The sequence below is a fragment of the Schistocerca serialis genome, chromosome 1, assembly GCF_023864345.2.
Source record: "Schistocerca serialis cubense isolate TAMUIC-IGC-003099 chromosome 1, iqSchSeri2.2, whole genome shotgun sequence".
NCBI lineage: Eukaryota > Metazoa > Arthropoda > Insecta > Orthoptera > Acrididae > Schistocerca > Schistocerca serialis.
The window spans coordinates 564,456,106-564,600,284 of record NC_064638.1 but is presented as its reverse complement, the minus strand read 5'-3'; the positions used below and the strand labels follow the sequence as shown (position 1 = coordinate 564,600,284).

The following is a 144,179-nucleotide window of genomic DNA, read 5'->3' as shown; positions in this document are numbered from 1 at the left end:
CCATTTATAACCTCCCTACATAAATTCATTCACATTTAACCTCCACACAAAATTCTTTCTGATTTAATCTAAGCTCAAAATTCATTCACATTTAGCGTAACCCCACAACAGAAAAATTCCTAAACCTCTCAACAGTAAAAATTATAATTATGTCGTTCACATTCAGTGTAACGTGCCAATAAAAAAATAAATTCAGTAACATGGTAATAAAACAATGTAACTAACCTCTCAATTAAATTGTCGCTCACTTATGACTTTTCAATAATTCACTGTGAATTTAACATGGTAAATTTTGGACGACAGCAGTGCTGCGTCATGGCCCTGAAAGATCATTCTGAATAAAAAAAGGAAAAATTCTTACCTCAATGAAGTCGCCGGATATATCTGCTCTTAAAATAAATTTTTCCGGCACAGCTCTGTGCAATGCTGGCCGACCTATCTGTCATTTATGAAAGAAAGCAACTGACTTTTCTATTGCAATAATCGGGATGGATGGGAGAAATTAGTAAATCTTTAAATTGAAATGAATGGTTGTTAAAAGTTACTTTTTATGAGGAAGATTATTATTACGAGAGTTTTAAAACATTTACATGCGACTTGAGATAACATTACTACATATGCGTGAGGCTGCTTTTTACCTTGTACAATAATACTCAGGCTCCGGCATCGCTGCACCGCGACCGGGCCAGCCAACACGATACACCAGACCAGACCAGACGAGAGCAGACTCCAGACTAGCAACAACTTACTGCTACAGCTACACAGTTCCTACTGCAGTCAACACTGCTCTCTGGTCAGAGACCTTGCATATCGCAGGCAGCGCATGAGCAATACATCGAAATTACATCTGCTCGGACCTCTTACAGGCTCACACGGTGGCTTACAGATAGTCGTTTCTCCTTCGCTCTGTTTGTGAGTGGAACATTAAAGGAAATGACCAGTAGTGGTGCAGGATATCCTCAGGCCACCCACAATTCTGTGGCTTGCGGAGAGTGTATGATATGTAGATGTAGTTGAATGAGCACCTCACAAACGGCGGAGTTGATCGGCTGTTTGGATGCTAATGTCGTAAACAGATGTAAAGTGGTTGATGACGCTGAAACCAAGAGTAAATTACAAGGTGCAGCCACAAGTGTCTCGCTGTCAACGCTCAGCGTACAATATTGAACATGGGAATCCACAACAGACGACACCTATGTGTTTCTATGTTGACCGAACGACATCTTCTATTACGTTCCGTGGACCAGTGGAAAAATCTCGCCTGCTGATGAGAATAACGTTTCTTGTTACACCAAGTTGACGTCCGTGTTCAGATACGCCGTCAACGATGCGAACGGCTCCTCAAAACTTACAGGGTGGTCAGAAACAGTCTGAAAAGCTAGCAAGGGTGTTGCAGGGTACGCTGTACGGTAAGTAATTGTTAACAAAAAATTCGGTACGTTGATCCGTTTCCGAGTTAATTACCATCGAAGTTAGCCAATCAGGCCGTTGCGCGCTCATATTCAAGCGGCCTGCCAGATACAATTAGTGGACGAGAGTGCTCAGGCTACGAGTCGGGTTCGATCTGTACTGCCGTCCCATGTTCAGTATTTGTATCGCCCTCTTGTTCGGTGCACTTTGTAGCAAGTATCGTATCGAATGTTCCTAGTAATGATGTATTACATTTTTGTTATATACCCAAACCTTGGCCGCGTGATCCGGAACTGAACTTACTGAACGGATGATTAATTTAAAATCGGGAATTTTGTCCTTGAGAAATTTCATTCTTTGAAGATGTGCGGGAGGAGGCTTCTAGTGACAGTTTGTGAATATGAAAGAAGACATGTAACCCCAGGGTCCGTATTTTTATTATCTAAAATACTTCGAAAATGACATGACAACATCGAAAAAATGACGTAAAATGATACGAAATAAATGTAATGAAGAACTTCGTAGGAAGTTGGAACTGAATTTACAGAATGGATAATTAATTTAAAAGCGATACATTTTTCTTTAAGAAATCACATTCTTACAAGGTACACAACAATTATTGTAAAACCATCTTAGAGGTATTGCAATGAATGACAGTCAGCATTTAGGGATTCTCGAAAGTGATGGAATGTCTGTTGTCGGACAATACGTGCTTGTAGTCGGAAAAATCTTTCAAGATTTGCTGAAACAACTGGAGCGTACTCTTTGAATTTTCCATAACTTTCTACATCTACGTTACATAAATATCCGACAGTCCACGGTATGACGCGTGACGGAGGGTACCCGTTACAACTACTAGACATTTCCTTTCCCGTTCCGGTCGCAAACAGAGCGAGGTTGGTTGGTTATTTTGGGGAAGGAGACCAGACAGCGAGGTCATCGGTCTCATCGGATTAGGGAAGGACGGGGAAGGAAGTCGGCCGTGCCCTTTCAAAGGAACCATCCCGGCATTTGCCTGGAGTGATTTAGGGAAATCACGGAAAACCTAAATCAGGATGGCCGGACGCGGGAATGAACCGTCGTCCTCCCGAATGCGAGTCCAGTGTCTAACCACTGCGCCACCTCGCTCGGTTAAAGAGGGCGAGGGAAGAACGACTGTCTATATTCCACGTATGAGCCCTAATTTCTCGTATCGTATCTTGGTGGTCCTTAAGAGCAATGTATGCTGGCGGCAATAGAATCGTTCGGCAGTCACATTCAAGTGCTCGTTCTCCAAATTTTGTCAATAGTGATCCACGAGAACAACGTCACCTTCCCTCCAGGGATTTCTGTTTGAGTTCCCGAAGCATCTCCGTAACGTTCAAATAACTTACAGGTTTGCTGCCGGGTGACATCGTCGACCACCGCCGATATTTCGACAGGAGCACACCCTGCCATGCTCAAAGTAGCGGTCGCGCGGTTCCAGACTGTAGCGCCTAGAACCGCTCGGTCACTCCGGCCGGCTAATCAGATGAAACACCAGTTTATATTCCAGATGCCTAAGTACATTATGGAGCTACTTTTTTTGCTATTTTCATAGAGACGTGCATTGTTCTTTCTTGCCTGCTTCAAGAGAATGAATTTTTTGTCATAAATGGACGTTAAACAAGAACATGTAAAAAACTGGAGTAAAATCTTAAAAATAACATCATTCTTGAAAAATTAAATACAGCACAGCGCCTATAAGACGAAAAATGGAAAATTAAATTTACGTTTCTATAGTCAGAATATTCGAGATTTTAGTACTCCTTAACAATGCATATTTCATAAGGAAAAAACGACTAATGCCAGCAAGCTCTGGGCATTACTGATAAACTATAGTAAAATAAAGCTTCCGATCGAGTGAATGACGAAACTACTAAAAGTGTGCGCCGTGCAACTCAGAAACCCTATTGAAGTACAGGGCGTGCAACGCTTGCCGCAAGGCTACGTTCTGTAGCACTAGCAGCTTATGTACCTTGTCTGAAGCAGTCATAATGACAGAAGCAGTGTAGTCCCGCAAGGAACGCGCATACTCCAAGATGGGCAGTATAACCCAACTGGATTATGAATGATTGTTGCAAGTGAAATCGGTGTTGAAGCTTGTGTTAGTGGTTCAGAAATGCAAAATATAGGAATTGTTATCCATACAGTATTTTTAATGGTATGAAAACAGTTAATTGAGACAAAAGTGCTTACGATGATACCAACAGAAACTAATGTAAATGACGGGAAAATGTGAAACCTGAGAATGTAAAAACAAGTGTTACTATAGACCCCTAATTCTAATGTTAACTTATGTACTTGTTTATAACATTGACCACGTACTGTAAGTGCTCTGTAGAAACTAATAGTAAAAAATGATGAGCACATAGCAGGATCCTCAGAATATGGAATTAAGTTTCTGGAGAAGCGGTTTGCCCCAACCGACATGAACACCTGTGGGCGCCCATGACGACGAGATACAACGTCTCCGAGATAGCACCAAGGTGAGGAACAGAAGGATGTGTGTCTGAACGCGACTGTTAAGTGTGTGTGCGGAAATATGCGAACGCGGAAAGTGGAGATTTGCGGGCAAGTAAGATTACGTAACAATATGCAGCGCTGAGCGGCTGCAAGTAGAATTGTTTAAGCTACACGCAGCACCGACTTGCGAGCTCACTCATGCGTGATAAACATGGATCAGAAGTTCCTGTGCTTGCTTTGCTTCCGAAGTTCCTAGTGCGATCATGAGTATGGAACCACCCTCGCGTTCAAACGATGTGAAGAATGCTCCTTTCAAAATCGTTTTTGATTCGTTTCTAAAAGTGGCGAGCCAGCCGGGATGGCCGAGCGCTACAGTCTGGAAAAGCGGGACCGCAACGGACGCAGGTTCGAATACTGCCTCGGGAATGCGTGTGTGTGATGTCCTTAGGTTAGTTAGGTTTAAGTAGTTATAAGTTCTAGGGGACTGATGACCTCAGATGTTACGTCCCATAGTGCTCAGAGCCATTTGAACCATAAAAGTGGCGATTTCCAAGATGGTTGTTAGGTAGGAACCTAAGAGTAGAGACTGAATTTAATAATTAATGGCATAGAGTTGAAAGTTTACGGTATTAGACTGAAACGCCATAGAAAGTGGTATAGGCATGCATATTCAAATACAGAGATATGTAAACAGGCAGAATTCGGCTTTGCGGTCGGTAACGCCTATATAAAACAACAAGCGTCTGGCGCAGTTGTTAAATAAGTTACTACTACTGCGATGGCTGGTTATCAATATTTGAGTTTGAACGTGTTGTTACAGTCGGCTCACAGCATCTCCGAGGTGGCGATGAAGTGGGAACTTTCCTCTACGACCATTTCAAGAGTGTACCGTGAATATCAGGAATCCGCTAAAACATTAAATCTCCGACATTGCTGCGGCCGGAGAAAAAGCCTGCGAGAACGAGACCAACGACAACTGAAGAGAATAGTTCAGCGTGACAGAAGTGCAACCCTTCCGCAAATCACTCCAGATTTCAATGCTGGGCCCGTCAACACCGACGTTGGATTGTTGATGATTGGAAACATGTTGCCTGATCGGACGAGTCTCGTTTCAAATTGTATCGAGCGGACAGACGGGTGCTGGTATGGAGACAACCTCATGAATCCGTGGACCGTGCATGTCAGCAGGGGACTATTCAAGTTGTAGAGGCTCTGTAATGGTGTGGGGCGTGTGCAGTTGGAGTGATATGGGACCCCTGATACATCTAGATACGACTCTGATAGATGACACGTACGTAAGCATCCTGTCTGATCACCTGCATGCATTCATGTCCATTGCGCATTCCGACGACTTGGGAAATTCCAGGAGGACAATGCGACACCCTTCACGTCCAGAGTTGCTACTGAGTGGCTCCAGGAACACTCTTCTTAGTTTAAACACTTTTGCTAGCCACTAAACATCTCACGCATGAACATTATTGAACATGTCTGAGATGCCTTGCAACGTGCTGTTCAGAAGAGATCTCCACCCACTCGTACTCTTACGGATTTATGGACAGCTCTTAGAATTCTTATTGTCAGTTCCCTCCAGCACTATTTCAGACATAGTAAGAGTCCATACCACGTCGTGTTGCTGAAGGTCTGCGTGCTCGCTGGGGCCCTACACGATATTAGACAGATGTACCAGTTTCTTCGGCTCTTCAGTGTACTAACAACAAAGTGTCAGTAAACGTTTGTAAGGAACCGTCTGTGAGATAATGGCAATTTTCTGGTTACCAGCCACTACTGACTTGACTCTATGTAAGCCGGCCGGAGTGGCCGTGCGGTTCTCGGCGCTACAGTCTGGAGCCGAGCGACCGATACGGTCGCAGGTTCGAATCCTGCCTCGGGTATGGACGTGTCTGATGTCCTTAGGTTAGTTAGGTTTAATTAGTTCTAATTTCTAGGCGACTGATGACCTCAGAAGTTAAGTCGCATAGTGCTCAGAGCCATTTGAACCATTTTTTGACTCTATGTAAACACCGCATGCCAGTCTGTGGTGTGGTTTTTGTTTACATTATAGAAATGTGGAGTTGTAAACAAAACGGACACGATATAGTACAGTACACAGTGAGAGTACTACTCATGTCAGCCGTTTGCAGAACGGCAGTTGTGTTGTACGAGTATTGGTGGTAACATGGAACATTACAGTAAGGAGAACTATGAGGATATGTATTTCTTTTATTGTAGGGCTAACGGCAATGCACGGGAGACTGCACGCCGTGCCAAGAAGCGTACCCTGCCCGAAGCTGCGCCAAGAGTCGAACGTTTGCAAGGTTGCATCAGTGCCTCCGACAAAATGTGAAATTTGCACATGTTGCGGGAGCGGATAGGTCTGCACGATTGACACCTGTGCTTGAAGATGTGGTGCTGGAAACAGTCGAACACTCTCCACGAATCTACACAAGCAGACTTGCCACAGAAATTCCTGGAATGAGCGACAGTAGTGTTTGGAGAATAATGCTTCGCTGTGCAATATACCCGCACCACCTTCAACGAGCCCAGTGTCCTAGTGAGGCGAGCATTGGTCCTAGACTAACGTTCTGTCATTGGATGCAACAACAAGCCGTAGGCAACACTAAGTTTGACAATAACATTTTATTTGCAGATGAAACGGGGTTCACTCGTGGTGGTGTGTTTCATTATCACAATTCTCGCTTTGGAGTCATTTGGGCTCTAACGCATGTGCTATGCATGAGTCTCCACATCAGCGACGTTCTTCATTGAATGTGTGCTTAGAGGTACTAGGTGATCGTCCTACTGGGCCGTACATGTTACCCAAACATGCTCAATGGACGAATTTACCTTCAGTTTCTGTGGCTTCATTTTGCAGGACTCCTTGAGGATGTCCCCTCAGAAGAACGCCGTAGGGTGTAATTAATACGTGATGGTACCCTACAATATTTTGCTACTGTGGTGAGACGACACCTAATGTGGTGATATGGTGATTGATGGATTAGACGAGGAGTTTGACAATAACATTTTATTTGCAGATGAAACGGGGTTCACTCGTGGTACAAGAGGGTTTTTGTAACTTCAGTTGTGAACAGGATTTCGTGAGATACTGTTGAAACAAGTTTGAGCCTGCTGTTTGTAAAACCCCTGCACACCTCTCTCGTCCAATAAGAAGAAGTAAAGGAAGCTATTTCACTGTATATTTGTAGATATTTGCATAAGATGTGACATACGATCGTGTAATTAATAGCAAATATTGTTATAGAGTATATGGATTGTTATGAGCGAGAAGGGGACAAACTGCGAGTACTGATTGATGTCTTACTTGCGGAGGGACCAATTAATTGCGGCCGTGGAGATGAAGAGGGTCTGTTATTGTTAGTGATCGGTACATATAATCAGAGCAAGAAGAAGGTGAAAACGATGAAGATGAAGTCAGTGATAATTATTATCTGGGAAAAGATGGAACGACTAGATGGAGAAAAGAAGTTCTACGACCTAATGTTAGAACAAGATCGACAATATTATTACCCGTCTTCCAGGCGTCGTCAGTGATACCAAACAGTGTGCTACACCATTAGCGTGATTAAATATCTTTATATTTCCTAATATTATTGAACGAAATTGATGTTTACAAATAAATGCACATACAGTCAGAGAGAGCAGTATTCACAAAAAGAAAGACACTGAAACCTGTAGCGAAGCATGAAATGACGTCACTGATCCCCTGTATTTAGCAGGAGCCTACAATGCAAATTTGGAAGACATCTGGGCATCTGATGGAACTGGCATAAATATTTTTTGGGGCTACTGTGTCCCTCCAAGGATTCAGATTATCCTCGCGGTGTCCTCGCTTTAATGACCAAGATACTCGAGCAGCCACGAAGGAGGTTCAATTAGAGACGTTCTAGACCAGTTTGTGACTAACCGTATGAAACTTTTGTCAGTGAATGTGTTACGTTGGATGAGAGAAGCGTATGACTACAAATTTGTATGTCATTAATTATTATTAAATAAAATTCCATTTTATTATTGTCACTGTATATTAATAATATACAGTATTGTTAATCCATAGTAGTAGCTTACAGTTCATTAAACCACTAATTTCGATGTGAAAATATTAAAAAAAAAAGGAACTGCATGGGGTGTACTACAACCCACACAGCACTAGTGTTAGAATTCCAGGCCACACCGCTGAACGGATAATTAGGTACACTCTGTATACGGGCGTTTGTTTTGACGTCACTTCCTTAGGCCGTGCGGTTGGAAACTGCCTCTCCGCAAATCTCCGGCATTCCGGTTAGTTCGCTTGCAATTGACACGGAAGCGACACGAGCGGTGAGTGGGGGCGAGCAGCTGGCGGCTGGGTCGGCGCGGAGCGGCCACTGCCGCTGACGACTGCGGCCTCGGCCCGACGAATGGCGGTCGCGTGTCCCGGCCGAGTAAGAAGCGGCGAGCGCACCGGTTCCCAGATGGATCGGACTAGCCGCCTCGGCGCTAAATAAGGGAAATGGCTGCAGAGGTTGTTGACACAGCGCGGCAGCTTTTTGCCGCGGGCTAACGGCACGGCGCCGCTGCCTGTGCGCGGCACGCACCGGACGCCAGCCGCAGCCTCGCTGCCGGGTAGCGCGCGCTACGGCGGCGCCGGACCGCAGGACCGGCGGCTCCCATTTGGACGTGGCTGCTAGGCTAACGGGGACGCCGAGCTCCGCAAATAACGCGTGACTGACGGAAATAGCAGTGTGCGCGCTCGTCGAAAGGGAATTAACCACTCGTTTGGCAACTTCTCCAGTGCGATAAGTACAGGTGGTCCCAAGACTAGGATCAAAAATACAGGGTGTTACAGAAAGGTACGGTCAAACTTTCAGGAAACATTCCTCACACACAAAGAAAATATGTTACGTGGACATGTGTCCGGAAACGCATACTTTCCATGTTAGAGCTCATTTTATTACTTCTCTTCAAATCACATTAATCATGGAATGGAAACACACAGCAACGGAACGTACCAGCGTGACTTCAAACACTTTGTTACAGGAAATGTTCAAAATGTCCTCCGTTAGCGAGGATACATGCATCCACCCTCCGTCGCATGGGATCCCTGATGCGCTGATGCAGCCCTGGAGAATGGCTTATTGTATCACAGCCGTCCACAATACGAGCACGAAGAGCTTCTACATTTAGTACCGGGGTTGCGTAGACAAGAGCTTTCAAATGCCCCCATAAATGAAAGTCAAGAGGGTTGAGGTCAGGAGAGCGTGGAGGCCATGGAATTGGTCCGCCTCTACCAATCCATCGGCCACCGAATCTGTTGTTGAGAAGCGTGCGAACACTTGGACTGAAATGTGCAGGAGCTCCATCGTGCATGAACCACATGTTGTGTCGTACTTGTAAAGGCACATGTTCTAGCAGCACAGGTAGAGTATCCCGTATGAAATCATGATAACGTGTTCCATTGAGCGTTGGTGGACGACCAAACTAAAGTGAGCTCTAACATGGAAATTAAGCGTTTCCGGACACATGTCCACATAACATCTTTTCTTTATTTGTGTGTGAGGAATGTTTCCTGAAAGTTTGGCCGTACCTTTTTGTAACATCCTGTATACAGACGACGTTCTCGTTGTCGTGGTTGTTGTTGTGGTTGTGGTCGTTTCAAGCAGCTGCTCTCTTCGATGCTACGTATCTACAACCTATGCCGGCCGGAGTGGCCGTGCCGTTCTAGGCGATACAGTCTGGAACCGCGAGACCGCTACGGTCGCAGGTTCGAATCCTGCCTCGGGCATGGATGTGTGTGATGTCTTTAGGTTGGTTAGGTTTAAGTAGTTCTAAGTTCTAGGGGCCTAATGACCTCAGAAGTTGAGTCCTATAGTGCTCAGAGCCATTTTTTTTCTACAACCTACACCCACTTGAACCTGCGAACCTGCCTACTGGAGTCAATCTTTGCTTTTCCTCTACAGTTCTAACCAAGCCCCAACCCACCCACTCACCCACCCAGCCACCCACACACCCACTCTCTCTCTCTCTTTCTCTCTCTCTCTCTCTCTCTCACACACACACACACGCGTTTCTCTTCATTGCCAAACTGATTGGCCTCGACGCGTCAGGATATGTCTTATCGACCGATCCCTTCTTTCAGTCAAGTTATGCCATAAACATCTTTTCTCTCCAATTCGCGTCAGTACAAACTCTACTGGCAAACGCTGCAAGAGGGGCGTTGCGCTTTGAAGAAAGGTTTGCTGTTCATTATTTCGAGAGCTTACTTCCAAGAAAAGCCGGAGAAGGTATTGCTTCCTCCCACGTTGTTGTTGTTGTTGCTGCTAGAGTCTTCAGTCCGAACATTGGCTTGATGCAGCTGTCCATGCTACTCTGTCCTGTCGAAACCTCTTCATCTCTGTGTAACTACCGCAATATACACCCTTTTGAACGTGCTTACTATATTCGCCTCGTGGTCTCCCTCTACAATTTTTATCACCCACTTTTCCCCCTACTTATTTATTTAGCGTATGGCTGGAGATACAACATCTATCATGATTGAAATTTACACTTGTATGTCTAGATTACGAATGTAGTCTATAGTTTGTGGAGTCGCGAGAGCAAAGTCACTAGCACTGCCGTTATACTTTCTTGTCCTACATTCGGTGATGATGTGCTGGATCTCGTGTTGTGTAGCACCACAGTCACACTCAGGCGTTGAAGTTATGTTCCACCTGAAGTGGGAGGTTGCAAAGTTCCCATGGTTGTTTCGGATTCTGTTTAGTGTCGACCACTGTCTGCGAGGGAGGTTGAAACCAGGAGGCGGCGTCTTCATCACAGGAGGCATTATTGGGCAGCATTTGTCGTTAAGGGGATACGGAATCACCTATCCCCGCAATGTTAATATATGCCTACTATAGGGAACATTTTCTCACAAACTACTGGAGACAGAGAGGTAAAAATTTTACTGTATGTGCATTCATATGTTACAACAATACTGAAACAACAGTTTATTGTCAAAGTATTTTCTTACAGAGATATTGTACATTTATTTTTAAGTAAATTTTTTCCATCGCTTTTTACTAGACTATCACCCCTAAGTCTTTTGTAAATCAAGTAATTAAAAAATCGTTGTTTCAGTATGTAATAGGGACCTATGTCACTACGTCATAAAAATTTCAGACTTCTAGGTTGACCAGTACCTGAGATAATGTTCCTAGATGAAGTAAAAAGTAAACTTACGGGAAACGGAGAAAGAAGATTAAAACATTCCTGATCCGTAGCTAATACCCCCTTCACAGTCTTCATAATCATCTTCAAGTCTTCTTTTGGCACCCCTCTGCACCTGTCTTGCTTTTTTCACTAATGTCTTGATTATATTATCAGCATGCCTTAGTTTGTGCTGATCTAAAAAGAACATAGCACGTACCGTACGGGAACCAACACACATACCCAACTTTTGAAGGACCTGGCATTTAGTTATATTTCCAAGATTGAAGGTTGCCACAGCATCATACACACCAAAATGTAGTGTATTAATTCCGACAAACACTGTTTTTGGGAGACGATGCCATATCACACTATTCAAGCACTCGTTGGGGTTCTGCGTTTTTCCGTGAAGACATTTCATCAGAAGACTTCTGTCAGCCAGATCTCTGAAAATGGGCTTTATTTCTGCCATGATGGCTGATGGTAGACTGTGGTGGTGAATGTATTTCTCTCCTGTTGTTAGTCCCCTATTGTATTTACACCAGCTGTTTTCACCTTTGGGGCACAAACCATGTTGTGGATGCTCATCCGTGGATGCGGTGTGGAAATATAAAGCCCCTATAGCTCTCCTCATTTCTTCAAGATTGCCTGTATTTTGCCTGATTGCAAGGCCATAGCAGTTCTGAATGTGGTCTATTGGAATCAGTCAATCTTCCTCTGCCATCCAAGGTTTTCCCATCATCTAGTTTTTTCCCTTTCATAACTGATTTTAACCTTCTCAGCCTGGCACCCATTCTCTTCTGCACATGTCCTATACATTCAAGTTTGCTTATATTTACACTGTTCCCATATGGTTTGCTTTCCAAAACTTCTTTGAATGCTTTAGAGTCACCATCTCCCAGATATCTGACATAGCGAACATTATACCACTGTGAAGAGCGATGAAAAATTTTCTTCACCCCAGCAACCTCCATGCCACCACTACTACCATAATAATTAGCAATACAGTCATCACTGTGTTCATTTTTCAGCCTGCCTGTGCACCTACAGTATTTAGACATTATTGCAACATCAATAACCTTGCCAGTATCAACACTAGTTGCTGTTACAACACCATTGTTGGAGGTGTGGCCCCTTTTCTGCCACGTGCCATCAAACGCCACTGTGAAGTCACGACTGCCGTCATTTTCTTCCACTGCTTCTTCCACAGCAACCTGCATTGACTTCTGTGCTACATCTTCAACTGCAGATCCTAGTACATAATTGTAAGCTTCAAACTTTGAAGGTGCACTTGGAAGATTTAGAACACCACATAGCATATCACCAGCTGCTTTGCCCTTACCAATTGCTCGCAATCCATAAACTAACCTAATATTTACACTATAAAGTTCAGTTTTCTTGTATCCATTATTTACAGTTACTGAAACCGAACTTGGAAACTTACAGCTGTATTTACAAACACTGCATATTAAATTAAACTGGGCAGCCAGGCCAACATGGGATTCTACTTTCAGAGAAACGTTTCCATGACATTTTTTGCAGCACAAACTGTTTTCAAGAGCTTCACACAATATATTCGTATCAATGAGTTCAAAAACTTCATTCCCTCTATCAAGTAAATTATATTTCTCTTCCAAATCTCTTAGTTTTTTTATGAGAAGCACTGTTTTCATTTGGTGTAAGTTCGTTCGGCAAATCAGTAATAAGTGGATTCACATTTTCCAACAGTGATGATGATGAACTGCTTTGCTTTGCTAATGAATCATTATTTCTTTTCCTTTGCCAGTTCACACGCTTTTTAAATACTTTTGCTTTAGCTCTAGGCATTTTCACTGCGAAAAATGAAGCACTAAATACGAAATAACTCAACAACAACTACTTTCTTATATCACACTGTTTACAAAACAGTCCCGCCACAAAGTCAAAGAGTAACTTGAGGAAACCAGAGAGAAACATTTTCGGGCAACTAGTGTATAAATAGTCGCTGGAAACCGGGATATTTGAATTCATGTCACTTTAAAGGTACTGCCAAAAGTTCATGGTCAGCCACGAGAGACGTGTATAACTAAAGCGCAATACCCGATCTCACAAATATATAAAAATAAAATAGTTATAATTGTAGTAGAGCTATGTATGATACGTCATTTTAAAGAGGAAACATGGCAGAATATAATACGCCAATAAAAAAAATTCGATTTTTTAACCCAAAATCCGATTCCGTATCCCCTTAAGTCTCTTCTGCCACTCAGTGGTAGTTTTGTAGTTGATGTTCCCCCTACCACTAAATTGGTGATGCGTTGATGTCTCAGAATGTTTCCTATCAATCGATCCCTCCTTTTAGTCAAGTTGTGCCACAAATTTCTTTTCTCACCAATTCCATGCAGCACCCCCTCATTAGTTTTTTTTTGTTGAGGGCAACCGCAGCTGAAGTAATCCATGTTTCCGGTTTACCTCATTAGTTACATGATCTACCCATATAATCTGTAGTATTCTTCTGAATCACCAATGTCAAAAGATTCTGTGCTCTTCTTGTCGAAAGTGTTCATCATTCACGTTTTACTTCGATACAAGGCTACATTCCACACTAATACCTTTAGAAAAGACTTCCCAACACTTTAGTCCGTATTCTACGTTTGCGGCGGACATTGTGTACTGCAGGGGTGGGACGGATGATGGGTCCTATTGTGATCACACAGGTATAGTTAAAATTAGATCTTCATTATCCACGGGATTCTATGTTTTCTATACACACACGAGTTTTGGCACCCTGGATATTTTATAATTGACAAACACATCGTTTGACATGGATGTCCACAATACGTATACGCCACTGACAAAGGACTATATGGACGAATACCGGCTTGGCAATTACATACCCTGCTTGACAGTTGGTAAGGAACAATGGTACAGATTTCACCACATGGGAAAGAAGAATAACAGACGTAAATAACATTTATGTTTGGCACTGTCCGGACTCCCAACGTAAAGGTCAATATCTGCATCTACATCTACATCTTACTCCGAAGCCAACTAATGGTGTGTGGCGGAGGGTACCATTATCTGATCCCTCCAACCCTATTCCACTCGCGAATAGTGCGTGGGAAGAATGATTGTCGGTAAGCCTCTGTATTGGCTCTAATTTCTAAAATTTTCTCCTCGAGGTCAATACGCGAGATGTATGTGGGGGAAGTAATATGTTGTCTGGCTCCTCCTGAAAAGCGCTGTCCTGAAATTTCAGTAGTAAATCTCTCCGTGATGCAGAACGTCTCTCTTGTAGCGTCTGCCAGTGGAGTTTGTTTGGCATCTCCGTAATGCTCTCTCGCCAGCTAAACGATCCCGTGACGAAACGCGCCGCTCTTCGTTGGATCTTCTCTGTCTCCTCTATCAGCCCTACCTGATAGGTATCCCAGACAGATGATCAGTACTCAAGAATCGGGCGAACAAGCGCCTTATAAGCTACTTCTTTCGTGGATAAGTTACATTTCCTTAAGATTCTTCCGATTAATCTGACTCTCGGTAAGAAATATGCCATCCTCGTACACTACTGCACATTTTGCACCTGTCATTCATGATGACCACCAAACTGTTGAGGTGTCCTTTGGGAATGATGATTACCTGACACTGTCAGCTATATTGGAAGCGACCTCAGAATCTAAACATGGTTGGGCTTCTTATTGCAGATATTTATTCGCCCTTCGGGGAGACTGTCCCACTCCTTTCTCAAGGCGGTTTTCAGTTCTTGTATGGTACGGGAAGGGGGTGTTCTCTGAGAAACACGTCTGCCAAGAGGATTCCATACGGTTTAGGTCCAGGGAGTAAGCAGGCCTTTTCATACGTTCAACTTCTTCACTTTCCTGTGTGTCCGACACATTAGCGGTCGTCCATAAACCAGAGAGTCGGTATCTACTGCACCGCTAAACAGACAGACATGATTCAGAATAACCTCCCTGCAATACCGCTGTGCTGTAACGGTTCCTCGCGCAAATATATGCAGCGGAGTTCGGCCATTGTGCGTACTGCCTACCCACACCATAACAGCTAGGCCGCATCGTTCATAAACATTCTGTGGTGTGAATTTGTACGTCGCTCTCACTCCACACTAACTAGTGGCCAAAATCAGTTCCCACAGTGAAGCGGGATTCGTCGGAGAAAATCACTCTGGACCTCTGTTGCTGCATGCTCCCCACACCAACCAACTCTGTCTCTATGGTGTGATACATTTAAAACAGGTTTTCGAGCGTACAAACCGGTCTAGTTTTATAGTCGCGAAATGGTTCTGGCAGAGACACGTGTACCGGTAGCGGTTGCAAAATCTGCAGCGATGTCTGTCCGTTTTCAAATGGCTCTGAGCACTATGGGACTTAACTGCTGAAGTCATCAGTCCCCTAGAACTTAGAACATCTTAAACCTAACTAAGCTAAGGACATCACACACATCCATGCCCGAGGCAGGATTCGAACCTGCGACCGTAGCGGTTGCGTGGTTCCAGACTTTAGCGCCTAGAACCGCTCGGCCACCACGGCCGGCTGTCTGTTTTCGCCATTGGGACTACATATCGATCGTCTTCCACTGCGATAGTCCGTATATGACCACTGTCATGCTTTCGCATAGCATATCAACTTTCAGCGGCCGTTTTTAATCCGAGATGACTCTTTTGGACACACTGCGTCAACTGTCGAATGTGTACAGAGTTTTTGTGCAGATTTTGCTGCAGTTAACACGTTCCGCCCTCTACATTTCCTTTTATTATCATTGATCCAGGATTCCGTGCAATTATCAATTGTTTCGGAGCAGTTGGCAGATGTTGCTTAGCAAGTGTCAGTTTTTATTTGGCAACTATCAAGCAGAGTATTGTAAATGCGGCTTATGGTCTACAGCAGGATGCCTTTTAACAGACTGAATAACACTGGGGAGGGGAGGGGGGCGGGGGTAGGCTACAAACTTGTCTCACTCCTTTATCAACTACTGCTTCCCTTTAATGTACTTCTACTCTCATAATAACAGTCTGTTTCATGTAAAAGTTTTAAATTACGTTTCGCTTGCTGTATTTTATCATTGCTACCTTCAGAATTCCAGTCAACATCGCGGAAGGCGTTTTGTAATTCTATCTTTCTTCTACCTGTCTTCTAGGATAAATCGTAGGGTCAGTGTTGCCTCGCTTGTTCTCACACTTCTCCGGAACCCAAACTGGTTTCCCTCGAGGTCGATTTCTACCAGTTTATCCTAAGCCTCAGCTGAGGAGAGGAGAGGAACCAGCGATCGGAAATGCATATTTCGGCCGTACGAGGTCTTGAATACCTCCTTCTTATGAGTCACGTACTTGGAAATTGCTTAAGTTTCAGAACATTTAATTGCCAAACGCGTCGACGTTGGTGGCATTTCCTTGGCAAACGATATGCAGTCGTCTAGGATGTGTCCACTGTGGAATTTACCAAAGATTGGATCACTGTAGTCTTCCTGAATAACATAGTTTACAGTGAGCGACTACTGAGAAACGGACAGATGTGTTCGTTGTCACTCTTAATTAGCGTCATTTATGTACCTTCATTGTCTTCTTCTTCTTAATTATCCTGAGGTTCGTCTTCATAATTACCCAGGCCTTAAATACACTTTCTGTAGACCTTGACGCATTCGCCTGGGATGTCCTTATCAGCAAACGCTCTCTGTAGAAAAAACCTCTTACAACAATTATGAAGCTTGTCTTTTGTATGTGGTCCAGCCTTTAGCTTCGTCTTCACAGTGTGTGTAGGTATGGGATTCCCCTCCCACCCCCCTTCCCCCTCCACACCTATATCTCTCTCTTTCTCGTTCCTGGCGTGTAGTCTGTCTTTCAGGATCCACTGTTTACATAGTTAGGAAAAGTTCAAATGTTCAAATGTGGGTGAATTCCTAAGGGACCAATTTGCTGAGGTCATCGGTCGCTACACTTACACACTACTTAAATTAACTTAAACTATCTTATGCTAAGAACAACGCACACACAAACCCCTCGCGGCCACCTCGCGTGGCTATGCAAAGTTATTATATTTTATGTTGGTTGACAGATGGCCTTAGTGCCGCCACAGCTGTCAGTTTCCGTAACAGAGGGAAGTCGTGTGCTCAACCTGTCTCTGAACCAAATAAAGTATGTTTTGCGTGATATCATTTTAACTGTTTATGTATTATGTTTTCTGAGGCCTTGATTGGGAGCAGCCCAGCGTTTGTTTAAACTAACGTCTAAAACCGTCTTAAAAGTGCACTCAGCTTGTCCGATGCTCCATGCCAACGGGCTTTAATCCTCCCCGTGGATTAGATCGGCGAGTGGCTTGTCTCCCTGTCTCGAAACTTAGCTTGCTGCACTTAAAGCTATACGAGCTGGTCTACTCATCGGATTATCTTCTTTTTCTGTTTTAGTATCAAGCTAGTAGTTAAAATATTTCTCGCAATGAAACAAAAACAGGTTGAAATAAAATAAAAATCAAATTAAAAACAATACAGTAATCTGCCGTTAGATTATTAGCTCATTATTTTTTTTCGTCTGCTCTCTTATTACTTCGTTATCCATTTTGAAATGTGGATAGGGGAACTTTTGCGTTGGAGTTTTTGAAATATATACCGTAGTAGTGCCAGTAGTGTCAGTGTCGTCGTAACTACCGTCTGCTTCACGTCTGCTGTGCAGCGAGCTACCATAATTTAAGTATTAACTGTATTTTTCTTACTTGTCACTTCTTCTTCCGTGTGTATTTGCTTTTAGGAAGCTTTAATTGTCGGGTGCTATTAATAGTGTTCCATAGATTTCGTGTTTGTTTTGAATACAATCAGAGAGAGTCCCTTTAGTCAGCCATAGTGCCAGTAGTGCTAGTGTTTGTTTTCAATACAGTCCAGAGACAGGTAGTGCTATTTTCATTGTTTTCTACAAGAAGTGCCTAGCAACCACAGTTTAGTTAATAAACAGCCGCCTTTAGTGAATTAGCAGTCTAGTTAAAGGTTGATTAACTCTCTTCAGTAAATTGATTGCTTAGGATGGATAGGATGTGTGACTACTGTGTACGGACGCAGGAGGAGCTGGCCACTGTTCGCGAACAGCTGAGCGTGTTGATGGCCGCGGTCAGCCGTCTTCAGGCTGCTGCCTCGGAGTGTAGCGGCAGTGGGGAGTCTGGTGCGTCGCAAGGTACACCCCAGGTGTTACATGCTTCACCCACTGTCCCTGCTGTCGAGACATCTTCGCGTGTACCGGGCGCGGTTGGGCCACCCTCTCCCCAAGGGGAGTGGCGGGTTCAGCGGCGTTCGCGGCGCACGAGGCGGAGGGTCAATGTGGAGGCTGGCCGTGTGGCATCGCCCGCTCTGCCTGTGAGTGGACATGTGGCTGCTCCTTCAGCAAGGTCCGAGCAGGCACACGGGGGGAGGGGTTTATTAGTTATTGGGAGCTCCAACGTTAGGCGAGTGATGGAGCCCCTTAGGGAAATAGCGGGAAGGTCGGGGAAGAAGGCCAGTGTTCACTCTGTCTGCTTGCCAGGGGGTCTCATCCGAGATGTGGAGGAGGCTCTGCCGGCGGCGATAGAGAGTACTGGGTGCACCCGACTGCAAATTGTTGCTCATGTCGGCACCAATGACTCCTGCCGTCTGGGTTCAGAGGTCATTCTCAGTTCGTACAGGCGGTTGGCGGAATTGATGAAGGCGGAAAGCCTCGCTCGCGGGGTGAAATCAGAGCTAACTATTTGTAGTATCGTTCCCAGAACCGATCGCGGTCTTCTGGTTTGGAGCCGAGTTGAAGGCTTAAACCAGAGGCTCAGACGATTCTGCGAAGATCTGGGGTGCAAATTTCTCGACCTCCGCTATCGGGTAGAGAAATGTAGGGTCCCCGTGAATAGGTCAGGCGTGCACTACACGCCGGAAGCGGCTACAAGGGTAGCGGAGTACGTGAGGAGTGCACATGGGGGTTTTTTAGGTTAGAGAATCCCCTCCCTAGGCCCGACAAGACGCCTCCTGAGACGCAGCAAGGTAGGAGTAGGCAAAATGCAACAGGGAATAACAATATTAATGTGCTAATAGTAAACTGCAGGAGCGTCTACAGAAAGGTCCCAGAACTGCTCTCATTAATAAACGGTCACAACGCCCATATAGAACTACGGACAGAAAGTTGGCTGAAACCAGATGTAAATAGTAATGAAATCCTAAACTCAGATTGGAATGTATACCGCAGAGACAGGCTGGACAGTGAAGGGGGAGGCGTGTTTATAGCGATAAGAAGTGCAATAGTATCGAAGGAAATTGACGGAGATCCGAAATGTGAAATGATTTGGGTGAAGGTCACGGTTAAAGCAGGCTCAGACATGGTAATTGGATGTCTCTATAGGCCCCCTGGCTCAGCAGCTGTTGTGGCTGAGCACCTGAAGGATAATTTGGAAAATATTTCGAGTAGATTTCCCCACCATGTTATAGTTCTGGGTGGAGATTTTAATTTGCCAGATATAGACTGGGAGATTCAGACGTTCATAACGGGTGGCAGCGACAAAGAATCCAGTGAAATTTTTTTAAGTGCTTTATCTGAAAACTACCTTGAGCAGTTAAACAGAGAACCGATTCGTGGCGATAACATATTAGACCTTCTGGTGACAAACAGACCCGAACTATTTGAAACAGTTAACGCAGAACAGGGAATCAGCGATCATAAAGCGGTTACGGCATCGATGATTTCAGCCGTAAATAGGAATATTAAAAAGAGTAGGAAGATTTTTCTGTTTAGAAAAAGTGACAAAAAGCAGATTTCAGAGTACCTGACGGCTCAACACAAAAGTTTTGTCTCAAGTACAGATAGTGTTGAGGATCAGTGGACAAGGTTCAAAACCGTCGTACATAATGCTTCAGATAAGTATGTGCCAAGAAAGATCGTAAGAGATGGAAAAGAGCCACCGTGGTACAACAACCGAGTTAGAAAACTGCTGCGGAAGCAAAGGGAACTTCACAGCAAACATAAACATAGCCAAAGCCTTGCAGACAAACAAAAATTACGCGAAGCGAAATGTAGTGTGAGGAGGGCTATGCGAGAGGCGTTCAATGAATTCGAAAGTAAAGTTCTATGTACTGACTTGGCAGAAAATCCTAAGAAATTTTGGTCTTATGTCAAAGCGGTAGGTGGATCAAAACAAAATGTCCAGACACTCTGTGACCAAAATGGTACTGAAACAGAGGATGACAGACTAAAGGCCGAAATACTAAATGTCTTTTTCCAAAGTTGTTTCACAGAGGAAGATTGCACTGTAGTTCCTTCTCTAGATTGTCGCACAGATGACAAAATGGTAGATATCGAAATAGACGACAGAGGGATAGAGAAACAATTAAAATCGCTCAAAAGAGGAAAGGCCTCTGGACCTGATGGGATACCAGTTCAATTTTACACAGAGTACGCGAAGGAACTTGCCCCTCTTCTTGCAGCGGTGTACCGTAGGTCTCTAGAAGAGCGTAGCGTTCCAAAGGATTGGAAAAGGGCAGAGGTCATCCCCGTTTTCATGAAGGGACGTCGAGCAGATGTGCAGAACTATAGACCTATATCTCTAACGTCGATCAGTTGTAGAATTTTGGAACACGTGTTGTGTTCGAGTATAATGACTTTTCTGGAGACTAGAAATCTACTCTGTAGGAATCAGCATGGGTTTCGAAAAAGACGGTCATGTGAAACCCAGCTCGCGCTATTCGTCCACGAGACTCAGAGGGCCATAGATACGGGTTCACAGGTAGATGCCGTGTTTCTTGACTTCCGCAAGGCGTTCGATACAGTTCCCCATGGTCGTTTAATGAACAAAGTAAGAGCATATGGACTATCAGACCAATTGTGTGATTGGATTGAGGAGTTCCTAGATAACAGGACGCAGCATGTCATTCTCAATGGAGAGAAGTCTTCCGAAGTAAGAGTGATTTCAGGTGTGCCGCAGGGGAGTGTCATAGGACCGTTGCTATTCACAATATACATAAATGACATTGTGGATGGCATCGGAAGTTCACTGAGGCTTTTTGCGGATGATGCTGTGGTGTATCGAGAGGTTGTAACAATGGAAAATTGTACTGAAATGCAGGAGGATCTGCAGCGAATTGACGCATGGTGCAGGAAATGGCAATTGAATCTCAATGTAGACAAGTGTAATGTGCTGCGAATACACAGAAAGATAGATCCTTTATCATTTAGCTACAAAATAGCAGGTCAGCAACTGGAAGCAGTTAATACCATAAATTACCTGGGAGTACGCATTAGGAGTGATTTAAAATGGAATGATCATATAAAGTTGATCGTCGGTAAAGCAGATGCCAGACTGAGATTCATTGGAAGAATCCTAAGGAAATGCAATCCGAAAACATAGGAAGTAGGTTACAGTACGCTTGTTCGCCCACTGCTTGAATACTGCTCAGCAGTGTGGGATCCGTTCCAGATAGGGTTGATAGAAGATATAGAGAAGATCCAACGGAGAGCAGCGCGCTTCGTTACAGGATAATTTAGTAATCGCGAAAGCGTTACGGAGATGATAGATAAACTCCAGTGGAAGACTCTGCAGGAGAGACGCTCAGTAGCTCGGTACGGGCTTTTGTCAAAGTTTCGAGAACATACCTTCACCGAAGAGTCAAGCAGTATATTGCTCCCTCCTACGTATATCTCGCGAAGAGACCATGAGGATAAAATCAGAGAGATTAGAGCCCACACAGAGGCATACCGACAATCCTTCTTTCCACGAACAATACGAGACTGGAATAGAAGGGAGAACCGATAGAGGTACTCAAGGTACCCTCCGCCACACACCGTCAGGTGGCTTGCGGAGTATGGATGTTGATGTAGATGTAGAACTCTACTGCACTTGCCGATTTCGACTAGTAGGTATGTTTTGAAGTTGTGTCGCGATTCGTATTTTTCTGTGATTGTATACGCTACAAAGTGACCTGACTGATCATGCCTCCAGGCCTGACTGATGTTTCCTCCTGTGATTTTCGAACTTTACCGCCAGAAAGAAAGAGAGAGAGAGAGAGAGAGAGAGAGAGAGAGAGAGAAGTGCACTCAGCTTGGTCGTCAGGTAAGGAAGGCAAGTTCGGATTAAGGAAGGAAATAGGCCGAATCCTTTTCCAAGAAATTATACTGGCATGCGTCTCAAGCGGTGTAGGGGAAACCACGGGTAACCTAAATTAGAATGGCCAATTGGGGAAGTGAATTGGAATGTGTCCACGGGGAGATCAACTTTATTTGTTGATTGTTTTGACCTAAGAGACTCTTCGTTCTCCAGTGGCTCATACGAAATCATTTGTCTGGTAGCTTATCCATATTACCTTTTGACTGTACTGTACCAAGAAAAGCTGCACACCACAGCAGACACCTCCAATATGGAAAGTGCGTCGTAGTTATACAACTGATCCATGGTACTATGAGTTGACGACACGAAAACTTACTAAGCGAGCATCAGTGAAACAACGCTGCTGCCGTAGATTACAGAACATATCATTAGAGAGTTAACTGCGTAGAGAAGTTGCCCAAAATATAACCACCATGGCCGGCCGCTGTGGTCGAGCTGATCTAGACGCTTCAGTCCGGAACCGCGCTGCTACTACGGTCGCAGGTTCGAATCCTGCCTCGAGCATGGAGGTGTGTGATATCCTTAGGTTAGTTAGGTTTAAGTAGTTCTAAGTCTTTGGGAGTGATGACCTCAAATGTTAAGTCCCATCATAGTGCTTAGAGCCATTTGAACCATTTGACCACGATTATCATGACATAATGTATAGCTACGCAACATGCACTGTCTTACATTCTCAACAGTTACAAGTAACCTAATATGTGTTACTAATTACTTACTAGTAACCCTGCCAGAAAGAAAACTCAAGACAGGGCACAATTGACATCTGACAACGAAGAGGGCATTTACCAGTGCATTATAAATGCGACACACATTCCGTGTTAAACCAACCTCCATAGGCGAATGGTCAGCGTCGCTGCCTTTGGTGCGAAAGGTATCACCTCAGGGTTTTCTGAGGTAGGGATGTCTTGAACGTATCCAGTCAACTTCGCGAGGCCAAATGAGAAAGTGGTTGAAATGAAGAAGTATCGTCGTCACTAGTATTCAGCTGGAGAGATTAGCACAGGTCAGCAGTCAGCCGCCTAACGCCTAGTCTGTGAATGGTATTTACCTTTCAACATACCGCATTATGCCTTCTGTCCACAGATGTGCAGATTGCAGAACGGATTGCAGAACAAAGGTAATTGCGGCAACAAACCAAATGAATTACACTGTAAAAGACCACCGCAGAGGTATGGTTATTGGTTTCAGAACACGGAGCAAACAACGCTGCTCAACTGCTGAAAGTTTCTCGCTAGATGTCGAAATGACCCAATTCTGACACTACTACAATTGTAAAACGGTCCAAACAGTCCTAGTAAGGATCTCCAGCCTCGAAACACCAATATGATAGCTCATTAACGCACTTTTGCTGTCAAAGGAGTGACCTAACACCGCAAAATTGACGTTCTGTGGCATCGTTGGATGGCAATTCCAGGCATGGGTTCCCACCTTTAATTCTTTTTCCAAAACACCCTCTAAAACCCTTCGAAGGTGTCGGTATCGCTTTGAAAACACCCAGTATAACTGAAGGGCAAAAGAGTGCTCTGTAACTGTTACAATCAAAACTATATCTGAGAGAACATCGTAGAGATGTTATTTTCTGAAGTCAATTTGTTGATTAAACGAATGTTCTGGTTTATTGTTATTGCGACTGTAAATCTGATTCGTGAAATCATGGTACCAAAAGACCGGATATTTGCTCATTGGAAGTCTAATCATAACAGGATTGTAAATGACATGCAGCAGCTATCTTTCCATGAAACCCATTTCCCACAATTTTTGCAGACTTGTACTTCGACTGATCGTGCCGACATGTCCGTACCACATTTTAGTTTATACCCCATTCTAGTTTATATGGGGTATAAACTGGATTGCCGGCCAGGGTGTCCGAGCGGTTCTAGGCGCTACAGTCTGGAACCGCGCGACCACTACGGTCGCAGGTCCTTAGGACATGTCCTTAGGACATCACACACATCCATGCCCGAGGCGGGATTCGAACCTGCGGCCGTAGCGGTCGCGCAGTTCCAGACTGTAGCGCCTAGAACCTTTCTTCCATAAATAGGACAGCTGTTAACTGAAATGCAGAAATACTCGTCTTCGAGAAAATAATTAGTTTTTTCCGCAAACTAATATATATTGTATGACTTATTAAAGCCCTTCTTGGGAAAACCAAAACTCTTGGTAGTCAAATTTAAAACTCTTCTTCGAGGAAATAAAACTCTTCTTCAAAAGAAATTAAGTTCTTCACTAAAAAAATTAAGTGTTCTTCGTAAAAATCACAGCTCTTCTTCGACAAAAAAAGAACTCTTCTTGAAAAATGAATACTTCTTCGCAACAACTAAAACTCAACTTCCGAGAAAATTAGACTGTTCTTGAGAAAGAAAACTAAAAATTCCTCGGGTAAAAAACTTTCCTTCAAAGAAAACTAGACTGTTCTTCGGAAAAACTACAAATTAAAACTCTTGTTTGGAAAAATTTTAATGTTTTTTTCGAAAAAAATGATACTCTTCTCACAAGGATCAAACCTTTTCTTCAGAAAAACGTGAAAAAAATTCTTCTTTGGAAAGAACTAACAGCGAGAGCACATAGCAATCGTTTTTTCTTATTTATTACACTGTATTTATGGTACGTGAAGTGCAGAAATCAAATATCAACCAACGAAAGCAGTTCGATGCAACTCTCAAAAATTCTCGAGGAAATGGACTTTGAAGACTTTCGAGCGCCTTTAATTTCCCAAATCAAGGTCCAATTTTCAAAGGTATATGTGGTTTACTGGTAGAAAGTTTGCTTGTGATGTGGGCAGTCTGGGTTCGATTTCTGGGTGATGCAAGCTTTTAAACTAAGGTACATGTTCTACAAGCATTTCCTCACAAAGATGCAAAAAGGCGTACCGATAGCGTTCCAGACTGGTAATCGCTGGTTCGAGCTGATTTCGATCTTTTGTTTGTTTGTTTTTCATTTAGGTGAATTACATGCATAAAAGGTCATGTCTCGCACAACTGACTCACTCACTGACTCATCATCTAACAGCCCAACTTGAAATTTGGAGACGCTGCCAATCTCACGGTGAAGGCGTCGTTTAAGGAGTTTTTCGAAATAGAATATGAATTTTTTTTTTTTTTTTGGAAAAATTTCGAAGGTAGACTACGAAAATTGGTATTTGGTTTCTCGGTCAGAAATAAATACATGTTTCAGCATTTTGGGAAATTTAACCTTTATGAGGGTAAAATAGTGGATGAAATTTTGTCTGAAAATAAATCATTATTAAATAACTACTAAATCAGTTTTAAATCTACATCTGTAAAAACTGGTATTTGACTTCTTGGTTAGAAATTTAAAAAAAATACGTCTTTGAGTATTTTCGGAAATTCAACCCCCTAAGGGACCTAAATAGGGTACGAAATGCTTCATGAAATATTTCGTTATGGATGTATTTTCAATGCTAGAACTATGAAAATTTGCATGTGGTTCCTTGGTTAGAAATAAAAAATACGTTTATCACTGTTTTTGGAAATATGGGATGAAAGGCTTTTTGAAAATATACCTCTATTAATGCAGTTATGAAGAGAGAACTACGAAAATTGCTACTTGGTTTTTCAGTCAGCAGTAAAAAGATACTTGTTTCAGCCTTTTTGGAAATTCAGCCATTAAAGGGTAAAATAGTGGGTAAAAGTTTTTTTTGAAATAAACCATTATTAAAGAATTACTAAAGCATTTTAAAGCTGCATCTATGAAAATTTTTATATGACGTCTCAGTCAGAAACAAAAAAAAAAAAAGAAATACGTGGTTCACTGTTTTCGGAAATTCAGCTGCCAAAGGGAATGAAGAATGGGAGGAAAAGTTGTATGAAATTATTTCATTATGAAAGCAATTTCAATGCTAAATCTATGAAAATTTGTGTTTGGTTTCTCTATTAGAAATGTACAAAAAACTTGTGTCATTATTTTTGGAAATTCGACCCCTTAGGGACGTTAGCTAAAAAAGGTAAGTGGACGGAAAACCGGGATTTCACTTCTCGGTTAAGGAAAAGAAGATGTTGCAATTTGTGAAAAACGTAAAAAATGGAAGCAGAGGGCGATAAGCTAGTGTAGATACGAAATTTATCATATGTGTGGTAATTGTTACGTATCTAGTTCTAATTTTGCGTGAAAAATTCCCATCTTCTTATTTCTGATTACGCATCGCGCACAAAAATGTTCTTTTCTCTGGAAATACACTCCTGGAAATTGAAATAAGAACACCGTGAATTCATTGTCCCAGGAAGGGGAAACTTTATTGACACATTCCTGGGGTCAGATACATCACATGATCACACTGACAGAACCACAGGCACATAGACACAGGCAACAGAGCATGCACAATGTCGGCACTAGTACAGTGTATATCCACCTTTCGCAGCAATGCAGGCTGCTATTCTCCCATGGAGACGATCGTAGAGATGCTGGATGTAGTCCTGTGGAACGGCTTGCCATGCCATTTCCACCTGGCACCTCAGTTGGACCAGCGTTCGTGCTGGACGTGCAGACCGCGTGAGACGACGCTTCATCCAGTCCCAAACATGCTCAATGGGGGACAGATCCGGAGATCTTGCTGGCCAGGGTAGTTGACTTACACCTTCGAGAGCACGTTGGGTGGCACGGGATACATGCGGACGTGCATTGTCCTGTTGGAACAGCAAGTTCCCTTGCCGGTCTAGGAATGGTAGAACTATGGGATCGATGACGGTTTGGATGTATCGTGCACTACTCAGTGTCCCCTCGACGATCACCAGTGGTGTACGACCAGTGTAGGAGATCGCTCCCCACACCATGATGCCGGGTGTTGGCCCTGTGTGCCTCGGTCGTATGCAGTCCTGATTGTGGCGCTCACCTGCACGGCGCCAAACACGCATACGACCATCATTGGCACCAAGGCAGAAGCGACTCTCATCGCTGAAGACGACACGTCTCCATTCGTCCCTCCATTCACGCCTGTCGCGACACCACTGGAGGCGGGCTGCACGATGTTGGGGCGTGAGCGGAAGACGGCCTAACGGTGTGCGGGACCATAGCCCAGCTTCATGGAGACGGTTGCGAATGGTCCTCGCCGATACCCCAGGAGCAACAGTGTCCCTAATTTGCTGGGAAGTGGCGGTGCGGTTCCCTACGGCACTGCGTAGGATCCTACGGTCTTGGCGTGCATCCGTGCGTCGCTGCGGTCCGGTCCCAGGTCGACGGGCACGTGCACCTTCCGCTGACCACTGGCGACAACATCGATGTACTGTGGAGACCTCACGCCCCACGTGTTGAGCAATTCGGCGGTACGTCCACCCGGCCTCCCGCATGCCCACTATACGCCCTCGCTCAAAGTCCGTCAACTGCACATACGGTTCACGTCCACGCTGTCGCGGCATGCTACCAGTGTTAAAGACTGCGATGGAGCTCCGTATGCCACGGCAAACTGGCTGACACTGACGGCGGCGGTGCACAAATGCTGCGCAGCTAGCGCCATTCGACGGCCAACACCGCGGTTCCTGGTGTGTCCGCTGTGCCGTGCGTGTGATCATTGCTTGTACAGCCCTCTCGCAGTGTCCGGAGCAAGTATGGTGGGTCTGACACACCGGTGTCAATGTGTTCTTTTTTCCATTTCCAGGAGTGTATAAATACTTAATTACCGATCTTTTATGACAAATTGTTAACAAAGATTGTTTAAATTAAAAACGGATTAAAATTAAATTTATTTATCTTTATATATTTCACACTCCTCCGAAATGCTGTTAGAACATGCACTTTTGTTTAAAAATTTAGAGAAGTCAGGAATCGAACCCACGGCACGCACAGGACAAGCGAGGCTCTTCGATAGCTAGACCTTGACTAGGGGAATTAATGAGGGTCGGAAAACTTGAAAGTAGATCTTCTCAACAATTAGAATTGTATCGGACTGCTTTGGGTGAATTTAACGTATCATGTACACAGCTGCCTAATACCATGCAGGGCCCCCGCAAGCACGCAGAAATGCCGCAACACGACCTGGCATGGACTCCAATAATATCTGAAGTAGTGGTGGTGGTGGTTGTTGGGATGTTTAAGGGGGACTAAACAGCTAAGGTCATCAGTCCCCCAAAGTAGTGCTGGAGGGGAATTACACCATGAATCCTGCTCGGCTGCCCATATATCCGCAGGATTACGGGAGGGTGGATATCTCTTATGAAAAACACGTTTCAAGGTATCCCAGATGCGCTCAGCAATGTCCACATCTGGAGAGTTTGGAAGCCATCGGAAATATTTGAACTCAGAAGAGTGGTCCTGGAGCCACTGTGTAGCAATCCTGAACGTGTGGGGTGTCACATAGTCCTGCTGGAATTGCCCAGGTCGTCAGAATATACAATTGACATGAACGGATGTAGGTGATCAGGCAAAATGTTTACGTACGTGTCACCTGTCCAGTCGTATCTAGACATATCAGGGGCCCCATATCAGTCCAACTGCACACGCCCCACTTTACTACAGAGCCTCCATCAGCTTGAACAGTCCCCTGTTGAGATGCAGAGTCCATGGATTCATGATGTTGTCTCCATACCCGTACACGTAAGTATGCTCGATACAATTTGAAACGAGACTCGTCCGACCAGGCAACATGTTTTGAGTTATCAACAGTCCAATGTCGGTGTTGACGGGCCCAGGCGAGGCGTGAAGCTTTGTGTCGTGCAATCATTAAGCGTACGCGAGTGGGCCTTCGGCTCTGGAAGCCTATATCGATGATGTTTCGTTAAATGGTTCACACGCTAATACGTGTCGGTGGCGCAGCATTGAAATCTGGAGTAATTTGAGGAAGACTTGCACTTCTGTCGAGTTTAAGGATTCTCTTCAGTCGTTGTTGGTCCCGTTCTCGCACGATCTTTTTCCGGCCGCAGCGATGTCGGAGATTTGATGTTTTACCGGATTCCTGTTATTTACGGTATACTCGTGTAATGGTCGTACAGGTAAATAACCACTTCATCTACATCTACATTGATACTCCGCAAGCCACCCAACGGTGTGTGGCGGAGGGCACTTTACGTGCCACTGTCATTACCTCCCTTTCCTGTTCCAGTCGCGTATGGTTCGCGGGAAGAACGACTGTCTGAAAGCCTCCGTGCGCGCTCTAATCTCTCTAATTTTACATTCGTGATCTCCTCGGGAGGTATAAGTAGGGGGAAGCAATATATTCGATACCTCATCCAGAAACGCACCCTCTCGAAACCTGGCGAGCAAGCTACACCGCGATGCAGAGCGCCTCTCTTGCAGAGTCTGCCACTTGAGTTTATTAAACATCTCCGTAACGCTATCACGGTTACCAAATAACCCGGTGACAAAACGCGCCGCTCTTCTTTGGATCTTCTCTATCTCCTCCGTCAACCCGACCTGGTACGGATCCCACACTGATGAGCAATACTCAAGTATAGGTCTAACGAGTGTTTTGTAAGCCACCTCCTTTGTTGATGGACTACATTTTCTAAGCACTCTCCCAATGAATCTCAACCTGGTACCCGCCTTACCAACAATTAATTTTATATGATCATTCCACTTCAAATCGTTCCGTACGCACACTCCCAGATATTTTACAGAAGTAACTGCTACCAGTGTTTGTCCCGCTATCATATAATCATACAATAAAGGATCCTTCTTTCTATGTATTCGCAATACATTACATTTGTCTATGTTAAGGGTCAGTTGCCACTCCCTGCACCAAGTGCCTATCCGCTGCAGATCTTCCTGTATTTCGCTACAATTTTCTAATGCAGCAACTTCTCTGTATACTACAGCATCATCCGCGAAAAGCCGCATGGAACTTCCGACACTATCTACTAGGTCATTTATATATATTGTGAAAAGCAATGGTCCCATAACACTCCCCTGTGGCACGCCAGAGGTTACTTTAACGTCTGTAGACGTCTCTCCATTGATAACAACATGCAGTGTTCTGTTTGCTAAAAACTCTTCAATCGAGCCACACAGCTGGTCTGATATTCCGTAGGCTCTTACTTTGTTTATCAGGCGACAGTGCGGAACTGTATCGAACGCCTTCCGGAAGTCAAGAAAAATAGACACTTCCTCGGTGTCTCGGAGATGCTGTGTCCTATTGCTCGCGACGGCGATTACAACACTACGTTCAAACTCACTTAAAGCTTGATAACTTGCCATTGTAGCAGCGGTACACTTGTTGTCTTATATAGGCGTTGCCGACTGCAGCGCCGTACTCTGCCTGTTTACATGTCTCTGTATTTGAATACGGATGGCTTCACCAGTTTCTTTGTAAATCCAATAACCGAGTGATTTCGTTGTAAAAATTGAAGTGAGATCAAAGTGAAAACTGTTCAAGTGAGCAGAGTAGGATTGGAAAATATTCTGCAGCGGGCTTTCGGAACGAGCATTATGTTTCTGACTTGCCTGAATCAGGAGCGTGTTGTGAGCGCGCGCCCCGCGCTGTGTCTGCAGTACCCGGCGCCGGGGCTGTCGCGCACGCCGGACTGCGAGCTGGCGGCGCCGCTGGCGGAGACCGGCCGCGGCGCCGGCGTCGCGGGCCCCTCGTCGTCGTGCTCAGGCGGCGGCTCGCGCGCCCCGGGCTCCCTGCCGCCGGGCTGCGCGCTCAGCCACGGCGCGCGCGCCCTGCTCATCCGCCTGCTGGAGCCGGAGCCGCGCGCCCGCCTGCGCTCGCTGCTCGCCCTCCAGCAGCAGCCCTTCTTCAAGGACTTCTCCTTCGTCGACGCCAGATCCAAGAAGGTACACCGAGCACCGCCTCACTCTGTTTACTGGCAATCAAATTTTTCTTACATTCATTATTATCTTAACATTGACACAGTCAAATACGCACCAGCTTAACGTAAGTAAGACAAAGGAACGTATTTTCGTGACACATGTAATTTCCTGATTTTTTTTGCTAACTCTCTGCGATCACACCTGTTGGAGCTGCAACGTAAACCCTATCACAAAATTACGAAGGATATTTCATAAATAATGCACACTATTTTTTTATACTTCGACTTTTTTGTCAATAACTCTTTAGAGTCCTTCAGTATAGTCTCACTGCTTCTCTGTGACTCAATCCCAACGTCTCGGAAGTTCTGCACCACTGGCCATTAAGATTCCTACACCACGAAGATGACGTGCTACAGACGCGACATTTAACCGACAGGAAGAAGATGCTGCGATATGCAAATGATTAGCTTTTCAGAGCATTCACACAAGGTTGGCGCCGGTGGCGACACCTGCCACCTGCTGACATGAGGAAAGTTTCCAACCGAGTTCTCACACACAAACAGCAGTTGACCGGCGTTGCCTGGAGAAACGTTGTTGTGATGCCTCGTGTAAGGAGGAAAAATGCGTACCATCACGTTTCCCACATTGATAAATGTCGGATTGTAGCCTATCCCGACTGCGGATTATCGTAGCGAGACATTGCTGCTCGCGTTGGTCGAGTTTCAATGACTGTTAGCAGAATATGGAATCTGTGGGTTCAGGAGGGTAATACGGAACGCCGTGCTAGATCCCAATGGCCTCGTATCACTAGCAGTCGAGATGACAGGCATCTTATCCGCATGGCTGTAACGGGTCGTGCAGCCACGTCTCGATCCCCGAGTCAACATATGGGGACGTTTGCAAGACAACAACCATCTGCACGAACAGTTCGACGACGTTTGCAGCAGCAAGGACTATCAGCTCGGAGACCATGGCTGCGGTTACCCTTAACGCTGCATCACAGACAGGAGCGCCTGCGATGGTGTACTCGACGACAAACCTAGGTACACGAATGGGAAAACGTCATTTTTTCGGATGAATCCAGGTTCTGTTTACAGCATCATGATGGTTGCATCCATGTTTGGCGACATCGCGGTCAACGCACATTGGAATCGTGTATTCGTCATCGCCATACTGGCGTATCTCCCGGCGGGATGGTATGGGGTGCCATTGGTTACACGTCTCGGTCACCTCTTGTTCGTATTGACGGCACTTTGAACAGTGGATGTTACATTTCAGATGTGTTACGACCCGTGGCTCTACCTTTCATTCGATCCCTGCGAAACCCTACATTTCAGCAGGATAATGCACGACCGCATGTTGCAGGTCCTGTACGGGCCTTTCTGGATACAGAAAATGTTCGACTGCTGCCCTGGCCAGCACATTCTCCAGATCTCTCACCAATTCAAAACGTCTGGTCAATGGTGGCCGAGCAACTGGCTCGTCACAATACGCCAGTCACTACTCTTGATGAACTGTGGTATCGTGTTGAAGCTGCATGGGCAGCTGTACCTGTACACGCCATCCAAGCTCTTTTTGACTCAATGCCCACGCGTATCAAGACCGTTATTACGGTCAGAGGTGGTTGTTCTGGGTACTGATTTCTCTGGATTTATGCACCCAAATTGCGTGAAAATGTAATCACATGTCAGTTCTATTATAATGTATTTGTCCAATGAATACCCGTTTATCATCTGCATTTCTTCTTGGTGTAGCAATTTTAATGGCCAGTAGTGTATTATTCCATCCAGGACACAATTTGTCTGCATCTGTCGAATTCTCTCGTGACGGTCGTAGAAAGCTTTTCCACTGAAATATATCGACGCCCACTCGTAGGCTTTTTTCCATTTCGAGAACAAGTCGACGTCTGGTGGACTCATGTCTTGGCTGTAGGGAGGATGTAGCAACACTTCCCATCCGTTTCCGCTCAGTTTTTGGGCTACAACATTCCGATATGCGGGCGAGAATTGTCGTCGAGAATGAGTGGCCCAGCCTCGAGCAACTGAGGTCGGGTTTTGCGCATTTTTTATGTGTAGGTCTTGCACGAAGTTACGGTAATACACTGCTGTGACACTTGTTCCACACGGGACTCTGTCATAATTTTATTTATTTATTTACACGTCAAGTTGCAGAGGACCAAATTGAGGAGCAAATCTCCAAGGTCATGGGAGGTGTTAGTATATCAAATAACAATATAAATGTAATTACAGATAAAAATAAAGTGTTTATAAACCCGAAAAATTCAGTCCATAAGTTTAAGTAAACGCAATCAACAATGCAACAAGAATCAGCTTAATTTATCAAGGAACTCCTCGACAGAAAAGAAGGAGTGTTCCATGGGGAAACTCTTCGGTTTCGATTTGAAAGCGCGTGGGTTACTGCTAAGATTTTTCAATTCTTATGGCAGCTTATTGAAAATGGATGCAGCAGTATCCTGCACACCTTTCTGCACAAGAGTTAAGGAAGTCCGATCCAAATGCAGATTTGATTTATGCAGGGTATTAACTAAGCAAAAGTTGCCTATTCTTGGGAATAAGCCAATGTTGTTAACAAGAAATGACAGTAAGGAATATATGTAATGGAAGACCAATGTCAAAATGCCCATACTCGTGAAAGGGGTCGACAAAATGTTTCTGAACTTATACAACTTATTGCCCGAACCGGGCGTTTCTGAGTCAAAATTATCTTTCAAGAATCGGAAGAGTTACCCCCAAAATATAATACCATACGACATAAGCGAATGAAAATAAGCAAAGTAGACTAATTTGTGTGTCGAACGACAATTTACTTCAGATACCTTTCGAATAGTAAAAATGTCAGCATTAACTCTTTCAACAAGATTCCGAACGTGGGCTTTTCTCGACAGTTTACTATCCATCTGAACACCTAGAAAGTTGACCTGTTTACTTTCACTAATTATATGCCCATTTTGTGAAATTAAAACGTCGTGTTTTATTGAATTACGCGTTAGAAAATGTAAAAAATAAGTCTTACTGTGGTTTAGCGTTGGTTTATTTTCTACAAGCTATGAACTTATGTCATCAATTGCACTGTTTGAAACCGAGTCAGTGTTGCACACAACATCCTTTACTACCATGCTAGTGTCAGCGAACAGGAATATTTTAGAGTTACCATTAATACTAGAGGGCATATCATTTATATAAATAAGGAACAGGAGTGGCCCCAACACTGATCCCTGGGGCACCCCATACTTGACTGTACCCCACTCAGACCCCACATCACAGCTTTCTCAACATTGTAAATAATGACCTTTTGCTGTCTGGTGCTAAAATAAGAAGTGAACCAATTGTGAGCCACTCCCCGTATTCCGCAATGGTCCAACTTCTGGTGCAATATTTTGTGATCAACACTATCAGATGCCTTAGTAAATAAAAAATGTGCCTAGCGTTCGAAACCTTTTGTTTAACCCATCCAGTACCTCACAGTGAAAAGATAATATAGCAGTTTCAGTTGTTAAACGACTTCTCAAGCCGAACTGTACATTTGATAAAAAATCGTGTGATATAAAATGATCTATTATCCTTACATGCACAGCCTTTTCAATAACTTCAGCAAACACTAATGGCATGTAAATAGGTGTAAAATTGTCTACAATATCCCTTCCTCCCTTTTTATAAAGCAGCTTTACTACTGAGTACGTTAATCGTTCTGGAAACTGACCATTCCTAAAGGAAAAATTACAAATATGGCTAAATACTGTGCAGCACAGTACTTTAATATTCTGCTAGGCACTCCATCATAACTATGAAAGTGCTTAGTCTTCAGTGATTTAATTATTGACTCAATCTGCCCCTGGTCTGTATCACAGAGGAGTATTTCAGACATCAATCTCGGAGAGGCGTTTGCCAAGAAAATTATTTGATTCCTTGTAGAAACTAAATTTTTATTTAATTCATTAGGAATGCTCAGAAAATGATTGTTAAATACTGTACATGTATCTGATTTATCAGTAACAGAAATATTTTTACTACGAACTGACTATATCGTCGACCTTGTGCTGCTGACCAGACACTTCCTTCACAACTGACCATATGGTTTTAATTTTATCCTGTGAATTAGGTATTCTATTTGCGCACCACATACTCTTTGCCTTTTAAGCACATTACAATACTGTTTGTAATGGGCAACTGTAGCTTGATTGTGACTACTTCTAACATTTTGATATAAATCCCGCTTGGTTCTACATGATATCCTTATCACACTAGTGAGCCACTCGGTACTACTAGTATCCCGTTTAGAACGTTATAATCGAAAGCAACTCTCAAAGAGAATGAGACGTGTTAAGGAAAATATTATGTTTGTCTTCTATGTTATCGGCACTATAAACATCCTGCCACTCTTGTTCCTTGATGAGTATTAAAAATCTCTCTATTGCCGTTGGATTAACTTTCCTATATAGTTTGTAATTATATGTGACATTTTTTTGAGTACAAAAGCTTTTAGTGGTAAAATTTGTGCATCATGGTCTGAAAGGCCATTCACCCTTTTACTAACAGAACGCCCATCTAGTAGTGAAGAATTAATAAAAATATTGTCTATAGCTCCGCTACAGTTCTGTAGTTGGAAAAAACACTGTCTGCATCAGATCATATGAATTTAGGAGATCTACCAACATCCTTTCTTTTACAATCATATACAAAATTAATATTGAAATCACTACATATAACTAATTTCTGGTACTTCCTATAAAGTGAATCAAGAACCCTCTCTAACTTAAGCAGAAATGCTCTGAAGTCAGTGTTAGGGGACCTTTAAACAACAAAAATTAGAATTTTAGTTTCATTAAATTCAACGGCCCCTGCACAACATTCAAGTATCTGTTCAATGCAGTGCCGTGATACGTCTATGGACTCAAATGGAATATTGTTTTTTACGTACATGGCCACTCCGCCACTCTGCAACGAACTCCTTGAAAAACAAGCAGATAATCTGTACCATGGTAAAGGGAGCCTCTTAATTGTCAAACTATTTAAGTGGTGCTCCGATATACCAATATTTTCAGAGTCAACATCTATAAGCAGTTCATTAACTTTATATCTAATACCTCTTATATTTTCATGAAATATGCTAATTCCTTGGAAACATTACGTCCTCTGAAGGTGAGTCCCTAGTTAGAGGGACTTCCTTTAAGCAGGTATATCTATCAGTTAACTTCAATCAAAAAAGGTGCACCTCTAACACCAACAACTGCAGGAATTTTTCCATGAGTGATCCCACCAGCACCCACTACACTGTCACCTATAAGCTTTGCCAGCCTCCCCTTCCCACAGCCGTTTATGTGCAGGCAATGCCTAGTGAAACACGATCTACTGATAGACTCGACTGACACCACTGAAATGTGACCCATGCCCTCTGCCATCAGCGCCCTCTCCAGCCCCATGTTAATGCGCCTAACAGCCGCATTAAGATGAGGCCGATCATGACGCTGAAACAGTTGCACGAAATGCACATTAGTGCCACCAGTTTGAGTAGCTACCTTTATCAGGTCACCACCAACATCATATTCCCCGTCCCTATCAAGACTGTTCCCTGCTCCAACCAATATCACTACCTGATCTTCCTTCGTAAATTTCGTACATAACTCCCCTTTGCTGTCAGTCAACTGAGCCAACCCTGCACTATGCCTCACAATGCTGGTGACCTGGCACTCACTCCCCAACACTTCTTGCAACTGCTGGCCCACACCTCTACCGTGCGAACTACCTAGCAGCAGAACCTTCTTCTTTCTGTTAGACTTTGCAGCTGCCCTAGGCCTCCTAGCAGCTGAGGACTGCTGCATGTTCCCTACGTCTACAGCTGCAAGAGGCTCCTCTCCACTCATCTCGGACAGTTGGTCAAATCTATTGCATATACGCAAAGTATAACCGTCTGAATACCTCCTCCTCCTTGCTGCCTTCTTGCCAACTGCCAGTTCCCATTCCCCATCACCCTTCACCCTCCTCAACCTATCTAGTTCCTCCTCTGCGCGTTGTAACTGCACCTGAAAGGCACAGATTTTACACTCCTGCTCCTCTATCAACTTATTTCTACTACAGATTCTACATTCCCAGGAGAGGATCTCGCTAGAATGCCCACTGGCTTACCCACTGCATTTTCCCCCAATGAAAATACTTTGAACAAATCCCACACTGTAACCCACTACTCACAAACCTACGACAGAGCGCACACTTCTCACTCGTGGTAAAATTTTACGGTTACTGATAAAAAAAACTGTACGTCTACGTTACCCAAGTTCAGTTATACCAGCAGAACTATTTATTGAACTAACAATAGTGATCTCGAAATTCTCTGTCTACTAAGGAAGCAACTACTTGTATTAATACTACTACACCACAGCTAATACCAATATCAAGAAAACTTCACAAAATTATTAGCTAAAACCAAAAATTCAAGCGGCCACTGGAATACTCAACGAGGTTAAAACACTGAATGAAAATTTTACTGAAATATTTCACTAGAAACAATAAGAAACGTCAGCTGAAAACTAAATCACGAAATTTACTAAACGACTTCAACGCACTGAAAGCTCTACAAAACACAGCAAGCGAACGTTTCCAAAAGTTTATTGAATCGTCATTTCGCCACAAACATCACGAAACACCACCGAAAACTATTAAATGTAATAACAATACAACAGTGCACAAATAAGTTTTTCAGTACTTGGCTTTATAACCGCTACAGCTGCAACTGCACGCCGCAAAATGTAATTCCTTGGTGATCATAAGCAGAAATCATAATTTGCTTGAGCTTTGAAACTTCCTGGCAGATTAAAACTGTGTGCCCGACCGAGACTCGAACTCGGGACCCTTGCCTTTCGCGGGCAAGTGCTCCAGCAACTGAGCCACCGAAGCACGACTCACGTCCGGCACTCACAGCTTTACTTCTGCCAGTACCTCGTCTCCTACCTTCCAATCTTTACAGAAGCTCTCCTGCGAACCAAGCAGAACTAGCACTCCTGAAAGAAAGGATATTGTGGAGACATGGCTTAGCCACAGCCTGGGGGATGTTTCCAGAATGAGATTTTCACTCTGCAGCGGAGTGTGCGCTGATATGAAACTTCCTGGCAGATTAAAACTGTGTGCCCGACCGAGACTCGAACTCGGGACCCTTGCCTTTCGCGGGCAAGTGCTCCACCAACTGAGCCACCGAAGCACGACTCACGTCCGGCACTCACAGCTTTACTTCTGCCAGTACCTCGTCTCCTACCTTCCAATCTTTACAGAAGCTCTCCTGCGAACCAAGCAGAACTAGCACTCCTGAAAGAAAGGATATTGTGGAGACATGGCTTAGCCACAGCCTGGGGGATGTTTCCAGAATGAGATTTTCACTCTGCAGCGGAGAGTGCGCTGATATGAAACTTCCTGGCAGATTAAAACTGTGTGCCCGACCGAGACTCGAACTCGGGACCCTTGCCTTTCGCGGGCAAGTGCTCCACCAACTGAGCCACCGAAGCACGACTCACGTCCGGCACTCACAGCTTTACTTCTGCCAGTACCTCGTCTCCTACCTTCCAATCTTTACAGAAGCTCTCCTGCGAACCAAGCAGAACTAGCACTCCTGAAAGAAAGGATATTGTGGAGACATGGCTTAGCCACAGCCTGGGGGATGTTTCCAGAATGAGATTTTCACTCTGCAGCGAAGTGTGCGCTGATATGAAACTTCCTGGCAGATTAAAACTGTGTGCCCGACCGAGACTCGAACTCGGGACCCTTGCCTTTCGCGGGCAAGTGCTCCACCAACTGAGCCACCGAAGCACGACTCACGTCCGGCACTCACAGCTTTACTTCTGCCAGTACCTCGTCTCCTACCTTCCAATCTTTACAGAAGCTCTCCTGCGAACCAAGCAGAACTAGCACTCCTGAAAGAAAGGATATTGTGGAGACATGGCTTAGCCACAGCCTGGGGGATGTTTCCAGAATGAGATTTTCACTCTGCAGCGGAGTGTGCGCTGATATGAAACTTCCTGGCAGATTAAAACTGTGTGCCCGACCGAGACTCGAACTCGGGACCCTTGCCTTTCGCGGGCAAGTGCTCCACCAACTGAGCCACCGAAGCACGACTCACGTCCGGCACTCACAGCTTTACTTCTGCCAGTACCTCGTCTCCTACCTTCCAATCTTTACAGAAGCTCTCCTGCGAACCAAGCAGAACTAGCACTCCTGAAAGAAAGGATATTGTGGAGACATGGCTTAGCCACAGCCTGGGGGATGTTTCCAGAATGAGATTTTCACTCTGCAGCGGAGAGATTGGAAGGTAGGAGACGAGGTACTGGCAGAAGTAAAGCTGTGAGTGCCGGACGTGAGTCGTGCTTCGGTGGCTCAGTTGGTGGAGCACTTGCCCGCGAAAGGCAAGGGTCCCGAGTTCGAGTCTCGGTCGGGCACACAGTTTTAATCTGCCAGGAAGTTTCATATCAGCGCACACTCCGCTGCAGAGTGAAAATCTCATTCTGGAAACATCCCCCAGGCTGTGGCTAAGCCATGTCTCCACAATATCCTTTCTTTCAGGAGTGCTAGTTCTGCTTGGTTCGCAGGAGAGCTTCTGTAAAGATTGGAAGGTAGGAGACGAGGTACTGGCAGAAGTAAAGCTGTGAGTGCCGGACGTGAGTCGTGCTTCGGTGGCTCAGTTGGTGGAGCACTTGCCCGCGAAAGGCAAGGGTCCCGAGTTCGAGTCTCGGTCGGGCACACAGTTTTAATCTGCCAGGAAGTTTCATATCAGCGCACACTCCGCTGCAGAGTGAAAATCTCATTCTGGAAACATCCCCCAGGCTGTGGCTAAGCCATGTCTCCACAATATCCTTTCTTTCAGGAGTGCTAGTTCTGCTTGGTTCGCAGGAGAGCTTCTGTAAAGATTGGAAGGTAGGAGACGAGGTACTGGCAGAAGTAAAGCTGTGAGTGCCGGACGTGAGTCGTGCTTCGGTGGCTCAGTTGGTGGAGCACTTGCCCGCGAAAGGCAAGGGTCCCGAGTTCGAGTCTCGGTCGGGCACACAGTTTTAATCTGCCAGGAAGTTTCATATCAGCGCACTCTCCGCTGCAGAGTGAAAATCTCATTCTGGAAACATCCCCCAGGCTGTGGCTAAGCCATGTCTCCACAATATCCTTTCTTTCAGGAGTGCTAGTTCTGCTTGGTTCGCAGGAGAGCTTCTGTAAAGATTGGAAGGTAGGAGACGAGGTACTGGCAGAAGTAAAGCTGTGAGTGCCGGACGTGAGTCGTGCTTCGGTGGCTCAGTTGGTGGAGCACTTGCCCGCGAAAGGCAAGGGTCCCGAGTTCGAGTCTCGGTCGGGCACACAGTTTTAATCTGCCAGGAAGTTTCATATCAGCGCACACTCCGCTGCAGAGTGAAAATCTCTTTCTGGAAACATCCCCCAGGCTGTGGCTAAGCCATGTCTCCACAATATCCTTTCTTTCAGGAGTGCTAGTTCTGCTTGGTTCGCAGGAGAGCTTCTGTAAAGATTGGAAGGTAGGAGACGAGGTACTGGCAGAAGTAAAGCTGTGAGTGCCGGACGTGAGTCGTGCTTCGGTGGCTCAGTTGGTGGAGCACTTGCCCGCGAAAGGCAAGGGTCCCGAGTTCGAGTCTCGGTCGGGCACACAGTTTTAATCTGCCAGGAAGTTTCATATCAGCGCACACTCCGCTGCAGAGTGAAAATCTCATTCTGGAAACATCCCCCAGGCTGTGGCTAAGCCATGTCTCCACAATATCCTTTCTTTCAGGAGTGCTAGTTCTGCTTGGTTCGCAGGAGAGCTTCTGTAAAGATTGGAAGGTAGGAGACGAGGTACTGGCAGAAGTAAAGCTGTGAGTGCCGGACGTGAGTCGTGCTTCGGTGGCTCAGTTGGTGGAGCACTTGCCCGCGAAAGGCAAGGGTCCCGAGTTCGAGTCTCGGTCGGGCACACAGTTTTAATCTGCCAGGAAGTTTCATATCAGCGCACACTCCGCTGCAGAGTGAAAATCTCATTCTGCTTGAGCTTTGTTTGACCACAGCGAAATTTTTTTGGACTTGCAGAACCTGAAGCTTTCTACTTTATTGGACTGTGGTTTCAACTCCGGTTCAAAGTTTCTAATCCACGTGTTATCAGTAGCGACAATTTGACACAAGAATCCTCGACCTTCAGGGTCAAATCGCTGTTTGAGCAGGGTTCCTATGCCTCGGCATTTCTGCTTGTCTTCGGCAGTCAAACAGTGAGGGACCCATCTTGCAGAAATGTTTCTGTTCTTCAAACCATTTGTCAGAATACTGATGTTGGGGGGATTCCCGTGGCTTCAGAGAGTTCCTCACAAGCCTCACTGCGATCTCCTTCGCCAGCAGGAGTGGCCGAGCGGTTCTAGGCGCTACAGTCTGGAACCGCGCGACCGCGACGGTCGCAGGTTCGAATCCTACCTCGGGCATGGATGTGTGTGATGTCTTTCAGTTCGTTAGGTTTAAGTAGTTCTAAGTTCTAGGAGACTGATGACCTCAGAAGTTCAGTCCCATAGTGCTCAGAGCCATTTGAACCATATTTTTGCGATCTCCTTCAAGAGCATCTACATCTACATCTACATCCATACTCCGAAAGCCACCTGACGGTGTGTGGCGGAGGGTACCTTGAGTACCTCTATCGGTTCTCCCTTCTGTTCCAGTCTCGTATTGTTCGTGCAAAGAAGGATTGTCGGTATGCCTCTGTGTGGGCTCTAATCTCTCTGATTTTATCCTCATGGTCTCTTCGCGAGATATACGTAGGAGGGAGCAGTGTACTGCTTGACTCCTCGGTGAAGGTATGTTCTCGAAACTTCAACATAAGCCCGTACCGAGATACTGAGCGTCTCTCCTGCAGAGCCTTCCACTGGAGTTTATCTATCATCTCCGTAACGCTTGCGCGATTACTAAATGATCCTGTAACGAAGCGCGCTGCTCTCCGTTGGATCCTCTCTATCTCTTCTATCAACCCTATCTGGTACAGATCCCAGTATTCAAGCAGTGGGCGAACAAGCGTACTGTAACCTAATTCCTTTGTTTTCGGATTGCATTTCCTTAGGATTCTTCCAATGAATCTCAGTCTGGCATCTGCTTTACCGACGATCAACTTTATATGATCATTCCATTTTAAATCACTCTTAATGCATACTCCCAGATAATTTATGGTATTAACTGCTTCCAGTTGCTGACCTGCTATATTGTAGCTAAATGATAAGGGATCTTTCTTTCTGTGTATTCGCAGCTCATTACACTTGTCTACATTGAGATTCAATTGCCATTCCCTGCACCGTGCGCCAATTCGCTGCAGATCCTCCTGCATTTTAGTACAATTTTCCATTATTACAACCTCTCGATACACCACAGCATCATCCGCCAAAAGCGTCAGTGGACTTCCGATGTCATCCACAAGGTCATTTATGTATATTGTGAATAGCAACGGTCCTGTGACACTCCCCTGCGGCACACCTGAAATCACTCTTACTTCGGAAGACTTCTCTCCATTGAGAATGACATGCTGCGTTCTGTTATCTAGGAACTCTTCAATCCAATCACACAATTGGTCTGATAGTCCATATGCTCTTACTTTGCTCATTAAACGACTGTGGGGAACTGTACCGAACGCCTTGCGGAAGTCAAGAAACACGGCAGCTTCCTGGGAACCCGTGTCTATGGCCCTCTGAGTCTCGTGGACGAATAGCGCGAGCTGGGTTTCACACGACCGTCTTTTTCGAAACCCATGCTGATTCCTGCAGAGTAGATTTCTAGTCTCCAGAAAAGTCATTATACTCGAACATAATACGTGTTCCAAAATTCTACAACTGATCGACGTTAGAGATATAGATCCATAGTTCTGCACATCTGTTCGACGTCCGTTCTTGAAAACGGGGATGACCTCTGCCCTTTTCCAATCCTTTGGAACGCTACGCTCTTCTAGAGACCTACGGTACACCGCTGCAAGAAGGGGGGCAAGTTCCTTCGCGTACTCTGTGTAAAATCGAACTGGTATCCCATCAGGTTCAGCGGCCTTTCCTCTTTTGAGCGATTTTAATTGTTTCTCTATCCCTCTGTCGTCTATTTCGATATCTACCATTTTGTCATCTGTGCGACAATCTAGAGAAGGAACTGCAGTGCAGTCTTCCTCTGTGAAACAGCTTTGGAAAAAGACATTTAGTATTTCGGCCTTTAGTCTGTCATGCTCTTGTTTCAGTACCATTTTGGTCACAGAGTGTCTGGGCATTTTGTTTTGATCCACCTACCGCTTTGACATAAGACCAAAATTTTTTAGGATTTTCTGCCAAGCCAGTACATAGAACTTTACTTTCGAATTCATTGAACGGCTCTCGCATAGCCCTCCTCACATTACATTTCGCTTCGCGTAATTTTTGTTTGTCTGCAAGGATTTGGCTATGTTTATGTTTGCTGTGAAGTTCCCTTTGCTTCCGCAGCAGTTTTCTATCTCGGTTGTTGTACCACGGTGGCTCTTTTCCATCTCTTACGATCTTGCTTGGCACATACTCATCTAACGCATATTGTACGATGGTTTTGAACTTTGTCCACTGGTCCTCAACACTATCTGTACTTGAGACAAAACTTTTGTTTTGAGCCATCAGGTACTCTGAAATCTGCTTTTTGTCACTTTTGGTTCAAATGGCTCGGAGCACTATGGGACTCAACTGCTGAGGTCATTAGTCCCCTAGAACTTAGAACTGCTTAAACCTAACTAACCTAAGGACATCACACACATCCATGCCCGAGGCAGGATTCGAACCTGCGACCGTAGCGGTCTCGCGGTTCCAGACTGCAGCGCCAGAACCGCGCGGCCACTTCGGCCGGCTTTGTCACTTTTGCTGAACAGAAAAATCTTCCTAGCTTTTTTAATATTTCTATTTACGGCTGAAATCATCGATGCAGTAACCGCTTTATGATCGCTGATTCCCTGTTCTGCGTTAACTGTTTCAAATAGTTCGGGTCTGTTTGTCACTAGAAGGTCTAATATGTTATCGCCACGAGTCGGTTCTCTGTTTAACTGCTCAAGGTAGTTTTCAGATAAGCGCAAGTTTCACACTTCGTTCAGCTGTTGGCGTTTTTGGCCCTCTTGGTCTTGATTATGGTCTATTCTCGCACGACCACAGCGAAAACGATTAACTCAACGTGAAACTATAATTTATCACAATAAAATGAATCTATAATTCATCACAAACTTCACATAACGGGAGGGGGGAGGAGGAGAGTAATGTTTAACGTCCCGTCGACAACTAGGTCAGCAGATGGTTCAAATGGCTCTGAGCACTATGGGACTCAACTGCTGTGGTCATAAGTCCCCTAGAACTTAGAACTACTTAAACCTAACTAACCTAAGGACATCACACACATCCATACCCGAGGCAGGATTCGAACCTGCGACCGTAGCGGTCGTGCGGTTCCAGACTGTAGCGCCTTTAACCGCTCGGCCACTTCGGCCGGCAGGTCAGCAGAGACGGAGCACTAGCTCGGATTATGGAAGCATGGGGAAGGAAATCGGCCGCACCCTTTCAAAGGAACCATATCAACATTTGCCTGAACCGATTTGGGGAAACCGCGGACGACCTAAATCACGATGGCTGGACGCGGGTTTGAACCGTCGTCCTCGCGAAGTCGAGTACAGTGTGCTCGTCACTGCGCCACCTCGCTCGGTTTCACTTAACGCCCTGTGGATATCTGTCGCGGTTTTGCCACGTAAAATTTCGATCTTCATGTACGTCCTCTGGTCCTCAACAGTCACAGTATTGCAGGATCCATGTCTACCTCTCTCCAATTTTGTATTTGAGCGCACAGTGGAAAAACAAGAAAACGTGCTTCTTCCTCAAGTCCCGAACTACATCTGACGTATTTTTATTGTTGCTGCATCAAACAGTTCGCACTAAAGCCAGCCTGTGCGTTATTTATGAAATGTCCTTCGTTCCTACCAATGTCTGGGCTACTTAATCATCATTTAAATTCCACTCGTACTATTGTTTGTTTATTTATTTGTAATACTACATCTATGTACATTATGTGTTTATGTGTGTGTGTGTGTGTGTGTGTGTGTGTGTGTGTGTGTGTGTGTGTGTGTGTGTGTGTGTGTGTGGAGTGGAGTGTAATGTTTGTGTTGGATAATGATAATGATGATGATGATGAAGATGACGATGACGATGACAAAGACAACGAAGAGAGAAGGGTAGGTTGAAACCCAGTGCCAGCACATAGCCTACTTCTCGCAAATAGCACCAAGGGTGCCACCAACCTTAACATCCCCATCCAATGGGTGGATCATTATCAACAGTGTCACATAGCGTCACTACATAAGCTGTGGTATTTAAACAGGACACTGGCACAAAGTCTGATGATCGGAACTGCACTACCTCTCCTCCCTCTGCAGGCCAAACACAGACTGTGAAAATATTTCCCACCACCAGGGTTCGAACCGTCCACTTGCAACATAGAAATTATTACATCTCTGTTTGTGGTTGATCCTGCTAACATAAAAAGTGAGCCACTGCTGTATTCAACCAACGCAGCACAGCTGTGTCGCAGGTTCTCTAAGTGCCGAAACACTGTGGGGTACAATCTACATGGATACTTCTCACAGATACTCTGCAAATCACATTTAAGTGCCTGGCACAGATTATAGAATTATTTGACTATAGACAATGGTTACCACAAAAGACCACTAGAGTATACCGCTAGTTATGGCAGTAAGTTCAGATGTGAACTAATACTGTGATACAACAAATATTAGAAAACATGCTATTAAAAATGAGACAGCCCTTAACACTTGTAAATTAAACTACATTACAATAAGTGACACTTCAGAAGTCTTATCACACTCATTAAATGACATGATGAGTTGTTGCTAGTGATCCGAATTTGAACCAAACAAAGCTTGCGTGTTTGATCGAGACTTGACTAGGCGTAAAGAGACGTAAAACATAGACGTGTTCAGCAGTATCAATTTACAAGGCCGAATGTTCGAACCTGCTAATAAATAACGATACGTTTAGTACCACAGCGGGAACCTCATGAAGCTTATATTGCACCTGCGAAGTAACGACGAAAGATATGTAATAAAGTGCAACGCACAAGTGTGAAACGCCATGAAGTAAAGTTGTATTGATGCAAGGGAGTAGAACCCAGTATCTATATGAAGCACAATCAAATGTCAGATTTTAAATATGTTCGCCAATAGCGTGATACTGGAACCTGAAACGACGATACAAATTATTTTTGCCAGACAGGGATTCGAACCTGGCACTTTTCACTACTGTCTTATAGCTACAAATAGGCATGAAATACTTATTGTTTCTTCATACTAGCGAGATGTGCACATGTTCGGCTCGAGGTAACGCGACGAATAGTTCTGTGGTGCATGGGGCTCCAACCCTACACATATCATCGTTGCTGACACCACACGAAGAGGTGTCAACTATCAAATTCCCTCTCACTAATAGTTAACAACGTGCCGTTTGTAGATACCTGGAGTCATTTAGGAACCAGGTTATAAATTGTAAGACATTTCCAGGAGCAGATGTGGACTGTGACCACAATCTATTGGTTATGAACTGTAAATTAAAACTGAAGAAACTGCAAAAAGGTGGGAATTTAAGGAGATGGGATCTGGATAAACTGAAAGAACCAGTGGTTGTAAGGAGCTTCAGGGAGAACATAAGGTAACAATTGACAGGAATGAGGGAAAGAAATACAGTAGAAGAAGAATGGGTAGCTTTGAGGGATGAAATAGTGAAGGCAGCAGAGGATCAAATAGGTACAAAGACGAGGGCTAGTAGAAACCCTTGGGTAACAGAAGAAATATTGAATTTAATTGATGAAAGGAGAAAATATAAAAATGCAGTGAATGAAGCAGGCAAAATGGAATACAAACGTCTCAAAAATGAGATCGACAGGAAGTGCAAAATGGCTAAGCACAGATGGCTAGAGGACAAATGTAAGGATGTAGAGGCTTATCTCACTGGGGGTAAGATAGATACTGCCTACAGGAAAATTAAAGAGACCTTTGGAGGAAAGAGAACCACTTGCATGAATATCAAGAGCTTTGATGGAAACCCAGTTCTAAGCAAAGAAGGGAAAGCAGAAAGGTGGAAGGAGTACATAATGCGTCTATACAAGGGCGATGTTCTTGAGGACAATATTATGGAAATGGAAGAGGATGTAGATGAAGATGAAATAGGAGATATGATACTGCGTGAAGAGTTTGACAGAGCACTGAAAGACCTGAGTCGAAACAAGGCCCCCGGAGTAGACAACATTCCAGTAGACCTACTGACAGCCTTGGGAGAGCCAGTCCTGACAAAACTCTACCATCTGGTGAGCAAGATGTATGAGACAGGCGAAATACCCTCAGACTTCAAGAAGAATATAATAATTCCAATCCCAAAGAAAGCAGGTGTTGACAGATGTAAAAATTACCGAACTATCAGTTTAATAAGTCACAGCTGCAAAATACTAACTCGAATTCTTTACAGACGAATGGAAAAACTAGTAGAAGCCGACCTCGGGAAAGATCAGTTTGGATTCCGTAGAAATGTTGGAACACGTGAGGCAATACTGACCCTACGACTTATCTTAGAAGAAAGATTAAGGAAAGGCAAACCTACGTTTCTAGCATTTGTAGACTTAGAGAAAGCTTTCGACAATGTTGATTGGTATACTCTCTTTTAAATTCTGAAGGTGACAGGGGTAAAATACAGGGAGCGAAAGGCTATTTACAATTTGTACAGAAAGAAGATGGCAGTTATAAGGGTCGAGGGGTATGAAAGGGAAGCAGTGGTTGGGAAGGGAGTGAAACAGGGTTGTAGCCTATTCCCGATGTTATTCAATCTGTATATTGAGCAAGCAATAAAGGAAACAAAAGAAAAGTTCGGAGTTGGTATTAAAATCCATGGAGAAGAAATAAAAACTTTGAGGTTCGCCGATGACATTGTAATTCTGTCAGAGACAGCAAAGGACTTGGAAGAGCAGCTGAACGGAATGGACAGTGTCTTGAAAGGAGGATATAAGATGAACATCAACAAGAGCAAAACGAGGATCATGGAATGAAGTTGAATTAAGTCGGGTGATGCTGAGGGAATTAGATTTGGAAATGAGACACATAAAGTAGTAAAGGAGTTTTGCTACTTGGGGAGCAAAATAACTGATGATGGTCGAAGTAGAGAGGATATAAAATGTAGACTGGCAATGGCAAGGAAAGCGTTTCTGAAGAAGAAAAATTTGTTAACATAGAGTATAGATTTAAATGTCAGGAAGTTATTTGTGAAAGTATTTGTATGGAGTGTAGCCATGTATGGAAGTGAAACGTGGCCGATAAATAGTTTAGACAAGAAGAGAACAGAAACTTTCGAAATGTGGTGCTACAGAAGAATGCTGAAGTTTAGATGGGTAGATCACATTACTAATAAGGAGGTATTGAATAGAATTGGGGAGAAGAGGAGCTGGTGGCACAACTTGACTAGAAGGGATCGGTTGGTAGGACATGTTCTAAGACATCGAGGGATCACCAATTTAGTATTGGTGGACAGCGTGGAGGGTAAAAATCGTAGAGGGAGACCAAGAGATGAATACACTAAGCTAATTCAGAAGGTTGTAGGCTGCAGTAGGTACTGGGAGATGAAGAAGCTTGCACAGGATAGATTAGCGTGGAGAGCTGCATCAAACCAGTCTCAGGACTGAAGACCACAACAACAACATCATCTCGAAGGATTCAAATCCAGAGAAATATTTTAATCGCAGCTCGAATCCCAGTCCAGTGCCAATAATTTCAAAATCTCAATGTCACTTTAAATAAGAAAGGCAAGTCCTATGACCTTATATGAGGATTGGTCCGCGAACTAAAATAACATTACTAGTGTAAGAAAGCTTACTAGAGACAGAGTTTCTGCAAACAGCGACTTCCGCCTCTGACAGCCATAACTAATCCAAATCTATTGCAGTCAGTAACGAATGGACGTGTTTAATGTTGATTTGGAACCATAGCACTGTCCTGTGGCAGTTAAAAACTGGTATCCCCATGGGAATTGAACGTACACCTTAGCCGTTACAAGGTCGCCTCAGTCTAACGTTCTGCACTGTGAAGATATATTTTCAGCATCATTTTGTTATTCGCTCTGCTTATCTAAAGAGTTTACTATACACCAGCATTACCTTCCATAACTCTAAGAGAAATGTTCCGGATGTCCGCTAAATAGTTTAAATATATTAGAAATAGCAGAAGGCCCGTTAGTTACTACGAACAGTGACCTTTCACACAGGAAATCACAAATACAGTCGCACAACTGAGACGATAGTCTATAGGAAAGCATATGAGGAATGATATTAAAACCCTTTTTGGAACTCTATAAATACGGAATCAATTTCAGAGCCTCTGTACGCAGTGCAAGGTGCAAATAAAGTGCCAGTTGTGTCTCACAAGAGTGGTGCTTTCAAAATCCTTGCTGGTTTGATGTCAATATTTCGGGGTGTTTCATAACAGTGGAATAAAGCATTTGTTCACACGACTTACTACATGTCGATTTCAATTAAATGGTTCGCTAATTCAGTGGATTAAGTTTATTTTCTTTCATATGTATTGCGGCGGTCTGTGCGACTTTCCGTTCTTTTCCCTCACCATGAATACTAGAATACTCCTCATGAAGTCGTAGGAAAAGTAATGAAGCTGCTGCATCATTGATGCACAAGATGCACTCTTAAGGGGAGGTTTACTATCTTTTGCCCGAAAAAAGGAAAAAAAGCATGTTCTTTGAGAATTTTTTTCTCGGGATGTGTTATAGATATCAATGTAAAATTTGGTCAACATGTTTATTGATATTTCCTCTACAAACTGGAATTTTTTCGACCGGAAATGTCGAAGAGTAAAGGCGGAAGTGCCGTCGGAACGAAACAAAATTTCGATGTGGACCTCCACGCGCGGTTAGTCACAGGTCAGCCGACTTGTCTGAAATCAGAACTGAGTTGACGTTAGCGAAGTATATAAGATTATTTAGGAGTTGTACCTCGCTTAAGTTATTTGGACCATAGGAAACAAAATGGCGGCCATTTGAAAAAATAGGGTTTTTTCCATCGATTTTTCGACTTCATCGGCCAAATAAAAATATCTATAGTTGATGGATTGGATAAAAGTGGTACATCTCCTAAACAATTTAGTTAGCTTCGTCGGAAACAAAGAATCATACCAATAGGTTCAGTAGATTTGAAGTTACCATACCGCGCGATAAAAAAAAATGCCATTTCGAGAAAAACGCGTTTGAAGTTTTGACTACATATAAATGCAATATTCTGCAACGTACGTACAATCTGCTATTCCGGGCTCACAAACTAGTCCTTCCTCTTCCTCATGCAGGGCGTTCTGCTCGATTTAGGCCATCCTGCGCTGCTCCAGAGCCGCTCGTACGGTCGGTGACAATCGGTTTTCGGCCGCTTGAGTCCGCTGGTCGCCCGAATACTTGGCGAACTGCGTCGAACTGTGTCCCAGGGTGACGTCCATCGTTGCCATGGGTTATAGAATTGCTGAATACCCTTCGTTGAACCTGCTCACTGAAAGGAAAGTCGCAATCTCCACGGTCTTCGCACAAGAATGCAAATGCTTGGGGGCTAACTTCCAAACACATGTGTTCAAACTTTCATTCGAATTTTGTGTGTTTCCTCCCAAACACCGGTACAGTAACTCGTCCTCCGAAAGAAAAAAAAACTTGTGCGTGAAAAAGGCCGATTTCAGGCAGGTGCATTTTGTTGTTCGACCGCGAATAACAAACATTTCCGTTCAGTAACTCGTCCTCCGAAAGAAAAAAAAACTGGTGCGTGAAAAAGGCCGATTTCAGGCAGGTGCATTTTGTTGTTCAACCGCGAATAACAAACATTTCCGTTCCTTATTCGGAAAAACCGTTTCAGGGATGGATTATAAACACTTTTATGGATCCAAACATGCAATTTAAAAAAAATGTATTTTTTGAACCAAAAGATAGTGAACCTCCCCTTAAATTGTTAGCCCACTCAAGAAAGACATTGCCTGTAGAACCATAATAGACCCGCTATGATAGAGTCATGAAACATAGCAGAACATGTCTGGTGACTCTGTGATAGTTTTGTTACTTCCTGGAATGACAAATAATTATCTTATAAGATTCGCTTGATGTATTCGAGGTGCACCAATCAAAAATTCTGAGTGACGTCCACTTTGGTGTACCATCGATTCATCAAGTATACGTTTACAGAGATGGGAGATTACTTTCATGTAGCAACTATAACTAGTCGCGTTGTCTGCTATGCTAATTATCTGTATCAGCCATCACAGGGTAATGAGGAGGCAATGAACGCTGCAGTTGGTCTCTTGCTCCATGAAAATGTTGACGCACTGTAAAGAGTAAGAGACAGTAGCTCTCAGTTCAGAAGTGGTGCGTGAGTAACATTTTACCTCCTCTGTGACAGAGCTACAAACAGGTATATCGAATTCAGAACGATGTCTTTAGAAATTTTGTCATCGAGAAGATGTCCCGTTACGTTCAGTTACCAGCGCATCTAGAGGTAAAAACTAAAACGAAACTCCGTCGGAAAAGGCCTTGAAAGGCCTAACGGCGCCGACCGGCCGCCGTGTCATCCCCAGCCCACAGGCGTCTCTGGATGCGGATATGGATGGGCATGTGGTCAGCACACCGTTCTCAAGGCCGTATGTCAGCTTACGAGACCGGAGACGCTACTTCTCAGTCAGGTAGCTGCTCAGTTTGCCTCACAAGGCCTGAATGTACCCCGCTTGCCAACAGCGCTCGACAAACCGGATGGTCACCCATCCAAGTACTAGCCCAGCCCCACAGCGCTTAACTTCGGTAATCTGACGGGAACCGGTGTTACCACTGCGGCAAGGCAGTTGGCACATCTAGAGGTTAGGAACATAAAATATTGCGAAACTGATACTGAAAATACATAAATTTGTTAATGAAATCTTGTCGCTGATTACACTGTTAACTGTGTTTCGTTCAGCAACTACATTCACAGCCACATTGACGTATTATCATTGTAGTCCGGTAAAGCTACTTGAGTATGACAAAAGACTTCACATTTAATTAAGATAGCCAATCTTTGTATGGCACTATGATGACACACACCAGTTGTATTAGTGTGGTGCGCATTAATAATGTTTCCCGCTAGGTGTTGAACAAAATAGACACAAATATCAGAGAAATTGTCAACAATATAGTTCACCTGTTATCGAGAACCGCCTGAAGATGCGCAGGCCATGTTTAGATCCCTTGCAAAACAAAACAAAACAAACAAAAACAAAGAAAAGAAAAAAAAACTTTCTTGGTGGCTGATCGACAAGGGGCGACAAAGGTACACACATGCGGGTGCCAGACTAGAAGATGTGCGGTAGGTATGTTTTCCAACCAAGCTTCTAGGTGCTGTTTTCCAGGTCGCATTTGTTACTCTGCGACTGGAAGGCATCTCGTTTGTTGCCAACAAGTGTCAACGACGAAGGACACTTCCCTGTGAAGCAGTTCGTAACACAAACAGCCTTCTTTGTGCCACTAGATGTCTAGATGTATATCAACAACACTACATTTCATGGACGTACATAGGCCGTCGTTTGAGATAATGTTTGTTATGGCTTACCCGCCATTTTCTCCTTATGCAGTTAACATACGGTACTTCAAATCGCCAACAGGCAGCACTGATTTAGGTTTGCGGAGACCTCCTTAAATATATTGTGGAAAATGGTAGGATCAATCCTCTGAAAGGGCTCAGACGACTTCCTTCCCCACCCTTACTAGTTCAAAATTCTGCTTCGCGTCTAATCTGGTTTTCGACCATACGTTGTACCGTAATCCTCCTTCCTTTCTTTCAGCCTCAGTATGACTACTGAAGGCAAGTGTCACACGGAGGTTAATTGGTCGTCACACTTGCCAATTATCAGATACACTAACCATAGTAGTAAATCGCAGAAACGTTCATCAGTGCCTGTTTGTCTTCCTGAAACTGGTGATTTATGTCAAAACGATTGTGTTTGAAACGATACAACTTGACTTTCTCGGTAGTACTCACTCCATACAGGACACAGGTGTTTCGAATTGTCTCCACTGCTTTCAACCTCTTATTAAACATAAATGGAACACAATGTCTGTTTTAGACTCGATTTTCTAATGCATAAACGACGATCGTCGTAACATCAGAAATGAGAAACGTTCAAATTGTCATGGCACGAGCTATACTACAAACTTGAAAAAAATGAGACCGTAGTTAAAAACGCATATAATAACATGCCGTATAAAAATCGGCACGGAGTATGATGAAACAGTATTGTATTATACATAACGTTACATAATGTTATACTTGCTAATTCGAGTGCAGAAAAGTCTGCTGTAGATCATAGACTGTACGCCCAATGCGTCGCGATCACTTGGGCGCATGTCGGTCTCTATCAAGCGGATTCTGGCTGAAATTGATCTTACCATGACAGTCGCCCTCGAGCCCGTTCACAAACGTGTTTCCATAACATTTTTCTATTACTGGCTAGTTAGAAAATGAACGAAACTGTCTTTGACCTTCTGTAAGACTGATGCTCATAGAAGTTGGACAGAATACGGCTTAAAAAGGAAAGGAAAATGATGGATTTGATATCATGGCTTTGGGTTCAGACTGCATGACACTGACTACTAGACCACGAATAGGTTATTCACAACGGGGATATCAGTTTTTAATAGCCACAAACGTACCCTCTTCACCTCCAGTAACGGCTAAGTAAAGACCGCAGGACTGTGCCTTGGTTCCAAAACAAAAGTAAAGATGTCCATTCGCTACTGACTGCAATAGATTTGGATTGGTTACGGCTGTCAGAGGCGGAAGTCGGTGTCAGCAGATACTTTGCCTCTAGTAAGCTTTCTTACACTAGTTGTGTTATTTTAGTTCACGAACCATCATATAAGGTCATAGGATCTGCCTTTCTTATTTTAAGTGACACTGAGATATTGAAATTATTGGCACTGGGGTGGGATTCGAGCTGCGATTACAATATTTCTCTGGATTTGAACCCTTCGACATTATATTCCCCCACCATTTAATTGTTTCCTAAAAAAAAAAAAGGCTCTGAGCACTATGGGATTTGTTACTCTGCGACTGCAAGGCATCTCGTTTGTTGGCAACAAGTGTCAACTACGAAGGACACTTCTCTGTGAAGCAGTTCATAACACAAAACACCTTCTTTGTACCACTAGATGTCTAGATGTATATCAATAACACTACATTTCATGGACTTATATAGGCCATCGTTTGAGGTCATCAGTCCACTAGAATTTAGAACTACTTAAACTTAGGCCGGCCGGAGTGGCCGAGCGGTTGAGACGCTACAGTCTGGAACCGCACGACCGCTACGGTCGCAGGTTCGAATCCTGCCTCGGGAATGGATGTGTGTGATGTCCTTAGGTTAGTTAGGTTTAAGTAGTTCTAAGTTCTAGGGGACTTATGACCACTGCAGTTGAGTCCCATAGAGCTCAGAGCCATTTGAACCATTTTGAACTTAAACCTAACTAACACACATCCATGGCCGAGGCAGGATACGAATCTGCGACCGTACCGGTCGCGCGGTTCCATATTGAAGCGCCTAAACCGGTAACTCCAGGTGTCTGCAAACGGCACGTTGTTAAGTACTAGTGAGAGGGAATTTGATAGTTGACGCCCCTTCCTGTGGTATCAACAACGACGATGTGTGTGGGGTTGGAGTCCCATGCACCACAGAACTATTCGTCGCGTTACCTCTAGCTGAACATGTGCAAATCTCGCTACTGGGAAGAAACAATATCTATTTCATGTCTATTTGTAGCTATAAGACAGTAGTGAAAAGTGCCGGGTTCGAATCCCTGTCAAGCAAAAATCATTTGTATCATCGTTTCTTGTTCCAATATCACGCTATTGGTGAACATATTTAAAATCTGACATTTGATTGTGCTTCATATAGGTACTGGATTCTACTCCCCGTCCATCAGCACAACTTTACTTCATGGCGTTTCAAACTTGTGCGTTGCACTTTATTACTTACCTTTCGTGGGCACTTCTCAGGTGCAATATAAGCTTCATGGGGTTCCCGCTGCGGTGCTAAGCGTATCGTTATTTATTACCAGGTTCGAACATTCGGCCTTGTAAACTGATACTGCTGAACACGTCGATGTTTTACGTCTCTTTATGCCTAGTCAAGTCTCCATGAAACACGCAATCTTTGTTTGGTTCGAATTCGGATCACTAGTAACAACTCATCATGTCAAGTCTCATGTATTGCAACGAAGTTTAATTTACAGGCGTTAAGGACAGTTTCATCTCAACATGTTTTCTAATATTCTTTAAGTCGATAAATTAATTAATCCCTTACTTTCCTGGGAAATCGCCCCAGCCATCCCCTCCCACCTCCGTTTCCCCTCCCTTCCCCCATCTGGAAACTTGCGGCAAAAAGGACTCAGTCTGTGTTGGAGAGGAGGGATCTCATGACAGGGAATTCAGTTACGTAGCAAAGGATGTACTGTTTATTTGTAAAATTCATTGTAGGGGTTAGATCTCCCTTGCTCATCATTCTCTGCTTTATTGGATGATCCAGGTCTTGTAAATACATCAAAAAGAAGTAATTAAATAGATCGCTTCTGCCCATTGTGCAAGGAATACCGTCACAAAATTTATGGCAACATAACGCGTCCCGATTGCTTCGCTAGGCTGCACCATGCGCCGATGTCCCAAGAGAACGCACGACACCCGCTCAGGTCCCGCGACCACTGTCAGCGACCCGGCTCATGCGGCGCGCAGACCGGAAGCTTCACGTTTTGGCAACCCTTTGATATTGATAAGTCTCTCTCTCTCTCTCTCTCTCTCTCTCTCTCTCTCTCTCTCTCTCTCTCTCTCTCAACTGCCCACACGCTGTTGCGTGCCACTGCTTGGGTAATTCGGACCAACATATCCAAACCAGCAGTCCATAGTGTCTCAGAATACTGAGCTCTTTTTTTTTTTTAACTGTCTAGCAGCCAGGTCAGCCCACAACCAATGTCCCGTTTGTCCAAGATAGTGTCCTTTGTAATCTCAAGTGGTTACTTCTGGTTCCAGCACCTCTACAATCTGCTCCCAAACACATACCTTCCATACCAGGTCAGTGGAAGCAGCTGCTCAATATGATCGCCCTGCTGTGCAGATACTGACTGAATTAGTTTCCAATTCTGTCGGCAAAGGCCATTTTGACAGCAACCCTCCAATCTCTCCTCACTCCAGTTCCGTTCTCTCTCTCTCCCCCCCCCCCCCCCCTTCGGTCGGTTACTGTGACCGAGCGGGTTTAGGCGCTTCAGTCTGGAACCGCGCGACCGCTACGGTCGCAGGTTCGAATCCTGCCTCGGGCATGGATGTGTGTGATGTCCTTAGGTTAGTTAGGTTTAAGTAGTTATAAGTTCTAGGGGACTGATGATCTCAGATGTTAAGTGCCATAGTGCTCAGAGCCATTTGAACTCTTCTCCCCTTCAGTCCTCGTTTACCACCAGACACAGAATCAGGTGGCGCAACTCTTTGATGTCGATACCTGTGAAATTCCTCTCGAAACATATGCTCTCTCTCTCTGACTCTCTTCCCCCCCCCCCCCCCTCTCTCTCTCTCGCTCAGGTTGCTATTTCATGCCCAACGAGAGTTTGTATTGTGCCACACTAATTATTCCTTTGTCCCGAACAAAGTGGTGGGTACCTTAAATCCCCAGCAGTGTATGTCTCGGAAATATTCCCTCACTCTGTCAGATTAATTAATTAATTAAATCTATACACTTTGTGTGAGGGCAGTTTTTCCTTGCATCCTATTGGTGGATACTAGAACCGGTGTGTTTGCTGGGATTCGATCCCACAACTGCCTGGTTTTGAAGCCCTTCTTTTTTTTTTTTTTTTTTTTTTGCTTTGCGTCATGTTGGCGGGTAATGGTACAGTTAGATCATTTGTCAGGAGGTCCATCACGTTGAATATAGCTGAGGATTTCAAATTTCAGCTCAGTTGCGTGATATGTACTTAAACAATATGTGGAGGGGTTGGATTGATGTTTGTACTCTCAGTACCGCTATTAGAAACAATAAATTGGCCAATTGGGGATTTGACATCTTGATTGGAAGCAGTACTATATAAAATGATACCCGGAATTTCAAATTTCTGCTCGAGTTTATAACACCATGGTTGTGGGATTACCCACTGGTACAGGTCTCCTAAGTGTATTTAATAAAGAACTGTAGAATTCCTAATTTGTTCCCTCAGCTTCGATAGGACGAAGAAGGAGGAGGAAAGGGTGTACCGTGTGATAGGATAGTAACAACAACAATAACCGTTCGCGCCGCATGGGGTAGCCGCGCGATCTAGGGCGGCTTGTCTCGCGCGGCTCCCTCCGTCGGAGGATCTAGTCCTCCCTCGGGCATGATTGTGTGTGTTGTCCTTAGCTGAAGTTAGTTTAATTAGTGTGAAAGCCTAGGGACCGATGACCTCAGCAGTTTAGTCCCATAGAACCTTACCACAAATTTCAAAATCTTAATAACCATTACAAGACAGAGTGTATTGTATTGCAGTTTATTGAGAAGCACTAAACCACAATCCTAGTAGTTGTCATGTCTGGATGTCTGAGATCGCGGAAAATACTTGTACATACAACCCACTCACCCCCCCCCCCCGCCCCCCATTTGTCCACACATAGTGACACAGTGTGCCCGTCGCCTGGTACACTGCCATTGCCAATGCTCAGAGATCAGTGAAAATTGCCACAATGAACGCAGCTGCAGTTGTGGACGTGCATGTATGCCCGATTACACCACCCCAGACATGGAGGGCATCCAGAGGTGATTGGAGTGGCAGGAATTCGGATGCTGTCAATACATCCAGGGCCAACACTGGGCGGTGATCGATATTGATTCGCTCAATTTTCTACAGAGAATACATGCAACACACGCGACAGCCCTATACATATTGAGTATTAGTTCACTATTCAGCTGTCCAGAGAGCGTCGCAAGGGCCGCCACTGGAACTTCTTCCCACTGCTGCCGACAAAAACCGACTGGCCAGCTGGTCGGCAGTCTACGACCTCTGGTTCTTTCAGTTTATCTAGGTCCCATCTCTTTAAATTCCTACCTTTTTGCAGTTTATTCAGTTTTAATCTACAGTTCATAACCAATATGTTGTGGTCAGCGTCCACCTCTGCCCATGGAAATGTTTTACAATTTGAATCCTGGTTCCTAAATCTCTGTCTCTATACAGCCTTCTTTCATGATTCTTGAACCAAGTGTTAGCTATGATTAATTTGTGCAAAATTCTACCAGGCGGCTTCCTCTTTCATTTCTTCTCCCCAATCCATATTCACCTACTACGTTTCCTTCTCTTCCTTTTCCTACTATCGAGTTCCAGTCACCCATGACTATTAAATTTTCGTCTCCCTTCACTATCTGAATAATTTATTTTATCTCATCATACATTTCTTCAATTTCTTCATCATCTGCGGAACTAGTTGGCATATAAACTTTTACTACTGTGGTAGGCGTAGGCTTCGCGTCTATTTTGGCTATAATAATGCGTTCACTATCCTGTTCATAGTAGCTTACCCACGGTCCTGTTTTTTTATTCGTTATTAAACCTACTCCTGCATTACCCGTATTTGATTTTTTATTGATAACCCTGTATCACCTGACCACAAGTCTTGTTCCTGCTGACACCTAACTTCACTAATTCCCATTATATCTAGCTTTAACCTATCCATTTCCCTTTTTAAATTTTCTAACCTTCCTGCCCGATTGAGGGATCTGACATTCCACGCTCCGATCCGTAGAATGCCAGTTGTGTTTCTCCTGGTAATGATGTCCTCTTGAGTAGTCCCCGCCCGGAGATCCGAATGGGGGACTATTTTACCTACGGAATATTTTACCCAAGAGGACGCCATCATCATGTAATCATACAGTAAAGCTGCATGACCTCGGGAAAAATTACGGCTGTAGTTTCTCCTAGCTTTCAGCTGTTCGCAGTACCAGCACAGCAAGGCCGTTATGTTTAATGTTACAAGGCCAGACCAGGCAATCATCCAGACGGTTGCCCCTGCAACTACTGAAAAGTCTGCTGCCCCTCTTCAGGAACCACACGTTTGTCTGGCTTCTCAACAGATACCCCTCCATTGTGGTTGCGCCTACGGTACGGCTATCTGTATCGCTGAGGCACACAAGCCTCCCCACCAACGGCAATGTTCATGTTTCTTGTCAACACCGAGTGCAAATGCACTGTTTCTGTCGTCGGACAGTATAGTATAGTGTAGCACTGTACTCGATTGCATTCAGTCCAAAATGGTTCAAATGGCTCTGAGAACTATGGGACCTAACATCTGAGGCCATCAGTCCCTTAGAACTTAGAACTACTTAAACGTAACTAACCTAAGGACATCACACACATCCATGCCCGAGGCAGGATTCGAACCTGCGACCGTAACGGTCGCGCGGTTCCAGACTGTAGCGCCTAGAACCGCTCGGCCACAACGGCCAGCTGCATCCAGTCACTTCCAACCACATATTGTACAGCTGCAGAGCATTTTCTCTGTTTTCTGTATGTCTGTGTCTGTGCATGTGTCGTGGATAGCTCCCATGACTGAGTCCTTTCGCTGGTTGATCCACCTTTGGAGACAGAACACATCTCCATGTAACGCATGGTGGATCAATCTTCGAACCGTATCTTGGAAGTAGCATAATGTGGATGCGCCTCTGAACATCACTCTGGATATGATGCACAGCGAACCACCTTCAAACCCTATCCAAGACGTGCCATATTGAGGCTGTGCATCTGAACATTGCTCTGGACGTACTACATGGTGGGTCCACACTTGAACACTAACTCAAGTCTACTCTGGGTCATGCGAGCCATCCATGACATATGCACAGACACATGGAAGACAGAGCAGATGCACTGCAGCTGCAGAATACAGTCCTGTCGCATTAACTCAGCTCCCCTTGTTTCTCCATGGGACGCAAAAAGTCGTAGATATAGCAGTCTCCGATTCTCTCACAGTTGTGACTTAAATTGGATCGATCACTACTGGGAAGGCATTTCAAAGAGTGAGGAACAATTACAAGATGCAGAGTGCTGTCTAAAACCATGCTAGAGTTATGCTGCATGGGGACCTTAGCAAGTAGGTTCGGAAAGGTGCCTCGTTTCGAGATATGAGAGTGCCATGAATGTGATCACCAGTGGCTGTAATCATTAAATACTCTCCATAGGATCCAATGCAAGTATGTGGTTGAATGGAGAGACTTTATTCCAAATCACAGACAGCATTTCCACCAGAAAGCGTAACACTATAGATCAGAAAAGCCAGCTTATTGGTGCCGGCCGCGGTGGTCTAGCGGTTCTAGGCGCGCAGTCCGGAACCGCGCGACTGCTACGGTCGCAGGTTCGAATCCTGCCTCGGGCATGGATGTGTGTGATGTCCTTAGGTTAGTTAGGTTTAAGTAGTTCTAAGTTCTAGGGGACTGATGACCACAGATGTTAAGTCCCATAGTGCTCAGAGCCATTTGAACCATTTTTGAACCAGCTTATTGGTCAAAGGATTTTGTACATTTATGACTCCAAGCTAGCGTCCTCACATAGCATTCCATCTGCTGTATATCTACTGTATGTGATCATTCACAATCAAGCATCATCCTCCCAGCCTAAAACCCGAGAGTGTATCGTAGAACCTCTGTTACAGTGTCTACAAGCTATTGAGAAAGAATGCGTTACAAATACTGTTTGTCAGCGTGGGAGATATGTAGCAGCGGCATGAGGGGGTTCCAAATGTCGGCTTAATATCATGTTCCTTAGCTGAACATGTTTCTAAATTCGGTGATAAATGCGATGTTATTAGAAACTTACACTGCTGGCCATGTGCACCCGCACTTTCACTCTGATAATACACACCCGACGATCAGTATCTTTATTGAATGTCATGGTATTTGTGTGGCCGACCACTTCATCTTGAAGCAATACCTTACCTCGATTTATAAAGGATTTATAGTTTTTAACTCGGATATCGTTAGCGATACCTGCGTGTGCCTGTGGAACCAAGACCGCCTTTGATGCAGCGTGTCATCAAAATGGTCGTTGCGATTGTGTTTTTAATAGCTGGTCGCTTATAAGACTATTATTTCTCCCGTACTATGATCCACTGGTACCACTCGCAAGGATGACAAATGTAGCATGTCCATCGATCTCGGATTTTCACTCAATATTCTTTGGTGTCACAAGCATTCAATTATTGGCAAAGTGTTTTACTTAGTAGAGGACGTGTGGTAGATTCGCTGTGATCAGCCGGTTTATAAAGTACATTTTGAGATGTAAAGTTACTGTGCTCAGTGTTCTGAAATGTGCAAACAAAATGATTATGTGTGGTTTTAAGGGAGGTACGGATCTGACGTGGAAAACAGCAATTTCAGTGGATCGATAGCCTTACCAGGGAACGAAAATGATAACCAGTCATAAGGAGGATATAGATAATGATATTTCAGCGTGAGATTCGTCCCAGAGGCACAGCCGTCAGGAGGAGTTATTTCTGATACTTCGCTCATTATTGCATGTCACCAGATTGGCGCTACGACCTTAATATTTAATTGTAATTACACTGATAAATATGTGATTGGTTTCCGAAGACAGCTCTGCCTAGAGTCCAGGCGTGTGGCAGAGGTAACCGATAGCCAGAAAGAATGGGAATTTCTGGTTTAAGGCTCTTACGAGCTGTGCGTACAAAGAAAAGTTCCAGTTAGCCGGCTAGTCGGTTCTTGCCCGCAGTTGCGGGCGAGAGTTCCGGCGGCGGCGCCCTCTCGTTAGCTGAATAGCTAACTAATACTCAGTATACATTGGTCTGTGTACACGATCGTGTGTGTTCTACATGGAAGATTGAGCGATTCAATGTCGATCACTGCCAAATGTTGGCACTGTACTTATTGACAACATCTGAATTCCTACCACTCCAATCATTTCCAGATGTCCTCCACGGCCTGGGTAGTGCACTCGGGCATAGGCACATGTTCATGACTGCGGCTGCAGTCAAGGCGGCAGTTTTTTCTGATCTCTGAGCGCTGGCACTCGCTGTGTAGAAAGGGATGGGTGCGCTGCAGATGGACGCTGGGACATGAGTATGTGGCATGTATGAGTGTTTCCACGATCTTCGACATCTAGTCATGACGACTACTGTTACGGATTGGATCGTGATTTAAGTGTGTCGTGTTTATTGCTTCTCAATACATCGCAGTGGACTCTGTCTTTCAGCAGTATTTGATGTTGTGTCTGTCTTATCACACAGTAGGTCCTTCCTCCTCCTCCCGAATATAGTGGACAGAACCAATTCAGGAATTCTGTAGTGCTTTGAAAACACAGTCACACCATCAAATTCTCTATTGACACTGATCTCCGACATCTAGCCATGACAACTGCTACTACCAACTGGATCATGGTTTTTGTGTCGTGTTTAGTGCTTCTCAGTACATTGCAGCGGACTCTGTCTTGCAGTGGTATGTGCTGTTGTCTCTATCCTATCAAGCAAAAGGCCCTTCGTCCTATTCCTTCTGAATGTAGTGGAGAGAATCAATTTAGGAATTCTGAAGTGCTTTAAAAACACAATGACAATGTCAGATTCCCAACTGATCAATTTATTGTTTCCAATAGTGGTACTGAGAGCACACACATATATCCAACTCCTCTGCAGAGTGTTAAAGCACATAGCATGCAACTGAACTAAGATCTGAAATTATCAGCTACCTCCAACATAAAGTACTTTCTACCAAACGACCTAACTGTGCCCATATCCACCAATAGGAGGCAAGAGTGTAAACATTCAAAAGGGTTTGCAAACTGGGCAGTTGTGAGTTAGAATCCTGGCAAATGTACCAGTGCTGTTATCCACCTATAGGATGCAAAGAAAAAATTGGCAGCACACAATCGATTTGGTTAATTAGTCAATCAATCTGATAGAGTGGGGGAATATTTCCAAGACGTCCACAGCTGGAGTTTACCAGTTATCGACTACTTTGTTCAGGACGAAGGTTGTGTTAGTGTGGCACGCGACAGATGCTACCTACCTCTTCTCGAATGTCTTTGTTTCATCTGCTACAGCTTTCCATAGAAGTGGGGATGCACCGACTGCCAATGCCAGGTCTGCATGAGTGTGGAGGGCGGCAGGGGAGGGGTGGAAGGGAGGAGGGGTGGGCGGGACATCTTGGTCTGTGTGTTTTTGCATATATTGGTTCACATAAATAGGAAGCAACCACTTGAGTGAGAGAGAGAGAAAAGTGTATGCTGCACAGTCCAGCTGGTGGAATGGCAGCCAGCAGCTGTTGCTGGGTCTGAGCGGGTATAGTCTAGTCTCTTGGACACTGGTGCATGGGGCAGTCTGACGAAGTGGTAGGGCTGCAGTTGCGTAATGCCCTGAGGTCGACGCGAAAGATTTTTAACATTGTAATTACATGTGGTGAGTTATGTTAATGTCAATTTCAAGGCAGTATTTCTTGTGCGATCAGTAAAAAGTGATATATTTAATTGATTATTTTAATGTATTTTACAAGACTTGCACCTTCCAAAACAGCAGCAAATGATGAGCAATAGAGACCCAACCCCTGCAGACTGAATTTTATAAATAAACAGTATACTCTGGGCTATGTAATTGAATTTTGTATAGTGAGATCCTACCTCTTCAGCACAGGCCCACCAATTTCCATATGTGGGAAGGGAAGTGGGAAGTGGTAGGGAATGGGAAGCCTGGGGGGTTTACCAGAGGGGGAGGGGTTAAGTAATTGACCAATTTAATGAATTAGTCAATTACTTTGATATCACGAGTGTGCTTGTATTGTTGAAGGGGTTTTCCCAAGGGGTTGGGGAGGTGGAGTGGGTGGAGAGGGGAGGGTTTTCTCAGAAGGACAGATTATCCACATGGGGTCGTAAATCAACCGCCAGGGGGTCATAAATCACTTAGCAGAACAACAGGTTAAGGAGATTGGGTCATAAATCAATCAAGTTTGCCCCTGAATGTTTGCAACCCACATGAACAAAGTGGAGTGATAATCCTGTTGCCCCACTAGTAAGGTGCTTCTTGTTTCATTATCTGTCCCCTTTAATGGGTCAATTTTTTTAGCTAGCTTCTGTGGCGTGGCAAGTCTCGAATACTGGGTAACACCAGACATGAAACCAGCAGATAACTGACTGCTGATAGACTACAAGAAATTACTCAGTGGGATGATCTGCATCTGGGTAGCGGAAAGCAGTCTTTGGAACTCTGTTAATAATAAATATTGGGAATTCTGAGACCTATCAAGTACCATCTGTGGGTACCAATCAAGAAATCGTAGTTACATATTTGATCTCAGAGGAGTCCATTCTAAGGTATCACCACCATTCTGTCAGTGGGCTTGTGAGAAAAGGGCAGAGGAGACGACAGAAGTTCAAGGAGTACCTGTTCCCCTTCATGTGAGCAACTGCCCCTAAGAGTGGAAGAATCAGCAATGATTGGTGACATGAACATACATAAATCAGAGGAAACCACTGCATTAGATAGATGAAGTCTGGACAGATGACATGTTGCCTGGAAATGAAAATGTCTCATGATTGCTCCAGTGTAAAAAGAGTCTGGATTAAACCCCAATTTGGATCCCAGGGAGGAAACTTCCAAAGAGTAGGTCATCATGAGAAAGAGATTTAAAAATGAACGAAAGAGTGACATATGAGTCTGTGTGTGGAATATCAGATGTGCGAATATGGTAGAGAGGCTAGAAAATTTGAAACGGTATTTGCAGAGACTGAATCTAAATGTAGGAGGGACCACTGAAGTGGAATGGTTAGAAGATAAAGATTTCTCGTCAGATAAATATAGGCTAACATCAACAGTTGCAGAATATGATAAAATGGGAATATGATTCGTTATGAATAGGAAGGAGGGCAAAAATGAGATGCTGTGAACAAATTGATGGTAGGATTATTCTCATTGGAATCGAGCAGCAGTTGAATTACGTCATGATGAGTCAGAGATTCCAGACTCAGATATTCGATTGTAGGATGTGCCCAGGAGCAGATTACAATTTAGTGATGATGAAGAGCAGGCTGAAGTACATGCAAATCGCAGGAAAGACATCATATAAGGAAGCGGGATACTGAAATTCTAAGGGATGGTATGTGGATTTGAAGTTCTCTGAGGTTATAGATACTGTGATACTGAACACCACAGTATGTAGTTCATTAGAGTGGGAATGGACACTAGTAAAAAGAGCAGTCACAAAAATTAGACTGATAAAGGTAACTGCGAAAAAGTTTTAGGCTGAACAAGAAATATATTAAATGACTAACGAACGAGTGAAGGAAATATAAAAATGTTCAGAGGAGGAAATAAATAGAGCAATTTAAGTCTCTTAATAGTGAAAAAACTGTGAAGTGGAAGAAAATTTCAAATACCTTTTAGGGTTTTTACACACAAAAATACTTACATTAAAAGTGCAAAAGGAATTCCTTTGTTAAATGCGGAGTCGAGAACAGAAAGGTGTACAGAGTGTAGTGAGGGCTCTATAAATAGGAGGAACTTCCTGCTGACGTGATATATATATATATATATATATATATATATATATATATATATATATATATATATATATATATATATATATATATAAGCAGATGTCAGTCTGACAGACACTGGGGATCCAGGGTTACATTCAGAGTTTGACAGAGCATTCGAATTGCCAACAAGACTAGTATCAGAAGAATGGAAAAGAAATTGAAGACCTATGACATGGTGCTCAGTTTGGCTTTAGGAAAAGAAAAGAAAAGACGCCAGAGAGGCAATTCTGATATTATGTTTGGCAACAAAATAAAACTTAAGAAATATGAAGACGCGTTCATAGGATTTTTCAAAAAAAGGTTTGGCAGTATAAAAAGAAGAGAGACGTTTGAAATCTTTCAACAAACAGGTATACACTGCAGAGAAATATGGATAACATACAATACATAAGAACCAAGAGGCGATCAATGAGGATGGAAGACCAAAAGAGAAGTGCTCTGATAAAAAAAGGGTACCTGGAAGGAATGCATCCTCTTTCCTCTGTGCCCAAACTGTACCTCAAAGAAGCACTGAAGCGTGCATTGTATGATGGATAGGTAGCTGTAACAGAAACAAAAAAAAGAAGAAAAAAAGTAACTGAGAACCACAAAGTGTCCATTGAACTGAATGCAGAGAGCATCAAATGTACAACATAAATAGTACACCATTCCAAAACTAAGAATGTGCAAGAAAATTTTGCTTGTTAACAGAATCTTGAGTAAATGTAGCTTCCTGAGGAGCAATGGAGAACTTTCCACATATTATCAGTTTGGGTTTTAGAAACAGTTTGTCCTCTGTGCTATATTGTCTGGAAAAAATGAAGCACATACAAGGGGAGGAGGAAACAAATTGAAATTTCACAGGTTGAGAAGTGCTATTTCAGTGATTACAGAATAGTCAAATTTACAAAGAACTTGGCAGTATAAGCCCATTGACCGTATGACATTGAATCACTTTGACGTGGATGTATGCTTTGGTTGGGAAGGGCATCAAGAGCCATCGTATCCTAAGCTGAGGAAACTGGCCTAAAACAGTTGTAACTGGTTCTATACATCCTGGATACGGGCACTGCAACAGAATAGACGTCCAAAATGGTCCCAAACACTACATGTTTATTGGGGACAGATCTGGAGAACTTGCTGGCCACGAGAGTACCTCAACATCACACAGACTGTTCGTGGAGACTTGTGCTGTGTGTGTACCTTCATTACCTTAATGAAAACTGCACGATGATACTGTCACATGAGAGTAACACGTGAGGATGGAAGATGTCCATGAGTACTGTTGTGCAATCAGAGTTCCCTGAACCACCAGCAGCCATGACAATAAGTCACACCCAACGGCTCTCCACACCATTGTGCCAGGAGTAACACTTCTGTGCTTCTCTAAAACATTCGAAGAATGAGATTTGTCCCCGGGTCCATACCATACTTTCGTGTGATGGCCATCCACAGTAGCACAGAATCACAATTTATCGCTAAATACAATATGATGCCATTCGTCAGTAGTTCCATGTTTCTCAGCCATGACACCACTTTAAATGCAATCGTTTATGCTATGATCTTAATAACAACCTATGTATGGGAAAATGATAGTGTAGCCCGGCTGCTGTTAGTATCTGACAATGGTGTGGCATGACACAGAGTGTTGCTGGGTGTCCATTACTTGTTATCGAATGGTAGGCTCAGATGTGGAGGGGTTATGATGTGCGATTATTATGTTTTCGTGTATAGGACGGTACAATACAGTTAATTACAAGGTAAAAATATACAATACGACACAATATCTACAATATATACATTAGACTTTGTATGTGTCAAAATGATTTTGTGGCCCAAAATTCAGCAGTCTTGATTGCTGGGAAATTTACTGAAACCAGGCCCTCCAGTGTGCAGGCTTCAGGCAGACCAAGAAGGTGTTCACTATCTTGAAGTTCTCGAAATTTTCATGTTGCGTCTCCAGTAATGTAGTCCCACCACTTCAAGTTTTGTTTGCACCACATCACTCCAGTTCACATTATTTCAAAGTTTTCCATGTGTGGTAGGGTAGTTAGAAACTAACAAGGGGTTCTTCCTGTATGGTTTTTTTAATTTCCAGTTGCCCTATTTAACCGCAGTTCCATTCAGCGAGCGGAAGGTGATGATGTAATGGCTTCAGTTGGTTGGAGAAAGCTCTTTCTCGATTTCAGCGTGGGACATAATGGTTCGCTTCCAAACGTGGAATGCCTGGAATACTTTTATTTTTCTTCTTCTCAACCTCTTTTGCTGTTTTTCATCTGACATCTGGGGGTGCCATGACTACAAGACGGTAGATTTTGTCAACTGGAGTTGATTGTAGGCAACCAGTTATAATGCAGCCTGTCTCGTTAAGAATGGTGTGTACAGAGTTCTGCCAGACTTGTGCAGAATATTCTGCTGCAGAAAAGCATAGAGCTAGAGCAGACGTATGTAGAACATTTGGTTGAGCCCCCCTTTCATGTGCTGTTGGTGAGCTTGCGTATAATTTTGTTTCTGCTGCAGACTTCGAGCTTCATTTTCTCGCAGTAATCTTTGAAAGTAAGTGTGTGGTCGAGCTTTACTCCAAGGTACGTAGGGTGTCCAAGTGTTGTAATTGCTTTCCCCTCCAAGTTATTTACAGTTTTCTCCTGGCTTGTCTGTTCCTCAATTGAAACGCACAGACCTTTGGTTTGGATGGATTAGGCTCTTGGTGGTTATTGTCATGGTATTCTGCCAGATCTTTAAGGGCTCTAGTCAGTTTCACTTTCTACCTCCCTGAACTTTGTTCCTTGGCCTGCAGCTGCTGTGTTTTCGGCATATGTGAAAGATCATGTTTCTGTTCCGACAGGTTGGTCATTGGTGTAGGTAATGTACAACATTGATACTAACACACTGCCTTGAGGAAGACCATTCTTCTGGATTCTCCCTCGCTTTTTTTGTGCATGTTGTCATGCGCCACTGTTAGGTCCATGAATGCCACACTTGTAGTCTGCCCTCTCTCCTATCTGTTCACAGTATTCTGTGTTAGGTTGATGATCTGGCCACAGCATGATTTTCCTGGGCGAATCCTGCCTGTTGTTTGATAATGGTGTGGTCCGCATATACAGATATGTAGTTCAGAATCATTCTATAAAACAGTTTGTATAGGTTACAGAGAAACGAGACAATGATTCGCTTAGCACACAATATGGCAATTCTATCTTGAGGTGGTCATCCAGAACCTTGATGACGAGTATGCCTGCCCTTATTTTCCATGCGGTCTGACATCAGTCCATGGCCACATCTGAATGCCCCAGAAATCTGGATACTGCACGATTTCACTAGCTCTTCAAATTGAGACCCGCAATGAGGCCTGTTCAACCTCAGTCAGTTGTTGATAACTCCGAATCATATGAGCATGTCTCTACACGTCATTCACAATGATCACTCAACATCTGTTGCTGTTCATGGTCCTTACATACCATACCATGGATGGTAACAACGCTAGGCACAAATGACACTAATGGATATTGGTTGCTATACAGCAACTCTTATAATTTGCGTATTCATATATCCGCCAGTGGTGTGCATGTATATGAAGTCACACAGACAACTGTTCATGTCTTTTGGATGCTCAGTGCTTTTTGTTCAGCAGTGCATTTCTGAGGAAATATGGTGACTGGAGACTACTAAATAATACTGTCCCTGAGACAGTGGCCACAGTTCTCATTTCTCGTATCTGACTTTTGTGAACAAGTAATTTCATACATTACAGCAGTTAATTTCTTCTTCAGTATTATTACGAGAGCATGCTGAAAAGTATCGCCTCCGAACTTTTTATTTTGTTCTCAATTTCGATTGAGGTGTTAGGTGTCATGCACATTACTCAGTCGAATTTCTTTCTCTGCTGATGCAATGTGCAACCCTCTGCCACCACAGGGCTCCGAAATGTATTGTGTAACATGGCGGTGTGTAACATAACTGTGCCAGTGTGTGAGGAATAACGTGCTGCAGCCGAGTTTTTAGCCGCAGGAAACTTCTGCACATGGGGCAAACTCTCCTTCAGCTTGGTAATGCCAGACACCACACAAGCGCTGCAACATCTAGGACAGTCTCGATGCCTTGGATTCATTGTCAGTGATAATTCTCCATAAAGTCCCGACTTGGCCTCATCAGTTTTTCGTCTGTTTTCAGAAATTAAAGAACACCTTCGACGACTTCATTTTGATAGTGATGAAGCAGTGCAAACAGAGTTGAAGTTGTGACTCTGTCAACAAAGTCAAACGTTCTACAGTGACGGTATCAAGAAACTAATCTTCCGTTGGGAGCAATGTGTTCCTCACCAGGATGACTATGTTGACAAATAAATACATAGACGTGAAGGATAAAGACGTTGAATGTTAATAACGTTTGTTTCATTTAAAAAGATTTGAGAGTTTTCTCATAAAAACTGGGAGCATTGCTTTTCAGCACACCCTCATACACCGAAAGATTGATGATCATTAAAATAGTTACACAATGCACAATGAGGCAATATGTAACAAAGGTCAAATTTGCGTGGAAGTCTACTAAATTTTTGTATATGCAAGATGTTTGAATTAGCATTTCAGTGCAACCACGTGAAGTGGGTAGGAGTAACAGCTTCTAATTTCTGCATATGAAGAAAGAAAACACCGCAGGTTTCTCATTCAGGAATCACATTTGTATGCTTTTTGTTTGTGAGAAGTTCATGTTACAAGTTGGATGAAAGGGAGAAACATCTACCAGCATATGTCACAATTCGATAGTAACATGGTCGTGGCCTGTCAAAGCTGAGTTATTGTTCCATGCTATTTCTGCTCACATTCATTGGGTTCCCCCAACTGTGATGAGAATGTGAGATCAATAGGCTATGTAGGACCATATTCAATGCATTGCAGGATTTCAGTGGCCAGAATTCCCAAGAGGACTGAGGTATTGTTCATTTGGCTGTACAGGGTCTTAGAGCCATTTCACACATTCTGAGTTAAGAAATGGATTTGTTTGCAGCAAGAGAAGGAACCACACGAAAACTGGAGTGACATCTGGAGCATGATGGACAGTCAACTGGTGATCATTGTCGTGGCTTCAGACGATGGGGCAGCGGACAAGGCATGGCCAATAGTGGTGCTCAGTGACGGCTCAGGGCGCAGAAGTGGCTCCATGACATCTTTTCAGATGAGTCCCAGTTCTACCTGCAGTATCATGATAGATGTATCCATGTATGGAAACTTCCGCTATAATGAATGTTGCCAGATTGCATTTGTCAATGTCACGGGAGCTCGGCACATCCCATGATGGTATGGAATGCCATTAGATACATAGCACAATCACTTGTGTTCTATGTAACCAATAATCTGAGTAGCAGGTGTTATACTTCTGACATGAAAAACCAGGGGCTGTGCTGTACCTTGGAGCCCGCCGTGATGTTATCTTTGAAAAAAATGGTATTTTTCTAATGCTATCCTGACCTAAATCACTGTTGTCCTGGCCATCATGTTCTCCAATTTATCATCCATTGAAAACAGCTGTACTTCACATCCTGTATATCTCCAAATCACCTAAAAATTTAGTCATGTGCTATACTTTATTGTACAATAACCAAAAATTTATTATTTGATATCTCTCTCGTTTTGCAGTATTTACTATTTGTTATCCTATCCTGATTTTGCAATGCTAATGGCTGGAAGTGTGAATCTGACATGAGACCTTGATGATAAAGTGAAATATTCAGTAGTTTAACTGTGTGGGTTTGATACATGATTGGTCACAGTTTTCACATTATGTTGTCTCTGTTTCTGGTGAATAAGCAAAGATTTACAGTATTCATTTTTTTTTTATAGTTTCATCCACTCCAAATATTGGAAAAATACTTTCCTGATGGGCCTGTAACATCATCTGACTTTGTGTCAGATGATACTTCATTTAGAGATTTTTCTCCAGACTCAAAATGATGGTAAGTTATTTAATATGTTGACATTTTTAAGTCATATTTAAAGACTATCATTGTCTTGTATGCATTAGAATACTTCAAACTTTTTATGTAATTGGTTGTATGACATCCAAATGATTTACATCAGTACTTTGATGACATCTTGATGATTGGTTTTTTTATTTGGTCCCATTTGATTACATTATGTACAGGGTGTGTACTTGTAACAGAGGACAGGTCAACTTAAACATAATAACTTAAAATATTCAACATACATTTGCAGTATGAAACAACATACTATCAACCTATTTACATGCAGTATATGATACTACAATATTTTCAACTGATTACATTACATACATACTAGTATTACTAGCTTTCCTCACTCTTTACATATATACTCCTCTACACCATAAAATTCTTTTTCCATTCAGTAATCCTTTAGAAGTCTCTTGAATACTCTTTCACACCTACTGTCCTGTTGACTCTTGGGAAGATGCTTTATAAATCGTGCACCAGAGTACTGACGACCTTCTACAGCAGCTCTCATTCTTTGATGCATAGTTTTCAGCTGGACTTTATTTCTTGTGTCATGTACATGAACGTCTGCATTTTTTTTCTAGTAATGTATTGCCTTTGATTAACAAAACTATTGTTTTGCGTATGCAAATCGATGGAAAAGTCAATATTTTTATATTATGGAAGGAAACGTGAATATGTTTTTTTTACATTCAGAATCGCCCTAATGGTTTTTTTTCTGCAATGGAAAAATAATTTTTTGGTTATTGGTGTTGGAGTTTCCCCAGACAGTAATACGATATTGTAAGTTTGGTTCAAATAGTGGAAGGTATACTGTACATAGGAGTTGCTTATTAGCATAATGTGCAATCTGCTTCATAGTAAATATTATGGTGCTTAATTTGCAACAGACATTGTATGTTATCTCCATTGGAGCTTATTATCACCTGTATTTCACAAAAATTTTACAGATGTAAATTTCTTCCAATCTTTTTTAATCTATGAATATGTGTGGAATATATATAGAGATGATAAATTGGAATGCAAGTTCTGATCACAAGCTAGTATCATTTCCCTGAGTAAATTCTAAATCTTTTCCCAGTGATCAGTTGACTGATGGCAGGCTGGATCTCATGGATATGAATAAAAGTGAAACTACTTACGTAATATAAAACTTTTTGCTTGTGGTAGGCATTTGATATTGGTATTTAATGAATTCTATTCTGTTGTGTTATTTATGTACATGAGGTAGATGAAAATGCCTATTTGTGCCAAAATAGTCTTGCTTACGTTGCGTGTGTTACAATTGCTGCAGTATTAGAAAGACCTATTTCGTTTTATCTAACAGACTGTGACAAAATAGTATTAATCAAATCGAGAAACCACACCAGTCGTGGATACTATTTGTATTAACAGCTTTTTCAGTATTAGATTAATATTAGATTAGATTCGTACTAGATTAGTATTTGTTAATTTTTGATGTAGCAAAACATTTGACGAACTTTGATGAGGTAAATTATTTCGCAGAAAGGAAAATACAACATGTAAAGCTGTAGCAATATAGAGAGAAGAAATGCTGGAACCTAAGGATTGACGAAATGTGTTTTGTCTTGCTTGTCTCTTGTCTTCACTGGTTTTACGTTTTCTATATTTAATTTTATGTCACACAAAAGAGAAAGTAATTAGCTAATAGGCAGTAAAGAGTGCAAATTTTCTGAAGAGTTCTTATTCTCCCAGTCACAAATAATCCCACCCAGTATTGTGTGATTTTTTTAAGGGCTAGGATGTCAAATCGCCCGACTGGGAGGAGGAGAGGCACCACAAGACATTTTAATTTCCACTGCCCTGAATATATGTTTGATGGCTTCCATTACAAAATATACACATTTAAATTTTACAAAGCGAAATGCAAAGAAGTGCAATAGAAGAATGCTGTGTGAAGAAGCGTGGCACTGCACTTTCGCACACTTACGACCAAATAACGTGGCTTACATTTACGTATGTTTTATACATAAAATTCTAGAGAAAGATGTACGTTTTTTTTAAAAAAAAATAGACATTTTTTATAGTGTTCACCAACATAGATATGCTCCATTTAAAAATCGGATTTAGACCTCATGTTTTCTTTCTGCTCCTTTTTCTTCTCCAATGACACAGGGGACAGGAAAAAATAGTTTTATTTTATTGCTAAATTCGTTGTTATTTTTAGCCAGATTCATTATTATTTTATGCCTAAGTCGTTGTTAATGTTTGCCAAATTCGTTTTTTTTTTTTTTTTTTTTTTTTACAGTTTTAGTGTTATTTTTGCCACATTAGGTGTCTTTTTCCCTAAGTCAACATTGTTTTTCACCAAATTCATTGCATTTTCTATCAAATTCAGATGTATTTTGGTGCCAGATTCAGTAGTTTGTGTTTTTTTTGCCGAATTCGGTGTGTTTTGGTCAAAAGGCAGAGTTATTTTATGCCAAATTCATTGACATTTTTCTGCCAAATTCGGTTTTTTAGCAATTTCCGTGTTATTTTTTGCCAAATTCGGTGTTACTTTATTGCCAATTTTGGTGCTCTTATTGCCACAACGAAGTTCGTTACACTGCACGTGAACTGTCATTTTGAGATTATACACGATGTCGAAATGCATTTTTAACACTGAATGACTGTCAGTTACGAATAATAGTAAGCAGCTGTCCCCAGATTTACCTATAACACTTTTATGTGGCTAAATTTCAAATTTCACGATATATCATAAAAGTCGCCGATTTCGTGTTGTTTCGCTAAAAACAGTTGATTTGGTTATTTTTCGCGTTTTCGTTTTTGAGGAATTTTCCCAACCCTACCGATAACAATACAAACACAATGTTCCATTTCACTGTCATAGCTACCATTCATGCTATACAGGAGAATGTCAGATGTACAGGCTGGAGACAATGGGTCCGCAAACACCAATAATAATAATAATAGTAGTATAAATGTCCCGGTACTGTACTACAATGTGAATGAACCTACAGTACAAACAGACACATCGTGCGTAGCTTCCTGTTACTAATTGTATTGGACTTACCATTAACATACCTTAGTGTTGCCTTCTTTCAGCAATTATTCAGAAGAAAGGACTTTGTATTATGATTGTTACTTTTGTTCAAGAACCAGGCGTACAGTTATCAAAGTTAGTTTGAACACATCAGTGCTTTAATGGACATGATCGTAATCAAATCTATATACACACTTTGCAATCCTCTAGACACAGAATGATGGAGGATACAGTGTACAAATTGTAGTCATTATCATTCCTGTTCCATTCGAAAATGGGGCAAGAGAAAAAATGATTGCCTCTATGCCTCTGCACTACCTCCGATTCCCTGTGTTTTGAACAAGGGAGTCTGTAGAATTAGTCTGCCATCTGTCAAAATAAGGTAATTGTTCCACAGTAATGCTCTGTGTAAAGAACAACTTTATCTCTCCAAAGATTCTGGTCTGTTTTCGTGAACATGTTCGTTCAAACTGACTAGTAACATGTCTTGCAGTATTCCTCTGAGCCAATTCGGTGCTTCCTTTTTTATTCCTACCTGATGGGAAACATAAACACTGAAGCAGTGCTCTGTAATGGGCACAGTATCCTTTACGGATGTACAACATTTTTCCAGAAATCTCACAGTAAATCATAGTAGGTTATTTGCTTTACCTACAAACGACTTTTATGTATTTGTTCTATTTCACATTGTTTGACAGAATTATACTTAGATAATTAATCACCATATCTGAGTCAAGCAGCATACCATCAATATCATATTTGCACATTACCTGAATGTTTAACTCACCCATACACATAACTTCCATTTATCCACATTTGAAGTGAACTGCATCAAGTATAAATTCTATCCTATTCATTAATGTAGATGATATGCCAGTATGTTCCTCCAACCTGGCTCATCCATCCATATTCAGAGGGAGCTACAACTCGCTATGAAAACCAAACCATGAAGCTGACTTCTCAACATAACCTAGACATAAATTTCAAATGGTTTTCAAAGTAATTTTCTCACATATATATAGACAGAAAAAGACAGAAGCACATTTCAAATTTTCGTCTGGGTTTCAGCAAGAGGTCTTCTTCATGTAGTAGCTTTATGAGAGCCTTATATTCACAGGTATAGTTCCAGTCAACCAGGGTTCACAGAGAATAGTAACCGACTGTTTGTGAAAAAATTTCGCTAAGGACATTGCAGATATGGATAGCTCCATCCTAACATCAAACTGCTGGTCTGTATCTGGAATATTTTTATTGTTCACTGCTTTGTAACTACGTAACATAAATGAGCTCTCTTAAAGTTGATAGGCCGGCCTTTGTGGCCGAGCGGTTCTAGGCGCTTCAGTCTGGAACCGCGCGATCACTATGGTCCCAGGTTCGAATCATGCCTCAGGCATGGATGTGTGTGATGTCCTTAGGTTAGTTAGGTTTAAATAGTTCTAAGTCTAGGGGACTGATGACCTCAGCTGTTAAGTCCCATAGTGCTCAGATCCATTTCAACCATTTTCGTAGAGTTGATACAAACAATTCTTGTAGGTAAATAGCAAGTAAGCCTTGAAAATATTTTTGTAACCATTTGTCATGGTATATCACATGTAGCAATGGAGTTTAAAGCTCTTTCCATGGGAAACAGGATGAAACTGTAACTACCTTACGTGCAGTGAGCACTGCCTCTTTCATTGGTCACTATTAATATGAAATTTCAAGTTCACCAACTCCCACTGGAACCCCACATTGCATATTGTGGCTAGTGACAGCAAAAATTTTCTTCCCATTCTTCTGTATTCTTTAGGCATAGCTCTACACTCAAAGTGGAGCTGTATCAAGTATCAAGTGGCTTTTAGGTTTATTGAAGGTTTATGGCAGCTACTTAGGCATGGAAACCAAATATACTCCTCATGCAATTGAACAGACTTTGAAAAGCAACACAGTTTGAGTCTGTTGGTGATGGTAATGATACGCAGTTGCTGATTTCTTGGGAACACTTTGTTAAAACATTTGTTGCCATAGGGCTTGGATCCTTTCAGAATATTTGCTTTTAAATATGTGAAGTAAAACAGTTTGTTAGGTAGTATGTAGAGCGGCTTAGACATCCATTTCTGATTTGCTATACTGAAGTCATTCTACTACCTGACAATGACAGAGATCTACATCTACATCCATACTCCGCAAGCCACCTGACGGTGTGTGGTGGAGGGTACCCTGAGTACCTCTACCGGTTCTCCCTTCTATTCCAGTCTCGTATTGTTCGTGGAAAGAAGGATTGTCGAAATGCTTCTGTATGGGCTCTAATCTCTCTGATTTTGTCCTCGTGGTCTCTTCGCGAGATATACATAGGAGGGAGCAATATACTGCTTGACTCTTCGGTGAAGGTATGTTCTCCAAACTTTAACAAAAGCCCGTACCGCGCTACTGAGCGTCTCTCCTGCAGAGTCTTCCACTGGAGTTTATCTATCATCTCCGTAACGCTTTTGCGATTACTAAATGATCCTGTAACGAAGCGCGCTGCTCTCCGTTGGATCTTCTCTATCTCTTCTATCAACCCTATCTGGTACGGATCCCACACTGCTGAGCAGTATTCAAGCAGTGGGCGAACAAGCGTACTGTAACCTACTTCCTTTGTTTTCGGATTGCATTTCCTTAGGATTCTTCCATTGAATCTCAGTCTGGCACCTGCTTTACTGACGATCAACTTTATATGATCATTCCATTTTAAATCACTCCTAATGCGTACTCCCAGATAATTTATGGAATTAACTGCTTCCAGTTGGTGACCTGCTATTTTGTAGCTAAATGATAAGGGATCTATCTCTCTATGTATTCGCAGCACATTACACTTGTCTACATTGAGATTGAATTGCCATTCCCTGCACCATGCGTCAATTCACTGCAGATCCTCCTGCATTTCAGTACAATTTTCCATTGTTACAATCTCTCGATACACCACAGCATCATCTGCAAAAAGCCTCAGTGAACTTCTGGTGTCATCCACAAGGTCATTTATGTATATTGTGAATAGCAACGGTCCTATGACACTCCCCTGTGGCACACCTGAAATCACTCTTACTTCGGAAGACTTCTCTCCATTGAGAATGACATGCTGGGTTCCGTTATCTAGGAACTCTTCAATCCAATCACACAATTGGTCTGATAGTCCATATGCTCTTACTTTGCTCATTAAACGACTGTGGGGAACTGTATCGAACGCCTTGCGGAAGTCAAGAAACACGGCATCTACCTGGGAACCCGTGTCTATGGCCCTCTGAGTCTCGTGGACGAATAGCGCGAGCTGGGTTTCACACGACCGTCTTTTTCGAAACCCATGCTGATTCCTGCAGAGTAGATTTCTAGTCAGATCTGTTAACTCATTCGTTTTTTTGAGATTGTTGGCTCTCAATATATCTTAAGAAGTAAGTGATTTTGCATTATCTACAACTCTCTTCTTACGTTGCTTCCAAATTTCTAAACTATGTCATCCAAAAAAAGTCTTGAGTTTAGGACAGACACAACAAGAGATTCTTTGGCATAACAAACCTTAGGACATTTGTTTGGACCTTACCAATATTGGTTTGGTTTATCTTTGTCGAATTATTTGCTTTAATCTAAATGTGCAGATTGTGTATCAGAGGTGTTCTTGGAAAGTATTCAAGTTAGCCAAAGACAATAAATGCAGCAAAATAATCTAAATTCTTAGGTATTTATGTTGATAAGACCCTGAGCAGGAGTCTTACTGTATATGAGATAGCTGAAGTGAATAAATTAACTACACTACTGGCCATTAAAATGGCTACACCACGAAGATGACGTGCTACAGACGCGAAATTAACCAACAAGAAGAAGATGCTGTGATGTACAAATGATTAGCTTTTCAGAGCATTCACACAACGTTGGCGCCGGTGGCAATACCTACAACATGCTGACATGAGGAAAGTTTCCAACCGATTTCTCATGCAGCAGTTGATCGGTGTTGCCTGGTGAAATGTTGTTGTGATGCCTCGTCTAAGGAGAAGAAATGCGTACCATCACTTTACCGACTTTGAGAAGGGTCAGATTGTAGCCTATCACGAGTGTGGTTTATTGTATCCGACCATTGCTGCTCGCGTTGGTCGAGATCCAATGACTGTTAGCAGAATATGGAATCGGTGGGTTCAGGAGGGTAATATAGAACACCGTGCTGGATCCCAACGGCCTCGTATCACTAACAGTCGAGATGACAGGCATCTTATCCGCATGGCTGTAACGGATCGTGCAGCCACGTCTCGATTCCTGAATCAACAGATGGGGACGTTTGCAAGACAACAACCATCTGCATGAACATTTCGATGACGTTTGCAGCAGCATGGACTATCAGCTCGGAGACCATGGCTGCGGTTACCCTTGACGCTGCATCACAGACAGGAGCGCCTGCGATGGTGTACTCAATGACGAACCTGGGTGCACGAATGGCAAAACGTCATTTTTTCGGATGAGTCCAGGTTCTGTTTACGACATCATGATGGTCGCATCCGTGTTTGGCGACGTCATCATGAACGCACATTTGAAGCGTGTATTTGTCATCGCCATACTGGTGTATCACCTGGCATGATGGCATCGGGTGGCATTGGATACATGTCTCAGTCACCTCTTGTTCACATTGACGGCACTTTGAACAGTGGATGTTACATTTCAGATGCGTTACGACCTGTGGCTCTACTCTTCAGTCGATCCCTGCGAAGCCCTACATTTCAGCAGGATAATGCACGACCGCATGTTGCAGGTCCTGTACGGGCGTTTCTGGATACAGAAAATATTCGACTGCTGCCCTGGCCAGCACATTCTCCAGATCTCTCACCAACTGAAAACGTCTGGTCAAAGGTGGCCGAGCAACTGGCTCGTCACAATACGCTAGTCACTACTCTTGATGAACTGTGGTATCATGTTGAAGCTGCATGGGCAGCTGTACCTGTACATGCCATCCAAGTTCTGGTTGACTCAATGCGCAGGCGTATCAAGGTCGTTATTATGGCCACATGTGGTTGTTCTGGGTACTGATTTCTCAGGATCTATGCACCCAAATTGCGTGAAAATGTAATCACATGTCAGTTCTAGTATGATATATTTGGCCAATGAATCCCCTTTTATCATCTGCATTTCTTCTTGGTGTAGCAATTTTAATGGTCAGTAGCGTAAATATTCTAAATTCTTTGAATTTACACTGACAACAACCTGAAGAAAAGTCTTTTCTCACAGATCTTCTTAAACATCTAAGCTCTGAAACTTTTGTGTTATGATCATTGGATGAAATAAAAAAATCAATAAATTAAACAAAATAACCTAAACTCTTAGATATTTACACTGATAGGAACCTGAAATTGGAGTAACACGTTATAAATTTTCTTAAATGTTTAAGCAGTGCAACATTTCCATTATAGAAAATGACAGACTTTTTTTAGGGAAGCTGGGCGAGGGAGGAAGTGTAGCTCTCGACTGAAGGAGGAATTGTGTATCACACACAAGTGTATAATAAGGAAAGTGTACAATAAGGACAAAATGTGTTCACTCTAGAATACCATGAAGGCACAACAGTAAGTTGACAGATCTACAATAGCTTTACAATGCATTTACTTTTTAACACAGGCTGAAATCATATCTGCTGTACAGCTTAATAGAAGAATTTTAATGCATAAAAGTATGGTAATTGTGTAAAGGTGTGTATGTACAAAGAACATTTGAAAATCTCACACAAAATTCATACTATATCATCAGTTGTAATTAACAGTATACATGTTTTTTTAAGAACTCACAAGTGTTGGGTAGGCAGTTACAAAAAGGTTAAGGTCTGTTAATCATCAGAAGTTCGAACGTTATAGTGAATAATGGTACCTCTTAGGGAAGTAGCTAGAAGGGGTGGGTGTGATGATCTTGTCTACACAGTGTATATGCCTGGGTCCTCTTTAAACACATTGTGGAAGCTGTTCAGATAGCTATTGTGAGAACAGGTTACAGCCAGTTGCAGATTGTGACAGATGTTAGGACAAACGATGCCTGTAATCTGCACATCTAGATTGCAATTGGTTGATTCCAGTGACTGGCAGAGAAGATTTGAGAAGACCAGACTTGCTCACAGAATTTCAACAAAGCCCACAGTCCACATCATTGTCCTCAGAAGTGATAGTGGTCCTCTAGTTCTGAGCTAAGTAGATTACTTGAAGCACAGACTTCGAATATTCTGTAACTTCCTACGCCTTCTCCATTGGGGGGAGAACTGTATGATCCACTGAAATGTACCAGGGGTCCATTACAAACCAGAGGGTGCTACCCTAGACCCAGGAAGTTCACTCTGTGTTGCTCCCCCCCCCCCCCCCCCCTCCTCCCCCCCTCCCTCCCATTTTAAAGAAGTCGTGAAAGGCATTGGAGCTCATTCACTGATAAGCCAAAACATTATGACCACTGCCCACAGTGATGTTGGATGCTGTCTGGTGGCATTGTAGGTAACAAAAGTATGTAAGTGGAGCAGAGAGTACCTCAAAAATGGCAAAGCAGGTTGGAAGTTCATGTGCTACTGTCATGAGCATCTATAGAAAGAGGTAGAAGGGCAATGAAACTACCACTGGACACTTAAGTGGTTGGACGTACATGACTCTTCACAGAACATGGGATTCAGAGGCTTGTCTGTTCTGTAAAGTATGGTAGATGGTGATCTGTGGCATCTCTGCTGAAAGAGCACAATGCTGGTGCATGCACAAATGTTTTGGATTACACAGTTCATTGTACGTTGTTGAACATGGAGCTCCACAGCAGACCACCCCTATGTGCTCACATGCTGACTCAACGACATCATCAATTATGATTTCATTGGGCATGGAACCATTGGGATTCAACTGTCAATCAATGGAAACATGTCAGTCTTCATGGGAATTACATTTTTGCTACACTAGGCCGATGGTCGTCACCACAAACGTCGTCATTGAGATGAACAATGGCTCAAACGTGCAGCACACTGTGGTCTCCATGGCTGGTGAGAGAAGTATTATGCTATGGGAGACATTCTCCTGCACTTGCAAAGGACTTATGGTAGTAATCAAAGACCTACTGACAGCTGTGAACCACCTGCATTCCTTCATGCTTGATGTCTTCCCCGACAACAACGTCCTCTTTTATCAGTCTGTGTCTCAGAGCCAGAATCATTCTACAGTGGTTTGAGGAGCATTATAGTGAATTCACATTGATGTCTCGGTGACCAGATTTCTCTGATGTAAATGTTATGGAACCCATCTGGTTCATTATTGGACTCTTCATTGTGTATGCAAATAAGTGCCCCTTTATTTATGCGAATTACTTGACCTGTGCTAATGCCACATACCTCCAGAAACCTACCAACAGACTGTTGGATTCCTGATATGCAGAATCAGTGATGTATTTCATTCCAAAGGTGGACAAACAAGCATTAAGTAGGTGTTCATAATGTTTTGGCTCTCAGTGTGTGGTACTAGGCACAGAAAGCTGGATAAAATCCAGATCTGACAACAGTGTAATTGTTGGCTAGTTAGTGAGCTACTTGTTCCTTAGGTCAAATTCATGATAAACATTATGATGTGGCATTTGTCAACAGACCAAACATAGAATACCTATATACGAGTCAAGAAAAACTATTACTTATGTGGCTACATGCTAGTCATTTGCAATTTTTTAATGGCTAATTATCTCTAGTCAACAATCTCTCCATGGTATAGGAGGAGTTGTCATCTCTTTCTGTGCCAAAGCTAAATTCATTAAAGGGTAATGCATATCACTTTAGTTTCTAGTGTTGTACTTGTGAATATCTCGGTTACCTTCAAATTTCAGTGGTTTGCTAATAATAAATTCCATAAGTGAATAAATGAACTGTGAGAATTTGGTTAATATTCCCAGCTGCTTAAAGTGATACCTGCAAGATGTATGTGTGTGAATTCCACTCATAATTATTTTAATTACTTTCTTTTGTGCAGTGAACACTTTTTGGCTAAGTGAGGAATTTCCCAGAATATTATCCCACAAGACATTAATGAATGTAAATTTACAAAGTATGTTAACTTACTGACTTCCGTATTCCTAGTTTTGGCAGTTATTCTTATGATAAAAGTAGCCAGTGGCACAACTTGACGAGAAGAAGGGACCAGTTGGTAGGACATGTTCTGAGGCATCAGGGGATCACAAATTTACCATTGGAGGGCAGTGTGGAGGGTAAAAATCGTAGAGGGAGACCAAGAGATGAATACACTAAGCAGATTCAGAAGGATGTAGGTTGCAGTAGGTACTGGGAGATGAAGAAACTTGCACAGGATAGGGTAGCATGGAGAGCTGCATCAAACCAGTCTCAGGACTGAAGACCACAACAACAACAACAACAACAACTGAAATTTTAAGAATAGGAAATTTAATAAGATAATCAGCGAGGAACAGTAACAGGATAGGCAAATGAATTTCTCAAATGACTTGGAGTATTCATTTATTTATTTATTATTCCATACCTTTTCGATATCCACCACCTGAAGTCCAATTTTGGTCGTATTTTCACAGAAAGTTGTATTCAACAGTTATTAATATTTACTACAAAATTTGTAATTAAGATATTTTTAGTCATTAGTGAAATTAATTATAAAGAAAAAAGGAAATGTATCAAATATTAAATGAAAAGGAAGAATATCCAAAACCCTTAAACCATAATTTGTTAATAATTTACACAACCATCACAGCAGTTCCTAATCTTAACCGTTGGGAAACATCAAGATTTGTGAATTTGTCTTGAGTAGCGAGACAGAGGTAACTGCCAATGCATGTTTAAAGTTAGGTGTAGTACAGAACTTCATTTTGGGGTTTCAAAATTGTAGTGTGCTTGTGGAAACTAGCAGTAATTGCACAAAACATGGATGTAACAATGATTCATAGCATAATTTATCATCAACATTCAGCAACAGTCCTGAATAAGAAATATCTTAAAATGTAAACCAAGTCTGTTTTATGCCAAATCTTTGGAAGGAATGATGTAGTTGTGCAAAAACAGCATTCATTATATGTTCTTGGTGATATTAGTAGATTTGTTTTGAATATGTATATGACAAGTGCCATCCAAGTAGTTGTTCAAAGGAAAGTGAGGACATGTAATAGATTGAGTGAATGAGCCATTCTAAGGTAACCAGAACTAAAATTTGCTTCTTTATTAACACAAAGTCGTTTGAGAAATTTTAATTGTTAGGCTAATACCCAGACAGCCCCACCACCAGTTGGACTTGAAGTCACTGATGCGTAGTCCTCAGTTTCCTGATGTTCTATATACAAGCCTGGTGTTAGCTAATATGCTGCTTTTACTCTTCCAAGTGACGCTGTCAGTGACTTATCATCATACATTACCTGCAGCATGTGATCATTATATGTTGAAACTCTGAACACCCCTGTTGGCTGCACTGCATCATTCTTAACATTATGTGAGAGCATGTTTTAAGATCTCTCTGTACAAAAGTTTCCTGCTCACCATGGAATGGTGCTGGTGAAGCTTGTAGTTTGAATATTTGGACTTTGGTTTGCTGTATCAGATATGGCAGTTGTGTCTCCACTGGCAGCTGACATGTTGGGAAAAATGTCAGTGGTAGGCATAATGTTTCTCCGAAAATCATCTCTGTGTTGATGCCCCAACTCTGGCTTGTGCTGTGTGAAGGCTTAATAAGAACAGCAGTAGTGCAGGGGACAACTGTTTCCATGGCATGTAAGTGCAGCTTTTAATGTTCTATGCCAGCACTGTGCCATCTCAGTGGTTGTTGGGTAGTAGCTGGTCATATGATGGGGTTGCACACTGTGCAGCGTGGACAGCTCAAGAAACAGTGTTGACTCAGTTGCCATCCCTGATGTGCAGTGATGTGAGCTGGACAGCGAAAACGCGATGCCATGCTATGCCATTCCCCAGGTGCTGTTGCCATGTACTTGGATGCCACTTAGGTTTTGCTACAGTGCTATGGACATCTGAATGCATCCTGAATCACCAACCTCTGACTGCTGCAGATGGGTTACTTCAACATCTCGGTGAACAAAATTTTGAGTATTTATCAAACAACATATGTGATTCATTGTGAGCTATCATTTGCAAAAAGGCCTCATTTTGATGTCAAGAATTGCTTATGTGATATGCTGATTGTTATTATCACATGACTCGTGATTTGTACAGATGTGAATGGGCACATTATGCACACACCCATCCTTCAGATCTAAAATCCTATAACTCGAGAACAAAATGAGATATCATTCTCATCTCAGTTTTAAATGAAATTTCAGTATCTTATCTACATTTCATTCATTGCAATATATAAGCAAAACCCAACCATACATAAAGTTTATGCAATTCGTTATCACTTTTTCAAGCTCTAAAATTTCGCACAATGTTTTACTTAATTTGATGCAGCACAGTAAGTATGACAGATAACAAAAAGAAATTTAGTTCTTTATCAAGTGAATAAATCAGACTGTAAGACGTGAAAAAAATCATTTTTTTTGTTTTTAGTAGTTTTTGAAAAATCGGATAATAAGTATTTCATATCTCCGAGAATGTCATCTCTAAGGTGCCTCAGCACAGAATGGAGAAAGGATGTATGTAGCAGCTAAAGAGTTAATGTTCGGTAATCTCCATGGGGCAGTGATGTATCATCTTTCTTTTTTATCAAATGCAATGGTGATGTCCACAGGCTCCCTGACTGGCATATGATGCTATCTTGCAGCAGCTCTTCAAACTCGGTATTTGGTGCAGCAAAATGGCCAGGTTTTAATCTTCTCAACCATTGAGAGCCTGGCCTGGCCAAGTGGCATTTTGATTGGAGCACCTATTCCTATTGCGCCTGTAATGATTTCACCACCCATTGTAACCTGTGCCATACTGAGATCAATTTGCAGCCTTTGTTGACTAATAAAGTCCACTCCTAATGTTGATTCTACCACATTTGTGAGTACAAACTTCCTCTTGATCTTCCTACTGAAACCCAGTTCCACCTCCTCTTTGCAAGTACCATATCAAAAATATCTGGACACCTGGCTGAAAATGACTTATAAGTTCGTGGTGCCCTCCATCGGTAATGCTGTCATACAATATGATGTTGGCCCACCCTTAGTCTTGATGACAGCTTCCACTCTTGCAGGCATATGTTCGATCATATGCTGGAAGGTTTCTTGGGGAATGGCAGCCCATTCCTCACAGAGTATTGCACTGAGGAGAGGTATCAATGTCATTCAGTGAGGCCTGGCACAATGTCGGTGTTCTAAAACATTCCAAAAGTGTATCAGGTCAGGACTCTGTGCAGGCCATTCCATTAAAGGGATGTATTTGTCACGTAACCACTCCTCCACAGGCCATGCATTATGAATAGGTGCTCAATTGTGTTGAAAGATGCAGTCGCCATCCCTGAATTGCTCTTCAACAGTGGGAAGCAAGGAGGTGCTTAAAACATCAATGTAGGCCTGTGCTGTGATAGTGCCACGCAAATCAACAAGGGCTGCAAGCCCCCTCCATGAAAAACATGACTACACCATAACACCACCAACTCCGAATTTTACTGTTGGCACTACACACGCTGGCAGATGACATTCACCATGCAGTTGCCATACCCACACCCTGCCATCAGATCGCCACATTGTGTACCACTATTCGTCACTCCACACAACGTTTTTCCACTGTTCAATCATCCAATGTTTACACTCCTTACGCCAAGCGAAGCATTGTTTGGCATTTACTGGCATGATGAGTGGCTTATGAGCAGCTGCTCGATCATGAAATCCAAGTTTTCTCACCTCCCACCTAACTATCATAGTACTTGCAGTGGATCCTGATGCAGTTTGAAATTCCTGTGTGACGGTCTGGATAGATGTCTGCCTACTACACATAATGACCCTCTTCAACTGTCAGTGGTGTCTGTCACTCAACAGACGAGGTCAGCCTGTACATTTTTGTGCTGTACATGTCGCTTCACATTTCCACTTCACCATCACATCAGAAACAGTGGACCTAGGGATGTGTAGGAGTGTGGAAATCTCGCATACAGATGTATGACACAAGTGGCACCCAATCACCTGACCACATTCAAAGTCCGTGAGTTCCGCAGAGCCCCCCATTCTGTTCTCTCACAATGTCTAATGAGTATTGAGGTTGCTGATATGGAGCACCGCGCAGTAGGTGGCAGCACGATGCACCTAATATGAAAAAAATATGTTTTTTGGGGTGTACAGATACTTTTGATCACATAGTGTATCGTTACAGGCAAGTTCGCTGCTCTAAAACTACCAATGCATTCTCATCCTGACTGACTGGTAGCATGCCTTAGCAGAACCCCAGTCAACCAGATAGCAACAACTAGCTATTTGTCCCTTACATGTAACTGGCATGATAATGTGAGAAAGTATAAACAATTCTCTGTATGTATGATTGAGCTGCCATTAATTTCTGAGCCAATCTGTAACACTGTGCCTTTACTTGTAATGTGATACTCTTTTGGAATTTCATGATGTGACACACCTGCTCCTTCTGAATAGTGGCTGCCTCCCCTAAACTGATGTAGTTGGTTGCCTGAAGCACTGGCATAGTGCTTGCTTGATCTGTTATCGTGTACATTCCTCAACCATACATGACACAGTGCCTTGTTACATATTACCTCTTCTCCACCGATGCTCCTAATATGTAGTCAAAACTCCAATGGCAGTCTATTGATTGAAGGGAATAAAAAAGAAAATCTTTCTGCATCTGCAAAAGATATTACAAAAGGAGTGTCTGAATGGTTTACCAGAAACAGGCTAATAATTAATCCCCGAAAAACGGTACTCATGAATTTCCACACTGATCAAAATAAAAACCTGGCACAACCTGTAATATGTATAGATAACCAAAACAGTAGTGCTATCAATGAAACTAAATTTCTTGGGATTCATATCCAGGAAAATCTTAAATGGAGCACTCATATCACAGCCCTAAATTCAAAACTAGCAAAAATGAGCTATGTAGTAAGAATTCTCTACAACAGTACTAGTGCAGAAACAGTTAGGGCCGTATACTTCACTCGTGTACATTCAATACTGAAGTATGGTATCATTTTCTGGGGAAAATCATCAGGCCATAATGGTTTTCAGGAAACAAAAGGCAATTATAAGAATAATGAAACAAGTGAGCAGCAGAAAATCATGCAAACCTTTCTTTAAAGATCTAAACATCCTACCGCTTCCCTGCATTTATATACTGGAAATAGTCACAGGTGTCAAAAAAAGCATACTGAGAAAAGAAAACCTTTTTCCTCAAAACAAGTGTCCATGATTACAGTACCAGGTCAGGCAGTGACATACAAGTTAGTCATTTCAACACCACATTGTGCCAAAAAGGTGTATATCATGCAGGAACAAAACTTTGCAACAGATTACCAAGACATATAAAATCTCTTCTTGAGCTATAAAGCTTTAAAAAGTCTGTGACATCCTACCTTCTGGAAAACTGCTACTATTCAATCTCACAGTATCTTATGCAAGAAAAAATATAATTTGTATCTTTAATTGTAGAAATAAGTTATAAATATACAGTATTTAAAAAATTTGTAATTATTAACTGTATAGATCCAATTTGTCATAAAAATTCATAAAATGTATGTTTGCCATTTGAAAAACCAGTAGCTAAAAAGGTTTTCTATATACAGGGCTATTACAAATGATTGAAGCGATTTCATAAATTCACTGTAGCTCCATTCATTGACATTTGGTCACAACACACTACAGATATGTAGAAAAACTCATTAAGTTTTGTTCGGCTGAAGCCGCACTTCAGGTTTCTGCCGCCAGAGCGGTCGAAAGCGCAGTGAGGCAAAATGGCGACTGGAGCCGAGAAAGCGTATGTCGTGCTTGAAATGCACTCACATCAGTCAGTCATAACAGTGCAACGACACTTCAGGACGAAGTTCAACAAAGATCCACCAACTGCTAACTCCATTCGGTGATGGTATGCGCAGTTTAAATCTTCTGAATGCCTCTGTAAGAGGAAATCAACGGGTCGGCCTGCAGTGAGCGAAGAAACAGTTGAACGTGTGCGGGCAAGTTTCACGTGTAGCCCACGGAAGTCGACGAATATAGCAAGCAGGGAGCTAAACGTACCACAGCCGACGGTTTGGAAAATCTTACGGAAAAGGCTAAAGCAGAAACTTACCGTTTACTATTGCTACAAGCCCTGACACCCGATGACAAAGTCAAATGCTTTGAATTTTCGGCGCGGTTGCAACAGCTCATGGAAGAGGATGCGTTCAGTGCAAAACTTGTTTTCGGTGATGAAGCAACATTTTTTCTTAATGGTGAAGTGAACAGACACAATGTGCGAATCTGGGCGGTAGAGAATCCTCACACATTCGTGCAGCAAATTCACAATTCACCAAAAGTTAACGTGTTTTGTGCATCTCACGGTTTAAAGTTTACGGCCCCTTTTTCTTCTGGGAAAAAAACGTTACAGGACACGTGTATCTGGACATGCTGGAAAATTGGCTCATGCCACAACTGGAGACCGACAGCGCCGACTTCATCTTTCAACAGGATGGTGCTCCACCGCACTTCCATCATGATGTTCGGCATTTCTTAAACATGAGATTGGAAAACCGATGGATCGGTCGTGGTGGAGATCATGATCAGCAATTCATGTCATGGCCTCCACGCTCTCCTGACTTAACCCCATGCGATTTCTTTCTGTGGGGTTATGTGAAAGATTCAGTGTTTAAACCTCCTCTACCAAGAAACGTGCCAGAACTGCGAGCTCGCATCAACGATGCTTTCGAACTCATTGATGGGGACATGCTGCGCCGAGTGTGGGAGGAACTTGATTATCGGCTTGATATCTGCCGAATCACTAAAGGGGCACATATCGAACATTTGTGAATGCCTAAAAAAACTTTTTGAGTTTTTGTATGTGTGTGCAAAGCATTGTGAAAATATCTCAAATAATAAAGTTATTGCAGAGCTGTGAAATCGCTTCAATCATTTGTAATAACCCTGTATGTACTGAAAAAGAGATTTATATGGACAAATAAATAAATATCACCAGTACACTCACTCTGTAACATCTGTTGCATACGTTGGTCTAATGATTTGCACTTTCGGCTGCCGACCATCTCCCTCAAATGGAAGTAGTTTTGCTCTGGGGGTGGCTTTAGTATAATGCCCAAGATCATTGCTACTGCTTGGACACCTAAATTATTGATGCCTACAGCAAACTTCATGCAGTCAGTGGTGATATTGTTTTGCATAAGTGCCACATCCAGTAATGCAAACCACGACTTTGTTTTTTTTATGGCAAAGATTGAGGAATCTGCCCTTTCACTCATGTATAAGAAATTGTGTAAGACTCATTGAATAAACTGTTCTCATTTTTCAGCCCATCTTGCCATTTGCAGAGATAACAGTATGATTTTTCACATTCTGCTTTGAGCTTGAAAGTCATTTGTTTGTCTTTGCAGATCTTCTTGCAGCTATAATGATTGCAGTGTAATCTGAACCCACTCAGTGCTTTGACACATCATCACTGTCTTCCTTTGCACATTTTCTGGGGTCTCTGAGCTCTTCAGTATCCCAGGGGTCACCAATTGGTAGTTGCATTTCACTACTCAATAATAATGATACAATAAGCCAGCAATATTGAATTTAACTGTTTTGTTTTACACAGTTAGGTAAATGAGACTTGACAGAAACCCAAGTAAACAATGAATTGTCAAACATAAAAACAAAGAGTAAACATAAAAGAGGTAAGATGTGCCTGCAGTCCCAAGAACAAATAAGATACACTTTGCATCTTAATCTGAAATTGGTTCTTTCCACAATGTTTTTAAAATCATGGTGTTTTTAAAACTACCTAACAACGTTTTTCACACACACACACACACACACATACACACACACACACACACACACACACACACACACACGTATATCACTTCTCTCACAAGCCACAATGGCTGTTTTTACTGGTAATGGTAGCCACCTCAACCACAAGTGACATAAAGTCTTATCATTTATTTGTCTTTACAGATCTTCTTGAAGTTGTAACAACTGCAGTGTCATCTGAATCCATTCGGTGTTTTAGGTAGTTATATGTATTACAGTTTTAAAAACACCAGAAAAATAATTTTCTTTATACCTGCTGGAGCCCCTTGAATATGGAGTAGCTACTCTGTGACATTTTCTGATCTTTGTGATCCTTTAACATGTTTTTGTCACTTTAATTTTAATCTTCATTTCTAAAAGAAGAAAACTGTGGCTCTAGAACAAGATTCAGCATCAACATCAAAGTTAGTCAGTCATTGATACAAAGATCTTATTTCTTCATTTCATTCATTTCATTTTATTATCTTCCTGTATATCATTTACATGATGTAGGAATTGTCACAACAAAGTTATCATACTAGTACAAGTACTACAGACATAATAATGGAATATCACTTTCAAGACATTTTTTAAAAGTACAAGTTTAGACATACAAATTAAAATTTTTGGCAATAAATTTACACACAATCAAAGTACTCATCTATGTCATAGAAAGTTTTGCTTAAAAGGTAATTTTTAAGTTCAGTCTTAAATTTTACTTCATCTATTATTGCCTTCATGTACACTGGCAGAGCATTGTAGAGTTTTATTCCAAAATAACTTACATGCTTTTGGGTTTGTGTTGTCCTTACCCTTTATACATACAAATTCTTACGAGTTTAGTATTATAATTATGGCAGTCCTCATTTGTACATAGATTTTTCATATGTGCTCTTGTACACAGAATGCTTTTAAAAATATACAGTGATGGTATTGTGAGTATTTGCAGTTCTTTGAAAAGGGGCCTACAATGAGTTCTTGGAGAGTTATGTGTTATGATTCGTACAGCTCTTTTCTGAAATTTGAAGATATCTGGTAAGCTTGATTTAGTTTTACCCCAGAGCACTATGCCATAAGACACGATGGACTGAAAGTAAGCAAAATACACTAGTCTAGTACAGTCTGTGCTGCATACTCTAGATAATATCCTCAATGCAAAACATGCCGAATTGAGCCTGTGGGATAAGTACTTTAGATGGTCTTTCCAGCTTAAGTTTTGATCAATGTGCATGCCCAAAAACTTTGTGCATTGTACACTCTCTATCTTCTTATCCATTAGTTTTAACTGGAGGTCCATATCTTGAGTTGCTTTGCCATACTGTATATAATTTGTTTTACTTAGATTAAGTGTTAACTCTTTAGCATTAAACCAATGTTGAATATATTTCAGGACTATATCAGTTGTGGTGGTTAATGATTTTTTATCATCACTTATAATTATGCTAGTGTCATCTGTGAACAACATTATTTTGGTAGAAATATTAGGATTTTTTATGTCATTTATATAAAGCAAGAATAATAAAGGACTGAGAACACTGCCCTGTGGGGACACCTATTTCCAATTTCTTTGCATCTGAGACCCACTTGATTTTCTGATTTTTATGCTCTGCGTTGATTTCTACCACCTGAGTTCTATCTTGAAGGTAAGATTCAAACCACTGCTTCACAACTCCCCTTACACCTATTGCCTCCATCTTGTTTAACAGAATTTTGTGATTTACTGTATCAAAAGCTTTAGATAAATCTAAGTTAATTCCCACTACACATTTTTTAGTGTCGAGACTCCTGACAATCTCTTTGGTATAGGCATGGATAGCTGATTCTGTGCTGTGGCCTGAGCGAAAGCCATGTTGATTGCAGTTTAGAAGTTTGTGAGCATCTAAGTAATTTATGAGTCTGGTTTTCATTAATTTCTCTAGAATTTTTGAAAATGATTGGAGAAGGGATATTGGTCTATAATTTTCTACCTTGTATGGATCTCCTTTTTTAAACAGGGGTCTAACCTTAGAGATTTTCAACCTCTCAGGAAACACACCTTCGCTGAAAGACAAATTGGCAATATGTACCAGGGGCTTTATAATTTGAAACAAATACTAACAAAGAGATAGAGGGGCTGGCCAGTACTTACCTCAGCTCAGTACAGCCGATAGATACACATAAAACAGAACCGAAAATTTACATTCCTAGCTTTCGGAACAAATGTTCCTTCATCGGGGAGGAGAGAGGGGAAAGAAAGGGAAGAAGGGAAAGGAGATTCAGTTACTCACAACCCAGGTTATGAAGCAACAGGGAAAGGAAAATAGGGAGGGTAGCAAGGATGGAGGCATGGTTGTCAGAGGGAAGCCAAAGATATTCTACTGTAAGTACTGTCCCAGCTTCAAACCAAAGAGGATGCATACAGAAGTAAAGAGGTATATAGTGTAAAGATAAACACAACTATGTAGGATGAAAAGATGCGTGAATGGCTAAAGAGGAAAGGGAAAGAGGAGAAGACTGAAGAGTAAATGGGATTGAGGTTGTTTAACGTAGGTTCAGTCTAGGGGGATGGCGGGATGAAAGGATGTGTTGGAGTGCAAGTTCCCATCTCCGCAGTTCAGAGGGACTGGTGTTGGGTGGGAGAAGCCAAATGGCACATACGGTGTAGCAGGTTCCTAGGTCCCTAGAATTATGCTTGAGGGCATGCTCTGCTACTGGGTATTGGGCATCTCCTAGGCGGACAGTTCGTCTGTGTCCGTTCATGCGCTCAGCCAGTTTAGTTGTTGTCATGCCGATGTAAAAGGCTGTGCAGTGCAGGCATGTCAGTTGGGCAACTTTTTTTGTTATTGACACAGGCACTTCACCCACACCTGCAGACATTTTTGATTTTAGACTCTTTATCACCTTTAATATTTCATTATCATTTGTGGGAATTAACAACATACTACTGTCTACTTTTGGGGCTGTTAATTTCTCATGTTTAGTAAAGTTTTTACTTAATGACACTGGTACACTTAAAAAGTAATTATTAATGTAATTTGCCAGAGTTTCATCTTTTAATTCAATATTTTCACTATTTTTGAGTACTATTTCCTGATCCTTGAGGCCCTTACCTGTTTCCCTTTTCACAATTTCCCAAATAGTTTTTGATTTATTGCCTGATTTTCTTATTAATTTATCATTACTTAGTAATTTTGCTTTTGTAATTACTTTTCTACGTATTTTTTTTGTAATTTGTTACATATTCTTTAAACTTGGGGTCAGTCCAACTTTTCAGTCTATAGTTAAGCATTTTCATGGTCCTGGAGGAATTTCTAATACCTGTTGTGATCCAGGAGTTAGCATGTGTATGCCCATATGTGTTTGTTTTGACAAGTTTCTTAGGAAAACACATTTCAAAATTCAACATAAACAGGGAAGAAAAAACATTATATGCAGTGTTTGTGCTAGTTTGTAACAGTACTTCTGCCCATGTTTGGTTAGTCAGTGTATTTATGAAGTGACTGCAACTATTTGTGGAGAAGGTTCTTTTGTACATTTGGTATGAACTATTTTTGGTCACAGGGGCTATGGGAAATTTAAGGATAAGTGCATTGTGATCAGATATTCCTAGGTCAACATTTATTACATCTATATCTATGGCATCTATATTTGTGAAGATATTATCTATGAGACTTTTTGAAGAGTTTGTTATTCTTGTAGGGTTAGTTATATGTGGATACAAATTGAAGCTATGTAAAACATTCAGGAACTGATCTTTGGATGCACCTTCAGTCAATAAGTTGACATTAAAATCTCTGCTTATAATTATTGTTGATTTTTTATGATGTAATATTTTGAGCAATGCCTCTAACTTATTTCTAAAAATTTCAGGATCACCACATGGTGATCTGTACACTGACATTATTATTAATTTACTCTTTTGCATATTCAACTGTATTGCTGCAGCCTCAAAATGTTTTTCTTCATTCAAGGATTCAGTTACAGTCATATTTTTAACCTTTACTCCAGGTTTTACATAAATGCAAACACCGCCATGTCTTGTTTCCTTCCTGCAAATATGGCTTACTAATTTGTATGGGGAAATGCAAATATTTTCTAGTTCATAACTCATGCACCAATGTTCTTGAATGCAAATAGAATCTATACTAGCTTCACTGGCTGCAATCTCAAGTTCTAATATTTTATTCTTCTGAAAGGCAACCTTTTGTTATCTATTTCTCCTCATAATATGAGTCTCTTAGATTTTTGCAGCACAAAAGTGCTTTCTGCAAATTATAGTAATAGAAACTAAATATATTTGTACACTTGCCAGTTGTAGGTTGTCTTTAGTATTTTTCTGTTACTTATAATATTATCATTTATAAATATGATTAATGTTTTGTATTTTTGTAGGTATTTTGATCTGTGTTTCCTTCAGAAGTGGCAGTTTTGCATCAATAAGGAGGTATCATTTATTTTTATGTAATCATACAATACAAACAGTTTCTGCACTATGGACAGAAATTGTCATCTGTGAATACAAGAAGTTACCAAAAGAACTTTTAGGTACTAACAAAGTGTAACTTTTGTCAATTATGCTTTCTTTTATTGTTACCTCTTTTAAATGTTACCAAATGTCTAAAATAATGCAAACCACCAATGCAATAGGTATATATTTTCCAAACAGTTTGAGTAATGACTGTGGATCATAACATTTTTTTTCTTTTCTGTTTTTGAGCTTTTAGTTTCAGTGTTTTTGATGTTAACTGTTATTACCATCATTATTTCATATTTACTTAGAAAAATGAAGAATTTCATAGTACTAACTTTGCGCCTTCTCCTCCGTTTCCTTTTCCTTGTAATTTGTCATACTGAAAATTCTTGTTGAAAAAAATTTGAATTCACTTTTATTAGCATATCTAGTGGTTTAATTGTTTATGCAGGCTCGGTGTTACTTGTAGAGATTATTTGAAACACTATAATTTTAATTTTTTGTACCTTTGCTTGAAAAGTTACACATATTAAATTTTTCAGTGGACTTAGAAGTTACTGATTCATGTGCTTATAACATTTAATCATATAAATCTTATACTGTTTGTTATTTCATGACAAATGATTTATACTATTTTCCATAATTTATCCAGCCAGTCTGTAAAAGAATAAATGCTCATTGGTTTATGGCAATACTGGTGACACAGAATTTACTCTGGCTGCAGTATGGCGATAATGCTCATTTTTCTAGTTTTTTGTATCCAATGCTTTGTATTATGTTTCCTCCGAATATCAGATTTTCTTATCTTTGTACTCATCCCATAGCATTTCTGCCTGCCATTTCGAGTAGATATTAGATTCATAAATAAATGTCTTTGTTTTTATCTCAGTGTGTGTTGTTGACAGATATTGATAAATATTCCCTATTGTAGATTTATAAGTTCCAAAGTGATTAATATATGTGTAGTATATGTTAAGTAGGTCCACACCAGCTATTCAGAGGAACAAAATATTTATAGTCACTGTGTCATTATATCAGTGAATGGTAAAGCTTTTGTTTTTTTGAAATGAAAGTAAACAGGCATACCTGTGATGCAGCAGTTTATATAGTATAACAGTACCTATTGTAAACAACCATACTATTCAGTCACATATCATATGGTGTAAACTAGAAATGAAAGACTTCCTTCAGCTTCAATATTTTTGGTTGCAAAAATTCTGCACATCTAGCAAACATATGAGGCCTTATTCTCAGGGATTATTTTACGACTGTATGTTTAACTATGGTATGGAAAAATGTGTGAGAAATATGCAATATATATTTTAACAATGCATGAAGCACAAATGTATCTTATGCCACAAAAAGAGAGAAGTTGGGACAGTATATTCACTTCTATTAGAGGAATGTAACATTAATTTAAATGATTGTAAAACTTTTGAAATTGTGCAAATTAGGTACAGTAGTCCACAGTATTTCCTCTGAAACCAATATATTGTGGTATGTTGAATTTTTTAAATGTCTTTCATTTGTGGTGTTTGGATTTTTTGCCCTATTTCAGTATTACTAATTTTGTTTCCGTCCATCAAAAATTACATGTCTGAATCATTCCATAAGAAATGTCAATACTTATATACTTGATGTTTTTGAAGATGATTCCTATGCTAGTGCCTCATTATGGTAATACTCAGTCTTGTGAGATTACTAGTATTAAACATATAATTTTTAGCTTATATCTTACTACACTACAGTGTTGCAATGTATTTAAATTATAATGCTTGTGGATGTGATATTTTCAGGTTGTGTTTCACTATAGGGGACATTTTACATTTGTTACACTGTGTGGCAGATCCTTAATCTATGTGTTCTGTACAGTATTAAGGTCTATCGCTTTCTCCACTTGGACAAGTTCTGCACTTTTTTTCATAAATACTATGTATTTTCTATTGTTTCAAGTTCTATATTGTTCATTGTGAGAAAATAAAGGTTTATGTACACTAATAGACTGTTCACTGAAATAACTAACAAGCAGAAATGATTATTTACCTTTAAAATTGGCTTGTTCTGATTTTTTTTTTTTTTATGTAGCTCATGAAGATTATAATCATTGAAAGATACACACCTTTACAGCAAGGATAAGGCCTAGTGACAAGAAGTTTATGAAAGTTGTAGTTGTGACAGAGGGAAATCAGACAGTGCCATCTTATTGAGAGATGAAGAGGAGCATGACAAGAGAAACGGAGGAAGTATACAGCATATTAAAAAAAATTCTGAATGAAGTTTCTTTATGTGTAAAGGATTCCTGTTGGTACAGAAATGGGGAAACAAGGGAGGAAATGCAGGTGAAGAAAAATGTAAAGATCTGGAGGTAGATCATAAGCAAATACAGAGACATACCCAGAAACAGGAGATAAAATTAACAATGTTATGAGAATACAGATGGAAGACAAGCAGTCTGAAGTAAGTGAACAATTTAGAAGTATTGGGAAAATGAGAGGCTAGAGCAGGGCCAGCCAGAAATTCTGCGCGTGTGCGGTGCTCCTGCACATGTGCAACTTTCGGGGCACAGCGTGCACACCGCAGCCATCAGCATACATGTAGTGCATGTTTCTATACACAGATGTCGTTTTATCCACTTGCTGGGATACTCTGTACCGGCGCATTCTAGTGCTCTTTCCACAGCTTGTAAGCCAACCATGGGAAGGTATTTCGCGTCACAGTCTACTCATTGAGATGTCTACTTTTCTGTTAACAGTTTAACCCAGTAAGACAAGTAATACAGTTAACAACCGTGGGTTTTTATTAAGGCAGCTCGTCTGACGGCATGTAAACATGCGTGATGTTTTTGATCTAGTATTTAAGAAAGAGAGCACTTAGCGACTTCCACTGAACCTTATTCATGATTTCAAACAACATTAAACTAATGCAAGGTTTCCTATAACTAATTCTCCGTGCCCTCAGTTACACCCACATAATTTCTGTCTCACTGACCTCTGAACAGAATGATAACCGCAGACCTCTCGATGATCACCTGTTATTTCAAAACCAAATCAAATGGCTCTGAGCACTATGGGACTTAACATCTGAGGTTCAGTCCCCTAGAACTCAGAACTACTTAAACCTAACTAACCTAATGACACCACACACATCCATGCCTGAGGCAGGATTCGAATCTGCGACCGTAGCAGTCATGCGGATTTCAAAACCATTATTGCTATATCTTGCATCAGTTCCATCTGAAATTTGCATAATAACCGACAATTAGATGAATGTTATGTTTTATCAACTTCAGCTGAGCGTAGCCCTCCACACATTTTTTTTTTTTTTTTTTTTTTTTTTTTTTTTTAGAAAAAAAAAAAAGGTACACACACTAAATGTAAGTATACATTGGAACAATCGGTTTAATGACCGATTTTCCTGATAGTAATGTAACATGGAGCAGAATGAGACAATAATGCACAGTTAGTAAACAATATTTTTAATTATGAAAGGAATAAATCCAAACATGTTTATCACTGGTCATCAGAAATGATATAGTTAATATCGGGCACAAAAGCATGGCTCATTGACAAACGCAAGCAGTTGTGAAGATTTTCATCACTTATGCTTGACCGAAACCTTGATTTATTCATTTTCATCACTGAGAAAAATCTTTCACAAACATATGTCGACCTGAACATGGACATGACTCTCGTGGCTTCTCGGTGCAGGTGTGGAAATTCTTGTTGTGAAAAATTTTCGTAGAATGCTTTTGTACTTCGCACTGCAAAGAACTTGTCCTTCAGTCTTGTATTGACTGTAGGTCGATCAGTTCCATCTGTAGATCATTTGGAGCATCTTCAACTGACGACGAGAATGATCGAGCAAAGAGGCGAATGACAGGAGACAAACTAGTAACATCTGCAAATCGTGCTCGAAATTGTTCCTTAATTTTTACAATTATTTCATGGACCAGTCCAAGAGTTGGGAAATGTGCAGTGTTTTCTGTCAATAGCTGGCTCTCCCAAAGCACAAGCTTCCTTTCAAAGGCATTTTCTTTTTCCAACATGTCAGAAATTAAATTATTTTCACCTTGCAAACTGACGTTTAGGCTGTTCATGTGAGACGTAACGTCCACGAGAAATCCAAGGTCTGATATCCAACAAGGGTCTTCCAACATAGGTTCACTTTTTCCCTTCTCATGTAAGAATGTTACTATGACCAAACGTAAATCAAAAAATATTTTCAGCATTTTACTTCGACTGAGCCAGCGTACTTCGGTATAGCAAGGTATGTCGCCGTACTCCGCTCCTAATTCCTCCAAGAACTGCCGAAACTGGCGATGCGTCAGCCCATGTGTCTTCAGATAATTTACAGTACGCACAACAATTTGCATGACGTTTGCTAACGTTACTGATTTTCCACAAAGCGACTCTCAATGCAGAATGCAGTGAATTCCATACAACGTCTCGTCTGTGCGCCCTAGCTTTTTGCGCATACATGCTATGAGTCCTCTCTGATGGCCTTGCATTGATGGTGCTCCATCTGTGGTCACTGAGACTAACCGACTCCGCTCCATACCGACACCATCAATGGCTTGCTCGACAGCTTGGAGGAAGTCCTCACCTATAGTAGTCCCTTTCAAAGGTACTAAGTCCAAAACGTCCTCTGTTACACAAAGTGCGTTATCGACACCTAGTATGTATATCAGAACCTGGGCTGTATCTGTAAGATCTGTTGCTTCATCTAGCGCAACAGAGAAAGCAACACCGTCTTTAGCCTTATTAATTAGCCGCCTGTGCATATCGCCGGCCATAGCACTGATACGTCTTGTCACTGTTTGTTTGGACAGACTGATTTCTTGAAACCTGCTAACGTTCGTGGGACACACAAGTTCTGCAGCATCAATCAGTCACCCTTTCACAAACTCCCCTTCGGAAAAGGGTTTCCCAGATTGTGCAATTCTTAATTCGATTTTAAAACTTGCTCGCAGTGAAGATTTAGTGTGGTTGCCAATCTGGAAAATTGAAAACAGTACATTGTACAGCGTACAGTAAAATAGACATAAATGTAACATAAGAAACTAAGAGTTCAAGAAGTATCAGTTTCTTTGACGTACAGTAAAATCGAGTTGATGTGTCTCATCCATTTTCTTATGGACATTTAATTTTGCTTGCCGTTATTCACTGTTGAATACACTACACTCATCTTTGTGATATGTATTGCAGTGCCTTTCAATTGAAAACTTACATTGGCCGCCTATTATTCAGCAGCACAGCGAACATTGTGAGTTTTTGCCAATGGCTACAAAAAAGAATTGCAGTTCCGAGTCATTTTTAAACGACTGAGAACATAGCTCTCCCGTCCTTTGCTTTTTGACAGTACCTGCCATTTCTCAGTACTTCTCTGTTAAGATTACGGTCACCAGGAGTAAACGAGACTGGGTATGTTGCGCTCTTGCTTGTACCACATATACAGGGAAGTGGAGCCGCCACCATTCAATTAGGACACATGTCTAATAAAAGATGTCGCTGTCGCACACGTGTGCACATGTGCAGCACTGCCGCACGTCTGCACACTGTGCAGCATTTGGCCGGCCCTGGGCTAGAGGGACTAAGACACCTGAAGATTCAGACCATGGACCTATGGAAATGTAAAATTTGTTAAATGGTGATTGTGACCTAACACATCATTGGAGAATATAGAAATTTGAAATAATTTCTGTAAAGCTGTTCTTTGTAGGTATCCACACTTTCAGTAACTAAACAGGAAGAAGTAAGTAACTTGCCAATGAATGTGGCCATGTTCTGGCTTCATGTTTTCAGGAAATGTGCCTCCATTGAATACATCTTAATTGATCGATCATGACAGTAGCTCAAGAGGATTGGTGAGTTGGCTTCTTCCTCTGCTCACTCAAATATTTAATATAAAACTTTACCAGAAGTGTTCCAGATTGATTTTGGGAGCAGCACAATGGAGGATCTGGACCAATGGTATTTTAGAAAATGTAAATTGCATATCATGATTTTATAACCACTCTGTGCTGTATGATTCTTTTTAAAAAAAATCTCTGACTTCTTCTCTTAGTGACTGTAGGCTCTGGTCATATGATAAGCAAAAATGAACATTTTAAATGAGTAATAATATCATGCCAGTGGCAAAATAGTGCTACATCAAAGTGTTGCATCTTTCCTGCGAAAGAAGCTGGAAAATAAAACTTGTTCACAATAAATTTTGAGATAAACATGTGATTTGGTGTATTAATAAAGATACAACACATTGATAAGTCAAAATCAGTTCCTTATATTAGAAATAATTTATAGCTACGGCCCATGATAGTTACATTCTGATGACTGGAAGCTGAAAGACAAATGTGAACAGCCAGGCATCTCCTAGCTACTCTCTAAAAAGTTTGAAGGCCACACCTGCCTTTGTTACACTAACATTTACACATCTCTGGCTGTTAATTGATACACAGGATTCTTACACACATACAAATATATTTTTTAAAAAAGGGGTATTACAGTGCCCATTGAATGTGAGTCGTAATTCAACTTTAATACATGTAGGAAGAAAAGTTAAAATATGCGTACATTTTTTTACTTGTTTGATAAGGAAAATTTAAATAAGTGTACAATCTGTACATTATGAAGTCCTTGCCACAGGCTTCTCTATTTGCACATGTGAACATGGTATATAGACAGCATAATGTTCTGAGGGTGAACATTGATTCCAAACACTTGTCAGTTTCAATAGGCATTGCAGTGCTGGCTGTGAGTCCATCAGACGAGTGACATCAGATGCCAGATGCAGGGTTGTGGCATCAGATGCGTGACATCACCCAGGCGGTATCAGGGTAGCTGGTTTGATCTCATCAGTACACCCGCAGTCCACGCACGTAGTGTTGCCTTATTGGTTCTCACCCCAGTGTCTGCTTGCGTATATGCAGCAGTGCTGAAGCTCCATGATTTGTGAAACATTTGTATCATTAAATCTATTTTTTGAAAGGATGCACTACTATGGTGCATAAAGAGTTAAAATAAATGGATAAATACATATACAATAGATAAAAATTTAGATTCATTTCTTAGCAATAGATAGCAACATAAGGTCAGAATGTACAATTATTCATTTTTTTCCTCAATTTTTTGTCATCTGGAAAGAGTTGGACATTGCTCACAGCATAAGAATAATGTAAATTCAGACAAAGTTTAAAGTTCAGTCTTTCTTTGGATAATTAATTGCTTAAATACAAAGTCCAAAAGTTGTTAAATTCACACAAATATCAATGTGTCTATAATTTTGTTCACTTGTATGTGTATTAGCATATACATTTGAATGTTCAATAATGCACACACACAGATGTCCAGTGACAATTACATTTTGTTTCTGGCATTCCAGTGGCTTAATTCAGCCATGATCACCGAATGTGTCACATCATGTTTATATGTGATGTTAAGTTTTCTTAGCACCCCACCAGGAATAAGGGTTAAGGATAACACACTAATTCTCTACCCCAGTGCACAGTTGGTCACTGTTTATCACATACGTACCACTACTTTGTTTTTCACTATAACAGAAGTCTAGGTACTTTCATATATAATTTCTTATTTACTTTGGGCTTTTATATTTACTGGTTATTTTATCTCCTAAAATTTTTCCGTTAAACAATCATTTGTTTTCACAATCTTCACTTAAACCTAGCTCCAGCATTTTGAAATGGCCTTGGAATCCCAGTGTAGGATTCATATATCATGAAGCCAATATTTCATGTACTTATCTACACAAAAAAGTTAGATCAGTGAAAAGTCACTACGACACATCACTGCCTAAAGTAAGTGAGTGCAAAATAGCAAAGCATCTATTTTTAGAAATGATTCAGTTACAAAACAAACAAATGCTCATCCAAAAGGAGCACAGGAAGTAAACTGTACTACTGATATTTACTTTGAGAGTAGGCTAGTGCATAACATATTCGTGTGTCATCATGTTGCAGTTAGATGGCACATGGCACAGAGTGCAGCATACAACAAAAATGTTTTCACCTGTTGACATGACATCATTCTCTGGCATTTTACTATTCACTCAGTTTTATCGGTTCCTGTCCATCTTTTACTCTCTTCACAAAATAAATGGCAGTATACAAATGTGCTAAGAATAGAAGATATTGAGCCATGTGTAAGTCCAAGGTCCACTTTCGCACACAGAGAAAACGGCCTTATACCTAGACAAGTGAAAATACTTGGCATTACAATAAACATAGAAAAACCATAGATAAAAGTGAGTTGCTCTTACTGCATATTATCTTCAAGTTAATGCATGTATATGGATGCAAATGGATAAATACAACCCCAGATAGTTTAGATCTTGTCCCACTAATACATATGCATGTGTTAAAAATTTAATGCTCATTCCAAAGAAGTTCAGATATATTATGTTTCATATATGCATGTGATAACGTACTTCCTAACTTTTGTTTAGTGATCAGTATGATGAATATTCTCATACTGGTACCTACCTTTTGTAGTGTTTTCTGTATGTTTTGTGTATGCTGAAACTTCTTCAAATCTTTGTGTGAGTACAGACCTGGAATCACATTGGTTGTAGGATTTGTAAGTATATAATGACCTGGACGTGGAATGCATGTGTGTTTGCAAGGTTTTATTTCCCTACTTTGGGAATGTAGCCATAGTGGGCTTAGCAGCATATAGCTTTACAAACTTGGGAAAAAAAGTCATATAATATGATAATGTATTTGATACCTCCATGAGCAGTTGTGCATGGATCAGCAATATCAACAGCTATGATATCAAGTGGTTTGCTCGGCAAAATACAGTGCAGTTCAGTTTTACTAGATTTGTTGATGAAGTTTGCTTTCTGACATACAATACAAGTTCTTCATAAGCAATGTACTTTTCATCATATACTGAGAAAGTAGCTAAATAGATTAAGTTTGCCTTCACACTTTGCAGTACCGTAGTGCCCCAGGCATGATGTGTATACCAGATAAGTTTATCTACAGAATAAAATTTGGGTTTTCAAGCCATGACAAATCGAATAAAACTCTTGAGCTTTCAATTGCTATCTCCATCATTACTGTCAGGAGTAAAACCACTGGCTGCCGAAGCTGGCATGGATTTCTGCTTATATAGCCTTGATTGCAGCCTCTTGCATCAAACAGAGAGACCAAAATTATGAATGCACAGAAGCTGTTTGGGCAGCTCATAGCAGCTCCAACCTGCCATGGGACTGAGTGACGTCATGTGGCATGATGCATTGGCGCCACATTTGAAACTGCTGCTTCCATCTCTCTACAAGCATCAAGCATTTGCTTCTTTTTGACATCCAAAGCCCACCCTACTGCCCAAATAAGTGTGTACTCCAGGTCTCTCTCAACCACCTCTTTTATAACAGAATCCCCATATGTTTGCGCATGAGGCTCTCATGTTTTCAAACAGTATTTTGTGTCTGTTTTCTGGGAAATGCTTAGCTATGGCAGATTTGTCAAGTTCCCATTGTTAAATATGTCCCTTGTGCTCAGTACAGTGCTCTACAATTGTGCAAAATGTCTGACCTATATAGATGCTGTCACATTCTCAAGGGACACTATACACACTGGGCACACAAAGAGCTATTTCATCTTCAACAGGACGCAGTATGTCTCGTATCTTGGGAGCAGGCCAGAATACTGGTCTCATTCATGTCTCTGCAACACACATCCTAACTTGCTGCTTGTTGTCCCACAGTATGATGGGAAAGCAACCCGCTTGGCCTCTTCTGCCCACTCATAAGGCATTCTTCTTTGGTGGCATCTGAAAATGTTGTGTAATGTCTCTCTTAGTATAACTATTCTCTTTTAACATGTGTCTCAAGTGCTGCAATCCATATTGTATGTGATGATTGTCAGAAATAACATTTTATCTGTGTATTAACTTGTTCAGGACTGCTTTCTTGTGTACTGGGTGGTGAAAACTATTAGCATTCAAGTATCGGTCAGTGTGCGTTGGTTTCCTGTACAGTGAGTTGCTAAACTGACCTCCTGCCTTCTGCTCAACTGAACCATCCAAGAACAGTAGCTTTCCCTCCTGTTAATGCTGGGATGGATACCATTCATGTGATTGACGAACTGCTGCAGTGTATTTTCATCATGCTGCTCCTCAAAGTGCTCCATGAAGAAATTCATATCTGCTGGAGACAGTGGTGAGCTCATGGCTATACCATCTGTCATTTCATAATATTCGTCACAGTGCAAGAAGTACTTTGCCTTTAGAAGTCAGAAAATGGACACAAAATACAATTTGAAAACATGGGCAACTTAGCTCATGCATCAATATACTAGTATTCACTTATAAATGAAGCAGCTGAGATTACATGAACAGCGATAGTTTCAACAGAGACAAGAGATTCACACTAAGTAGGGTGTCGGGAAAGGAAGCAATAATGAATGCTTGATACTTGTAGTGAGACAGGAGCAGCAGTTTCAAACATGGTGCCAGCCCCTCACACCACCTGACATCACTCAGTCCTGTAGTGGGCCAGAGCTGCTATGAGCTGCCCAACCAGCTTTCGTGCACAAGTCATTTTGCCCTTCTCTGATTGGTGACAAAGGCTGCAATCATGGCCCAGCTTAAAACCGTGCCAGTGCCAGCAGTCAGTGTTTCTACTCCTGATAACAATGGCGGAGATGGCCATCGAAAGCTTGAGAATTTTGTTCTAACTGAGATGGTTTGAAGACCAAGAAGATTTTATTCAGACTTACCACCTCAAAAGACCCAGAGGACACAATTTTATCTACATTTTCAGACAGAATGCAAAGACAACAAGTGTTTATATTGGGGAGTATCATATACAATAATACATTATTGTGTAAGGTGTAATATTGTCCCAATCCACCTGAATTGTCCTGTTTCAGCTGTGTTCTCACCTTGCGCCAATGTGGATCTACTTCTTGTAGTTCTTTCATGTTTCTCCATTTCTCAATATAATATTATCAGTAGTGGTTACCTTTCACACATAAAATGTGGTATTCTGTTTCTTGTTCCAGTGTTCCTGCATTGTCAGCTACAGTGTTTTGTTTTCCTGCAATGTGAATTTCTTTAAATGAGTATTCTTGTAAAGACAATGCCCTGTGCAGTATGCTTAGGTGTAATAATCTGCATGACATCAAAAATCTCCAAGCTTGGTGATCAGTATATACCTTTATGTTTCTACCATAAATGTAGTAACCAAATGTTTTTGAGTGCTCAAATGATTGCTAGTGTTTCTAATTTATTACTGAATAAGAATGCTTGAATTCAGTGAGTGTTCTGCTTGCAAAGCTTATCCTATTCTAGTTAAATTTGAATCAAAGATGAGACCAAACCTGTATATGAGGCATCTGTAGGAATGTGACATAAGATATCTGAATTAACTAATGCTTCTTTTATTGTGCTAAAATCATGGGTGATCTCTTGTGTCCAACACCATAAAGAGTTCTTCTTAAGTAAAACTAAAAATAATGCTGTGCTGTTTAATAATTGATCAGCAATAAAACACCAGAAGACAGAGCAGACACCAAAAAATGCTTTTAAATGCTTGTTCTCAGCAGATATGGGAAATTCTTGATTGCGATAATTATATCAGGACATGGCTGTACTCCTTGTGAGGGTATTATATGACCTAAAAATTTGATCTTTCTTGCAAACTTAGATTTTTGTTAATTTGTCATTACTCCTGCTAAATAAAACGTCTCTATGAGGGGCATTTGAAAAGCACGTGCAAAGTCTGAAAGATGGCACCACTGGTGCGTATCAAGGTCATGTTTAGTTAGTAGTATCTCTGGAAAGAACACACACCAAGTTTCAGCCATATTGGTCTATTTCTTTGTGTCTGGCATTCGTGTGAATCAAGGAAGTCGAGTGATTGTCAAAAAATGGAGGAAAAAGAATTTTGTCTAGTGATTAAACATTACTTTACGAAAGGCAAAATGCCTCAGGAGACTAAAGAGAAGCTTGATAAATATTACAGTGACCCTGCACCTTTGATTAGAACAGTTTATAAGTGGTCTCAAAATTTTTGGAGTGGCCATATGGGCACAAGTGATGCTGAACATTCTGGACACCCTGCAGAGGTTACGACTCGAGAAATCATTGATAAAATCCATGATATGGTGATGGATGACAGAAGAGTTAAGGTGTGTGAGATTGCTAGTGCTGTGGGCATCCCGAATTAATTGGTACATAATATTTTGCATAAACATTTGGGCATGAGGAAGCTATCGACAAGATGGGTTCCGCAATTGCTCAGAGTTGACGAAAAACAGAATCGTGAAGTGTTGCAAGGATGTCCAGGAAGAATCTGCAGGACTTTAGGCATCATTTTGGCACTGTGGATGAAACATAAATACATTACTATACTCCTGAGACCAAAGAACAATCTAAACAATGGGTTACCAAGGGAGAATCTGCACAAAAAAAGAAGGCCATTCCTTTGGCCAGAAACGTTATGCCAACCGTCTTTTGGGATTTACAAGGGATAATCCTCATCGACTATCTGGAAAAGGGTAAAACTATTACAAGTGCATGTTATTGATTGTTATTGGGCCATTTGGAAATCAAGCTGCAAGAAAAACATCGGCGATTGGACCGCAAAAAGCCCTTTCCCATCACAATGCACCAGCAGACACCTCAGCAGTTGTGGTCACAAAATTAATAGAAATAGGATTTCAACTCATTTCACATGCTCCCTATTCTCCAGACTTGGCTCCCTCGGACTACTATTTGTTTCCAATTTGAAGAAATGGCTGGTGGGACAAAGATTTTATTCAAACGAGGAGGTGATTGCAGCAACTAATAGCTATTTTGCAGACTTGGACAATTCCTATTATTCGGAAGGGATCAACAAATTAGAACAGCATTGGACAAATTGTATAAGTCTAAAAGTCTAAAAGGAGACTATGTCAAAAAATAAAAAAGTTTTAGCACAAACACGTAAGTAGTTTTTATTTTTGCACGGACTTTTCAAACGCCACTCGTATTGTTTTTTCAAGAATGTGTAGGTGTTCTGCACAAGTATTTGTTACTATGAGAATATCACCAGCATACAGCATAAACTTTCTAGCAGTTCTGGACCTAGAACTGTGTGTAAAGCAGTAATGAACACTCCATAACTATCATTAAGTCTGAAAAGTAAGATGCAAAAATGATAACTCCAACTGCTAAAAACAAACGATGTATATTTTCTAGATTCTAGTATTAGTTTTACCTGCCAATATGAACTTTTTAAATCAACAGTTGTAAGGTACTTGATGCCATGGAATCTTTGTAACTGTTCATCAAGATTTTCAGGACTTGTGCGTAGAGGTACATTAATTTTATTTCTGGCTTGTGCATGTAACCAAGTTGAGTACTCCCATAAGGTTTGGTTATGGTTAACAATAGGCTACAGAATGGTGATATATGTAGATGGTTCAGTCAGGCTTCAGTCTAGCATTTGCTGATCCCGTCTCACACTGCTGCTCAATTTGGCCAGGGGATCATATATGTGTTGTGGCAAAATACATCGTGGGAGTGAACCTGGTTTTTGTGTAAATACACGTAAATAGTGTAGTAATAAATCAGATAACTTACCTTGTTGTTCCTTTGCTGTTGCTGTAGATTCAGTTACTTTACCACTTACAAGTTCCTTTAAGTCTGATATTTCATTTTTTATGGGCTGGGTTACATTATAGCTGTCATGATTGCCTAAGAGTTGTCTGAAATAGCTTTGGCAGTATTTGCATAATTTAACTTTTGTCTGTCCAAATTTACTTCAGTCCTTTCACTATTGTGCACCAAGAAACATTTAGCTTAGGAGAAATCAATTATTCCATCTTTCTCTCTCAGAAAATCTATGCTTATCAAGCTGTCAGTAACAAAATAATCCGTTAGTGTAAAAGGTCATTCTATCACTCCATTCCCAGCTTAATTGTCACAAAAACCTATGTCCTAGTGTAGTATGACATAGGTTTTTAGTAAAAGGAGACCTATGTTCCACTGAAGATGATCACACTGGCCAAAGATAGTCATATATTTCATAAACACTTTATGTAGTAAAAAAAAATATCCACCGTGTGCGTGACTAACTTTGATCTCTGCGGTTGGTGCATATGTGACACATATGTAACACAGCGGGGCAAGGCGCAGCATGGAAAGTGCAGTAGCACTTGCTGGATGTGCACATTTATGCCTTGACGATGTCATGAACATCTCAGAGAAGATATACATTGTAAATGTACAATGCACAATGTAAATGCTCCAGGCAAATGAAGACTGTAAACCTTGGATCTAAAGTAGAGTTTGATGTGGTTGGATGTACAGGTCGATGTATTTGAGTTAACGAATTACTAATATTTGGCTCTATCTTCACGATTGATGTAAATAATTGGAATAATACAGGAGGTTATCATTAAAGATGTGTTTGTCATTCAGTAGTGAAACATGTTGTTATAGCATCACCCTGCCTGGACACAAAGGCAAGGAGAATAAGTAGCTCATGTCCATGCTGGACAATCAGAACAAAAGCTAAAACATGACTGTATTGATTGAAGAACAATCAAAGGTAACTTAGGCCATATTGAATTGACAGAGCTGCCACATAGTATTCCACACTCATGGTGTTTCAGCCAAGATACGGTAAACACTTAGGAGGAAACACAGCACTAACTTCACATTACATAATGCCAACCACAGTCATGATTCGGCATTTCTGGGCAGGAAAACATGGAATGGGGCCTAATTCCCTCATTCTCTTATACAAATTGTGTGACACAGCACGTATTACTGCCCACATATCTATAACAACTGTGGTTGGTACACCACCTACAATAACTTGTGCTGTGGCCTGTATTAATTCACTCTCAGGGCCATGATATTTTGTATTTTCTTTGGTTAGCTCGTCATGAAGATCCATGTTTTTGTTGTACCCTAATAAGAACACAAGGTCTGTCTGATTGCTATTTGGTACAGTCTGATTCTTGAAATTAATATACGGCATTCTGTTGCCCCCTTTATGATCCCTGTTGAAGCTTGTGACATGTCATATTGCAACTTCACCCATTATTTAATGTTTGTTTTTTATTATCAGTAGATTGGTAACACTGTCTACTGCAGTGGAATGTAGCTTGGCATATTGTTTGGCTTGTTTTTTTCTTTTTCTTTTCTTTTTTTGCCACCTAATTTTTATTGTTGCCTCTGTTATGCCTTTTGTCATGCATGTTTTAGGCTTTGTTGATATCACATACATTATCATAGCATGAAATTACTAAAAAAGCAAACACTGCTTGCAGATCATGAGGCATGTTGCAAAAAATACATTTCTGTATGAAATATTACTATAGTGGTTCATTTAAAAATAATCTTTCCTGTTTACTAAACCATTACTGAAATTTGGATACTCACATTAAGTGAGGACTTGAACTGAATGTGTCAAAATTCAATTCATGTTGCATTGCATTCATGAGTGATGTGAGGCTGGATGGCCATTTCAGTGGATTTTTTAAATATAAATTCTTTTAAATTTCTTTACTGCAGTGGCATAGTTCACATCACTGAGAAATTTACTTTGTGATAGTCCATCATTTGCATTCTGTCTGACTTAGTCAACATTTCCACTTTCACAGAACAAATCGTCTGCAAATGGCAAGACAGACAAACAGTTTTCAAGTTTTTCTGTATTCTTGCAATCATCTGCCAATTCTCCTGTGGAAAATGATTGTATAGAGAAGTCATTTCTATTATTTTGTAGATTATGTTCATTTAGTTTTTTGTATTTTCCAAAGGCGATTGTGAGAAATCATGCATAGAGTATTGTAACTGTTTGTGTACATTTGAAATATGTGTTGGGATTTTTTCCTTTACTACATGGAACATTGATGTAATTTCAGTCATTTCACCTAAGCTTTTGTCACATTCATCATAATTTGAGTTCACAAAAGGCTTGTGCTGGCAGGAATGCAAGGTCAGTTCTGTTAATTACTTGTGGGTGGTTGAACATCTGGCTGAAATGCCTCACCTTCAGATTGTGTATTGGTTTCTTTCACAGCAGCACTAATATTCCTCATGTTTAAATTCATTTCAACCTTGCTACTTTCTGATGATGAATTACTGAAATTCATTTTCGACTTTTTTGTTTTTTACCAGCTTTGACCATAATAATGAAGGACTGGTGAATCACAGTACACCGAGGTGACAAAAGTTATGGGGTAGCGATATGCATGTATACAGATGGTGGTAGTATCATGTACATAAGGTATAAAAGGGCAGGGTATTGGCAGAGCTGGTGCTGATTCATGTGAACAGATTTATGATTTGATTATGGCCACACAATTGCAATTAACAGACTTTGAACGTGGAATGGAAGTTGAAGCTATATGCATAGGACAGTCTGTTTCTGAAATCATTTGGGAATTCAATTTTCTGAGATCCATTGTGTGAAGTGTGTAGTCAGAGTACCAAATTTCAGGCATTACTTCTCATCAAGTACAGTGCAGCAGCTGATGGCCTTCACTTAACAACCAAAAGCAGCAGTGTTTGGGCAGAGTTGTCATTGCTAACAGACAAGCAACAATGCATAAAATAACTGCAATCAGTGTGGGACATACAACAAATGTGTCCATTAGGACAGGATGGTGAAATTTGGCATTAATGGGCTATAGCAGCAGACAACTAGTGTGAGTACTGAGTACCTTTGCTAACAGCACAGCATTGCCTGCAGGGCCTCTCCTGTGTTCTTGACCTTATCGGTTCGACCCCAGATGACTGAAAAATGGTGGTCTGGTCAGATGAGTCCTTATTTCAGTTTGCAAGAGCTGATGGTAGGGTTCAAATGTGGCACAGACCCCCATGAAGCCATGGACCTAAGTTGTCAACAAGTCACTGTACAAGCTGGTGGTGGCACCATAATGGTGTGAGCTGTGTTTACATGCAATGGACTGGGTCCTCTGCTCCGTCTGAAACAATCATTGACTGGAAATGATTTTGTTTAGCTACTTGGAGACCATTTGCAGCTATTCGTGGACTTCATATTCCCAAACAATGATGCATCATGTCATAGGGCCACAATAGTCCATAATTGGTTTGAAGAACATTGTGGATGATTTGAGTGAATCATTTGGTCAACTAGACTGCTCAACATGAATCCCATCAAGCATTTATAGGACATAATCGAGATGTCAGCTCATGCCCTGAATCATACACTGGCAACACTTTCACAATTAAGGGGCTTTCTGCAGAGGGCTTCCAATTACTTGTTGAGTCCATGCCATGTCGAGTTACTGCACTATGTCTGACAAAAGAAAGTCCAAGATGATATTTGGAGCTATCCTGTGACTTTTTCACCTCAGGATTAAGAGTTTTTATAATAAATGAGACTAACTGATAATGGAAAATTTAACACCGTTGCTGAATGACCACAATACTGATTGCACTCACTTCAGTAATGGAATATGTCATTAAGGGCAAAATGCAACAAGATCATTCAATTTGGACCAGGTAGACTGTGTATTGTTGTGTTTGCATTGTATGAAAACATGTGACAGACTAAGTGAGAAAAGTGATGTACTGCTAATTTATTTAAATAAAAAGGCATAAGACTGCAGCCTAGCACTCACTTCTTGAAACAGTAAAGTGTAACAATGAATTTTCTCTGATCTTAATTCCTGTAATTTTGGTTTCAGATTGTTATTAGTTTCTTTCTACACTGAAGAGCCAAAGAAATGGTACACCTGCCTAATATCATGTAGGGCCCCCACAACCATGCAGAAATGACATGGCATGGACTCAACTAATATCTGAAGTAGTACTGAAGGGAAATGACACCATGAATCCTTCAGTACTGTCTGTAAGTCCAAAAGAGTTTGAAGGGGTGGAGATCTCTTCTCTTCTAAACAGCAGGTTGCAAGGCATCCCAGTTATACTCAATAATGTTCATATCTGGGGAGTTTGGTGGCCACTCTGTAGCAATTCTGGATGTGTGGGGTGTCGCATTGTGCTGCTGGAATTGCACAAGTCCATTGGAATGCACACTGGACATGAATGGATGCAGGTGATCAGACAGGATGCTTACGTACATGTCACCTGTGAGAGTCATATGTAGATGTATCATGGATCCCATATCACTCCAACTGCCCATGCTCGACACCATTACAGAGCCTCCACCAGCTTGTACAGTCCCCTGCTGACATGCAGGATGCAGGATCCATGGATTCATGAAGTTGTTTCCATACCCGTACACGTCCATCTGCTCGATGCAATTTGAAATGAGACTTGTCTGACTAGGCAACATGTTTCCAGTTATCTACAATCTAATGTTGGTGTTGATGGCCCAGGGTGAGTGGAAAGTTTTGTGTCACACAGTCATCAAGTGTACGCTGGTGAGTCTTTGGCTCTGAAAGCCCATATGGATGATGTTTCATTGAATGGTTCACACGTTGACACTTGTTGATGGCCCAGCATTGAAATCTGCAGCAATTTGCAGAAATGTTGCATTTCTGTCACCCTGAACGATTCTCTTCAGGCGTCATCGGTCCCATTCTTGCAGGATCTTTTTCTGGCCACAGCAGTGTCAGAGATTTAATGTTTTACCAGATTCCTGATAATCGTGGTACACTTGTGAAATGGTTGTGCACTACCTTGGAGATGCTGTGTCTCAGCGCTTGTGTGCCAATTATAATACCACATTCAAACAGATTTAAATCTTGATAATGTGTCATTGTAGCAGCAGTAACTGATCAAAAAATGGTGCCAGACACTTGTCTTATATAGACATTGCCAACTGCAGCACTGTATTCTGCTTGTTTACATATCTTTGTATTTGAATACACATGCCCAAACCAGTTTCTTTGGCATTTCAGTGTATATTTCCTTGCTTATTTTATTTTTCATTCAGTTTTATTTTCCAGTTTCAGATTTCCATTCACTGGTTTTCATACAATAATATTGTGAGTGATTGCTTGACCATGAATAGAAAAAAAAGGGAACAGAACAATGAAAACTGTTACAGCTTTATACAATAGACATTATATAATAATTTTACAGGTGCAGTTGCCCATGAGTCAGCTTCCACCGCTGCTCACTCAAATGTTTCAGATAAAACTTTACCAGAATGAAGTTTGTAATTGTCCCAGATTGGTTTTGGAAGCAGCGCAACAGAGAATGTGGACTGATGGAATTTTAGAAAATGTAAACTGCATATCATGATTTGATAACCACTCTATGCTGAATGATTGATTTAAAAAATCTTGGATTTTTTATTTGAATGACTGCTGACTGTGGTTGTATGATGAGCAAAAATTAACATTATAAATTAGTAATAAAATCATGCCAATGGAAAAATGGTGCCACATTACAGTGTTGCTTCTTCCCTGTGAGAAAAGCTGGAAAGTAAAACTTGTAACACAATAAACATTGAGATAAACATGTGATCTGGTGTATTAATAAATAAACAAGTTGGTAAGTCAAAAATCAGTTCCTTATATTATAAATCATTTATAGTTAAAGCCCACGATGCTTACATTCTGATGGCTGGAAGATGGAAGAGAAGTGTCTACAGCTAGGCTTCTCCTAGCTGCTCTCTAAAATATTTGAAGGCCACTCCTTCTTCTATTACATAAGCATTTATGTATGGAATCTCTGACTGTTAATTGATGCATTGGATTTTTACATACATACAGAAAATAATTTGTATGAAGGGGTATTACAGTTTCCATACGTGAGCATAAGATTCAATAATGTATTACACTTAATATTACAGTCAAAAGAATTGTAACTTTTCAATAACGTGGATACAGTCTGAAAAAGTGTGGTGAATGGAATTAGTAGCAATGACGTAATAACTTTAAATGTCATACATGATGTGGCACTTTTTCATGTATCTCATGTTTCTGACATCATAGCTCCCAAACTATGTACTGTACAATGACATAATTATGCAGTTACTTTCAGTGGTATATGTGCATAATGTATGCAAAATGTGCTGTGAACACAAATGGTAGCAAAGAAGTAAAAAGTTAAAACATCATGCTAATGTTGTACTTTTACTGTGTGAACAGCATAAAAGTAGTAAGCAATAATCTTTTTCCTTTCATCATTTTTTAGGGGTCATCAGCAAGAAAAAATTTCATAAAGATTTGAAATTATGTGTAAAGTTTGGTGCAAGTTGCTAAGTGCTCTCATTCTCAAAAACTGGGTGAATAAAGTCTGGGAGTTCACGCCATGGGCTACGCTTCTGTTCACTCCCATCCCTTTAATAGGTAAATGGTTGCCACCCCCACAGTGACTGTTGCCTGAGAGTAAAGTGTAGGTCCAGTGGTTTAGGAGGAGATGTGGAATACACACACACACACACACACACACACACACACACACACACACACACACATATACACACATTTTTGTAATATGTATTGTTTTTTTGCTGAGTCATAAATAGTATTCCATAGGAAGTCTTTCCCTGATAGGGTTCCAGATTAATTATTTTGATATTAATAATATACAGGGAGCATAGAGATAGATAGATAGATAGATATACTTTTCATTCCATAGATCCGTAGGGAGAAGATGTTCAGAGATATAGGATATGCCATACAAACAAAAATGGATAATACCTATTTACAAAAGACTTGATATGTTAAGATTCCTTCCATAGATTGTAAGAGCAATGGTCTCAAGGACACACCCACACACTCACCTACCTGCCCTCCCTCCCCCCCCCCCCCCCTCCCCCCCCCTCTCTCTCTTTATGCTTCTACATGGTGCCAGCTGGACATACAACGTACCCTTGCCTATGACCCTATATGGCACTGGCTGGAAGTACCATTGTGTATTTTCTATGTCTATTTGTACTCAGCTCAAAAAAGAATTACTCCAAAAGGTAGTAAGCTTCCTTTTTTGTATATGTCTGAGGACAACTCAACACTTCTGGTTTTTGGTGAGTGGTTACCTGTACCCGCAAAGTATTTGCACCCTACCAGAATTTCCCTGCTGCATATCTGAACTATATTTTCACATATAAAATAATACCAAGTCTGTAAGATAATTCCTAGGCTATTGTAGCCACACGCCATCAAAAAGAAAACAGTTTCCAAAACTTACTTAAACAGACTACACTGTTGCATTTAAGATGCATATTTCATATTTTTTGTCACTTTATTTGATAGTGATAATACACAGGGTACTGATTTTTATAAATCAGTTGGCTCTGTTAAAAAATTATGAATGAAGTAGAAAGAATTGGCTACCAATAAATCCTTCAGGCTTCACTTAAACTTTACTTTATTAGAAGCTAAATTTCATATGATTGCTGTGAAACTACACTCCTGAAAATGAACACCTTTGTAGACCTGTTTAAATGACTTTATATCTTTAGGAAAAATTATTCTTATTTCAAGTATTGATTCCTTTAACTGAGATGTTGATTTGAAAACAAGATACACTCCTGGAAATTGAAATAAGAACACCGTGAATTCATTGTCCCAGGAAGGGGAAACTTTATTGACACATTCCTGGGGTCAGATACATCACATGATCACACTGACAGAACCACAGGCACATAGACACAGGCAACAGAGCATGCACAATGTCGGCACTAGTACAGTGTATATCCACCTTTCGCAGCAATGCAGGCTGCTATTCTCCCATGGAGACGATCGTAGAGATGCTGGATGTAGTCCTGTGGAACGGCTTGCCATGCCATTTCCACCTGGCGCCTCAGTTGGACCAGCGTTCGTGCTGGACGTGCAGACCGCGTAAGACGACGCTTCATCCAGTCCCAAACATGCTCAATGGTGGACAGATCCGGAGATCTTGCTGGCCAGGGTAGTTGACTTACACCTTCTAGAGCACGTTGGGCGGCACGGGATACATGCGGACGTGCATTGTCCTGTTGGAACAGCAAGTTCCCTTGCCGGTCTAGGAATGGTAGAATGATGGGTTCGATGACGGTTTGGATGTACCGTGCACTATTCAGTGTCCCCTCGACGATCACCAGTGGTGTACGGCCAGTGTAGGAGATCGCTCCCCACACCATGATGCCGGGTGTTGGCCCTGTGTGCCTCGGTCGTATGCAGTCCTGATTGTGGCGCTCACCTGCACGGCACCAAACACGCATACGACCATCATTGGCACCAAGGCAGAAGCGACTCTCATCGCTGAAGACGACACGTCTCCATTCATCCCTCCATTCACGCCTGTCGCGACACCACTGGAGGCGGGCTGCACGATGTTGGGGCGTGAGCGGAAGACGGCCTAACGGTGTGCGGGACCATAGCCCAGCTTCATGGAGACGGTTGCGAATGGTCCTCGCCGATACCCCAGTAGCAACAGTGTCCCTAATTTGCTGGGAAGTGGCGGTGCGGTCCCCTACGGCACTGCGTAGGATCCTACGGTCTTGGCGTGCATCCGTGCGTCGCTGCGGTCCGGTCCCAGGTCGACGGGCATGTGCACCTTCCGCCGACCACTGGCGACAACATCGATGTACTGTGGAGACCTCACGCCCCACGTGTTGAGCAATTCGGCGGTACGTCCACCCGGCCTCCCGCATGCCCACTATACGCCCTCGCTCAAAGTCCGTCAACTGCACATACGGTTCACGTCCACGCTGTCGCGGCATGCTACCAGTGTTAAAGACTGCGATGGAGCTCCGTATGCCACGGCAAACTGGCTGACACTGACGGCGGCGGTGCACAAATGCTGCGCAGCTAGCGCCATTTGATGGCCAACACCGCGGTTCCTGGTGTGTCCGCTGTGCCGTGCGTGTAATCATTGCTTGTACAGCCCTCTCGCAGTGTCCGGAGCAAGTATGGTGGGTCTGACACACCGGTGTCAATGTGTTTTTTTTCCATTTCCAGGAGTGTATATTATTTATGACACTCTCATTAAGGAATGAATTTGCCATACTGGGAAGCAGTTGTTAGTATTTCCAGTTCCTTGAACAGCCCTCTACATGACATCACAAGTAATTTATCTTATTTGCCTTATGATATTATGGAATGAAAGCAGGTGGAGTACGCAAGAGTTTTTAATTTTTATGTCACCAGTGACAGCATCTGCATTGCACATGAATATTTGTTGACATATTTCAGAACTTCTGTGGTATGCTCCTCCATACCAAATTTTTTATAACGTTATAATTCCAAAAAATGTAATACTATCAACCTCTTCTAAAAGGTTGTCATTATGTTTTAGACTTAAGCAGAACATAAACTTCTAAGGAGGTCTGAATGTCATAAAGTGTACTTTTTTGAAGTTTTGTGACCACAGACTGACTAGAAACCATTTATTAATGTCCATGGAAATTTTATGAACAGCTTTTTCTAAACTATACTCGAGGTTAAATTTGTTGCAATACTTGTATCTTCTGCAGACAAAACAAACTTAAGAACTGGGAATGTTAATAACAGGCAGTTATTAATATATTCAATGAAAAGCCTAAAGATGGAACTTTGTGGAGTACCACAAGTAATTAGTTCCCATTTGAGTGATGCCTAATAGCTGCATGTAGGGTTGTTTCTTATTGCCACCATTTGTTTCCTGTTAGAGATGCACTGTCTCATCAAAAGTATCTGGGCACCTATTAGTGGACATTAATGTGGAGTGAGTTCACCCTTTGTGTATGACAGCTTGAACTCTACTGGGTATGTTTCCAGTGCAGTGTCTGAATGCCTGTGGAGGAATGGCAGCCTGATCTTCCTGGGGGGGGGGGGGGGGGGGGGGGGAGGGGGGGGGGGGAGGAACAGAGAAGGTGGTATTGGTGGATGCTGGGGTCTGGAATGAAGCTGGTATTCTAACTCATCACAAAGGTGTTCCATTGGGTACGGATTGGGACTCTTGACATGGTAGTCCCTTTCAGGAATGTTATCATCCACAAACCATTGCCTCACAGACATTGCTTTATGACAGGGTGCATAACCATGTTTATACAATCATCATCCCTCAAACTGTTCCTCTACTATATGCAGTACACAATTCAGTAAAATGTGTTCATATTCTTCCACCTCATTTAGCGTTTTCTTATGACCAATATGTGGGCCACACACTAACCATGGAAAATATCTCCATACTGTAACACCACCTCCTCTGTACTTCACTGTTAACATTACACATTACAGCAGGTAATGTTCTCCAGGTACTTGGAAAATCTAAACCTTTCGATTGGATTGGCAGGACCAGATCAGTCATTTCCAGTCATCTATTGTCCAGTGGCATTGCTCTTTACACAGTCTCAAGTGTCACTTATCATGACTACAGAAATATGTGGCTTATGAGGAACTGCTCAGTCATTGTACCCCATATATTTTAAAACCTTACACACTGTCATTGTGCTAGATGGACTGCTGGTAGAATGTTGGACCTCATGTCATTCTTTCTGCCGACGTTGTGTAATTTTTTACAGCCACCCTCTGCAATGCTTGATGGTCCCTGTTGGTGGGTTCAAGAAGTCTGATTGTCTTGATTTAGCTGTGGTTCCCCCTTTGGATTTCCACCCCACAATCATGTTACCAGCAGTCAACTTTTGCAGCTCAAGAAGGGTTGAAATATCACTGTTGCATTTGTTACCCATATGATACCCAATAGCTTGTCCACATTGTAAGTCGCCGAGCTGTCACGCTTCAGTGCTGACAACATAACACTTCCTGCCACTGTTTATGCTAGGGGGTTCCTCTCTAATGACATACTGGTCAATTCATTATTACATAGAATTGTGTGGGTACTTTTGACCAGATAGTGTATATGATTATGGCATTTTCTGAAACACCATACTATTCTAATTTATTAAAAATTTATTGTGACTTATGCAAACATATTTAAATTTGATGGTAGTTCTTTGTCTTCCTTCTTGTGTAGTGTCTTAACTTCAGCATATTTCAACTAATCAGAGAATGTTACGATGATAAATGACAGTAAATAGTTAATAAGCTCAAAAGAACACAGACTGATTAATTTTGTTGATATTTTATCATAACCACTTGATTTTATTTAAATTCAATGTTTTTGTGGTGGGTAGCAGTGGTCATATTCATATTACTTCAGATTTTTGTATTAGCTAGTTTCAGGTATGCCATGAAAACATTTACTGTGCCTAGCAACTCCATCTTTTCAGTATTGGTAAAAAAGGCTTATTAATGAGTTTTGCAATACTGCATACAATGTCACCAATGTATCATTTGCTGCCCTTCCTCATTTCTGGTTCAACTATTCTCTTTATTTGTTTCCCATATAGAATCTATTCAATTTCTGATGTGTTTCAAATGCCATGTACAATCTTTTACTTAAATTAAAGTGAACATCCCTGTTGATTAAATTATCCATTATAATTCTGATCACCTTCTCCATTATACTGTCATAGCAATTATATGTCTTCAGATTTCAGATCATACTTAGAGCTTAGGCAGTAATCAGTGACAGCTTTGGAAGAGTTTGTTTCCAGGTCTTCCTCTACTTCTGTATCCATAAGAGCTGATTTCAGGATTCTTCCATATTTTATGCACAGATCATGCCCAACAAGTTTCAGTCTTTATCTGCAATGATTCTCAGCAGGCTGCAGAGACCACTTCTTTCCAGCACTTTAAAATTCATTTCAAGCATCAATGGTGCAAAACAATGAATTTTCATGCTGATTTTATGTACATTTTCCAGGTCTCACATGATTATTTGGCCATTGGTAGGATGACAGAAGAGTACAGCCAAAGCTTTGTAGTTTTAGAACAGAAGAGCGAGAAACTTTGCAAATTCTTACAGCATGTCAACATAATCCATACCAGTATAAAACTGATTACAGAAATGCAATAAATGTGTCAGATTTCATTTTTGACTTTTTGATTAAAATAACAAATGGCCCTTTTTATTGCCCATGAAAACCACACATTGCATGTTACACCACCATACAGTGATACCTTCAGAGGTGGTGGTCAAGATTGCTGTACACACCAGTACCTCTAATACCCAATAGCACGTCCTCTTGCATTGATGCATGCCTGTATTTGTCATGCTCATCAAGGCACTGTTGGTCCAGATTGTCCCTTTTCAATCTATGCGAGTCATGTTTGATATGGTTCATGCCTGAAGAACATGCTGGCCACCATGGTCGAGCGATGTCATTATCCTGAAGGAATTCATTCACAAGATGTGCATGATGAGGGCGTGAATTGTCATCCATTAAGACAAATGCCTCACAAATATGCTACCGATATGGTTGCACTATCAGTCGGAGGATGGCATTCACGTATTGTATAGCTGTTACAGTGCCTTCCATGACCACATGTGGCGTATGTCAGCCGCACATAATGCCCCCCCCCCCCCCCCCCCCCCCCAAAACAGCAGGGACCTCCACCTTGCTGCACTTGCTGGACAGTGTTTCTAAGGTGTTCAGCCTGACCAGGTTGCCTCCAAACACATCTCCGACAATTGTCTGGTTGAAGGCATATGCGACACTCATTGGTGAAGAGAACATGATGCTAATCCTGAGCGGTTCATTTGCATGTTGTTGGGCCCATCTGCACCGTGATGCATGGTGTCATGGCTGCAAAGATGGACCTCACCATGGACAACGAGAGTGAAGTTGCGCATCGTGCAGCCTGTTGCACACAGTTTGAATCGTAAGACAATGTTCTGTGGCTCCACAAAAAGCATTATTCAACATGGTGGTGTTGCTGTCAGGGTTCCTCCGAGCCATAATCCATAGGTAGCAGTCATCCACTGCAGTAGTAGGCCTTGGGCGGCCGGAGTGAGGCATGTCATCAACTGTTCCTGTCTCTCTTTGTCTCCTCCATGTCGAAACAACATTGCTTTGGTTCACTCAGAGATGCCTGGACACTTCCCTTGTTGACAGCCCTTCCTGGCACGAAGTAACAATGCGGATGCCCAAACCACAGTGTTGACTGTCTAGGCATGGTTGAACTACAGACAACATGAGCTGTGGTCCTCCTTCATGGTGGAATGACTGGAACTGATCAGCTGTCAGACTTCCTCCGTTTAATAGGCACTGCTCACGCATGGTTGTTTACATCTTTGGGCGGGTTTAGTGATATCTCTGAACAGTCAAAGGGACTGTGTCTGTGATACAATATCCACAGTCAACGTCTATCTTCAGGAGTTCTGGGAACTCGGGTGATGCAAAAGTTTCTTTATTGTGTACATACAGGTAACTGAATCATATGCAAAAAGTCTAAGGTTACTACTAATATTGTCTGCAAGGTTATTAATATACAACATGAACAGGAAGAGTCCAAACACAATTCTCTGGAGCACACCTCAAGTTATTACCTCTCCATCCATAATAACATTCTGTGTCCTCCCTACAAAAAAATCCTCAATCCAGTCACAAATTTCACTTGATACCCCATATGATCATACTGTTGACAGCAAGCCTAGGTGTGGTACTGAGTCCAATGCTTTTTAGAAATCAAGAAATACTACTGCATCTACATGATTGCCTTGATCCAAAGCTTTCAGTATGTCACGTGAGAAAAGTTCAAGCGGGTTTCACATAATTTATATTTTCAGAATCCGTTCTGGTTGGCATTGAGCAGGTCATTCTGTTCAAGATACCTCATTACCTCTGAACTCAGCATAAGCATATGTTCTACGATTCTATGAAGATCGATGTTGTAGGAGGGTAGTTTTGTGGATTGCTTCTACTACCTTTCTTGTAGATAGGTATGGCCTATACTTTTTTCCAAGTACTGGGCGCTATGTATATGGTAGATTTTCTTTAGAAGAGGGGCTAACTCAGCTGCAAATCCAGTATAGAATCTACCAGGGGTTCCATCAGGCCCTGTAGCTTTGCTCAGTTTTAATGATTTCAGCTGTTTCTCAGCACCATTGACACAAATAATTATTTCATTCATCTTTTCAGTGGTACAGTGATTAAATGGGGGCACACTTTTCCTGCATTTTCCTTTGTAAAGGAACAATCGAAAATGGAGTTAAGCGTTTCAGCTTTTAGAAATTGATTTTTGCATTTCAGCTTTTGCTTTGCTACCATCAGTTTCAGTTCCTGTCTCAGTTTCTAGAGACTGGACAAACTTTGGTGCCACTAACAGCCTTTACAAATGACCAGAATTTATTTGGGTTTTGTGAAATATTATATGACGATATTCTGCTGTGGTAGTCATTGAAGGCATCTTGCATTGCTCTTTTGACAGCCAAATGTGTTTCATTCAGTATCTCTCTATGTATAGCCCTATGCTTTGTTTTAAACCTGTTATGCAGTAATCTCTGTTTCTTTTAGAAGTTTCTTCACAGTGGCTGCATACCATGGGGATTACCTCCCATTATGAACTGTTCTACTGGGTACATATCTATCCTATGTATGGGTAACTATTCTTTTAAACATGAGCCACAATTCCTCTATATGCTCCTGCCCTATTCTGAAAGTTTCAAGTTCCTCATTGAGATATGACACTACTGATTTTTTATCTAGTTTATATATGTTTTAAGTTTTCCTATGTACTTTGGTAATGAATGTTGCCACAGCTGTGTCGTGGTCACTGCTACCTGTTTTGACAAGCACATCCCCAAAGAGGTCAGGTCTGTTTGTTGCCATTAGACCCAATAATTTCCTTCATGTGTGGTTGATTGATTGATTTATTGATTCATCTTTAAGCATTTTTCATGCAGTTGATGTCGTCATTTTACATACATTATATAATTACAAAATAAGTCATACATTTTTAACATTCTGATTGAGTGAATATGTTTTATACTGCACATGTTTAGTAGTCATTAAACATATATGTGTCGTGCAGAATGACAAAAGTAGATACTGTATGTGTAACACAATACACATGCTAAGAAAAAACATTTTAACAAATATAAATGAGACAGGCTTAATACACGTCAACCACTGCGGAAAATGCATTATGTAAATAAAGCAAAACAGCATGGTACAATAACATTTTCAGAAGAACTTATGTAATAGGGTGGTCATGTCATACAGCAGTTAACTATTGAGTAGAAATACATTATGTAAATAAAGCACAACCACATGATACAATAACATTTTCAGAAGTGCTCATGTAATATGGTGGTCATGTCATACAGCAGTTTTAATCGATTAGATCATTTTCTATAACATACTTCAAATCCTTCTATTGTAGAGAATGCTTTTTGTCCAAGCCACCATTTTGTAATATTTTTGAAGACATTCAGTGATACACTGTGTGCTGGAGGTGGTAGCATGTTAAATAATTGTATCCCTGTGTATGTGTGACAGTTTTGGGTTTTTTTTAAGCCTAGTAACTGGGATGTCCGTCATCTGCCTTTGGCGTGTCTAATGACTATGTACAGACTCGTGCAGTTTATAGCTTTCTTCGTTTTCCTTTATGTGCATGAAAAGACTTTCTGAGTGGTTCACAAAAAACAAACTCATTAAAAAAACTGAAAAAACTGTGTGTCTCGATTTTCATTTAATTCCTCCAACTAATCAAATGTCTATTCAAGCCCAATTAAAAAATGATCCCCTAGAAAATGTGTTACAAAATTCTTGGGTCTTTGGGTTCAGCAAGACTTAAAGTGGGACACACATATAAATAACTTGTGTAGAAAACTATTATATGTGTGCTATGGCCTAAGAATTTTAAAGGCTACAACAAGCAAAACAACAGTACTGCAGGCATACTATGCACAGTTCCACTCACTAATCCGATATGGGATCATTTTCTGGGGATACTCAACTCACAGTGTAAAGGTTTTTACAATGCAAAAAAGAGCTTTAAGAATAATTTGTGGCCTTAAAAAGATGGAGTCCTGTAAATTCCATTTTACTGAGCTTGGTGTTCTAAATGTTCCAAGTTTATTCATTTATGAAACTATCTTGTTCACTAGGGACTACCTCCTGAAAACAGGCAAACTGCTACAGAACAAAAGTGTACACAACTATAGTACCAGAAGGGAATCAAATGTACATCAAAAATATCACAGAACAACTACCTATCAGAGGAGCATAATTAACATTGCTGTAATACTGCACAATAAGATACCAGAGGAAATAAAAAATACTACTCATCCAATATTTAAAAATAAACTAAAGGCATTTCTAATAAAGCACTATTTCTATTCTGTCAGAGAATTTCTGAATAAGTAACAAAATTAATTGTAGTAGGTACCTAATTTTAATTGCTAATACTATGTATTATTGTAACTTATCTTTGACCTGTCCAATATCAATTGTACAATTTGTGCTATATGATAAAACTGGACCAATAAAAAATCAAATCAAATCAAATCACTATAGCAACTGAGAATAAACAGTGATGTAAGTGTCAGTATTTTTAACTCTTTGAAATAGTCTCTACATGATACATGGTTTCTCACTCCAGCAATGCACCTAATGGCCTTTTTCTGCCAAAGAAAAATTCTTTTTGCCCCAGAGGCGTTGCCCCATAACAGTACTGCATACGTGAGGTGGCTATGAAAAAAAGCATAATAGGCATTTAGCAGTAGCTCATCCGTCACACAAGTCCTGAGCTTAGTTAGCAGATAGTTGACTCGGGACAATTTTTTGCATACATAATTGGTGTGAGATTCCCAGGTTAATTTTGGGTCCAGATGAATGCCAAGAAGCTTAACTGAGGAATTACAGTTGTCATTGTTACATAGGCTGAATAGAATGTTTACAGTTTTAGCGTGGTTAAGTTGTAACTCATTTGCTCCGAACCATACATTGGATATTCTGAGTTGTTCTGCACTTTTGTGCTTGAGTATGTCCAAGGCCCTATCTGCTGTAAGAAAGGTGGTGTTGTCTGCATATAGTATGGACTTACAAGGCATCATATTGGACAAATCATTTACATAAATCTGTCCTAGGTAGCTTTCAGGGAAGGCATTTAGTAATGTTTTGCAGGATGTCTTATCATGCCACCACCAACAAAACTGTAATTTTCCAAATTAATTGTTGGATAATTAAAGTCTCCACCAATGATTACAGTATGATTGGGAAACTTATGCACAAGTAAACTGAGGTTTTCTCTAAAGTTTTTGAATACATCAGGAGATGAGTCTGGTGGGTGACAGAAAGACCCAGTTATCATTTTTTGCCCACCTCTGATATTGAGTCTTGCCCAAATAATGCCACATGCAGCTTCAATTTCTATCTTGGTGGATTTGAGTTTCTTGTCAACTGTGACAAATACACCACCTCCATTTCCCATTTGTCTATCCTTTCAATACACACTTAATTTTCACCAAAAATCTCACTGCTACCATTTTCAGGTTTCAACCAGCTTTCTGTACCTAGTATTATGTGAGCTTCACTGCTTTTCATGAGCATGTCGAACTTTGACATGTTGTTGTGAATGCTTCAGTAGTTTACCATTAGGATTTTAATACTTTCACCTGTGGGAGGCATTTATTTTAATTTTGCACTGATACTTCTGGGTTTCCTACAGCTATCAGTATCTGGATTGGGTAGAGAGTTGCCTAAACTACTGATGTGTAGTACACATGTGACCCATTTAGGGAGACCCTACAGTTCTCAACCCTATGGCACACGTCCAGGAAGTCACAGTCTAGCTTGTCACAGAACCTTCGAAGTCTCTGGTTCAGCCATTCCACTTGACTCAGAGCCAAAGACCCATGATCAGTTCTGGGCACAGTACTGCGGACTGTGAGCTTCATTGAAAATCCATGAGCAGGGCTGGTCTTCTCAACCTTCTTTGCCAGTTGCTGGAATGACCCAAGCAAGACATCAGAGCCGGACGACAGGCATAATTTGTTGCAACGTGGACCACAATCTGCAGTTGGTTGCACCCTGTTCACTCAGTGGCTGCTGGAATAGCCTCTTCAGCATGTTGAATGAGGCTCCCATACATACTGAGTGCACCTGATATCTTTCCTGTCCCTTGCTACCATTTTCCTAAGGGGTACCATCATTCGCCATACATTGAACTGCTGATGATGAACAGACCCTACCTGAAACAGTTTCACTGTAGTCCTTGGTTGCCAGAAAACTGCAAAAATTGAAATCCTTCAGGCAAATACCATACAAATTTACTTCAGCACCTGGTCACTGATCTTTGAGATCCCACAGTTCCGTAGTGGAAAGTTCTGTTGTTGAACATAAACTTGCTGTGTAGGTGAAAAATGTATGAACCAAGTGCACTGTTGACACATAACCCATGTGCTGTGGTTTCCTTATGATACTACTTGGACAAAGTGACATTGTGACAATTTCCATTTACAGTCTTGGGCAGAAGATAGGAACATGTGTGGTAGGAGAACTCAGGTGCTTCTCCCAGCAGTGCATTGTGCCTTGCAAGGTGCAGCAATCTAACACTGATTCATGCATTTTCATTTCAGTCTTTGGTTATTCATTTAAAGGAAGCACTCTGTCCTGCAAATCTAAATGTGTATAGGGATTTTTCAACACATCCCATATTTCTTTTGCAGTCTTGTTTATCAACTGGATTATGATCATCTGTTATTAGTAGAACTTCCATTTTCCTTGCATTTGCTTTTCATTTGTCTGCTCTGTGTGTATCTCCCATGTTAGGCTTGATAGCAAGCCAACACTGTTTACTGTATTTATAGAATTCCCTAATTTTTTGTGACCAATGGTGGTAATTATCTTTATTCAACAGTTTGATATTTTGCTCATCTGACATGTTTGATCATTTATGTATGTGCTGCAGACTGCACATAATAAAAAACTTTCATGTTTATTTTTGTCAACATCAATCAAATCTATCACTTTCACACTAATTTCGTAAATATCACTTATGAATCCTCTTTGCAATCTGCAAAAATGGGAAAAGTTTCAGTAATTACAGTTTCTCACCTTTTTGAATGGTCTTTCAGCATGTCATGTAATGTAGTTAAGTGATACTCTTGCTTCCTGTCACTATGGATCAGTGATCTAGGCCCATAATATGTGAATCTTCTTTACAAAATTAGCAGTGATGCACACAAATGCACAGCGCATTGCACATGGAAGAACACATTTATTGTAAAATACATGCAGATCACCTTTACAGTACATAATAATAATAAGACAACGAGTACTCCAAAGTTCACAAGGAAGATAGCCCTCATCACTGACAATACTCATCATCCCTATGTATTATCTAACTTCATTCTTTCCAGTCTTAAACAAAAACTGAGAAAGTAGTCTCACCAATGTTGGTGTCTAGACACTCATGGATGACAATAGAATTGATATTTAGTGTAGAACAACAAAATCAGAAATGCTCACCTCTATTTTCAAATATTCCTTTGCAGATTCTCAGCTAGCTCCTCTATTAATTGTAGTATACAGCAGATTCTTCAAACAAAGAGCTGTGCCTAGTACCATTGTTGCAGAATGTGCTTGTTGCAGAATGTGCAAGTCGTACTTATCAATAAGAAGTGATTCACAAAACTAGCATTCATTATCACTGACATCTATCTGCTGTAGAGCCTTAGAACATATTCTGAGCTAAAAAATAATGAGGTATTTTTTTTAAAGATAGTCACTGAATGCAAATGCACTTTATTATGATTACCAGTTTCACTGTTAGCCATCTTCAGATCTGCTATAGCAAATATGAAAGGAAATATAAATTAACGACTGCATTCCAATGAACACAAAAGAACTTCAATTCACATTGTACAGTCTGTATGAGTGATGTAGATATGAGGTGTAAAAATATCAGTTTGCTTTAGATTCATCTGTCTGTCTGTGTCTATACGTGATAGCGGGTGGATGAATTACGCGATCTGCTAAGTTAATATTGTTAAAAAGTCTGTATGTCTCAATAAGTGAAAAGTGTTATCAAAATAGCAGAGTTTATTCGTACTTTCATGGTGATGATACCAGTCTGTTCATCTCTCCACGACGTGCCGAGAATCCTGCATCAAGAGAATTGAAGATAACAAGAAGAATTCACATGAGCAAAGGAGGGGTGACCTGGAACCAGTATTGTCATATCAATCTCCATGCACAATAGTGGTAACAAGAAAAGGATGTACATAAGTTTACGAATGTTAAATGCTGAATATATGTATTGAATACTGAAGGTCTGTCTATATTACAGCAAGTTAAAGTTCACTCAGGTTGTGTGTTCCTTCCAATTTTTTTCAATCATTCTTTCAACTACTCAATATAAAATGTATCCTTTTGTAAAATTGCTATACAGCATGCGAGGTCACAATTAAGAAATGCTTCAGATACATGGTATTGACAACAATAAATAAACTGATAACAATAACTAGACAAATAGGTGTCATTTTTCATAATGTCTGGGACAGTGAATAATATACTTTTAAAATAAATGATAGTTAAAATATAACACAAGATTTTAAAATCAAATAATGGAAAGACTGGGTTGGAATATCAACAATTATGAAAAGGATAGATTGCTACTGACTGTAAACATGACACACTGAGTTGCAGACTGACACAATGAAAAGACTATAGACTATAGACACTGAGCTTGCAGCTAAAATCTTCACAAAACTAATTCAAATACACACACACATTCACACAAGCAGGCATGACTCACACTCACATGACTTCTCTTTCTGGCCACTCTAGCAGTCTGGCAAGAGCGGCCAGTGATAGTAGTGGTCATGTGTGCATGAGGTGTGCCTAGCTGTGTGAAGGTGTGTGTGGTTTCCTTTCTTTTCTGACTAGGGCTTTGGCCAAAAGGTCTATGCGTAATAGTCTTTTCGTTGTGCCTGTCTACAAATCAATGTGTCATGTTGACAGAGAGTAGCAATTTATCCTTTTCATAACTGTTAACATGTGGGTCCAAGCACATTAAAAATTACCTGAATATTAATTTATGTTTTATGATTACAGACACAATAAAAATAAAAGAAAGGTAAAATAGTGACAAGTGTGTTTCACAACTTTTTCTCTTTAAAATAAAGGAAACATTAACTGAAACAATCTCTATGGTCCAAAGTTAATGTAAGCATTTACAGCTAAACAATTTTTTATTTGTTATTAACTATTCAATTTTTTCTTCATTTGTGCTGTAGCACAACTGCTGTCTTGTGTTATCTGGGATGCCTATTTTCCTCAAATGTCAGCCATGCCATCCCCTTCTTTTCTGTGCAGTGTGCAGGTGATACAGCAATGTCACATCTCTCAACAAACTACCAGTGTCCACCTGCCATTTTATATGTTCACTTTGCTTGTCATCCATATATGAACAGCACTTGAAAAACATCAAAGTAAGAGTTGTAGCACTTAAATTATAATACATATATGCTTTATAGAAAATCTTGTAACTAGATACATTTTGTATCGAGCAGTGACATGTTTGTACATTACACCTACATTACTCATGGGGGCTACACAAATGTGAACTGTAATTTTTTATGTTCATTGTAATGCAGTTGTTAACTGAAGATTTTCTTTTATATTTGCTGTAACAGATCTAAAGATGGCTAATACCAGAGCTGAAAGTCATAATAAAGTACATCTGTGCTCAATGACTCAATATAACTGTGGTAAAAGTAATGAGGCATCCCAAATATCTATATCTATACTCTGCAAACCATGGTGAAGTACACTCCATTGTGTCAGTTATTAGGACTTTTCACTGTCCTGTTCACTTATGGAGTGCAGGAAGAATGGTTACTTAAATGGCCCTGTGCACACTTTAATGAATCTAATCTTATTTTATCCATGTTGGATCTTGTGAACTCCGAGGCTGTTAATGATAGCTGGTGAACAACGCAACCAACCACAAATAGTTTTTAAATGTTTTATTTTACTGTCATAACTGGTTTTGGGCTATCGTGCCCCATCTTCAGGTAACATTTTTCATTACATAGATGTTTTGGCAAACATCATGCTGTCTGCTCCACACTGCACAAGAATATTTTGAATATTTAGTGCCATATTATCAATTGTTTCATTAATAAAAATACACTAAAGTGCTTGCATTATGTATATGTTCACTTACATACGTTATAGTACTTGGCGGTTCATTTTGTTGTGGTCCATGGTTTTTTAACTCTATGTATATGTACTTACTGTGATACACTTCATAATATTGTTGAAATACATGTTGTACATTGTGTACTTTATGGAAAAAATAAAACAAAACATCAAGTGTATAACACATGTGCAATGCTCAATTAACATGGTGGAATTCAAGAACATCTCCACTGAGGTAGAAAACCACATGGACCACAACAAAATGAACCGCCATCTACTGGAATGTATGCAAGACTGAACACAACCATTCTGCAATACTGCAAGCACTTTAGCATATTTTTATTAATGAAACAACTGATAAAGTGGCACTAAATACTCAAATATTCTTGTTCAGTGTGGAGCAGATGACAAGCTGTTGATCAATACATCTATGTAATGAAAAATGTCAGCCACTTGAAGATGGGCATGGAAGTCACAAACTGGTTACAGCAGTAAAATAAAACATTCAAGAAGTATTTGTGGCTGGTTGCATCATTCACCAACTAACTAATCTAATCTTGTCTTTGTGATCCCTATGGGACTGATACATAAGGGGTTGTGATATATCCCTGGAACCATTACTTAAAGTTGGGCTATCTTCAAGCATTTGCCCATTCAGTTCTGACCATTCGAATTCCGTGTCTTTGCATCTGTTCAATATACCCTGTAGTCCTATTTGGTATGAATCCCACATACTTGAGCAATATTCTAGGATGGGTCACACAAGTGTTTTGTATACAGTCTCCTTTGTAGACTGATTACATTTCTCTAGTATCCTACCGATGAACTGCAGTGTGCTACATTTTTACCTACACCTGAGATTATTAATCATTCCATTTCATATCCATAAAAATTGTTAGACATAATTCTTTATAACAATATAAAGACGCCAGTAACACTCATTGTGAATTGTGACATGTATGTGCTGCACAGAAACCTTACAAAAGGACACATTTTGTATTGCGCAGTGGGAAAAACTTCACTCTGTACCTGCATGTAGGCTATATAAATGTGAATTGTAATTTTTTATGTTTGTTGTAATAAAGTAGTTAATTGTAGATTTTTTTGTATTTGCTATAATAGATCTGAAGAGGGCTAACAGCAAAATCAGTAATCATAATAACATGTATACATGATAATGACTGAAAATAATACAGCTCTGCAAAACAGCACAATAGTTGGGAATGGCTGCAATTCTAGATGTGACTCACTGATAATGTAGCCATAGGATGTTGTGGTCTTTTGTTTTTTGAACAGCACAGTTTTAAATTTCTGAATATGTAAAGCAAGTTGCTAATCTTTGCACCACTTATGTAAGGCCTGACTGAATATTTGTGCACTTTCTTTCAGAGAGTACTTTATTCTAGATAACTGCAGAATGTACAAAAGGCTGAAGTTACTATTAATATTGTCCTCAACTCATTAAAATACAACAGGGGATCCAATACACTTCTCTGGGTCACACTTGCTAATTACTTCTGCATCTATCAATGACTCACCATCCAAGATAATTTGCAATATTTCTTGACTTCAGAAAAGCATTTTATTCTTTATCTCACCCGTATGTATTACAGACGGTATGATCATGTGGGGTATCAAATGAAATTTGTGACTATTTTGAGGATTTGTTGGAAGGGAAATGCTAAGTATTTTTTGGTATGAGAATGAAGATAATGATGGATGAAGAGTCACAGGCACAAGCATAAGTAACTTCAGGTCTACCCCAGGGGAGTGTGTTGGGATTCTTGCTGTTATTATTCTACTTTAATGACTTTGTAGACAATAATAGCACCAACCTCAGACTTCTTTCCTGATAATGCAGTTATCTGCACCGATATCCAATCAGATAACATTTCAAAGTCATGCAAAGACTGGGAACTTGTTTTAAATTTTCAGAATTGTAATATTGTAACTTTATGAAATAGCTTATGACTACAGTATCAGTGACTCACAATTGAATTCAGACAACTTGTACTAATACCCATACACAACAATTTATAGGAATATGAAATGGAAGGATTTTGTAGGCCCAGTCATTGGGTAGTTCATTGGTAGGCGACTGTGAAAATGCTGTCAGGCTAAGAAGATGATTTCTTACAAAATGCTCATGCAGTCTGAGGCAACTGCAGACATGTGTGGGACCCATACCAAATAGGACTAGCAGGGAATGTTGAATGTATACAAACAAGAGAAGCACAATCTGTCTCAAGTCTGTTTCATGTATGGCAGAGCTCCACATAAAAAAAAAAAACTGTAGATGATCAACATGTAGCCATATTTACATGTGAATATGTAATGTGGATATAAAACGTTTCATTCCACTTTGTTAGAATAAATTATACAGAACAAGAAACTGACTAAATAAGTACTGAAAAACTGATCTGCAAGCACCTGGAATTAGGTTCAACTATCTCACAAAACCTTGCTTACAAATTTTCAAGAACCAGTATTAAGTGAGGAGCAAGGAATATACTATAGCACCATGTGTATCATCATATAGGTGCACCAAAGACAAGACTGCAGTGTGAACAGAGACATTTAAGAAGTTATTTCACCCAAATTTCACATGTGAATGGAATGAAAAAAACTCTAATGTGGGGTACAATGGGAACTACCCTCTGCCATGCATTCCGAAATGTTTTACAGCATATGGATTTAGATTTTTTTAAAGTCACATTTATTCTTACTGTTCGAGCCAGCCTACCAAAAATTCCTTTGCTGTGCCAACCACATCATCTTAGAGTAGTACTTGCACCAAATGTCCTCAATTGTTTGTTGGATATATGTCAATGCCTGTCTTCTCCTACACTTTTTGTCCTCTGCTGCTCCCTCAAGTTCCATGGAAGTTATTCCCTAGTGCCTTAAAGCGTGGCATATCATCCTGATACTTCTTCTTGTCAATCTTTTTCACATATTTCTTTCCTCAACAGTTCTGTCATCATGATGATCAGCATACTATTACTCGGTTTAGTATTCACCCAACAGATCAGTTATCTTAAGTATGAGTGACAGTAGATACATGTTTCCACAAAATGATTGTTCCATTCAAAGGACTGTAAAAGCAGTAAATAGAAGGCCATACTGAAAAACAATGCCTCTGAATTTTTAATGTGAAAAACTCTTCGAAGGGCTTTAAATAAAATGTGTTTTATTAATATTCTTCATCTATATTCTTCACATCTGCATATTTATTTCTCAAAATGGTCACCTTGTCGATGATAACATTTCTTCCAAAGAGAGACCAGTTTGTTGATACCACTGTGTAGAATGTCTGATTTTTGTTGATGGATCCACAACCTCTCCTCTTCTTGCATTGCTTCATCACTATCAAAGCGGTCATCACTATCAAAGTGAAGCCCTCAAGGGTGCTCTTTAAGTTAGGGAAACAAATGCAAATTGGATGGGGTCAAGGAAGGACTGTACGGAGGATGTTTGATGATAGTGAACCCAGAGTGTCAGACTGTTGCAGATGTCACTGTCTTTTTGTGTGCTCTGGCACTGTCAAGCAGAAGGAGAGAGTACTCAGTGCTTGGACAAATTCCTCAAATTCATGAAATTCGTTTAGAGCATGCTGTTTCCCATGCATTCACATAGTTATATTACACATTGTCATGTTACACACTACAAATCAGAGTTCTTTAAGGGCTTGACTAAATAATATGCACAACATGAGATAAACTCAAATTATATTGAGGCCACAGAAAAAAAAAAAAAAAAAAAAAATTTAGGGGCACTAATTTCAGGGTGTCCTTTGTAGTTCATTTATACACTGTTAACATGGTAATTTACACACTGGAGGCCAAACAAGGACTTACAAGTAACATAGTAATTATGCTCTATGAAAGCTTGCTGCTGACTGACAGAGAGAACTGACTGACAGAGAGAACTTAACAATAGATTATTCATAACACTGACTGACACAGAAATTCACCTGATGGTGCTGGGTGCTGACTGACTTGAAAATAAAATGGACTGAAACAGAAATCAAACAATGGAAAATCCAGGATGGAATGTAACATTACCAGAGAAGGAAGGTTGCTACTCACCATATAGTGGAGATGCTGAGTCGCGATAGGCTCAACAAAAAGATTCACACAATTATAGCTTTTGGCCATTAAGGCCTTTGTCAGCAGTAGACACACATATACACAAGCACACACACACACACTCATGCAAACACAACTTGCACACATGTCTGCAGTCTCAGAGAACTGAAACCACACTGTGAGCAGCAGCACCAGTGCATGATGGGAGTGGCATAGTTATAATAGTGGGTAGTAAAGCTGAATAACATCTAGCACTCTTTTTCATTGTCTTCCACTCAACTCCTCCATTATGAGGTGAGTAGCAATCAGTCTTTTTCACATTGTTATCATCTGTTAGATAGGGTTGCATGTTCTGTATGGAAATTATTTTTATTCCTAGTATTGCAGCTGTGAAATGTGCAGTCCATTCATTCTTATTATTAATTGTAACTACCATTAGAGAGTAAATGAATCGGAACTTTACATAATATTCTTACAGCACAGTTGTATGGAATAAATGCTTTCAGCTTTGTCTGAGATTATTTTAACAATATTGAGTGACTCTATGCTATTCACATGCTGGTGACATCTCAGTTTATTATGTACCTATCTGGACTGATGGTCATGAAGTAGATGAAGTTAAGCAATTCTGCTACCTAGGCAGTAAAATAACTAATGACAGGCAGAGCAAAGAGGACATCAAAAGCAGACTAACAATGGCAAAAAGGGCATTCCTGGCCACGAGAAGTCTACTGATATCAAATATTGGCCTTAATTTGAGGAAGAAATTTCTGAAATGTTTGTCTGGAGTACAGCATTGTATGGTAGTGAAACATGGACTGTGGGAAAACCAGAACAGAAGAGAATTGAAGCATTTGAGATGTGATGCTGCAGATAAATGTTGAGAATTAGGTGGACTGATAAGGTAAGGAATGAGGAGGTTCTGCGCAGAATTGGAGAGGAAAGGAATATGTTGATAATGCTGATAGGGAGAAGGGACAGGATGATAGGACATCTGTTAAGACATCAGGTAATGACTTCCATGGTACTAGAGGGAGCTGCAGAGGGCAAAAACTGTAGAGGACGACAGAGATTGGGATACATCCAGCAAATAATTGAGGAAGTATGTTGCAAGTGCTACTCTGAGATGAAGAGGTTAGCACAGGAGAGGAGCTCGTGGCAGGCCGCATCAAACCAGTCAGAAGACTGATGACCAAAAGAGAAAGAGAGATATGCATTGGAACCTAACTCATGGAGCCCCATCCATTGTGTACCCATTGATATCTGCTGTATGGAATAGGTGACAGCTGTCGAAGTGGAGGTACTGCTGGTGGCTGGCAGGTTTGGTATGGACAGAGATACTGATTAAGGCATCTTTGATGTCGAGGTCAACATTGAGAAAGTGACTTGTTGGGTTGAGTACAAACATATCAAGTGAATGAGGGAGAAGGTATTGAGGTTCTGGAGGAATGTGGATAGGATATCCTCTCATTTGATCCAGATCACGTAGATGTCATCAGTGAATCTGAACAAGGTGAGGGGTTTGGGATTCTGAATGTTTAGGAAGGATTCCTCCAGATGGTCCATGAATAGGTTGGCATATGATGGTACCATGTGAGTGCCCATAGCCATACCCTGGATTGTTTGTAGGTGATGCCTTCAAAGGAGAAGTAACTGTGGGTGTTGATGTAGTTGGTCATGGCAGACAGAAAGGAGGTTGTTGGTTTGAAATCCATTGGGCATTGGGAAAGGTAGTAATCAACAGCAGTAAGGCCTTGGGCATTAGGGATGTTAGTGCAAAGGGAAGTGGCATCAATAGTGATGAACAGGATGCTATGTGGTAAAGGAGCAGGAGCTGTGGCAGGGGAAATTGTTGGTATCTTTTATATGCGAGGGTAGGTTGTGGGTAATAGGCTGAAGGTGTTAGTCTATGAGAACAGAAATTCTCTCAGTTGAAGCACAGTAAATGAATGGGGGCATCCTTGGTGGTTCGATTTAGTTCTACCAAAACTGAGAATGTCAGATCATGCATTGCTTTCTCAGTTGAGGAGTCTTATAGATACCAAATTGAGTGTTTATTAAAAGCTCAGAAAGCTGGTTCAGTGTTCCATTGTCTACATCTACATCTACATTTATACTCTGCAAGCCACCCAACGGTGTGTGGCGGAGGGCACTTTACGTGCCACTGTCATTACCTCCCTTTCCTGTTCCAGTCGCGTATGGTTCGGGGGAAGAACGACTGTCTGAAAGCCTCCGTGCGCGCTCTAATCTCTCTAATTTTACATTCGTGATCTCCTCGGGAGGTATAAGTAGGGGGAAGCAATATATTCGATACCTCATCCAGAAACGCACCGTCTCGAAACCTGGACAGCAAGCTACACCGCGATGCAGAGCGCCTCTCTTGCAGAGTCTGCCACTTGAGTTTATTAAACATCTCCGTAACGCTATCACGGTTACCAAATAACCCTGTGACGAAATGCGCCGCTCTTCTTTGGATCTTCTCTATCTCCTCCGTCAGACCGATCTGGTACGGATCCCACACAGATGAGCAATACTCAAGTATAGGTCGAACGAGTGTTTTGTAAGCCACTTCCTTTGTTGATGGACTACATTTTCTAAGCACTCTCCCAATGAATCTCAACCTGGTACCCACATTACCAACAATTAATTTTATATGATCATTCCACTTCAAATCGTTCCGCACGCATACTCCCAGATATTTTACAGAAGTAACTGCTACAAGTGTTTGTTCCGCTATCATATAATCATACAATAAAGGATCCTTCTTTCTATGTATTCGCAATACATTACATTTGTCTATGTTAAGGGTCAGTTGCCACTCCCTGCACCAAGTGCCTATCCGCTGCAGATCTTCCTGCATTTTGCTATAATTTTCTAATGCTGCAACTTCTCTGTATACTACAGCATCATCCGCGAAAAGCCGCATGGAACTTCCGACACTATCTACTAGGTCATTTATATATATTGTGAAAAGCAATGGTCCCATAACACTCCTCTGTGGCACACCAGAGGTTACTTAAACGTCTGTAGACATCTCTCCATTGATAACAACATGCTGTGTTCTGTTTGCTAAAAACTCTTCAATGCAGCCACACAGCTGGTCTGATATTCCGTAGGCTCTTACTTTGTTTATCAGGCGACAGTGCAGAACTGTATCGAATGCCTTCCGGAAGTCAATGTAATCTAACATAACAAAAATTTTTGAGAACAAGGGAAGGAGGGCCTTGTAAAGGAGGGAGGGATCTTGTAATCCTACTGGATGTATTAATGAATCAGTTGATGTAATTATGCATGCATCTAACAATGTCACTGTGCTTCGGATATATCTGCTGGCACCAGGTCATGTGGAAAACACCTGTAGCAGATTTAAGAGCTACCACGGACAGCAATTGTCACATTTGTCAACCAGCCCTTGTTTGCAAGAAGCTCTCTAGTGTATCTGTTGATGACATTTCACTGAGTGATTTTCTCCTGGACTGTAATTTGGACTTCATTGTTACTTATTCGCCGGCCATAGTGGCCAAGTGGTTCTAGGCTCTACAGTCTGGAACCGCACAACCGCTATGGTCGCAGGTTCAAATCCTGCCTCGGGCATGGATGTGTGTGATGTCCTTAGGTTAGTTAGGTTTAAGTAGTTCTAAGTTCTGGGGGACTGATGACCTTAGATGTTAAGTCCCATAGTGCTCAGAACCATTTGTTATTTACTGTCAATATCTGGCTAGCACATGGGCTTGTCTGTTTACCTAATTCAGTACTGTCTTTACTCCCCACTCAAATGACAGTTGTGGTTTCAGTGAGTGAACCAGTGATATATGGCAGACTCAAAATAGTTATGTTATGCACGGGACATTAATAGAAATGCTTTTATACTTTTCAGTTTCCATAGTGATGTGAGCAGCTCATCTTTCATATTTAATAGTTTCTTATGTTTTCACAGGAAAGTCCAAATTTATTACGGTTGCTAGCCTCTGTTTTGTCTAAGCTGCTGTTTTTTGTTTCTGCACCGATCATTTAGCAACGTTTGTAGTTATAAGAGAGTGAAGTTTCTTGCAACATCATCCTTGTGTTAAACATTCTTGGTTTTCTTGCCTCATTAAATCTGAGTAAAACCTTGAGCTTTTTATGAAATGCTCCATCCTCATTATCATCATCAGGAGCAACTGACTGTCATGCTTTTATAGTGTTAACAATTTATAGCGCACATACAGTTTTATAGGTTGAAATATGTCATACTGTCAGTGATTGTGTCAGTATCTGCTCTGGTGGTGTCAAAGCTCTTGTGGGAATGCAAAAAATTCAGTGCATTTCTTTGTAACTTCTGTGTCAGGAGCTCACTTCCATGCACCCCTAATATTATAGCCATTCTCCTGGTTGGAACTGTTCTCACACTTTCTAATTTCTACTGCTTCTTTAATAAAAGAGTCTCAGAACATAGAAGTGAGGGACAAGATTTTAATTCATCAAACATAGTTCTATTTTTATCTGTGGGGGCATTAGAAAGTGCTGTTTTCTCCAGCTCTCAGTTCTTAATGTGCCATTGATGCCCTGCACACCAGTTGGTAAAGATGAGGCTGGACTGACTATTTTAGTAGCTTCCACAGTTACAAGAAATTTTATAAATTCTGCAGACCCTGAGGTCTCAACAAACATCAGGTTCAAAGAAATTTATGTTCCAATGAAAGACTTGGCTGCATGACATAATGATGATGTATGCTGACCAATAACAAGCTGTCTGTGGGCTATAAATGACCACCATAACACCACAGTCAGTTGCTCCTGACAAGAGCAATGGCGGATTTCATCAGGTAACACTGAATTCATTTGGAAATTAGATGCACAAGTAACCTCTTACCAGAAACATTCAGATGTTGACCACGATGCGTGTGGCGTGACTGTGCAAGAGGTGACACTACAGTCACACCCTCTCTGTTGAAAATTTCCAGAAGCTCTGCTTTGACATATTCAACACAGTCAAGATACTTACTGTCATATCACAACTTTTGTCAATAAAAGAAAAGTAATAATTTAAAACATAATTTAATTTAACAGTAAATTTCTTATTTTATGATAGAAGACAATGGGTTAAATTTACCTGAGGTCATATCTGTCTGTTACGAATGTAAAAAATGTAGCACTAGTGTCCACAACAACAGACAAATATAATGTAAATAATATCTTTAGCCAAATAATTATGTATTAACTGAATTATAGTTGTTGTCATAACTGTCAAGTGCCCATTACAGGAGGCTTTAAGAATGTTATGCTGTACAAATATAGTTTATGTCATTTTCATGGAGATTCTGTAACACACTGCAATAAGAAAATTGAGTGGGTTTCTCTAGTAATGCGGCATTTACTCCTTCCACTATCAAACTATTTAAATAATAACTGAGTGTATAACTTCATGATCATAAGCATAGAAAAATATAAATTAGAGCAGCTAAGTTCAGTAGGTTTCCGTGGTTAGGTTTCGGATGAAGCTCAAATGTGACAAATTAAATGGAAGATTAAGGAGCTAATAATTCAACAATATTATGAAAAGTCGCAAGGTGCCACATCTGGTGAGTACGGTGGGTGGGATACAACCACCATGTTGGTTTTTGCCAAAAAGGTCCTGGTGAGCAAGGACATGTGACAGGGCACATTGTCGTGATGCAGCAGCCAGTTCCCTTGACGCCAAAGTTCGGGCCGTCATCGCCACATGTTTTCACGGAGCCATCACAAAACATCACAGTAGTACATGGAATTCACTGTTTGGATCAGTGAGATGAATTCTTTGTGCATGATTCCCTTGGTATCAAAGAAAATGGCAATCATGCTCTTCACCTGTCTCATGTTTTTGGGCCTTGGAGAGCCCGTGCTCTTCCACTGTGACAACTGTTGCTTTGTCTCTGGGTCATAACCATAAATACAGCTCTCTTTGCCGGTGATAGCCCGTGACAAGAAGGTTGGATCATCAGATGTGATCTGACGAAGATCCACTGTTCTGTTTGTGGATCCATTGTAAAATCGCCACACACCAAACACAGAGTATTATGGAAATCACTGTGGACACGTAACACGTCCTCCCAGCTGAATGGCACTCCACACACTGACTCATCGGATATGCAGCTCTTGCCACCTAGCGGTGCAAAGATCTACTAATCCTACTTTCCAGATGACAGCACCAGTTCTGCAAATTTTGGATTTCACCTCGTATTACAGTGAACTAAAAATACAATAAATAAAACAACTGAAATCCTCAACACTTATTGAAATGCAATGGTGATGCATCCAGAAAGTTATGATTGGCTGTCATGTAATATTAAATGGTCAAGTTATGCCACAATCCTATGGCATTTTATTTGATTCTTTGGCACCCAGGTGGCATTGATGTTTCCAAAGTGTGACAATGCAAGTACAGTATGATATACTGCACCATACAAAATATGGAACCTTCCTGCATAGATGAATAATGCTGTTTTCAATAACTTCTTGCTCAACAATGCCTCAGTCACTGAACAAAATTACTGCATTTATTACTCTCCTGAAATGTGGCAATCAGCCCATATTGGAAAACGTGCACCACCTATATGTGTTGATGCGGTTTTTATGTGACACTTTTAAAACCTAGTTTCCCTCCACCTTATTTGACTACTCCTGAAATGAACTGTGTAAAATTTGGGATTAGTAGGATAAGAGGATGGGGTGTCCCTGGCCCTTCAGAATTAGGAAACCTGAAAAAAAAAAAAAAAAAATCTTCACAATATACTACATCTGCATTCATCAACATAAGTAGGCATGTTATTTTCTTCAGTGTCCTTATCTGTATGTGTTCTCGTTCTAGAGATCACAGTGTTTGACTCATGTGATGGATCAGTGACCCTAAGACTGGGGGCAGAGTGAGCCAAGCAATTCCCTCCTTTGAACCTATCTAGACTACCCCAGAAGTCTTTCGCTTTCAAGGGGAAGTAGTTCTCATAGAAATGGCAGTGCCTTTATCTTCAGTTTGTTAATGGAAAATAATTTATTTGGATATTACTTGCATGACACCATTGAAAGTAAATTGCCACCTGGTTTTATTTTAAAACCGGTGGATGTGTAAATTAACTGCACATGAAACTGACATATTACTGTACAGATAGTGATGACTCCTAGGGAAAATTCTAATTCAGAAGTGGAGAAACCATGTACTAAAATTGGAAGCATTGTTTGAACTACAAAAATATGCTGCAGGACTGTCAGATGTTATTAAACAAAAAGAAGCAGACATTTTTCAAAAACTGGTACATAGTTCAAAGCTAATGCACTACCCATCAACTATGAAAAGACAGGGAACATCACTTTCAGTTTAGCAAGCAGTGAAACTGAGTTCTCAATTATTAAGTTACTTGGTACATAACTTGATTTCAAATTAACTTGTGACAAACACACAGACCATGTGTGCAGAAAGATTTCATGTGCTATCTTTTTATTGACTGCAGTACAGACATGTGTGACAACATGTAAATGTAGGCTTCCACAGACATTGTCACAGCCAATTTAAAATTCTTCTGGGTTTGAGGCCACATTGTAAATTATAAAATTCTGATGTTTTGGTGACTGTTGCAGGATGCCTTCCTTAGGGTGCACTGCTAAGGAAGGCATCTGCAATAGGTGCCGAAATGTTGGAGTTTTATAGTTGACAATGTAGCCTCAAACCCAGAAGTATTTTATTGAATGTGTAACAACACTTTGTTATTTAATTCCTACTATGCCTCCTTTCACTGCCACTTGAAATATGGTATCCTTTTATGGGGAAATTCTGCGGAGGGGGGGACTATTAACTGTATTTCTGGAGCTATAAATTCTAAAATGTCCTGCAGACCCTCTGTGAAGACTTAAAAGTATTGAAAGTTCCTTCACTTTGTATATGCTGTTACCTACTAAAGATTAAAAAAAACCTTAAACAATTACATCTTAAGGGAAGCTGTACACCAACATAAAACTAGGCAAATGAAATGAGATAGGTAAGTCCACAGCTAGATTAAAGAAAACAAAATCTAGTTATGAATACCTAGACATAAAATTATTCACTGACACACACTATATCCTTGTGAGCTCATCACAGCTGGATTGACAGAGTAAGAAATAAATAAATAAATAAATAAATAAAAAATTAATATTTTACTTATACTGGTGCATCATGTTCACTTTCTACAATATTTTGGATTTTCAGAACTGTTCCAAGGATGACCTGAGATTATTCCTAACTGTAAACTTTTTTGTATATACCTTAGTATCTCAATAGTTTATTTGGTACTTCTGTATATTATTTTCAATGTACTGTAAAATAAAGAAATTGTTCTCTAATGTGTATTTTATGTATCTTGTATTATTATTAGTATGTGTACTCTAATGTCAACAAAATGTATTTTTACAATATATGTAAACTCCTTATGATGATATTGATTGCACAAAAATGCTTAAAGATGGATAAAAATAAATAAATTATAAATAACATAGTTCACAATAATGCTTAGAATATAATTACTACTAAAATGATCACCAGTTTTTTATTAGTAAGAGATTGATAGTACAGCCAGTGTTCTTGCCTGTAACCTATCACCAGCTATTTCAGGAAAAGAGAGTAGTTTCTGAGTGAAAATAAGCAGTCATGAAATAATGAGAATGAAGCAGATAATGAATTTCAGTTATTACCACAAGATGAGAGTGCAGTTTGTGATATGTGTATTTTCTGTAACACTGAGTGTGTTCAAAGAAGATTCGGTGTGGGTTCTGGAGCCAAAGCATCACATTTGGATTTAAGTGTTCTTTCAAAAAACTATAAATATCAGGTTGCTGGTCACAATATCTCACAAGTGGTTTTACAAAAACTGAAAAATAGTTTATGGCACTCGTTTCCTTCTTTGTTATCAAAAATGAAAATAATTAATGCATTTCAGTGTGCATACTACATTGGCTAAGTTCTGTTGCCAACAAAAAACTAACTCAGATGTTGATTACCAGTAGTTACATGCCATCTTTGCCCATTTATTTTAGGATAATGGCTTCTATACCTCAGAATACCTTACAGGTTACATTAGGGGCTATTTGTAAATACTGTGTGACTTAGCGGCTAAATGGATAAGTGTAAGACCACATATCCAAAGGTCCAGGATTTTCTCCCAGTGTCCCCCACAGTCTGAGGTATGGAAGTCCATGGCAGAAAAGATGTAAACTTGTGGTTATATACTGATAAAAAATATAAATAACTAAGTGAAATATGACATATGAAAGTCTATGGACTTGGTTTTGAATGTTTATGATACAGTTATAGAAAACAAGAGAGAGTAAGCCAAAAAAATTGTAACAGCATGAAGCATGTTAGTGAAAAAGTGTTTTTTATATTCTTTCATATAATTACATTCATAAAAAGATGCTGTACATGAATTTAATTGATGCCAGTCAAGAATACTGTAAATACTTCATTTACTTTCTCAGTGCAGTTCTCACAATCAACCATCACTGCTCAATTTAAAG

At 41.1% G+C, this 144,179-nt stretch overlaps 1 long non-coding RNA gene and 1 pseudogene across 1 annotated transcript; one reads left to right on the top strand and one right to left on the bottom strand.

The window, feature by feature from the left end:
• The first annotated feature begins 30,744 nt into the window (after positions 1-30,744).
• On the top strand, positions 30,745-96,685 carry LOC126457890 (uncharacterized). Its single transcript, XR_007585547.1, has 3 exons — positions 30,745-30,881; positions 71,289-71,401; positions 94,662-96,685. It is a non-coding gene; the product is annotated as an uncharacterized LOC126457890 (long non-coding RNA).
• On the bottom strand, positions 51,643-51,760 carry LOC126427992 (5S ribosomal RNA; annotated as a pseudogene).
• Positions 96,686-144,179: the final 47,494 nt, after the last annotated feature.